We start from the raw sequence: 144,179 nt of genomic DNA on the forward strand, positions 1-144,179 counted from the left end.
TGAAAGGTGGTCTGGAGTTTCAGCAGGTTGGCAGTTGGATGTGGGTTGACGGTTGCACGTACTCTAGTGCTTGCATGGAGTTCTGAGTGGTATTTTTCATAATAAAACTAAAAACAATGATTTTTTTTGGTTTTATTCACAAGGTCAACTATTTTGGCAGGTACACAGAGAGAGGGACACTTGGTGTTAAGCAAGGGATGCAACGTTTTGTCATTTAGCAGGAGGCGGTGAACGGGATCATATCGCACTACTTTTCGGATTGAGCGGTTTTGGGGGGAGGCCACCCGATGCCATTCATCGAGTGCCACGTAGCAGTAGGGTGAATAGTGAAACCACCCATATCAGGCAGGTAAAGGTCAGCCTTCAGAGGCTGCCTGATATGAGCGTCGACCGTTGGATCAAAAGAGATCAGATCGTACGGTGATCGGGGTAGGGATTTGATATGACGTTTAATGGAGGGGCCCAACAGAGGTTTAAGAGCGGAGGGATTAATTAATTTAAGATTATGGAGGTTTAATGACATCGGGGGTGATTTCATTGGCGGGGTTGGATTATTAAGTAACCACTATTTGATTAATTAATCTCTTTTATTCGTCGGTGGGTCTTGGTTATTAATTAACCGCTCATCGACTTAATTATTAATTATTTATTAATAAAGTTTATGTTTCAAACTTTTGGGGACGGGATAATAAAGTTAAAGTGGTTTAATAAAATATACGGGAAAGCGTTTATTTTTGGGATTTAATATATAAATAATGTTAAAAGTTAATATGAATGAAAATGGAAAAATGGATTTGTGCTAAGTATAATGTTTTTTGAAATTTATTTACTTTTCACATGGAACATTATAACTTAGGCTAAATGCGCATTTGTGGGTTTTTGTGAAAAAGGGGTTTGCTTGGGGGTGATTACTTTCCCTGGGCAAATGGGTGCTTTTACCTTAGGAAAACGGGTTTTTTAGGGAAAATGAATGAATTGAAAGGGGGTGAATGTTTATGAGGGGATTTTAGTACTTAGAACCTATAATTTATTGGGCCAAGGGTTCGGTCCCTCCGGAAGTCAGAGAAATACTCTAAGCCCCTTGAACTTAAGGTTTTAGGTACTTTAAGACTTTCCTTGGAAAATAGTTAAGTGAAAAAATGAAATGAATGAGGGAGGTTAATCAATTGACTTTGTGTACTTTGGTAAATACTCAATTATCATCCATACTTTAGAAATTTGATGATGAAGGTAATTGATATGATCTTATCTAATCAATAATCACAATTCTACAACCATTCAACTACTTACCCATCTACTCATCCTACCATTTTTATACTCTTTATTAGGGTGCACTTAAGCTGGCAAACCCTCATCAAAACTTTTCTTTTCTTTTACAATAGAAATCTATATAAGTCTATCCTTATTACATCCGAGGGCTCAGATTAAATAGTTGAGCTCCTTTTATTAACTCTACCTATCTACTTATCTACCAAGATTAAATAGTTTGGTCATATTTTATTCTCTATCTATAAACATGAAATTTAAAACATGAAGTAGCCAAGTTTAAACATTTTGACTATTCATGGATTGTGGAAAAGGTAACAAGTAGCACACAATCTTTTATTCTTCATCAAAAGTAAATGGTAGTAGCATTTTTACTTGCACACTTTCATGGTCTTTTTTCTTTCTTGGGGTTCATTTTTCATCTTTTTTGACCTTTTCATTCTTTTTGTCCTTTGATCTTTCTTTTAGGACATACCCTCTTTACATTTTTTTATTTTTTATTATTTTTTGAATATGGAAAACATTTGCAGAAAGCAAAGGTAGGTACATATTACAGTTTTCACCTCAGCTATTCAAAAATTATGACTCTTATTGGTATAGGAACATAACAACAAGGACTGTTGATTACTGGATTGATAGTATCTTGGGTTGTTTCATCATTTAATTTGACATATATACATATGTATCCTATAGTGAAGCTAAAAGATGATTATTCAAATGTCCGAGAGGTAAGTACCTGAAATCGCTAAAAGCCTCGATTAAAATGATTTTTTGTGAAAAAGGGATTATGATTTTACCTTAATTCTTAAGAGGGGTCAGACTGGATCTACGCGAAGTGGAAAGGGATTCATAATAGATCTAGACAAATTCGTCAAATGCAATCCTTTATTAGGAGAGTTTGAAAGTGAAGAAGAAAGAAGTAGCGCTAGTACACCCAGAGGTGTGTCGCAGATAGCAGAGCAAGGTACTTCTGGAATTCCACATCAATCCACTCCACTTTCGCCTCATACACCTATACCTCCACCTCCACCTTCGCTATTCACTATGGCAAATACAATGAAAATTCTTGTATTGAGGGGTCAGGGATCAGAGGATCCCGATCAGTTTTGGTTCGTCGCAGAAGCTGTGTGGAAAGCATAGCAGATCAACGATGCTAACATGAAGAAATCACAATTGGTTACAGCACTATAGGACAAAGTGCTTACTTAGTACCTCAGATACAATACAAATCATCCTGCTACTTCATTGGCTAACACAAAGGATGTGTTGAATGTGAAATTTAGGAAGTCGAAGTCGCAAGCTCAGTGTATGACCGAAATCAAGGAGATCAAGTAGAGGGTTAATGAGTCTGCTTAGGATATAGATCAATGATTAAAGTGCTTACTGAGCCAAGCTAACCTTTAGATTTCAGATGAACAACATAGGGACTGGTATATAGTTTTGATATTACCTCACTTAAGATTTTCGTTATCTCGTCATAAGATTGGGTCTCGGGACGAAGCGTTGGAAATTGCGATGAAGCTAGAAGCTTCGTCGATCCAGGATATGAATATAAAAATTCAAAAAATCCAGTCACATCTAACAAGCTTTCATATGGAGTTGCATGATCTAAAGAAGGGAAAGGTGGTTAAGTCAAAAACTCATTCTGAATTTTGGTGTACAAAGTGCAAGGCTAAAGGTCATCATAAGGATCAGTGCCCTATATTCCAGGATTATATAGTTGTGGGAGGTCCTAATCCACTAAATTCAGAATCTTCTACTGGATCAAGCACCAGTGTAGGTACCTGGTGTAGCATCTACCAAGTATCAGGACAAAATTTGACAAATAATTGGTCCATATTACAGAAATTTATACAGTCCCTAAACAACTTTTTTGTAACTTTTGTAAATCAATTGGTCATGATGAAAGGAATTTTCAAATCTATGAACTAATGATGGACAAGACTCTATTGTATAGAATTAAGGATGAAAACCATGCACAGAATGATCAAGGCTCACCTTTAGTTTGCGAGGATTCAAAGGACAGGGAAGAGGAGGAGGAGGAGGAGCAGCTGGAAGAGGTCGAGGCCAGATTATTTGTTAGAACTTCAGAGAACTAGGTCACTTTGCATGTGACTTTCAGAATCTAATGCTCCCTTCTTGTCAATACTTTCGTCAATTTGATCGTGTTATAGAAGATTTCCCAGTCTTAATAGCGAAGATGTAGGAGAAGAATAACTAACAGTCGACACTGAATATTCAGATGATGAGCTCCGAGCCACGCGAAGATGATCCCAATATCAATATAGTCACATGAAGCGATGTAGCCATTGGTGAAGATAAAGTCAAAGGAAAACAACTAGAATTGGATTCATGGTTTCGAAAAGATGATGTGAATAATGTTGGGTTTGATTGACATAGAGAAAAGGAGACAATCATGGAGGCAAGAAAGAGTTTCATGGATCCAGGTGCTTCTATACCTTAGAACCAGATACTGATAGTCTCACGAAAGGAGAAACCTGAAGAAGCTACTACAACACAGGATTTAGGACCCATAGTGTTAAAATCATTTCTACAAACCTGCATGAAGTTATTACAGGATCAGAAGGCAGTAGAAGGACTGCAAGAGCTCATAGATAACTGCACCAGCAAGGATAATTCGTTACCAGAATATCACACAGTCAATAAGGTGAACCGAAGCAAGAAGAGAACTGGTAGGGAGATACAATTGATTGCGCAGATTGGTGATTTTAAAATGGACCAGGTAATCCTAGACATGGGCTCTGATGCTAATGTATTTCCGAAGAAAACTTGGGAACATCTGGGAAAGCCTAAGTTACAGTGGTCACCAATTCAGTTGCGCATGGTGAAACAACAAAAGAGAATTCCAATGGGGTGCATGCATGGAGTAACTGTAGATATTGAAGGCACAAGAGTAGTGGCCAATTCCAAAGTTATTGAGATCCTTGATGACAGTGATCCATACCTAGCATTTCTCAGGATTGATTGGGCCTTTTACATGAACACAATCATTAACTTAAAGAAGTGAAGCATGGTATTTGAAAGGAATGAGCTTCAAGTAATTGCCCCATTGGATCCAGCTGAAGGTGCGCGATACACAGAACCGAATCGTGGCTACTATGAAGATGAAGACATTGAGCACATAGATAAGTTAACTGCGTGAAATAAAGATTGGATCAATCCCACTACGGATGGAAGGATCAGCTGGGAGGACAATTCTTGCCAATCAAACTCAGACAAAGAGTCAGAAAACTAGCAGAATCAGTTGCATGAGGTCTCTATGCTGCAATGTAATCAACTTACAAAATTGCTACGTTGTATATCTATTGAGGTATGTAAGTTACCCTATTATGATGGGTTGGATGATGTCAATATATTTCTTGACCATTAAGAAATGTATGTAAAAGAGAAACATTTGTTCCAGGCCTTAGATATAGCATTAAGCGCTATGCCTGCGAGATGGTGGGGTATACACAAGGATAATTTTGCTTACTCGAAGGAATATCATAGAATGATACAATTAAGATTTAGCTACGCGAACACCCGACTCACTGAAAAATACACAGGGAAGGATCATCCATGTGAACATCTGATGCGATGGAATAAGGCATGGGGTGAGATACCTCAAGTTGAGTGGGTACATATCTTTACTCATACCTTGGATGTTATCCCAAAGAACTGGTATTTAGAGATGGAGCTGCAACATGGGACCGCTGATTGGGATGAGATGAAGGAAAGTTTCTTGCTGACATTTAGTTTCGGATATGGGTTTGAATGCATCGATGAAGCGCTTCAAGAAATTAAAGAAATAGTATTTCGAACACCCATAGAGCCTATCACATGGGAGTACCCAGCTACAACATTCTTTAGAATGTTACAATGTCATGATGGAGGAAGGTGATGAGGAGATCCACATAATATAATATCCCTGAATCAGAGGGACAACGTGAAGTTGGTTGACCTAATACGGAGATTCTAGATATTTTGCAATCAGTACACATAAAACAAGTAAACATTGGTTCAAAAGAAGAACCAAAATTTGTGAACATTGGCAACTATTGGGATGAAGATATAGTGGATAAGGTCATTGAATTATTACATGAATATGAGGATTTATTTCCATCTATGTTCTCTGACTTGAAAGGGATAGTAGGAGATTTTGGTATGATGAAGGTCAATATGGAATCTGATGAGAAGCCATTTAAGAAGCACCCATATCGATTGATTCCAAAATACAAAGAAAAGGTAAGGGAGGAACTCGATAAGATGCTCGCAGCCAAGATAATTGGGCATGTAGAAGAATTTGAATGGGTCAGTCCTATGGTGGTCCAAGAGAAGAAAATGAAGGGTGATATCAGGATCTGCGTAGATCTATGGAAGTTGAACGATGCATGCGTACATGATCCATTCCATACACTGTTTACAGATGAAGTTCTCAAGAATGTTGGCATACATGAAGCTTATTCATTTACAGATGGGTTCTCCGGCTACCACCAAATTAAGATTGTGCCAAAGGATAGAAGTAAGACTACCTTTGCTACAGTATGTGGGTCATTCCAATATACAATCATGCCTTTCGGACTAAAAAATGCTCCTATGATTTTCTCAAGGGTGGTTGTCACAGGATTCAAGGAATTCAATCATAAGTTTTTGGAAGTCTACTTTGATGATTGGACAGTGTTTGGGCTTGTCAAGAAACATGTCTCTAGCCTACGCCTGATGTTGGATACATGTAAGAAGTATTAGAGCTACTTTAACTTCAAGAAATGCATTTTGTGTGTACCTTATGGAATATTATTGGGACATATTGTCTGTAAGCATAGATTGATTGTAGACCCTGCTAATATTGTCATAATTATGAATCTAGAGCCCCCAAGGAACGTAAAGTAGCTACGCGTGACATTGGGTCTGTTAGCACCCAGGTTGTTCCCTTTGACTCCCAAGGGAATACGGCCGGGGTAACCACTAACCAAGCTTTGGATTACAGATCCTAGCCAAACTGTAATCAGAGAGGGCTCTCTCTTTAAGATTTATCTCTGTTTTGTGAAGATTTTAGGCTAGTTACGAGTTCAGTTTTTGTTTGAGGTTTTGGTTGTGAACTGTTGATTGAGAAGGGCATGAAATGTTTGAGGGATTTCTAATTGTTGGCATTATGATTCAAGTGTTGTCCTTGATGGCAACTCACTCAGAGACAGGTACAAGTGATGGCAACTTGATCAGAGGACAGATCTCAGTACAGCAGGACAAGAAAGAGATATACGCAGGTTCAGTAAGGAAAATCAGCGTGTACACGCAGGTTGGCTTCAGTAAAAGCGCGTGTATGTGAAAACATACCTTTGGTCCATGGCGGTTAGTCCTTGGAAGTTGTGCCTATGGTTTTGGACCATGGCATCTCGACGGATTGAAGTTGATGGTATTGTGTTACTATGGTTTTGGACCGTGGTATTGTAAAGGGCCTAAGGCTATATAAGGAGAAGATCATTAGGCAAATAGAGTAAGCGAGGTGCAAGAGTGTGTGAGTAATGAAGATCTGAGGAAGTGTGAGATCCAAGTGCTAGTTATGGGTTGGTGATCTGAACCAAGGTTTCACTCATGTGGAGGATGATGAATGATGGAACGAGATCTCAAGGCTTGGAATGATTATCTTCATATGGTTTGACTGTGGATAGATCAGAACTACTGACGCATGTTTATTGTTATGATCTGGGTATGTTTTGATGTCTGATATAGCTGCAGAGTCATAAGTTAGAATTTGCAGATCTGTACGCGGGTTGGTTTTGGTAAAAGAGCGTATACACGCAGGTTGGGTTCATCCAAGTAGCGTATACAATGTGAAGTATGATATTTGAAGATGAAATTGGATCTGGTTGTTGTTATGTTGTCTGGTTGTTGTTGACAGGGTTACAGTGATTCAGAATTGGGTGTTTCAGTGATTGATGATGCAGGTTGTACTACAATGGTGATTGACTTATGGATCCAGTATGAAAATGTATGAAACGTGGTCCCGGGAAGATCGTAGGCCGGCACCTACGTACTGGTAAACATATCAGCCAGTACAAGAGCCAAGGGGGTTGTAGCTCCCTTCCAGGAGCAGCTGGAAAACGAGTGAAGATTGTAGCCTTCTGTAGGGTTGGCACCTACGTACTAGTAAATGGATCGGCTAGTACAAGAGCTATGAGGGTTGTAGCCCTCTGCAGGTTGCAGCCTGCGTGCTGGTAAATGATTGCACCAGTGCATTGTAAAAGAAGTTTGTTATTAAAGAAGAAAGAGACGAATTGCAGCAGGTGGTTTTCACCCACATTGGGTTTCCACCTTATATCATGGTGTTCATGTGTGTGGCTCTTGTGTGATGTTCTGTTCTGTTATTCTGCACCTGTTTACTGTTAATATGCTTAATAATGATCTGATGCATTTACTGAAGATTAAGAAAACTGAATTATAAGATCTCTGGATATACGCGAGTTTCATTAGAAACAGTAGCGTGTACACGCGGGTTCACTTAATTGAAGTAGCGTATATGTTTCTGAGTATGAAATTGAAAAAGTTTGATTGATCTGATAATACTGATTCACCCCCCCTCTCAGTATTATTTCCAACAATTGGTATCAGAGCAGGTCCTTCAGAGAAGCTTGATCGCTTGAAGGAGATTCATAGAACAATGGGGAAGAAAGCACGTCAGAAGAAGAAGACAGCTCAAAGGAACAATGACAACCTGCCGTTGAGTGGAAGTAAGAATTCAGATCCTGAATCACCTCAGAATGAAGATGGACAAACAAATGAAGCATCAGATCAAACCATAGATCAGCAAGATCTACCTAGCAAAAAGGAGAATGCCCTCAAAGAAGAAATCATCAAATTAGAAGATCTGTTGGAATGTGCCTCCAAAATTCGACAAATGCTGCTAGCACTGAATAAAGAGCAAGAAAACGAGATCCTCGAACTAAGGCATCAGTTGGATGAAGGAAGGAAAGCTGAAGAGACCTTGAAGAAGCAATGTCTGGACAAAGAAAAACAACATCAAGTTGAGGTAAATATCTTGAAAAGTAAATTAGAAGAAAAGGATAAACTATTACGATTTCAAGATAGTACTAAGATCTTGGATGATATTCTTAGTAGTCAAAGGTCCCCTGCTATCAAAACTGGTCTTGGTTTTCATGAGTCTATTGAAGGTGAATCTGGTTCACAAAGTAAGACAAGAATCTCTAATGCAAAATCTGAAAGGCTCTACAAGGAAATGAAAGGTCAACCTCATCAACAATCAAGGAAAGAGACTCCTCAAAGAAAATCTTTTACTCCTCCCATGAATAATGTTGAATGTTATGTATGTCATAATCTTGGACATGTTGCAGCCATATGTAGAAGAAGAAGGTTTCAAGACCATCATGCAGAAAGATCATCACATTCAAGGTACTTTAATGGATATTGCTTTTCTTGCAATATGTTTGGCCACAAAGCTGCTGATTGCTATAGGAGGAATATGAAACATGTAAGATGCTATGCATGTAACAAGTTTGGACATAGAGCAAAGGATTGCAGGAACAAAGCTCATGATAAGAAGAAATCATCAACATACCTGAAGATATGGAAGAAGAAGGAAGTTCAGTCAGAAAGATGTGGCACAGCACAGGGTACTCAGCACAGCACAGACATAAGAGACTCAGGGGGAGCTGAAGGCATAGAACTTCAGTGTTCTAATTCTCATACGCAAGCTTCATAAAGCAAATCCACGTATATACGTGAGTTTCACACTGAAAAGTCGCGTATATGTCAGTTTGTGAAAAAGCAGTGGGGACAGACTCAGAAAAGGGGTCTGATATGATCCAGTCCAGTATATGTTCTATTGGTTAACAGTTATAGTCTGCTGAGGATGTCTGGAATTGTCTTGATACTTATGGCACAGGCTCAGGGGGAGCATATACTTCAAATAATGCATTGTTGGCATTATGGTTAGAAGCTGTTGATAAAGTCTATGATACATCTTGCTGTTTGATCAAAGGAATGGTATTGCAGGCTGATGCTCATGGTACAGATCATGATGCTGCTGGTGGCCTTCATAAGTCTTGGTCTAGATATTTCATCTCTATGTCATGTATCTCTTTTATGATGTCAAGGTCATGTAACGGCCTATGTTAGTTTCCCCACTATGCCTGGGATGAATGATGTAATGTTCATGTCTTATCATGAGTAAACTCTTAATGTATCTCCACATGGTTAAGTGGATGAGTCAATATTGGTATACCCCCACTAGGTTGGGTGATGAATGTATGTATTGAGTCTTTTGGTGATAGGAAGGTCTTCTATGATGTATAAGTCCTTGTTCTTCTTGAAGAACATCTTTTGCAGATCTTGCCTACAGTCAAGGGGAGCATGAACAGCACAATTCAGCAAGAGCAGGATGGATAGATTGGTACACTTTGGCATACACAAAGGGGGAGCACATTTGGAGATTGCAGCAGGTACTCAGGGGGAGTATGGACAGCAGAAGGTATACCAAAGAAGAGAATATCTTGGTTCGCCCTTTTCCCTTGATGTCAAAGGGGGAGAGTGACTTGGTGTGGTGGTTGCCATCAAGTCCAAAGGGGGAGATTGTTGGCATTATGATTCAAGTGTTGTCCTTGATGGCAACTCACTCAGAGACAGGTACAAGTGATGGCAACTTGATCAGAGGACAGATCTCAGTACAGCAGGACAAGAAAGAGATATACGCAGGTTCAGTAAGGAAAATCAGCGTGTACACGCAGGTTGGCTTCAGTAAAAGCGCGTGTATGTGAAAACGTACCTTTGGTCCATGGCGGTTAGTCCTTGGAAGTTGTGCCTATGGTTTTGGACCATGGCGTCTCGACGGATTGAAGTTGATGGTATTGTGTTACTATGGTTTTGGACCGTGGTATTGTAAAGGGCCTAAGGCTATATAAGGAGAAGATCATTAGGCAAATAGAGTAAGCGAGGTGCAAGAGTGTGTGAGTAATGAAGATCTGAGGAAGTGTGAGATCCAAGTGCTAGTTATGGGTTGGTGATCTGAACCAAGGTTTCACTCATGTGGAGGATGATGAATGATGGAACGAGATCTCAAGGCTTGGAATGATTATCTTCATATGGTTTGACTGTGGATAGATCAGAACTACTGACGCATGTTTATTGTTATGATCTGGGTATGTTTTGATGTCTGATATAGCTGCAGAGTCATAAGTTAGAATTTGCAGATCTGTACGCGGGTTGGTTTTGGTAAAAGAGCGTATACACGCAGGTTGGGTTCATCCAAGTAGCGTATACAATGTGAAGTATGATATTTGAAGATGAAATTGGATCTGGTTGTTGTTATGTTGTCTGGTTGTTGTTGACAGGGTTACAGTGATTCAGAATTGGGTGTTTCAGTGATTGATGATGCAGGTTGTACTACAATGGTGATTGACTTATGGATCCAGTATGAAAATGTATGAAACGTGGTCCCGGGAAGATCGTAGGCCGGCACCTACGTACTGGTAAACATATCAGCCAGTACAAGAGCCAAGGGGGTTGTAGCTCCCTTCCAGGAGCAGCTGGAAAACGAGTGAAGATTGTAGCCTTCTGTAGGGTTGGCACCTACGTACTAGTAAATGGATCGGCTAGTACAAGAGCTATGAGGGTTGTAGCCCTCTGCAGGTTGCAGCCTGCGTGCTGGTAAATGACTGCACCAGTGCATTGTAAAAGAAGTTTCTTATTAAAGAAGAAAGAGACGAATTGCAGCAGGTGGTTTTCACCCACATTGGGTTTCCACCTTATATCATGGTGTTCATGTCTGTGGCTCTTGTGTGATGTTCTGTTCTGTTATTCTGCACCTGTTTACTGTTAATATGCTTAATAATGATCTGATGCATTTACTGAAGATTAAGAAAACTGAATTATAAGATCTCTGGATATACGCGAGTTTCATTAGAAACAGTAGCGTGTACACGCGGGTTCACTTAATTCAAGTAGCGTATATGTTTCTGAGTATGAAATTGAAAAAGTTTGATTGATCTGATAATACTGATTCACCCCCCCTCTCAGTATTATTTCCAACACTAATCCATTGGGCTTATGGAATCAGAGTTTGAGCAGGTCCTGATGTCTGTGATGGAGAAGGATTTACTGTAGAGCTAGACAGCTATTCATGATACAAATTTTTGGTTGATAAATGAAACAGAGTGAAATGGAAACTTATATATAGTGTGACTATATGTGGAGGCAGGGCAGGATGTGTTCAGTAGCATCTAAGAATTACTGCACATATACTGTCAAAGATTTATAGTAATTTGGAGCATTTAAGAATTCCAATTTAACAAATAAACCTGAAGAAAACATTTATAACAATGAAAGATTGAAATCAGGGTGCCTCCATGGACAAATCCTGAGTTATTCTTCTACTTTCTTGTTAAGATTAGATCACATAAATGAGAAATGAAATACAAAAATAACACATGGACAGAGATAGAGAAACTTATTGTATCAAAATATAGCACTAGAATTCTGCAGCATTCAATGGTTCCAACACAGTATACACCAGAAAAGACAATCTCTGAAATTCCAAGGGCTCCTTTGTATTATCTCTCCAAAATACAGCCGAGTTCTCTTTTTGAACAAGTAACAACCACCCCTGCAAGCTTATGCGAGGGGGAATATATACAATCGGTTCTACAAATATCTGAACCGCATGAGTCGCCATGATAATTAAATACACTCATCAACTTTACAAAACAGCAGATAAGGAAGTTATTGCTGCTATGAATACAAAATGAATACTCTTTAATACTGTCAGAAGACTTTTTGACCTTTGGAGGCCACTGAGTCGGTTTAGCGTTCTGAATAAATGCTTAATGATGTGTCTTTATGCTCTGTCATCCTGTAGCTTTCTCGGCCCTGTCATTTGCAGCTGTCAGTATTGCTTTGGTGGCCGAATCTCTCTGCTGAGTTGGCTCAGTCCACTATTCTATAATCATACTGTGTGCATCGCTTTTTCTGAAGGTGATGACTTATGTTTTTTGATGAGAAAACTTGATGAAAGGCTTATGATTACAATATCATCTGTATCATTTTGGTCCACCATTCCTGTGTGGGCAGTTGATGTCTCAAAATTGCATCCAGGGTCTCATCTGCCTCTGTATATTTGTAGAAGTTTGGAGGCACTTCAAACAAATGCTTGATCTCATTCATAATAAAAAATAAATTCTCTACTCTATCATAGAGATTTTGCCCAGATGCTGGCCCTGTTTCTTCTGAAGTACTTGGTGTTACAGTGATCTGATTTGAAGCAAATGTGTTGACCCTCTTTGCATAGTTCTCATGCGAAAGTAGCCTACCTGCGCTGTTCAGTAAGCCAGGAAGACCTCTACCTTGTAGTACTGCAAATTTGTCCATGAACCTGTTTACTTCTGTCTGCATGTCCTGGCTTCTTCTTTCCAGTGTTTGTACCAGGCTTCTTAATGTAAGGACCCTCTTTATCAGCAAAATGGTTTCAGTTCTGTTGGGAATTCCCATTGCTGCCAGCTGAGGACCTGTACGGTTGTTGAGCACATTAATCATTCTATTGGCTACCTCAGGCATGTTGCCTAGAGATGCCCTTGATCTCTGGACTTCTCTGTGTGCTTTTCCTATGAGCTCTATTTTCTCATGAATAGTCTCAATATATTGCCACTGATCTGTGATTGATTGGCCAATATTGGCCCATAAAACTGTCTTAAGCTCAGCCACCACTTTTTCAAGGGTTAGCTCTTTCTCCAGCTCCTTTATCTTCTCCTTAAGGGCTTTTATTTCCCTTCCTTTTTCTGCTACATTCTGCTTAGATTTGTCATATCTTTCATTGAGCTTAGCTAGACTTTCCCTGGCCTCATTTAGTTCTTCCATTTGGGCTTCTAAGGCCTGAATTTCATTCTTGAGCTTCTGCATATCCAGGCTTGGAGCCTGCTCTGTTGTTGGTGCAGTTGCTGATGTAGATGGTGCTGTCTGTTCAGTAGGAGGAGCAGTAGTCTGAGGAGGTTCCTCCAGATTGATTATTTCTGGAGGGGGCTGAGAAGTTTGGCCTCCTTCCTTCTGTTGTAGTGCTGCCTGCAGTGCAGCCTCTGATTCTCCCAATTTTTCTTGTGTCTGGATCAGCTGTTTATATAATGATACCAGCATAGCTGCTGCATCTTGATCATGCCTCAGCTGGGCAACTTCTTCAGTTTGTGGGTGAATGGTTGCTGGGATCTTAATCATTTTCTTCAATGCTGCCATATCTGCATCCCTCAATTTCAACAGTGCTTGTACGGCCTTGATGTCCTTGGGATCATGCCCAAGTTCTATGATGATATCCTCCAATGCTTTGATTCGGTTGTCTTTTGCCTGGGAGGATGCTCTCTCCAACTCAAGTTGGGCAGTTGTGTTGTTTAGGCTATTTTCCAGCCTGTAGTTCACTAATGTTTTGTCTGCCAAGGAGGCATACACCATCTCACCCGTTTGCTTGTGCAATTCAATCTGATCCATCGGGTGGAAGTCCTTGGCAAGGACCTCAAGATTGGTCCTTAAGTAGTCTGAAGGTGACTGTGGCTGCAATGTGGTTGGCATAAAGTGGCTCATGATCATTTTGCCCTCCTGGACATCATATGCAGACATTAATCTCTGCTGGTTAGTGGGAGCCATCTTTAACAAATGATTGTACAACTGTATTCTTATTGGCTCATTCCTCTTCTTTATATCAATAAACTGTTGTTTGATGCCTAGTTCACCTCCCCTTTGCTGGCTTGAGGAGCTGACTTCTCCTCCCACTGTCCTTTCTTGTTCCTGCTGGAAGGAACTTGCCGAGGCTTCCATGTTGTGTGGGCCCATGCCCAAAGATTGCCCTATAGGCATTTCTTCTTCTGAGAGGGGATTTAACCTTTGTCTTTTCTCCCCTTGAGTTGTGGAGGTAGTGAGGGGAGTCTCCAGCTCTCTGTCCCTCTTTCTATTTATGTCTTCTTTTTGTGGGGTTTGGAGGACTGAGGCCTCCACTGTTGTCTCTTGCCTAGGAGGCAGAATGTCCTGAGCCTGCTGCCCGGTGGACATTGGGGCCTCTAATGTATGCTCTTGTTGCACTGGCTGTTCTTTTCCTTGCTGCCCCCCTTGTTGCTGTTGTACCTGTTGCTGTTGCTGCACTTCCTGCTGCCGTACCTCCTCATGAGGTGGCTGCTCTGGCTCCATCTCTTTCTCTTTGCCTTTGTTGGAAGTTTGATCAGTAGCTTTGGCTGCTTGCTGATGTGCTGTAGAGGATGAGGCAGCTGCTCCCACTTGAGTGCCTGGAAGAGAAAATACCTGTGAACAAAGCTCTAAGTAAGCCAACTTTTGGAGATTTTTTACTGCTCTTTGACTTAGTTCTTCTTGTGTGGCAGCCTCCTCTAAGGTGCCTTTCCTCCACTTTATTTGATTTGCATATTTTTCTATGTGAGGCAAACTTAAGTGGTCATAACTGGCCAGCCTATATCTGATCCTTCTTAAACTTATGAAATGATTGGGGTCGTATGGTTTCCAAAGGAAGCTGGTCTGTAAGCCAAGGGCTTCTAGCATGCTATCTGCCTCTTGCCAGCCTTCCTCCCTTTTATTGTAAATGAAGTGGCCTAATTGGTTTCTTAATTTGAGTTGTGCTTTCTTGCCTTTGCCTGAAAAATGGAGTACATCAGCATTCCCAAATTGCCTGAAGTATTCAAGGGCAAACAATCTCATAGGCACATATTTGGGTAATCTATATGGGGGCAACTCACACCCATATATTCTGATAACTGTGTGGTTTTGGTAATAGTACCAATCCCCAATGCTGTATACCTTAGACAACTGAAGAATCCTCTGCATCTCATCAGTTAGTCTAGGAGGAGGTGAGCTTAGAAGCAGAGACATGGTTGGGTGGATGAAAAGGTCTATAAACTCACAATAAGTGTATGGAGAACAAGATCTGCAGTGGAAAACAGAGGACCAATAGACTACTGACCTTGGATTGCCTTGTGCATCCACTCTTTTCACAACAAAAGGAAATTTCTCATGTTGATAATATAAGATTAAGTGGTAGATATAGGAGGTGTATCTGAACACCCTTTCTCTTGACAAGTTCATCAATTGCTCATGTATTTTATTGGATATGTAAGTGGCATAGTCATAACAGATTGGAGACTTGCCAGGGGAAAACATGAGCATCATCACCAGCACAGTTTCATCAACAAACTCAATTGAATTATAGCCCAATATGGGACTAATCATGTCTACAAGGTCTCTGCCCAATTGGTTGAGGTATACATGAGAAATGGGAGGATACTTCACGGTGTTAGAGTCAATGTACAATTGATTCAACTTGGTGACCTGAGCATCTGTCAGTTTAGCTACTTGCTTTATCAGATCTATCAATGATAAAGGAACTAATTTCTTATCAGTATTGAAGTGTAGCATCTCTCTGATGGCTTCAGGGGTGACATAAAAAACAACTGAGCCTGAAGGGTCAAGCACAACCCTCTGAGTGGGGTCATAGTAGTCAACACATCGGTGGATTAGGTCAGGAAACTGGTTGACCTGAGGGAGCTTGAAGATTGGGAGGAAAGAGTCCCAAATGCCCAATACATCCGTTCCACTCTCATGCTTAATCTTCAATTCATTTAGCAAGTGGATGTGGTACTTGCTATGCATTAGCATTTCCTCTGATATTTGATAATCTAGGTCTGCTAATGGTTTCCACTCCAATTCTCTTTGAGGGGCATTTAATGGAGCAATATTCAAGGCCACAGGTGCTACCGGTGCATCCATGGTTACTTTAGGACTCTGTTTGTATGTGAACTGGTGTTACTGAACAGAGCGACACAGAGGAGTATTTTTTGGACCAGAGAAGTGACTTACTGAGGAACAGAGGGTAGAATGGCAGTGGCAGCAATTAAAACAGTGCACAAAGCACTGTTAAAGTAAATGCTTGGCCTTAAAAACTCTCTTCACGGTGAATTATAGCAGCTTGGGTTTTAAGTCCCCGAATGCGCGGACAGATTGCAGGTTTGGTGAAAACTTGGATAAACAAGGCTCTGCAGGTGAATTTCGATTCAACAGTTGAAAATGGAGGCTAAACATCGGGATTTGCTGGTAAATGCTGTGTTTTTTCACTCTTTTAAACTATCTTTGGAGATTTATGGACAAAACCAGGCGCAGGAGGAATAATTCGGATAAATACCTCGTGAATTGCCGGCAATGGTGACAAATGCAGGTGGATTTGGCACGCCAATGGTCTTCAGGTCGATTCTTGCAGGTTGGCAACAGATTGGTCGTAAAATACATGTAGAGGTGAGAAACAATCGTTTTTTGCAAAAGTGACAAAAACGACAATTTTAGGCAAAAATATGGACTTTTGGGTTATTTGGCGCTTTTTTTGGATGACGTCATCAGGTGGGGTCAAGGTTGGATGACATCAGCATGACGTCATTGGCTGGCGTGGTGGCCTATGAGTGGTCCACGGGGGTGGTGAGGTGGCGGGCAGGTTGGAGCAGTGGCGGACGGGGGCGCTGCCGCGGAGGTGATGTAGCAATGACGTGGGCCTGACGTGGTAGTGACGTTGGCATGGCGGGTTCACACAAAACCAGAAACGGTAAGAGGTATGATATCGCACCGCTCTTTATACGGAAGCGGGATTGTCAGAGGGCGGCCCGATACAATTTGGGGGTGACGCGTGGCAGAGGCCTGACGTCACCCTCTGACAAATTTCGGAAGCTAACTTACGGACGTCGGGCCTGACCCGATATGCATGTGGGCCGTTCGATGAAAAGAGCCAGATCTGACGGTCGACGGATCGCCAAGGTGCCAGGACAATACGGAAGGGGGCGGGGAATAAAATAATATTTTCTTTGGAATACGCGCCCGGCGGGGACCTTTGGAGTTTGGCGAATTTATATGGTTTCTCACTGTATTTTTATGAAAATATGTATTGCGCCCATACTTTGGGTAAGACGGAAAAGTGGGTTTTTTATGTATTTTTGCGAATAAAGAGGGTTAGGGGTGAAAATGGGTTTTTTTACAAGGTTCTTTTGCAAATGAAAGGTTAAATGGTTTAAATGACTTCTGAAGGGGGAAGAGGGGTAGGGTTTGGGTTCTTAAACTGACCAGATGTCACTTTAATCCCTGACTGTGAACATATGGCTATAATGCCAAAGGGGAAGGGATATTTATAAAATGCTTGGGGTTTATACACCATAGTGTTTATAATAGTGAGGGAAAAGGGTAACATAGGGGATTTAGATAATAATAAGTTAGGGGTTAATATGAATGAGAGAAGTGAATGAGAAGGGATAACACTGAGTTTTGTATGGAATTAACTTAGTTTAAGAAGTAGATCAAAATGAAAAGAATTTTAGACAAGAAATGTGGCTCTTAAAGAACCAAGAACCAACACAAGACCTTGACTTCTTTCATGAACACAACTGGTGTAGGGGTGTTAGCAATGAATGTGGAGGGGGAAAATGGGAAGTTAGACATGCTCCATTGTGTTGCTGCAAAATGATAGAGAAGAGGAGCTTTTCTATCCATTGATGCTTCCTTTATGTTAGACCAGCAAGATTCAGTTGAAATGAATGACATTTCTGCAACCCCATCTACCTACCCATCTACTTGTTTAGCATTTTTTGTTTCTTTATGGAGGGTGCACTTAGACTTGCAGACCCTTATGTGCCTTTTCTTTTCTTTTGGCTTTTTATTTTGATTTTCTATCTAAGGCTACCCTTATTGCTTCCAAGGTCCCAGATTAAGCAGTTGGGAACCTTAATTCTCTACCTAACTACTGGTCTGCCAAGATTAAACAGTTTGGACAAACTTCTTTCTCTATTCTACAACAGAAAATTGAAACATGGCATGATCCAGATTTGGCTATTGGACCATCCATCCAAAATTGAGTCAACATCAAGCTTATGTACACACCTTGTCTTCTCATGGAAATATGGGATCTTTGAATCACCAAAGCAGAGCATATTTGGAACTTTTATTTGCCAATCATGAAATATGAAACCTATTGGAATAGGTAGCTAACAGTGGCTCCACATGGGGATGGTTTTTCCATTTGAAAGACCAAGAACAGCAGGTCAGAATGCCTTGGTCCATGAGTTCTCTTACCAAACTTGGAGTAATTCTCTTTGAAATCTCAAAATTGTGTTCTTCCCCTCTTGGTGCATCTCTGAACTTATTTGCCTTTTGTTGATAATTCACAAAACTCGAAAAACTACATTCTTTTACATGTTAACAAAAAGTAATATATACACCTGAAAGAAAGTAATATATACACCTGAGTATGTACAAGGGAGAATTAGGCTACACTCATGGATAGTAGTCAAAATAGTGCTTCAACATCTTGCCATTCACAGGACCTTCATCCAAATCAGTTTCATCAAGATTCCTAAGGAAGTAAGTATTATTTCCTTGCACTGCTTGAACAGCAAATGGTCCTCTCCAAAGGGAATCAAATTTTCCATGTTTTCCTTTATCTTCCCTTCTTGAATCCCACTTGAGGAATTTATCACCAATGTTGAAATCTTCAACCTTAGTCCTTCTATCAAAAGCTTTCTTTAACTTTTCTTGTAAAACTTGAACTCTGTGATAGACTTGGTCTCTAGTTTGCTGCAAACATATAATTTGATTTACCCTTCTTTGCACATCATTTGGTTCAGCCTAGCTTTCTTGAAGAAGTTTCATGACAGGGATCCCTAGTGATGAAGGAAATTTGGCTTCTAATCCATAAACTAACTCATATGGGCTAACCCCAATTGATCTCTTGGTTGTTAGTCTATCTACCCATAGGGCATTGACAAGCTTCTTATGCCAATTCTTCTTATTTTCTTCCAACACCTTCTTTATGATGTTCACAAGGCTTTTATTTGATGATTCAGCAAGACCATTACCTTGGGGATAGTATGCAGTAGAATGGCCCAAGGTAATGTGAAATTTGTGGCAGAAATTCACCATCTTCTTAGATTTGAAAGCAGCAGCATTGTCTGTTATTATCTTATCAGGACAACCAAATCTAGAAAGGATATTGGTCTCAAGGAACTGAATGATTGTGGAGTCATTTGCTTGTCTACATGGGATGGCCTCAATCCATTTGGTGAAGTAGTCTGTGGCTGTGAGGATCCATCTATGTTGGCCTGAAGATGAGGGATGAATTTCCCCAATGAAGTCCAAGCCCCATTGTTGAAAAGGTCTCTCTGTAGCAATAGGCCTCAAGGGAAGTGGCAGTAACTTTCTCTTTCCCTCGAACACTTGGCATTTATGACATGAGGTAGTAAATTTTTTAACATCAGAGAAGACAGTGGGCCAATAGTAACCAGCCCTCAGTATCTTATCCACAGTGGACTTCCAATACAAGTGTCCACCACAGTCACCTGCATGAAATTCCTTCATAACATTGTTAGTCTCATTCTCAATCAAGCAGTTTAACAATATACCCTCATGGTTTTTCCAAAGTAAATTGCCATCCATGACACAAAATCTTGAAGCTTTCATTTTTAAGAACCTACATTTAGTTCTGGACAATCCTGGGGGAGCACACAGGTTTTGTAACACATAACATATATCAGAATACCAAGAGGATTGTTCAAAGGCTGCATTGATCTTTGGAGTCGCCAGCTCCGGTTCATTGTCCAGTTGGTTAATGTCTAAGGCTTGAAAGTTTGCTTCTGTCATTAGTTTGGCCAAACCTTGCCCTTTTATCAGTTTTGTAGGTTTTATTTCAATATCAAATTCCAATATGTTGGCAATCCATTTGCCTCTTCTGCCCTCTAAGTTTTCTTGAGTAAGTATGTCTTTCACAATGGGACTTGGTACATAAGCTATAACATGGGAGTATAGCATGTAAATCCTAAAGTCTTTGATGGCTTTGACCAAAGCATAAGCTTTTTTCTCCATGATTTGATATTTCAGAGGTGCATCTCTAAGAGCTCTACTAAAGAAAGCAATGGGTTTTTCATTTCCTTGGTCATCTTTCTGTAATAAGACAGTAGCAATGGTATGCTGGGAGGCAAAGGAGAAAATGATAGATTCTCTGTCAAATTGAGGATTTGTTAAGACTAGTGTTCGGGTAAGGGCCAGCTTTATGCCTTCAAAAGCTTGATTTGCTTCTACTGTCCATTTCACTTTTGAATCCTTCTTTAGCATGTTATTTAGTAATCTGATCAATTTTGCTAGGTTTGGGATAAACCTCCTTAAGAAGTTGATCTTCCCCAAGAATGCTTGTAATTCTTTGATGTTTCTTGGGTGGGGCATTTGTAAGATAGCTTGTATCCTGTCTGGGTCAATTCTAATGCCATCCTTTGAAATGATGTGACCTAACATCTTACCTTCTTCCAAGCCAAATAGAGACTTTTTGGGATTTAAGGAAATTCCATATTTCCTACAGGTTATGAATATTTGTCTCAAATGCTTCAAGTGTTCTTGGTCAGATTTTGAGAATGGTGTGAGGTCATCTAAATAAATGACAAGGAAGTCTGGGATCTCTTTGGCAAAAGCAATATCCATTGCTCTTTGAAATGTAGCCCCTGCATTTTTTAACCCAAAAGGCATTTTGACATATTTGAAGGTTCCCCATGGGGTTGTAAATGTTGTTTTGTCCTGATCATCAGGGTGAACTAGGATCTGGTTGAAACCTGAGAATCCATCAAGTAAAGAAATTCCTGAGGCCCCCACTACTCTTTGCAAGATGTGATCCATCTTGGGTAAGGGGTAATTATCTTTCAAGGACACTTGATTCAAGTTCCTTAGATCAACACAAAGTCTTATCTCACCAGTTTTCTTTCTTGTGGGCACCAAATTTGAAATCCAGTCTGAAAACCTGATAGGTGCTATGATACCCGCTTTAAACATTTTTTTCAGCTCTTTTTCAATTGAAGGGAGAAGCATGGGATTGATCCTTCTCAATTTCTGCTTAAATGGCTTTTGATTAGGCTTGAGAGGGATAGTATGTTGGATAACAGAGGTGTCATAGGATTTTAAATCCTCATACCCCCATGCAAAGACATCTTGAAACTCTTTGAAGAGCTCAATGTATTTAGGTTTTTGATCGGGAGGTAAGGATGCAGACAATTTTATTATCTTGGGCTTTTCAACAGTTCCAATGTTGCATTCTTCAATGGCAGCATTAAGGGGCTGCATTTTTGGTTTTCTAGGGATATCATTTGAATCAAAAATGTCCTCCAATGGAGTTAGGCCTGTTGGAAGAAAATTGTCTTTCATCTCTATGATTTCAGCCTCTGTACCAGTTATTTCTTCACAACTGATTTGTTGAATTTATTGTATGTTGTCTTTGTTAAAAATTGTTGGATATAGCATTTGGTTAGCTGTTTTGGGTGATATTGCCTTATGGTTCTGTTCACATAGTATTTGTGATTGACTTGCTCCCTCAGTGTCAATGTTTAGTCCTGCAAATTCTTGTTGCAAGGTCAAGAAATTATTTATTTGTGTATCATCTTCAAACACTTGCCAGTCTTTAACATTGTTTGGGACAGAGGGTCTGTATTTTATCTCAGCTGTGAAGCAATGGCTAGGTTCAAAGCGTAGTTACAGGTGCTTGCAAATGTGGCCAAACTATGAGCATGCAGGTTATGGGTTCTAGGAATTTTGGTAATTTGAAATTCAGTGAAGGACTTTAGTAGTTCAGCAGCAGCAGATCTATAAGATCTCAGTCTTTTGTCATTGGTGACAAAATTACCCTTTACTTGTTGGACAACTAGGTCTGAGTCTCCTAGTATTGAAACTTTTATGGCTTGTAAGGATTTTACTAGTTTGAGGCCTAGTAAGAGAGCTTCGTATTCTGCCATATTGTTGGTGCACCTGAAGTTTAACCTATAGGCTCGGCCTTCTGCATGACTGTTTTGTTTATTATGTATCCAAACGCCTGCTCCTGCCCCTAATTTGTTGACTGACCCATCGAATTCAAGAAACCAGAGGACTTCTTGGTTAGGGGAAGAATTGTCAACTGTTGTGGGAGTTAGCATCAACAACTTGGGATCTTCGGTTACATTTGGTTTTCTTTCTTGAACAGTTTTGTTTATTGATTTCTCAATCATTATTTCTTGAACAACAGCTTCTTCATTCATATGTTGATCTTGTTTGAGTGTCTGGTTTTCTTCATCATTTGTGGGACCTGAATTATCATTGAAGAGAATATAGGAGTCTATGTCAGAATGGACAACATATATGGGAAAGTTTTGAGGTTTTTCTTCACTGCTGACCATGTATTTCATAAGTGACTCTCTATATAACCTCTTGGGTTGACCAAAGACTGAGATGGTGGCATATGACATGTCTAATTGTAGGGAACCTTGGAGTTTAGCCCCCCATGATCTTGATAACAGCATCCCATATTTGGGTGGGATATCAGCAACTACAACATCCATTAGAATTGTTTTATTTGGGTATTGAACAAGGGACACACATAAGTCTTTTATTAAGCCTAAACACTTAACTTGGCTGGAGTCAAATGAGAATAGGTCCTTATATGGTCTTGTAATATCTAGATTCAATCTTTCCATGACTGATTTAGGCATCAAGTTGTGAGAGGCACCTGAGTCAAACATTGCATTGTGTAGTATCTTATCATGAACATGCAGGCTGACATAGAAAGGTAAGATCCCTGTAACTGCTGTCTTTCCATCAACCTCTGGACCGAAAAGCAATTCTGGGGTGTCATCCAACACATTGACATTATCTTTATTACGAGTAAGTTGAAGGGACTTCTTGATTTGTTGTCTATAAATGTCATGCTTGGCTAGTTCTGAAAGAGGAATAGCTACCTTCAATTTGCCAATTTCAGCTTCTAAGTCAAAGGGTCTTTCAGATGGGATCTTGGTGTTGTGGGTGACAGCCTTTTCCTTGTTCACTAAGTCTTCTTCTTGATTCTTTTCTTGATCTTGAGGCTTGTCCTTCTTACTCATCTCTTGAGGAGTGTTACTTGGATTAGGGTGCAAGGGTGATGTAGCCATAGGCTGTTGTTTTGAGGGCAATGGTTCAGTGATTTCTTGAACGGTTACTTCATTTGTAACTGAATCAGTTGTGTCATTTGGCTCTGTGACTATGGCTCTTTTGGGCTGCTGGCTATCCTTTGTTTTTTCAGGCTGTGTTACATTTATAGTTCTGCTTCTTAGCTTGTATTGCTTATGAACTTCATAAACAGCTGTGTCATATCCTTGTTTAAAGTAAAATGACTCACCTGACCTGGTTTGGAATTGCTGAATGTCATCATCCGTATGATCTTCTTGACTCAGAAAAACTTGCTGCTCATCATTCAGGCCCATCAGGTTAATGTGGGTGTCATCTGTTTGCTCATTCGAAGTGGATGCCTCAGTATAGTTTTCCTGGAAAGGAGGTCTTATGTCTGGATCAGAACCGGCCTTGCCAACGTTTGGGTTTTGATTTCTCCTAAAATTGGGATTCCTGATAGGGTTATTTTGTGGTGTTTCCCATGATGACTTTCTCTCAACTGATTCTACTCTATCACCCAATCTCTTCATACCAGTGAGTATTGCATCCAGTTTTTGATCAAAGGCTAAGGGTTCTTCTTTGAAGGTGGTTCTCTTTTCCAATCTTGCCCTGTTTCTTTTGGCAATCAGATTAGCCTCTACTGTGACAGCAACCTTTTGGGCATCTTCAAGGGTTTCAGGGGCTCTTTCCTTCAACTGATATGCCATATCAGGGTCAAAAACATCAGGAAATTTGTACAAGGCCAAATCGGGAGGAGGTCTTAAATTCTGTGGTATTGCGTTATATACATTGTTGAATCTTGCACAATACTCCAAAACGGTCTCTTGAGGACCTCGTTTGATTGTATCATATTCACCAAGTATGTGCAGGGGATCTTTCTTTTTCTCCCATCTGTTAGTAAAGGCTTGATAAAGCTCATCAGGAGTTGTGATGGTATTTACAGCCAGTGATCTAAACCAAGTTCTTACATCCCCTGTCAGGCTCTGAACAAAGATTCTCATTCTCACACTGTCATCATCTATTTCATAGTTCTCAAAATGGTCTTGCATCCTTCTGGCATGCTGAATTGCTATGAAAGGGCCAATGGAGTCAAAATATGAGATATTGGATTGGTAGTCTTGAGGTAGAGCTGCAGCATTAGCAGGCAACTGCAGGGGTGCATATCTATTAGCCATATTTGCAGGATTTATAGGATTGACAGGGATAACTGGGATAACATGAACGAGTGGTACAACAGGGGTAATGGGAACGGTAGAAACTAGAGTGTTGGTCAAGGGAATATGTGCAGTGGATGGAGGTGTGAAAGGAGGGCTTTGGGATGTGGATGGTGAACTGGGGTAATCAGGGGTAGACCGAAATAGAACCTTGATTGGAGTTGGAATAGGGTTAGGGTAAGCTGTCTCAAGACTCAAATCAGCAAGAGTTTCCTGTCCTTGCTGCTTCCTAATGATTTTAGGGATTGTATTAGGATTTTCAAAAACAGTTGGTGGATTGGGGTGAGGATTTGACCTTGTATATCGTGGATTCTTCTTGGGAGCCAGCTTCTGAACTTGTTTTTGGAGTATGTTTTTGGAATATTTTTGTGTCTACAAGGGCCAGACAAGATTTTGGAATGGCTGTGTATATCTTAAAGCTAGCATAAAGATTGATTGAAGCAGCTTTTATCAGAACCTGTTAGTGTAAAACCAAAATAGTTTTGAAGGCTTCACTAGCTGACATTCAGTGTTCATCTGCAGCTTTAAGAAATATACAGAAATTAGAAAATCCCGAGGAGTTCCCCAGTGGAGTCGCCAATCATGTTAGCACTCAGGTTGTTCCCTTTGACTCCCAAGGGAATACGACCGGGGTAACCACTAACCAAGCTTTGGATTACAGATCCTAGCCAAACTGTAATCAGAGAGGGCTCTCTCTTTAAGATTTATCTCTGTTTTGTGAAGATTTTAGGCTAGTTATGAGTTCAGTTTTTGTTTGAGGTTTTGGTTGTGAACTGTTGATTGAGAAGGGCATGAAATGTTTGAGGGATTTCTAATCCATTGGGCTTATGGAGTCAGAGTTTGAGCAGGTCCTGATGTTTGTGATGGAGAAGGATTTACTGTAGAGCTAGACAGTTATTCATGATACAAATTTTTGGTTGATAAATGAAACAGAGTGAAATGGAAACTTATATATAGTGTGACTATATGTGGAGGCAGGGCAGGATGTGTTCAATAGCATCTAAGAATTACTGCACATATACTGTCAAAGATTTATAGTAATTTGGAGCATTTAAGAATTCCAATTTAACAAATAAACCTGAAGAAAACATTTATAACAATGAAAGATTGAATTCAGGGTGCCTCCATGGACAAATCCTGAGTTATTCTTCTACTTTCTTGTTAAGATTAGATCACATAAATGAGAAATGAAATACAAAAATAACACATGGACAGAGATAGAGCAACTTATTGTATCAAAATATAGCACTAGAATTCTGCAGCATTCAATGGTTCCAACACAGTATACACCCGAAAAGACAATCTCTGAAATTCCAAGGGCTCCTTTGTTTTATCTGGCCAAAATACAGCCGAGTTCTCTTTTTGAACAAGTAACAACCACCCCTGCAAGCTTATGCGAGGGGGAATATATACAATCGGTTTCACAAATATCTGAACCGCATGAGTCACCATGATAATTAAATACGCTCATCAACTTTACAAAACAGCAGATAAGGAAGTTATTGCTGCTATGAATACAAAATGAATGCTCTCTAATACTGTCAGAAGACTTTTTGACCTTTGGAGGCCACTGAGTCGGTTTAGCGTTCTGAATAAATGCTGAATGATGTGTCTTTATGCTCTGTCATCCTGTAGCTTTCTCGGCCCTGTCATTTACAGCTGTCAGTATTGCTTTGGTGGCCGAATCTCTCTGCTGAGTTGGCTCAGTCCACTATTCTATAATCATACCGTGTGCATCGCTTTTTCTGAAGGTGATGACTTATGTTTTTTGATGAGAAAACTTGATGAAAGGCTTATGATTACAATATCATCTGTATCATTTTGGTCCACCATTCCTGTGTGGGCAGTTGATGTCTCAAAATTACATCCAGGGTCTCATCTGCCTCTGTATATTTGTAGAAGTTTGGAGGCACTTCAAACAAATGCTTGATCTCATTCATAATAAAAAATAAATTCTCTACTCTATCATAGAGATTTTGCCCAGATGCTGGCCATGTTTCTTCTGAAGTACTTGGTGTTACAGTGATCTGATTTGAAGCAAATGTGTTGACCCTCTTTGCATAGTTATCATGCGAAAGTAGCCTACCTGCACTGTTCAGTAAGCCAGGAAGACCTCTACCTTGTAGTACTGCAAATTTGTCCATGAACCTGTTTACTTCTGTCTGCATGTCCTGGCTTCTTCTTTCCAGTGTTTGTACCAGGCTTCTTAATGTAAGGACCCTCTTTATCAGCAAAATGGTTTCAGTTCTATTGGGAATTCCCATTGCTGCCAGCTGAGGACCTGTACGGTTGTTGAGCACATTAATCATTCTATTGGCTACCTCAGGCATGTTGCCTAGAGATGCCCTTGATCTCTGGACTTCTTTGTGTGCTTTTCCTATGAGCTATATTTGCTCATGAATAGTTTCAATATATTGCCACTGATTTGTGATTGATTGGCCAATGTTGGCCCATAAAACTGTCTTAAGCTCAGCCACCACTTTGTCAAGGGTGAGCTCCTTCTCCAGCTCCTTTATCTTCTCCTTAAGGGCTTTTATTTCCCTTCCTTTTTCTGCTACATTCTGCTTGGATTTGTCATATCTTTCATTGAGCTTAGCTAGACTCTCCCTGGCCTCATTTATTTCTGCCATTTGGGCTTCTAAGGCCTGAATTTCATTCTTGAGCTTCTGCATATCTAGGCTTGGAGCCTGCTCTGTTGTTGGTGCAGTTGCTGATGTAGATGGTGCTGTCTGTTCAGTAGGAGGAGCAGTAGTCTGAGGAGGTTCCTCCAGATTGATTATTTCTGGAGGGGGCTGAGAAGTTTGGCCTCCTTCCTTCTGTTGTAGTGTTGCCTGCAGTGCAGCCTCTGATTCTCCCAATTTTTCTTGTGTCTGGATCAGCTGTTTATATAATGATACCAGCATAGCTGCTGCATCTTGATCATGCCTCAGCTGGGCAACTTCTTCAGTTTGTGGGTGAATGGTTGCTGGGATCTTAATCATTTTCTTCAATGCTGCCATATCTGCATCCCTCAATTTCAACAGTGCTTGTACGGCCTTGATGTCCTTGGGATCATGCCCAAGTTCTATGATGATATCCTCCAATGCTTTGATTCGGTTGTCTTTTGCCTGGGAGGATGCTCTCTCCAACTCAAGTTGGGCAGTTGTGTTGCTTAGGCTATTTTCCAGCCTGTAGTTCACTAATGTTTTGTCTGCCAAGGAGGCATACACCATCTCACCCGTTTGCTTGTGCAATTCAATCTGATCCATCGGGTGGATGTCCTTGGCAAGGACCTCAAGATTGGTCCTTAAGTAGTCTACAGGTGACTGTGGCTGCAATGCGGTTGGCATAAAGTGGCTCATGATCATTTTTCCCTCCTGGACATCATATGCAGACATTAATCTCTGCTGGTTAGTGGGAGCCATATTTAACAAATGATTGTACAACTATATTCTTATTGGCTCATTCCTCTTCTTTATATCAATAAACTGTTATTTGATGCCTAGTTCACCTCCCCTTTGCTGGCTTGAGGAGCTGACTTCTCCTCCCACTGTCCTTTCTTGTTCCTGCTGGAAGGAACTTGCCGAGGCTTCCATGCTTGGTGGGCCCATGCCCAAAGATTGCCCTATAGGCATTTCTTCTTCTGAGAGGGGATTTAACCTTTGTCTTTTCTCCCCTTGAGTTGTGGAGGTAGTGAGGGGAGTCTCCAGCTCTCTGTCCCTCTTTCTATTTATGTCTTCTTTTTGTGGGGTTTGGAGGACTGAGGTCTCCACTGTTGTCTCCTGCCTAGGAGGCAGAATGTCCTGAGCCTGCTGCCCAGTGGACATTGGGGCCTCTGATGTATGCTCTTGTTGCACTGGCTGCTCTTTTCCTTGCTGCCCCCCTTGTTGTTGTTGTACCTGTTGCTGTTGCTGCACTTCCTGCTACTGTACCTCCTCATGAGGTGGCTGCTCTTGCTCCATCTCTTTCTCTTTGCCTTTGCTGGAAGTTTGATCAGTAGCTTTGGCTGCTTGCTGATGTGCTGTAGAGGATGAGGCAGCTGCTCCCACTTGAGTGCCTGGAAGAGCAAATACCTGTGAACAAAGCTCTAAGTCAGCCAACTTTTGGAGATTTTTTACTGCTCTTTGACTTAGTTCTTCTTTTGTGGAAACCTCCTCTAAGGTGCCTTTCCTCCACTTTATTTGATTTGCATATTTTTCTATGTGAGGCAAACTTAAGTGGTCATAACTGGCCAGCCTATATCTGATCCTTCTTAAACTTATGAAATGATTGGGGTCGTATGGTTTCCAAAGGAAGCTAGTCTGTAAGCCAAGGGCTTCTAGCATGCTATCTGCCTCTTGCCAGCCTTCCTCCCTTTTATTGTAAATGAAGTGGCCTAATTGGTTTCTGACTTTGAGCTGTTCTTTCTTGCCTTTGCCTGAAAAATGGAGTACATCAGCATTCCCAAATTGCCTGAAGTATTCAAGGGCAAACAATCTCATAGGCACATATTTGGGTAATCTGTATGGGGGCAACTCACACCCATATATTCTGATAACTGTGTGGTTTTGGTAGTAGTACCAATCCCCAATTCTGTATACCTTAGACAACTGAAGAATCCTCTGCATCTCATCAGTTAGTCTAGGAGGAGGTGAGCTCAGAAGCAGAGACATGGCTGGGTGGATGAAAAGGTCTATAAACTCACAATAAGTGTATGGAGAACAAGATCTGCAGTGGAAAACAGAGGACCAATAGACTACTGACCTTGGATTGCCTTGTGCATCCACTCTTTTCACAACAAAAGGAAATTTCTCATGTTGATAATATAAGATTAAGTGGTAGATATAGGAGGTGTATCTGAACACCCTTTCTCTTGACAAGTTCATCAATTGCTCATGTATTTTATCGGATATGTAAGTGGCATAGTCATAACAGATTGGGGACTTGCCAGGGGAAAACATGAGCATCATCACCAGCACAGTTTCATCAACAAACTCAATTGAATTATAGCCCAATATGGGACTAATCATGTCTACAAGGTCTCTGCCCAATTGGTTGAGGTATACATGAGAAATGGGAGGATACTTCACGGTGTCAGAGTCAATGTACAATTGATTCAACTTGGTGACCTGAGCATCTGTCAGTTTAGCTCCTTGCTTTATCAGATCTATCAATGATAAAGGAACTAATTTCTTATCAGTATTGAAGTGTAGCATCTCTCTGATGGCTTCAGGGGTGACATAAAAAACAACTGAGCCTGAAGGGTCAAGCACAACCCTCTGAGTGGGGTCATAGCAGTCAGCATATCGGTGGATTAGGTCAGGAAACTGGTTGACCTGAGGGAGCTTGAAGATTGGGAGGAAAGAGTCCCAAATGCCCAATACATCCGTTCCACTCTCATGCTTAATCTTCAATTCATTTAGCAAGTGGATGTGGTACTTGCTATGCATTAGCATTTCCTCTGATATTTGATAATCTAGGTCTGCTAATGGTTTCCACTCCAATTCTCTTTGAGGGGCATTTAATGGAGCAATATTCAAGGCCACAAGTGCTACCGGTGCATCCATGGTTACTTTAGGACTCTGTTTGTATGTGAACTGGTGTTACTGAACAGAGCGACACAGAGGAGTATTTTTTGGACCAGAGAAGTGACTTACTGAGGAACAGAGGGTAGAATGGCAGTGGCAGCAATTAAAACAGTGCACAAAGCACTGCTAGAGTAAATGCTTGGCCTTAAAAACTCTCTTCACGGTGAATTATAGCAGCTTGGGTTTTAAGTCCCCGAATGCGCGGACAGATTGCAGGTTTGGTGAAAACTTGGGTAAACAAGGCTCTGCAGGTGAATTTCGATTCAACAGTTGAAAATGGAGGCTAAACACCGGGATTTGCTGGTAAATGCTGTGTTTTTTCACTCTTTTAAACTATCTTTGGAGATTTATGGACAAAACCAGGCGCAGGAGGAATAATTCGGATAAATACCTCGTGAATTGCCGGCAATGGTGACAAATGTAGGTGGATTTGGTGCGCCAACGGTATTCAGGTCGATTCTTGCAGGTTGGCAACAGATTGGTCATAAAATACATGCAGAGGTGAGCAACAGTCGTTTTTTGCAAAAGTGACAAAAACGACAATTTTAGGCAAAAATATGGACTTTTGGGTTATTTGGCGCTTTTTTTGGATGACGTCAGCATGACGTCATCAGGTGGGGTCAAGGTCGGATGATGTCAGCATGACGTCATTGGCTGGCGTGGCGGCCTGTGAGTGGTCCACGGGGGTGGTGAGGTGGCGGGCAGGTTGGAGCAGTGGCGGACGGGGGCGCTGCCGCGGAGGTGATGTAGCAATGACGTGGGCCTGACGTGGTAGTGACGTTGGCATGGCGGGTTCACACAAAACTAGAAATGGTAAGCGGTATGATATCGCACCGCTCTTTATACGAAAGCGGGATTGTCAGAGGGCAGCCCGATACAATTTGGGGGTGACACGTGGCAGAGGCCTGACGTCACCCTCTGACAAATTTCGGAAGCTAACTTACGGACGTCGGGCCTGACCCGATATGCATGTGGGTCGTTCGATGAAAAGAGCCAGATCTGACGGTCGACGGATCGCCAAGGTGCCAGGACAATACGGAAGGGGGCGGGGAATAAAATAATATTTTCTTTGGAATACGCGCCCGGCGGGGACCTTTGGAGTTTGGCGAATTTATATGGTTTCTCACTGTATTTTTATGAAAATATGTATTGCGCCCATACTTTGGGTAAGACGGAAAAGTGGGTTTTTTATGTATTTTTGCGAATAAAGTGGGTTAGGGGTGAAAATGGGTTTTTTTACAAGGTTCTTTTGCAAATGAAAGGTTAAATGGTTTAAATGACTTCTGAAGGGGGAAGAGGGGTAGGGTTTGGGTTCTTAAACTGACCAGATGTCACTTTAATCCCTGACTGTGAACATATGGCTATAATGCCAAAGGGGAAGGGATATTTATAGAATGCTTGGGGTTTATACACCATAGTGTTTATAATAGTGAGGGAAAAGGGTAACATAGGGGATTTAGATAATAAGAAGTTAGGGGTTAATATGAATGGGAGAAGTGAATGAGAAGGGATAACACTGAGTTTTGTATGGAATTAACTTAGTTTAAGAAGTAGATCAAAATGAAAAGAATTTTAGACAAGAAATGTGGCTCTTAAAGAACCAAGAACCAACACAAGACCTTGACTTCTTTCATGAACACAACTGGTGTAGGGGTGTTAGCAATGAATGTGGAGGGGGAAAATGGGAAGTTAGACATGCTCCATTGTGTTGCTTCAAAATGATAGAGAAGAGGAGCTTTTCTATCCATTGATGCTTCCTTTATGTTAGACCAGCAAGATTCAGTTGAAATGAATGACATTTCTGCAACCCCATCTACCTACCCATGTACTTGTCTAGCATTTTTTGTTTCTTTATGGAGGGTGCACTTAGACTTGCAGACCCTTATGTGCCTTTTCTTTTCTTTTGGCTTTTTCTTTTGATTTTCTATCTAAGGCTACCCTTATTGCTTCCAAGGTCCCAGATTAAGCAGTTGGGAACCTTAATTCTCTACCTAACTACTGGTCTGCCAAGATTAAACAGTTTGGACAGACTTCTTTCTCTATTCTACAATAGAAAATTGAAACATGGCATGATCCAGATTAGGCTGTTGGACCATCCATCCAAAATTGAGTCAACATCAAGCTTATGTACACACCTTGTCTTCTCATGGAAATATGGGATCTTTGAATCACCAAAGCAGAGCATATTTGGAACTTTTATTTGCCAATCATGAAATATGAAACCTATTGGTATAGGTAGCTAACAGGGTCATACTGGGTACTATAGAAAGTTTATCAAGGCATACACGCAGATCACTACACCCATAGAGAAGTTGTTAAAGAAGGATGCAACGTTTTGGTCAGATGATGACTGTTAGAAGAGCTTGGATAATCTGAAGAAAAATATAGTTACGACAACAATCCTAGTATTCTAGGATTGGAAGAAGGAATTTCATGTCCATGTGGATGCATCTTCTATATCATTGGGAGCTGTCTTAAGTCAACTAGGGGTGGGAGATATTGATCACCTGATTGCCTTTGCCAGTCAAAAACTATCTAAGGTCGAGAAGAACTACTCAACCACGGTGCGCCAAGGATTGGCTATGGTTTATGCACTACAAAAATTCAGGCATTATTTGCTAGGTGCGAACTTTAAGATGTACACGAACCATTCTGCTTTGAAGTACTTGGTCAATAAGCTTGTGTCGGGGGGGCAGTAATTTGTATATGGTTTCTCCTTTTCCAAGAATATGATTTTGAAGTAATAGTGAAGCCTAGGAGATTGAATGTCGGAATGGACCACCTCTCTTAGATCGATAATGGCAAAGAGCCTACAAATATTGATGAAGGATTACCTGATGCATAGATATTTGTTGTCAAGGTTGCAGATGAGCATTTTGTAAACATTATTAAGTTTTTATCTACTAGTGTAGCTCCTGAAGGTTATATGACATAGCAAAAGAAGGAATTAGTTGCCAGGGCTGCAAATTTTTGTGTGATTGCATGGGAATTATATATGATGGAGTCGAATCAATTTCTACATCGATATGTGCCTGAATATGAAAGAAATAGTATTCTATCTGAAGCACATGGTGCTGTCACTATAGGACATTATGAAGGCAAGGAAACTACACAAAAGATCCTACGAGAAATATTATGGTGGCTGATGGTACATAAAGATTCCAAGGAATATTGTACTACATGCGATGTGTGTCAAAGAACTCGGAGACCATCGCGAAGGGATGAACTTTAATTAAATCCACATGTCACACTATAAGAATTTGATAAATGGGAAAATGAATTTTTTGGACGAATCCAACCACTAGGGAAGAATATTGGAGCATGTTATATTATCACTGCATTGGAGTACTTAATCAGGTCAGCTGAGGCACAACTTATAAAGGATTGCAGTGCAGACACTGTTGTGAGGTTCATATTCGAATTTATTCTGTGAAGGTTTGGATGCCTAAAGATTATAATGAGTGACAGAGGTTCACATTTCCTAAACAAGACAATTGTAGCTTTCACAAAAGAATTTCAGATGTACTATCAATAGAGTACACCATAACATCCCCAGTTGAATGGCACTGTCAAATCTTTCAACAAGATCTTGGAGAATTCCCTCACAAAGGTCTACAATGTAAATAGGAATGATAGGGATGTGTGCATACCAGTAGTTCTATGGGCATATAGGACTGCCTGTAAGAAATTGACTAGGCAAACATCCTTTTGATTGGTTTATGGACAAGAAGTAGTAATTACAATGGAATACATAGTGCCCAACCTAAGGATCACAACACTAACCAAGGTGGCAGATCATGACGTAATGGAGGAATTCCTAGTGCAACTGCTTGCATTAGAGGAAGACCACTTTTTGGCTAGATTTCATTAGCAGGTGTAGAAATCTAGAGAAAAGCATGGCATGATCATCACATTAAGTAGTGCACTTTCAAGAATAGTGATTTGGTCCTGATGTATGACAACAAGTTTACCAAATTTCTGGGGAAGTTTTAGATGCGCTGGCTAGGACGATATGTCATTAAGGATATCTTGGATGGTGGCACAGTTTAGCTCATGAAGCTGAATGGGGAGGTATTTCCTGACATGATTAATGGGAGCAAGTTGAAGGTTTACAGGGACGATCCCACCCCTGCGCAATGATTAAATGGTCACAGGAATGTCTTAGTGCTTCTGGAAATTGAAAGAGAGCACAGGACTATAAACTCCTCTGCTGAGGAAAAATTTTATTAGAGAAGGAAGCCTGCGTGATGTTTTGGAAGGTGGCGCAGGTGGAAGTTGCGATGAGGTAGTTGCACCAAATGGAGGATTTCCATGTACGCTACCCAGAAAGTGACTGTTGGAACAACTACAGTTGATTTGATAATGATTTTTCAATTAAAAGGAGTGGGGGAAATTCATTTAAGGCGCAAATCTGGGAAAATATGCTGCCAAATTCGCATTTATGACAAAGATTTGAGGGGGAACGGACAATTTGAATTTGAATTAGGTTATAAATATGGAACCTTGCTCCACATTCAGACACTTTTCTTTTAGAGAGCGTCTATTGTGATCTTACGCCTAAGTGTGAGTCACTCGAATTGTTGGATGTCTGAGTGGAATTGAGCAAAATTAGAAAGGGAATTCTTGTAGAGAGGCCTTGGATATAAAATGACTACTACATAGCCTACCCATACTACAGCCTTGAGATCCCCTAGTAGACATCCTATTGCCTAAGCATCAACAGTGAAGAACCAGAAAAAGTCGTAGTAGATCCTAGTTTGGCAATCGCTGTGGAAAATTCCAACCGAGTAGAGACAGAAGGGTAAAATGGATAAGAACAAGAAACCCATGGAACCAAAGGACTTGGATGCAGAGGAGTTGGCTAGTGGCTTTGAAGACATCAACGCAAAAGACATAGAACCTGTTTACAGGTTTCCTCTGTATATGCCACCATGTAAGTCAACATCCAAGGTCACAAAGGATCCGAATGCGATTAAATATAAGGTTTTAACTTGGCTGTTACTTAACGATTTAGCTATTGAGGGAGAATTGTTGGCCTGGGTACCATCCCTGAAGATGGAAGATTGGGATCTAAAATATTGCAGTAAATATCCCTAGTTTGAGCCCAGCCAGTACCTCAAATCCATCTATTATGAAGAAGTAAGTGTCACACGCATTGAACCTATGAAGTGGGTTTCTATAATTGAGTGCGCAGGTTTGTTGAACATGATTTATGTCCCCCATTTCGAGTGTAGTATCATCAACACTATTTGTGTACGCCAATTGTTGGCGCTAGTGCATTATGGGTGCCTATGGCTGGGAGAGCCCATCCCTATTGATGATATGTTGGTCAAATGAATTACCACATTATTCTGTTAGGGGGGAAATCCAGATGATGCTTTTTTAGGCAAGTCTCAGGAGAAGAAACTAGCAGATCAAATGAAAAGTGACTTTGGGTTGACCAAGAAGTCCTCGGGCTACGCTTTTATCTTTATCGGCAATGAGGTTGTGTGGTTTTCTGCCTCTATTTTGGCCATGAAGATTATGCGAAAATGTCATGCAGATGAAGAGTCAACCCCTATTGTGCCCTTGGCCACACAATGCAGCCAGGGTGTCCAGTTCAACTGGGCAAGATACCTATGCTAGCAATTCCTATATGACTACCACGAAGCACGAGAGGAAGGAAAGTTGTTTCATTATGCATGGATATTGCTTCTGATTGTTAATCGCTTGGAAAGCACCAGAGGAATCTTAGTTTCCTGTGGTGGACCCAGATATTAGTGAAGCTACTCACTATGCCTCATTATGGGCATGAAAGACCCTACAAGGGCCATGGAGAATAAGATCTTTTGGGTTCTGTTTGAAACAGAGCTTTGCATGGTGATTAATCAACAACCACGATTATCACTGGCCCTATTTGATCAATATCATGATGTTGCAAAGTTTGAGGCTGATTTCCACAATGTCTATATCTATGCCAAGAAGGATGTGATGGAAGAGTGGCATGCGCTGCCATATCTAGTAGCCGGAGAACACATTTTGGTTATCATCAATAAGTGGTTGAGCGATTGGCTCACCCCTATTGAACCAACGACAGTAGCAGGTACAAGAAATATCGTTGTAGAAACACAGGTTGAGAAGAAGGATACCAAGAAGAATTCTAAGAAGGATCTCAAGAAGGATTCCTCGAAGGAGCCCAAGAGGGTCACTATTGCCTTGAGGAAACCACTGTGCTAGAGACAGAGTGCACGATCGGCACAAAAATTGTTGAGGAGGAAGAGGGTGGTGAATATCCTTTTGTGGGCATAGAGGACTTTGAGTCTCCATTCATTATCAAGAAGCGGCAGAAGCAGAGCACTAACAGTGCATAGAAGAAAAAACAATCGGAAAAGTACACCAGCATAGAGCCACTGGCCCTTACGGAGGGGGATCTCGATGAAATTGAGGATATTGTCTGATCCATGTTGGAAGACATCTAGGGGCACATAGAATAGCAATACCAATCCATCTTGACAAAGGTAAAATAGGGCCTTCAGGAATTGTAGGTATAGAATAGTGTTCTATAAGCGAGTGTGAGTCAAGAAAACCTGAAGCAAGCGAGCGTGACAACCTTACAAGAAAAAATTACCACAGACCTCTGCCCAGTGTAGTTTCCGAAGAGATCATTACATGTTGACACTTCAGAAGACAGGGCGTGCCTCCTACATATGAAGAACTTGAGCCTTAACCAGGTGGCACTTGTTGAGCCTCAGTATTGCAACAAGAATGTTGCAACTCCCAAGGCTACCAACTATAATTATCAACCCGGGGTTCATACAAACTTAAGAGGTATCAGAACTATATGTGCAACATACTATGTGTCATTCCTTTTATGTCATGATGTAATGGAGTGCATGTATTGAAGTCAAATCCTAAACTAATTTCAGAAAATGAAACCTTAACCTATTGCAAGAAAGAAAGTACAAGGAAATAGACCTATTCTAATTGCATAAAGATCATGAACTAAATGTAAAAGAAACCTAGATTAACCCTATTTATCACATGTGATGATTTAAACTAACTAAGCAAGAAATATAATCTAGAGAGTACTAACTATTGTGTGCATGTGTAAATATAAAGGAACTCATTTTTTTAAAATCTTTTTGCTTTATAAATGCAAATGCTAATATTTCCTTGATCTTTGGCAGGGGAGACAGGTGTGGAGCAAGAGGGTTAAAATGTTCTTGATGGCTTGGAGGTCAATTAGAGGCCTAATCCCAGCTTCAATGATGATTTTTCTCAATTCGAGCTCAAAACAGGCTTTCCTACAGGATGCTACAAGATTTCCTATAGGACCCCCTCATTTACTACAGGATGTTACAAATTTACTATACGAAATTATAATTCATCGAATGACCAACAAAATCAAATCCAAATTGGATGAGATGAATTTTTTTATTGACTAGGATGTCTTAAGTCCCCATTCCCAGTGGAATCACTCAAATTAACCTCTGTTAACCCATGTTAAAAAATAGCATAAAATTACTAGTTGAAAATCCAGAAATTTGATAACTAGAGAGCTAGTAAATCTATAAAATTCCTAACCTAATCAAGTGAAAATACAGTGGGGTAACCTTTTTTATGAACTAGAATGTTTTTTTGATCTAATGCAAGTGGAACCAACTCGATTGAAGCTCGTTAGCATGCTCTAAAAAGTAGCAGAAATTTACTGTTCTTTACCACAAAGGAGTTCTAGAAATCTAGATTTCAGAATAAGAAAGCTAATCCAAGTAGTTGAATGATTACTATGACCTTCCAAATATTTTCCAACGATGAAATTATATTTTTGACCCTAAAAAATAACTTACATTAACCATTTAACTCAATCTTACAACAAGAAATCATTAATACTAAATGAAGTAGAAAGAAATAAAAACAAGAGATGCATGTGAATAAGAAGTGAAAAGAAGGAAAGAAAATGATACAAAAGGGATTTGAGGCTCCTGGGATGGCCAAGCCCAAGGAAACTCAAAGACCTATAGAGGAGAACAAGATTTAGAGGCTGAACATGACACCAATATTTATTATTTTCATCAATACAATTACATCCCTACAAGAAAATATAATGGAGCTATAGAAATACGAGTTCTCTCCATAATAGCGCTAATAAAAATCTATCCCTAAAGGAAAATTCGACTTGGTACTTATACAAAATTATTAGGAATCATTCCCCATTAATGGAGGAAGATTTCCTCACCAAAATACCTTGATTAGCTGATCTAGTCCCCAATACTAGGAATCTGCATTAAATGGCAGGGAGCACATTCCTAGATTTTTCTCAATCATTGGAGTTCCACAATCTGTGCCATAATTCCATAATATCTTGTTGATTTATTATTTAATAGTGATCCTCCTGTAATAGGGAGAAAGTATCTAAATTATCTCCTCCTCCAAATCTTCATAATCTACCCAATATTCTCATAATATTCCACAAAAATAAATAATATTAGGCACAAATATCCAATTATTCATAAACCTTCCTAATGAATATATTAAAGTTAAAATACATTATCTAATGAAGAAAGAGAGGTTTAATGTGTCGAAATATGGTCATGGGCCTTAAATTAATGTTTAATTTAGAGGTATGGACCTTAATTTATGTCTAATTTAGAGGCTTATCATACCCCCCTACTGAAAGTGTTGCTCATCCTCTGAGAAACTTAGTGACCTCATTGTGCCTCATTCATGGCCCTGGTGGCTTCTCTATTGTGCATTAAGAATCTTGGCTGTAATTTTTGTAAGGAAAAACCCAAAAACATAATTGTGCAAAGAAAAATCATTGTTTCTTAAGACCATTAGCTTTCCTTCTTCCCCTCATTCAAGATGGGTTCTTGAATATTTTTCAGTTTAGCAAGGTCTTGGATTCATGGTTTTCAAGTTATCACAAAAACAAATTTTTGCTCTATGTATTTTTGTTTCCTGTAGTAAATCAGAGCCTTCGTGTAGTTTTTTAGGACAACAAGCAAACTGAATGGGAAAAGCTCGAGAATGATGGGTGGATGGTGGAAATAGATGAGGGTGATGGATTGACATGGCCTTGGTCCTATTGGAGCATTTGAGCAAAGGAGGAGAAAGTCAAAATTTGACTTCTTTTGACTAGGTTTGACCTATTTTTTCTTTTCTTTGGTGCCAACTTGTTTTTGTTCCTTGTAGATGTTGGAGAGCACCTACATTCATCAAAGAGGTACATGGAGCAATGATTTTTTTTTTCCTTTTTTTCATCTTCTTCTACTAAGGCCTACTAGCTGCCTCAAGGAGGTTTTTAACTAGTAGGTCTGCCTAGGCACCTCAAAGGAGGTTTTCAACTAGTAGGTCTACCTAGGCACATCAAAGGATGGTTTCATCTAGGATCTTGTCTTCTTCTTTTTTTCTCTTTTCCAACCCATTGACTGCCTCATGGAGGTTTTCAATCAATGAGCCAATCTGAGGCACCTCCAAGGAGGTTTTCACTTGATATTTTTTTTTTCTCCCATTTTTCATTCTTTTTTTTCTTTTTTTCTTTTTCTTACCCTACCCTACTTGAAAAACAAAATCACTTTCAAGTATAAGAATATTTCCAATGGAGCCATGTGCACATCAAGATGACAGACAAAATGATGTGTAGGCTTCAAATGTATGCTTTGAAATGTACCTAAATTTTAGAGACCAAATGATTTGACCTTGAAAGGATCAAATATAGTTGAAGAAGAGAGTGATGCTCCATCTTGCTGATTTACTAGAACCAAACCTCAATATAACTTTGATGTCCTTGGTTTTTTTGCTTATCTGGATCATTCTTCATGTCTTCTTCTACCATGACTGTCAAATCTTCTTCTTTTTGTTGATTGTTCTCTTGAATACATGGAGGATTTGATGGTAACCATGAGGGAGCTCTCTCAATCTTTGATTTTGAAGTATGCTCTTCATCAAGTGCATCCCATGATTATGTGTTCTTCTCATTTGAATCTTCTTCTTCTGGATGTGGTCGTTCAATGATATCAGGATATTATCTTTTTTGCAATACTCTTCCTGAACTATGGTGAATACCATTGATCTCAAGAGGAAATGTTTGGAAGTGTGGTACCTTAGCATTGTAAGTGGGCTGAGCTACTTCAATGTGTGAGATTGGAAATGGTGGTACAAGTAGTTGAGTGGGAGTGGATATTTGAGATGGATGTGGTTGGGGTCATGGTTGTGGAGGAGATGAATGGTAGGGCTAACATGGAGTTAGCTATGGAGGATATTGAGGAAAATACTGAGGATATTGTAGATGGCTCCCATAAGTTCCTTTCTAACCTTGTTGCCAAGATTGGTTTTGGGGTTGAGATGGCCAATGTTGCCAAGGAAAGGGCATGTTCCAATTAATTTGAGGTGGATATGCATAACCTTGAAATTGTGAATTAATTTCTTGCATCATACTAGGTTGAATAGGATTGCATGGTCCTCTTGGAGCTACATAACATAGCTGCATTAGCAATTGAATTGCTCCATTGTCCTCTTGGTAAACTTCCTTCAACCTTGGTAATGATGGACAATGTTTAACATCATGTGATTCTTCATGGACAACACAAATATCAACATCTTCTTTTTCTCATATTTCATTCTTAACATTTCTACTTGTTTGGTTAGATTGCTAAGAATTTCTGTTTTAAAATCATCAAACAAATTTCCCAGTTTAGCTTGACTTATCGATCTTGATGTTGATTTACCTACTCTTTCCTTTACTCTTGATATGTGTTTGCATGTTTCACAAATTTCTTCAAATGATAATTGGTATACATCACCTCTACTCATGAGATCAAGGATATTAATCCATTCATCCCTAATTGATCTAAGTAAGAGGGTTTTTAGTGTGTTGGATCCTAAATGATGTAGTTTTTCCCTCTTCACATTATACATGAACCTCTCTATTAGATCCTCAAGGATCTCATATTCTCTTTGATTCACTCTAAATATTTATTCCTTAAGATTATGATCTTTATACCTTTCTATAAATATCTTTTGCATATCATTTCATGATATTATTGAATTAGTCCCTAAACTCATGAACCATTTAAGAGCTCTATCCTCCAATGTTGCTAGAAACAATCTTAGTTTTTGAGTTTTTAATAAGTAACCATAAGATCTACAAATAATTTCAAATTCAAAGAGAAAGGTTTCCGCATCCTCTGACCTTAGACCATGAAATTTTGGGAGAAAATATGGAGTGATGTTCTTCATGTGCACACTACTATCAATATCTTGAATAAGAAATCTGAGAGGATCTTCCTCGTTGTCATCATCTCCATCCATTTCTTCTACATTCTTTGTCATAATCTTATTTTACCTACAAAAGTGAATGGTGATGTGGCTCTTACTACACCACGTGATCAAATGCGAGGTGGGTTGGTGTTGGAGAATTTTTTTTGTTTTTGTTTTTATGATTGAATGAAAACTATAATGCAATGCAATTTTATACTTTTCAAATTAAATATGCCTAATGAAAATATCTTTTTTTTTGCAAAAAGTAAAAACAAATGAATCAACTAGGGAAGAAAACAATGCATACTTTGACACCTCCCCAGCAACGGCACCAAAAAGTGTTGAGCCTCAGTATTGCAATAAGAATGCTGCAACTCCCAAGGCTACCGACTTTAATTATCAACCCGGGGTTCGTACAAAATTAAGAGGTATCGGAACTATATGTGCAGCATACAACGTGTCCTTCCTTTGTTGCCATGGTGTAATGGAGTGCATGTATTGAAGTCCAATCCTAAACTAATTGCAGAAAATGAAATGTTCGAAATGGAATCTTATCCTATTGCAAGAAAGAAAGTACAAGGAAAGATACCTATTCTAATTGCATAAAGATCATGAAATAAATGTAAAAGAAGCATAGATTAACCCTATTCATCACATGTGATGATTTAAACTAACCGAGCATGAAATCTGATCTGGAGAGTACTAACTACTATGTGCATGTGTAAATATAAAAGAACTCATTTTTTTTTTTTTTGCTTTATAAATGCAAATGCTAATCTTTCCTTGATCTTTGGCAGGGGAGACAAGTGTGGAGCAAGAGGGTTAAAATGGTGTTGATGGCATGGAGGTCAAGTAGAGGCCTAATCCCATCTTCAATGATGATTTTTCTCAATTCGAGCTCAAAACAGGATTTCCTACAGGATCCCTTGATTTACTACAGGATGTTACATATTTACTATACGGAATTATAATTCATTGAATGACCAAGAAAATCAAATCCAAATTGTATGGAATAATTTTTTTTTATTGACTAGGATGTCTTAGGTCCCCATTCTAAGTGGAACCACTCAAAAAGACCTCTGTTAACCCATGTTAAAACATAGTACAAACTAGTCGAAAATCTAGAAATTCGATAACTGGTGAGCTAGTAAATCTATAGAATGCCTAACCTAATCAACTGAAAATGTAGTGGGGTAATTTTTGTTATGAACTAGAATGTTTTTTTTATCTAATGCAAGAAAAACCAACTTGATTGAAGCTCGTTAGCATGCTCTAAAAAATAGCAGAAATTTATTTTTCTTTGCCACAAAGGAGTTCCAAAAATCTAGATTTGGGAATAAGAAAGCTAATCCAAGTAGCTCAATGATTACTATGACCTTCCAAATATTTTCCAAGAATGAAATGATTCTTGTGATCCTGCAAAAGAACTTACATTAACCATTTAACTCAATCCTACAACAAGAAATCATTAATAATAAATGTAGAAGTAGAAAGAAATAAAAACAAGAGATGCATGTGAATAAGAAGTGAAAAGAAGGAAAGAAAATGATACAAAAGGGTTTGAGGCTCTTGGGATGGAAAATCCCAAGGAAACTCAGAGACTTATGGAGGAGAACAAGATTTAGAAGCTGAACATGACATCAATCTTCATTATTTTCATCAATACAATTATATCCCTGCAAGAAAATACAATGGAACTACAGAAATAAGAGTTATCTCCACAATAATACTACTGAAAATCTATCCCTAGAGTAAAATTCGACTTGGTACTTATAAAAAATGATTAGGAATCATTCCCCATGAATGGAGGATGCTTTCCCCACCAAAATCCCTTGATTAGTGGATCTGGTCCCCAATACTAGGAATCTGCATTAAATGGCAAGGAACACATTCCTAGATTTTCTCAATCATTAGAATTCTACAATATATACCATAATTCCATAATATCTTGATGATTTATTATCTAATAGTGATCCTCCTGTAGTACGGAGAAAGTCCCTAAATTATCTCCTCCTCTAAATCTTCATAATCTGCCCAATATTCTCATAATATTCCACAAAAATAAATACTATTAGGCACAAATATCCAATTATTCATAAACCTTCAAAATGAATATATTAAAGTTAAAAATACATTATCTAATGCAGAAAGAGAGGTTTAATGTGTTGAAGGATGGTCATAGGCCTTAAATCAATGTTTAATTTAGAGGTATGGGCCTTCATTTATGCCTAATTTAGAGGCCCATCAGCTCTCCCGATTCAGACATTGCATGAGTTGCATCAAGGAGTCTCGGATGAGCTCAAGGTCTGAGAACAATGGGCATTACTAGCTATTAGTGAAGTCAAGAATAAAAACCAAAAAATGTTCTAGGAAAAGGCACAGGTGCTCAAGGAACGAGAAGAGGTCATTGCATGCAGTCAGTCGCTGGAGGCATCAATGGTGCAAGTATGTAGTGAGCTTCGAGAACTTTAGATTCCAGCAAAGGAAGCTTCGGTTGAGAAATTATAGAATATGGCAGCCACAGTGAACGAATCTAAGGCTAAGGTAGGAAATGTGTGGTTTGAGCTGCAGCTGCAGATGTTCGAGCTTTAGATGAAGTTGCAACCCACCACCCCTGCAAAAGTCTTAGAGTAGCCAGAGGCTACTACTAAAGCTGATATGGAAATTATTGTCGCCGTAGCTAATGACTGCAGCCAAATTTTTGAAAGTACAATGGAAATGTGGGCCTCGCTGCAGGAGGACCTGCATCTGCAGAAACTTGAAGTTAACATCCATGAAAGGAAACTACAGTTTGATGAGGTCAGGGCGACAACATAGACCTTAACACCTGTTCAATGGTTCACCAGACTCCAAGAGGGGAAATTCATAAAGACCCAGATTGATGAGCTGCGTCAAAAGGCCTCGATCATTTCAACAAGGACATAGCCATGGTCCGACAAAGCAAGCCAATTGTCGCAGTATGTCCACAGAAAATTAAAATCCCTTCAACAAAAACAGAGGAAGATGAGTTTAGCAGTCGCAGGGCTAACTACAGAAAGGTTGGTTGAAGAGGACTGGTAGGCCCATCAGTGAGTCTTAGTGAGTCTAATGAAATAAATCAATTAGTAGAATGGGATTTTGATATGATTTGAGTCTGTACTGTCGTTGTGTATTTTTGGTGAAGGGGAAGGCTCCTGCAGCTAAGTTCGCGGAGACCTTGGTAAGTCTGCAGCTAAGTCTGCGAGCCCTTGCAGCTGTGTGCATAGGATCTAGAAATCTTGTATAAGGAAGATCTCAAGTAATAAAGAATATTTGAAGCAATTTTGTGTCCAATTTTTATACTTAAGTGTTTTTTGTATTTACACGCACTTGAATGCTAGTTATCTATATTTTCATATTTATTACTCTGCAAAGATCTGGATCTACTATTATACGTGATTTTATGCATGATTAGATATTTACGTGAAGTTAATAACTCTATTTAACTGAAAATCATTTAAGTTTTGGGAATTTTGGGGATAAGGGATCACGAAGGTTAGGTCTAGAACTGGAGAAATGCCTTAACCCCACATCACATAACTTTCTGGTGCAGAAGCCAAGTTCTAGCATCCCCCAATACTGCCTCGGGTGAGACTACAGTCTATGCTAAGCAGTTTGTTACCGAAAGGGTTAGTAGTGAAGGGATTTTTTGGTTAGCACAACCAACTCTAACCTTGGGTCCAAGCCCCCTCAAGCTAACACTTGAAAAATTCCTTTGGTTGGGATTCATACCAAAAGAAATTTTCATTTGCTTCACCCTTAGTGACAACTCAAAGGCCAAGGGATATGAGAGAATCCCAACATGAACCTGCGATAGAAATTAGCAGGACCTGTAAAGTTGTGGAGCTCTGTTAGAGTTGTTGGGGGTCGGGTAATCCCAAATAACTTGTATCTTGGCTGGGTCCACATGCACACCCCGGTCATCAATGATGTATCCTAGATATTGAACCTGGGTCATACTAAAAGTGCATTTCTCTAAATTGGCACACAATTTGTGTTGTCACGGGGTTTGGATGACCTGTTGGATATGGTGTATGTTATATTCCTAACTCCAACTGAAGATCAAGATGTCACCTAGGTACACTAAGAAAAACAAGTTGGTAAAGACCCGCAAGATGTCATTCATCATCCACATGAAGGTTGAGGGGGCATTTGTTAACCTGAAAGGGATGACCAGCCATTCAAAAAGCCCTCCTTGGATTTGAAGGTGGTCTTCCACACATCAGAGGTTTCAATTGGTACCTGGTGATAACTGGATTCAAGTCAATCTTACTGAAATATTTGGCCCCCTTGAGCTAGTCTAAAAGGTCATCAATCTATGGGATTGGATACCTATTCCAGACATATATCTTATTCAGTTCCCAATAGTCAATACAAAGTCTCCAGGTGTCATCTCTCTTCTGTACCAACATGATCGAGTTCCCACAGGGTGATGAACTTGGTCTGATGTGCCCTTTCTGCAACAACTTTTGAACCTGCCTCTTAATTTCATCATTCTCTAGAATAGAGTGTCCGTAGAATATACATCTATTGGGTAGCGGTGCACCTGGAGTCATATCGATGGAGTGCTTGACCTGAAAGTGTAGTGTTACCCCTATTAGTGAGGTGAGGATGTCCCTGTACTCTTCCACAACCATATCCATTTGTTGTTGTTGTGTGGAGGAGCCTTATTTGTAGTTTGTGGATGTGGCCACAATATTCCTCTTTCCCTGAGGGAAAATCATAAAGAAGCAAAATTTCCTAGTTTGGGAAATGACCTTGCTGCATTGCTTTGTAGAGATCAAAGAGATGGCGGTAGGTGGTGCTACCTCTAGTATCCTATATAACTTATTTCCCAAAGAAATAATAATAGTGCAAGGCCTAGACTCATACACAATATGACACCTCCACAAGTATGGTTCGCCTAATAATACATCACAAACTTCAAGAGAAGCAACATAACCCAACACCTCATTTGTGAAGGGCCTGATGTTGTAGGGAAAGAAGAATTACTGGATGATGGAGATCTCATCCTTGGTGAAGCCATTTGATGGTGTATGACTTCGGGTGTGGTGTGGTCAGTAGGCCCAACCGCTTCATGACCTCTACTTAAATGAGGCTATTTTTTGGCTTCTGTTGTTGACAATGAACTTTAGTGGAGTACCCTTCATGCACATCTATGATTGGAAGAGTCATTCCCACTCCTCTAGATATTTGGGCTCAATCTTCTGGATTTTGGTAGTGGAAATGATGGTACTCGAATCCTCATCAATAATTTTCTTCCCTTTGTCATTCCCTTATCGATTTCTGACTCAGAGTCAGAATATGCATCTAATTCAAAAGCCTTCATCTCAGCCACCAGTGACTGCTCGACTTGAAACTCACTTGTGTTGTGAGTGGGGCTCTTATGGAACTCACACCATTTCCATGTGCTTCTCTGTCTTCATGGCATTTTTCTTTTCTTTTGGCTTCGACGGGTTATCCTAGGTCGCCTCACCTTGACTTTGTTCTTTTTTTGTAGTTTGGGGACGCCTTTCCCTTGCTTCATATTCGCAGATCCAAAGTCTCGCTTCTTATGTTTAAATTTTTCCTCGATTTTGAAAATGTCTCGATAGGTGGTGCCAACCGAGGAGATGTCCAAGAACTCCATCTCATCCTAAATGTACATGTGTAGACAGTCGTGCTACTTGAGTACCAAATTCTTCTCATAATCCTTGATACCCAACTTTGTGTGAAGGGTATGAAAAATATTTGTGAACATCGACACATATTGGTCCCTTCCTTGCCTCAGCATGGTAAACTTTATATATTTATATTCATAGCTCCTGACAAGGTAATATGGTTCCTTGTTGGCCTCTCAGAAAGAATTCCAAGTGGGTGCAACTAAAAACAGTGAGGGTTCCCTCTCATCCTTTTTTTCACAATAGGTTTCCCACCAATCCTTGACATGGGGCGCAACTTTGAGGAATGAAAAAGTAATATTTTCCCAATTGGAAAAGTCATGAACTAAAAAATATCCTTCCAATAGATTTAACCATATATCTATGGCATATGCATCTATCTAGTCTTCAAATATGAGAATTTCAAAGTTGACTTCTACCTTAAAAGGAGTAGCGCCTGCGAAATGGCTGTTAGAGGAAGATGCGTTGCCTGTTGGTAGTCGCCAAAGGATTTGGCCAAATTTATCCATCATCACGTTCCTCTATTGCTCGAGGGCTTCCATCAGCGTAAACTTTGAAACGGGAACTGACACTGTTACCCGTTTTGTAGAGATAGCAAAAAAGTGACCCGATTTTGAAAAGGGGTGATGCAGAACACAAATGTTTTTTTTAGAGAATAGTTTTTGACACTTTAATTTTTTTTATGTACATTGCATTTTAGAATGGTAGTGATTTTTATGCTGATTTAAAAAAGTGGTTATTCTGCATCAGACCTTTTTTTTAAAAGACCTATTTTTTGACTTTAAATTTTCTAATGTATGAAACGTAAATAATTATTTTGTAAATTTAATAATTTTGGAAGTGGTCTTCTTCTTCATTTTTTTTTTTGTAGTGAGGTTTTTATTGATTTGCATATTTAAAGAAGAAGGTCGATATTTTGCATTTTCCATATTCTACATATTTATACATCATTAATTAGGTTTTAAATACACATGAAATAATTGTATCTAAAAAACAAATATAAAAATATATATAAAAAAGACAAAAATAAAAAATAAAAAATGTTAAAAAAAAAGTATCTCATAATCCATAAAAGAATTTGGAAAAAAAAACCAAAATAAAAAAAAAAAAAATATATATATATATATATATATATATATATGAGTAAACATTGAGAAATTAAAAAAAAAAAAAAAAAAACATTAGCAAAAACTAGGAAAAAAAATTAAAATTAAAACAAACTAGTTTAAAAAAAATAGAAAATTAACGAAAAAAGTAAAAAAATTAGTAAAATTAATATTAAAAAAAACAAAAATAAACTCAAATTATTAAAAAAAAAAACCAAAAAATATGAAAATGGCATAAAATATATGTCTTTTCAAATGAAGAAAATTAAAAAAAAGACATTTATAGTTTATAAAGAAATGTCTATTTTTTATTTAAAAATAAATAAATTTAATTCAAATTAAAAATATATATATATATATATATATATGCATTTTTTTTTATTTAAAAAAAATGTAATTATTTTTTTATTAAACCTACATTTTATATTAAAAAAAAATTATAAACAATCTTTTTTTCTTTAAACATTTTATTTATTTATTTAAAAATACAAATCATTAAAAATATTTTATTTTTTTTTAAAACAAATTTAATTTTTTGATTTGAAATTTAAAAAAATAATTAGAAAAAAATTAAAAATTAATATTTGTTTTTTAACGTTTTTTTTATTAAAAAAAAAAAGAAAGAAAAAAGAACTATGGTGGCCCTCTACCTCTCGTTCGCTAGTGGTGGTGCGGCCGTGGGTCGAGGGGCCTACACACAGGCCCTCCACCCACGGTCGCGCCACCATGGGCGGCCAAGGGGCGAAGGGCCATCATAATTTTTTTTTTTTAATAAAAAAAAAACCAATATTAACTTTAAATTTTTTTTTAATAATTTTTTTTAATTTTAAAATTAAAAAATTAAATTTGTTTTAAAAAAATTAAAATATTTTTAATGATTTGTATTTTTAAATTTATATATATATATATATATATATATATATATATATATATATATATATATATATAATAAAAAAAAAAGATTGTTTAAAAAAAATTCAATTTTATTTATTTTTATTTTTAAATAAAATATGTATGTTTAATAAAAAATAATTACATTTTTTTTTAATAAAAAATACGTTTTTTTCTTTTTAATTTGAATTCATTTTTGTTTTTTTTAATATTAATTTTACTAGTTTTTTAATTTTTTTCATTAATTTTTTTTTTTTTTTTAAACTAGTTTGTTTTTTTTTTTTTTTTTCCTAGTTTTTGCTAATCTTTTTTTTTTTAATTTCTATATATATATATATTTTAATTTTGTTTTTTTCCAAATTCTTTTATGGTTTGTGAAATAAATTTTTTCAACATTTTTTATTTTTTACTTTTGTCTTTTACATATATTTTTATATTTGTTTTTTATGTAATCAACATTTTAATCTTAATTTTAGTAGTTTTTAATTTTTTTTGTTTTAATTTTCTATTTTTTTTAGATTTAGTTTGTTTTTAATTTTTATTTTTACTTTTTTTGTTTTTTCTTATTTTTTTCTTTTTTTACCTACTTAATTTTTAGTTTATTTTAAATGTTTTTTTTTTTCTTTTCCATATTTTTGTTTTTTTTTCTTTTGCCAGTTTTTTTATGGTTTACAAGATAACTTCTTCTTCTTCTTCTTTCCAATTTTTTTAAATATTTTTTTTTACTATTTATTTGTTTATAATTTTTTATTTTTTATTTTTTTAGTTTTTAATTCTTATCATTAATTTTTTTTGTTTGTTTTTTTTTTTTTTTTTTTTTTTTTTTTTTATGATTGAGATATATATATATATTTCATTTTTTATTTTTATTTTATGTTTTGTTTTTAGTATATATTTTAATTTATGTTTCGTTATTTTTTTAAACTATTTTTTGTTTTGTGTTTTTAATTGTTTTAATTTATTTTTTTATTATTTTATTTTATGTTTTCATTATTTTTTTAAATTTAATGTTTTTCGGGATCATGATAAAATATTTTACGTCATTATTTCGAAATGTTGAAATTTTACTTTTGAAAAAAAAAAGGGTTCTCCCAGCATTAACACTTTTCGTTTTGAGGGTGTTTTTTGGATAATTTTTGCGCAAAAAATTGGTTTTCACCGCCATTTTTAAAACATGTTGAAAATTTACCCAAGAAAAAAAAAAGGTGTTATTCCAGCATCAACACTTTTTGTTTTTAGCACTGTTTTTGATGTTTTTTCGAGGTTTTTTTGCCAGAGTTCCCATTTGAGTTTATAGTTCTGGTTTCAAAGTTTACATTGATTTCCTCGAGCAATATTTTAAAAGGATCTTCTACTCTTTCATCTTTCTTTTCTTCTGCCATGGGAGGTTGTCGGGGTTTGTGAGGTTGGTCTTGGAAAGGTTCAACCAGTTCGAGCCCTAACTCCTTATACCTTGACCTCGTTGGGGACATGTAAAGAAAAACAAAGAAAGAGCAGAATGTTATGATACCATTGATCTAGACTTATGTAGGAACGCAACAAAATATAGAAATACACATATACACAAAGATGAAACAAAAATAAAATTTCATTTCATTAATATCAAAGAACTGAAATATGCTTACATACAGAAATGGAAATAAACTAGCTCGGGCGATGATAGCTTATCTCTGAGAAGAGATGTGGTGGTCACATGCCTCTGAATTGTTTTACAATGAGGCTCTAAGGCCTATTTATTCTTAAGAAACAATGTAAAACCCTAAACATCCAAAAAGATAACCCTAGGAGATGAAGTGCCAAAACTATGGGCCTTGTTTGGCTAAATTGGCACATCAACTTCCTCAGGTCGTAACTTTGGCACACGATCTTTGTTTGATGCGCACAATACCTTGTTAGAAACATATATCTAATGATTATAACTTTCGAATGCAAACATGAGTATTTGACATAATTCAAAGACTCATGTTTTCTTGTTTTCCCAAAAAAAACATCGTTTAGGGCCTCAAAATGGCTCTAGAAGTTTAGGACCCGAAAAACTGCCAAAACTCACAATATAGTCAAAGCTAACATAACAATAATAATGTAAGGGCACAACAATAAAAATAGTGGGCTTCTATGGGGCACAATAATAATAATATGGGGACAACATGGGCACACCAACAATAATAAGGGGCTATAATGACAATAATAATAAGGGAATACACTAGTATTATGGGGACCTAACATGCCCCTCTCATTTGGAAAAGTGTTGTCCTCAACACTTTAGTAGTTTTGGATGCTTCCATATAAAATTCTCATCCTCTCATGTGGATTCTTCAGCAAGTAAGTTCTTCCACTTAATGAGATACTCTGAAATTGATCGATTTCATAGCTATCAAGTTCTTGTTTTTGTGACTTCTTTAGGTTCCAATATGATTTTTCCTTCCACGTCAAGTTCTGGGAATATTGTTTGAACTGGGAGATTGTCCCCTATAACCTTACTTCAGCCTGAAACATGGAAAATTGGGTGCACTTGGTAAGATATAGGAAGATCCAATTTGTATGCCATAGTACCAATCTTTTGTAACACGTTGTACAAACCATAATACTTTGGTGATAATCTATTACCTGTCTTAGTTTGTGTTGGGTGCGAGATCCCCGAAGGGAAGTTTTGGGGCTTAGAGCCCAGATTTTGGTAAAAAATTGTAAGTCCAATGTAAAGACTCCGCATTTTGTGGGTGCGGAGCACGTAGATTATTAAAGAGTCATAGGGTTGTTCACCCTTAATTTTGTTATTGTAATGTCAGTTGTAGAGATCTACCCATGGGTCGCGAACCATGTGATTGTATAAATAGAGTGAGGCTCTAAGTAGTTCAAAAGCAATAAAAAAAGGAAAATGAAGAACATATGATGTGTGCGAGATAGATCTGAAGTGTAAAGTCTAGTTCTAGGTCATAGAGTAGGAGAAGGCTCTGCAGCTGAGTGTGCAGAGGCCTAGTAGTCCACAACTGAGTGCGTGGACACCTGCAGCTGAGTGCGCAGGGCAAGTTGAGTCTGTAACAGTTGGAAGTATTAAAGAGATGTTTCCTATCATTTTTGTGTATTTATTTCCTGTTTTATGCATCTGTTATCTTGGGTACGAAATTCACTTCTAATACTTATATGATGCATAAATGTTTATAATTGTATTAATTAAGTGAATGCAAGATAGAATATCTATTTACACGAAGTTAACTAAGATCTGTTAAGAAGATAAATAAGATACGTGGTGTAGTTTAGGGAAATATTGTAGTTTGCTGCCATAGCAGCGTGAAAGCATTTCAGCCCTTTGTTAGGGCTACATGAAAGATGATTGTAACAAATCGTGAAGGTATTGAAGGCTGGAACAGTGCGCAAAGCGACCTGCATGAAGGCAGGCATAGTTGGACTAAGCCGACATCACAGACATCTCAATGGTGCAGAAACATGGTTCCAACATTCCCCTATACCACTTCGGGTGAGACTTCAGTTCGCGCTCCCCAGGCTGATGCCGAAAGGGCTAGTAGTGTAGGGATTTGTTTGGCTAAATAACTCTGAACCTAGGTCAGGCCCCCATAAACCAACAAATGGTTCCGTTGCCAAGACCGCAATCTGCATAGAGATGTTTGATGTCATATCATTTGAATCCAACTAAGAAAGAAATTGAACGCTGCTTGGACAGAAGAATTCATGAATTTACGGTGCAGGAGAACAGAAACCTACGACTGCCAAAAGAAGAGTGGCTAGACAGCTACTTGTATACATAGTTCCACAAAATATTTTTTGCGTCCTAGCCTATTGAGCTATATGAGTGGATGGGGAACCTAGCAAACATCCAAGAAAGGTGGAAACATGACGGTCCTATTGTGTGGACCCCAGAGCTAGTGCGAAGATTGGAAGCATCGGAGGATAAGATCGCACACGTTGTTGATCATTAGCTCAGTCAAATTATAGGAGGATTCATTACTAAGTTCGCATTTGACACCTCAGTCAATTACAGTGAGGCAGAGCAACGCTTTCTCAAAGGACCACGAGGTAAGTACGTAAAGTCTTTGAATACTTGGATTAAAATGTTATTGTGCGAAAAGGGGGTTATGCAATTATCTTGATGTTTGGGGCTACGTGAAGTGTAAAGGTTTACAGAATGGAGGAAATAAGGGTCCAGAAAATATCCCCTCGATTTCACCTCCGCGAGGAAATGAGGAAGAGCTCACGAAGGTCTCTCCGTGAAGTGCTATTCATCTGATAAGGCAAAGAATTCCATGAATACCACCTCCACCCACACCACCACTGACTTCACCGCCATCACCTCTAGCTTCACCCATACCAACTCCACCACCACCGCAATTCAATATGGCAAGCACAGTGAAGTTGCATGTGCTCAAAAGTGTGGGAAGTGAGGATCTGGACCAATTCTGGTTCATTTTAAGGGTCGTACGGGAAGCGCGAGGTGTTACAGATGACCATATAAAGAAGGCAACATTGGTTAGTGCCCTGAAGGATCGTGCGCAGACCTGGTATATTAAATACTCAAATGATAACCCAAATGCGAGAGTCGTGGATATCCAAGTAGCGCTAAATAGAGAATTTAACATGCCTAAATCTGAAGCGCAGTCGATCACTAGATTTAAAGAGATTACAATGCTACCAGGCGAGACTCCTTGGGAGCTGGATCAGAAGTTGAAATGTAAGATTCACGAAGCCAATATGAATTTGACGGATGGACAACATCGCAAGTGGTTTGTAGCTTCGCTACTACCACATTTAAGGAGTGCCCTATCGCAACAAAAGATAACGACTCAGGCATAGGCCTTACATATTGCTATGAGGCTATACGAGACCCCAATGTAGGATCCTAACCTAGGAGTTCAGCAAATCCACGCGCAGCTGAAGAATATGTGCCTGGAGATGCAGAGTCTGAAATAGGATAGGACGGTTCGACCAAAAGTGTGCGAAGAAGTATGGTGTTTGAAATGCAAGAGTCAGGGTCATGACAAATACCACTGCCTAGTTTTTACAAATTACCTTGCAGGAGGAGGACCGATGCTTTTAAGGCCGGAAGATCAAGCAGGACCTAGCGTGGCACCTACTTTGTGGTGTGCGATCTGTTAAATAGCTGGAAAACATGCCACGGACAATTATCACTTGTTACAGAAGTATACACAAAATTTGCAACAGTTTTTCTGCAACTTTTGTAGGTCGGTGGGACATGACAAGCACACTTGCAGAAGCTATGAGTTGATGATGGATAGAACTCCCACCTAATGAGTTCAAGCAGAAACACGACCCCTTGACCAGAATACAAGAATGGCATGAACAAGGTTTCAGGGGCATGGACGAGTCCGAGGCAGAGGAGGACCTAGAAGAGTTCATGGACAGTTGATTTGATATAATTGCGGAGGGCTAGGAAATTATGCCTGCAATTGCACGAATCCAATGCACCCATTGTGTTGTATTGCACGATGTTTGATCATGAGATAGAAGATTGTCCTACGTTGATAGCGAGGATATGCGACAAAGGAGCCCTACTGCCTCCCTCGACTCAGAACATGTAGATGATGAGGTCTGAATCGCGCGAGGAACATCTTAATGTGAACATTGTACTCTGAAGTGGAATCGCGATGGGAGATGACAAAAGCAAACAGCTAGAAGATAGTACTTGGTTTCGCAAAGCTCTGGTGAAAGAAGCGGAGTTTGATTTGGAGCACACTCAGGAAACCTTCATGGAAGCTAAGAAGAGCTTCGCTAATGCCTCCACTTGAGGAAGCAAAGATAAAACGAAGCCAAAAATGGACCCATATATGCTCACAATGTTCCTAGAAATATGTATGAAGTTATTGCATGACAGTAAGGATGTGAAAGGGTTACAGGAACTCATCAACAGATGCGCTCGGACCACGCCAAGAAAATCGCGCATAGTCTAGAAGATTGGGAAGCATAAGACAAGGATGGGATGAGAAATGAGGCTAACCATGCAAATTAGAGAATATGAGATGGATCAAGTCATCTTGGATTTGGGATCGGATGGAAATGTTCTGCTGAAACAGATATGGGAGTGAATGGGAAGACCTGCGCTGCATTGGTCTCCAATTCAGCTAAGAATGGCGAAACAACAAAAAATAATACCCATGGGGTGATTACAAGGAATAACTGTGGATATTGAGGGAGCGAGAGCGCTGGTTGATTTCGAGGTGATAAAGATTGTTGATGACAACAATCCCTACCCCATGCTCCTAAGAATTGACTGGGCCACTAACATGAATGAGGTAATCAATTTGAAGAAGTGAAAGATGATTTTTGAGAAGAAATCACTACGCATAATTATACCCCTGGACCCTGTTGAAGGATCGCGCTATACGGAGCCAGTCTGCGACTATGAAAGTGATGATGATCTGGAATGTATCTACAATATAACAATGCGAGACCAAGACTGGGTGAATCCCTCCATAGATGGGCAGATTACATGGGAGCGCGAGAGTTCCTACACTTCAGATTTTGACGAAGAAGTAGAACAATGGCAGAATCGGTTACACAAAGTAACCACGCTGAACTACAATATGATGACAAGGTCACTGCATTGTGTGTCAACATAAGTAAGAGATTTGCCTACTTGTGATGATCTAAATGAGGTAGATACATTTTTGGATGCATTTTAAAGGGATATGTCGGAAAAGCAATGCTTCTAGGCCTTGGATTGGGTATTGCATGCTATGCCTGCGAGATGGTGGGGTACACACAAAGGAAACTTTCATGATTGGCGCGAATGTAGGAGAATGATGCACACACGATTTGGGAAGCCCAGGGTGCAACTGAAAGACAAGTATGATGGGTAGGATGATCCATGCGTGCATCTGGCCAAGTGGATGCAAGCCTATGGAGAAAAGACATAACCTAAGTGGGTGCACCTATTCTGCCATACCCTAGATGTTATACCAATGAAATGGTATATAGAAACAGAGCTCCGCCATGGGACAGGTGAATGGGATATCCTGCACCAAGGGTTTGTGATGACCTTGAATTTTTAGGATGGGTGGGATAGTATTGATGAAGCACTACAAGAGGTAAAAGTAGCCATCTTTAGGATACCGCAGGAGCTGGTAGAATTGATTCAGCCTGAATGGGCTACTCAGCTGAGTCGCGTGCTGGAATTCTATAATGTAATTGCTGAAGAGGAGGATGAGGATCTATGGAATATTAACATTCCAGAAACAGAAGGCCACCACGAGGTTCACGGACCACAGATTGAGAACCCTGATATAACCGCGCTGGTGAAAACTAAGAAGGTAAACATTGGTACGGAGACAGAACCTAAATTTGTGAAGATCAGAGACTACTAGGATGACGCGATGGTGGAGAAGGTCATTGAATTACTCCATGAATATTAGAACTTATTCCCGACCAAGTTTATGAATTTGAAAGGAATAGTTGGAGATTTAGGAGTAATGAAGATCATGTTAAAGCCCGGCGCGAAGCTAGTTAAATAGAGGCCTTACCGCTTAATTCTGAAAGACAAGGAGAAGGTCTGTGTAGAACTAGACAAAATGCTCATAGCAGGCATCATTGAGGCTATGGAAGAATCCAATTGGGTAAGCCCAATGGTAGTACAAGAGAAGAACCAGAAGGATGAGATAAGGATATGCGTGGATCTCAAGAAATTGAATGAAACTTATGTGCATGGTGCATTCCCAACTCCTTTCATGGATGAAGTGTTGGACAATCTAGGAGGTTAGGAAGCATATTCTTTCACTGATGGGTTCTTGGGGTACCACTAGATCAAAATTGTGCTAGAGGATAGGAGCAAGACAACCTTTGCGACTGAGTAGGGTTGCTTTCAATATACTATCATGTTGTTTGGATTGAAAAATTCCCCTGCTATCTTTTCGCGCGTGGTTGTTGCGACATTCAAGGAATATATTCATAAGTTCTTGGAGGTCTATCTTGATGACTGGACTATATTTGGGTTGGTTAGGTGCCATATAGTGAACTTGTGCTTGATCCTGAATGCCTGCCGAAGATACCAAATCATGCTCAACCTCAAGAAGTGTCTGTTCCTCATTCCTTTTGGGAACCTGTTGGGGCATGTGGTTTGTAAACAAGGGCTGATGGTAGACCCCGCAAAGATCATAGTGATTTTGAACTTGGAAGCACTAAGAAGTGTGAAATAGTTGCATGCCACTCTGGTACATATGAGATATTACATAAATTTTATCAAAAGTTATGCCCAGATCACTGCACCGATCGAAAAATTGTTGAAGGAGGATGTCAAGTTCTGCTAGAACGATGACTGTAAGAAAAGGCTAGATATATTGAAAGAAAATATGGTTATTTCAGTGATTCTAGCCTTCCTGAACTAGAAGAAAGAGTTCCATGTACATGTCGATGCGTTGTGTATAGCGTTGGGGGTAGTACTGATGCAGGATGGTGGAGAAGGCTTGGATCACCCTATCACATTCACAAGCCGCAGATTATCCAAAGCCGAGAAGAACTATTACACCATTGAGCACGAGGGACTAGCTATGGTATATGCACTCCAGAAGTATCCACACTACTTGCTAGGAGGCCACTTTAAGATGTATACAGATCACTCCGCACTAAAGTACCTAGTCAATAAGCCTGTGTTGGGGGGGCACATTCGCAAATGGCTTTCATTATTCCAAGAATATGATTTTGAAGTTGTTGTGAAGCTTGGATGATTGAACACGGGACCAGATCACCTATCACGCATTGAGAATGGGGAGGAACCTACTAATTTGGAGGAAGGATTACCTGACACAACTCTTTGTTGTGCGCATAGTGGATGGAGATTTTGAAGATATAGTTCACTTTCTAACAACTAGAACTATGCCAAAAGAATACTCTATCTAGCAGAAGAAGGAATTACTGGTGCGCGTGACAGATTTCTCTATCATTATTGGGCATTTATACAATATGGGGAATGATGAAATACTACGAAGGAATGTACCTGAATTTGAACGAAGCAGCATCCTCATGGATGCCCATGGGGGCGCCGCAGGACGACATTATGTGGGAAGAGAAACCACACAGAAGATTTTACGCTCCAGGTTGTGGTTGCCAACCCTTCATCAGGATTCAAAAGCATATTGCAAAGCATGTGATGTATGTCAGCAGACAGAAAGGCCATTGCAGAGGGATGAAATGCCTTTGAATCCACAAATGACGTTGCAACCTTTAGAAAAGTGGGCAATATGTTTTGTAGGACCTATTAAACATCAAGGAAAGACAGGCACAAGGCATATTATCACTGCGATGGGGTATCTAACTCGTTGGGCATAAGAGCAGCTAGTGAAGGATTGCACAGGCGTGAATACTATGAATTTTTTATTTGAACACGTACTAATGCGATTTGGATGTCCAAAAATCTTGATGAGTGATTGCGGTACACACTTCCTGAACGAAACGATCAGCACGCTGATGGAAGAGTTTCAGGTGTATCATCAGAAGAGCACACCGTATCACCCACAAGCTAATGGGATAGTAGAAGCATTCAACAAAGTACTGGAAAATGCACTGACCAAGGTATGCAATCTGCAGTGAAGTGATTGGAACCTAAGAATACTAGCAGTGTTATGGGCTTATTGGACGACATGCAAGAAATTTATGGGATAGACACCTTTTATACTTGTCTATGGAGTGGAAGCCGTAATGCCTATGGAATACATCATGCCTAGTCTATGCATAGAAGCACTCATAGGTATGACGGATCGCGGAGCCTTGGAGGAGAGGCGCGCGCAGCTAGAAGAGCTCGAAGAAGAACAATTTTTGGCTGGATTCCACCAATAGGTCCAAAAGCAACGTGAAAAGGCTTGGCACGATTGACATATTAAGCTATGCACATTCAAGGTAAATGATCTGGTGTTGTTGTATGATAGTAAGTTTGATAAATTCCTAGGGAAATTCAGAATGCATTGGTTAGGGTCGTATGTTATTAAGGAGATTACAGATGGAGGCACGATACAGTTGGTCAAGTTAAATGGAGAGCCCTTCCCAGGAAAAGTGAATGGCAGTTGTTTGAATCCATACACAGGTGGCCTGGCCACCTAACTAGCTGACGGAAACATAGTCTTAGCACTCCAGGTAGCTGAAAGGAGGCGCGGGACTATAAACTACTTTGCCCGGGAGCTGCGCGATGTCAGGACTGCATACAGTAGCGAAGTGTCATAGGGTCCGCAACAACGCAAGGGTAGCTGCGCTACCACAAGGGTTGGCTAGAAAGTGACCATTACAGTCATCATTCATGATGTGATGCTTGGTTTGAGACCAAATGGAGCAGGTAGCAGGCATTTAAGGCAAACTTTATGGGCTAGATTCTTTAAAATTTTCCGCCAATCTAGCATTAATGGACCAAATGTGGGGTGAACGGTCGAATTCAAATTCAAAAGGAACTATAAATTACAAAGGGTTGTCCAGCAAACAACACTTGGCAATTTGAGAACTGAGTTGTTGCGCACTTAGATATTCATGAACCGGCACTTGTTCGATCTTCTGAAAGTGAATTTTTTGCTTGAGCAATTACCCAAGATGTTGAGAGAATTGTGGAATCACACTATGGCAGCACCCGAAGAAGCCATGGATACCGAAGAAATGACCGCTGAGGAAGCCGTGCAGGAAATTATGGAAGTGGAAGCCCGAGAGAACACCGGGATAGTCGCTGAAATACCTAAATCACCACACACATCGACACCCAAGAAATACAAGCACGCCATGGTACCGCTACATGTATCACCTAGAAATCCGCTGAGGACTAAGCTCACCATGGAAGAAAAGGGGAAGGCTATCAATTTGGAGGCCGCTGAGGAAGAAAGGTTTGAAGAAATCCTATTTGAGGAGGAGGATGTAGAGATGGAGGTTGAAACCATGGGTGCAGACCCTCCCACTAGGTTACCTGCATATGTTCCTTTGCGGAAGGGTAAAGAAAAGGTGCCCAACGATATAGATGAGAGAAAGAGCTCTCTACAAACTCCTCTACTCCCTGATAACATTATTTTTGAAGGAGCGCACTTGGGACAGGTTCCCGTGCTGAAATTTGAATATTAGGACCTCGTGGACCACGAGAAGTTCCCACATCTTGCGATTGCGTGGCTAATGCACCAAAAGATAGATGTGTTGGCTGGAATGATAGAGTTGGGGCCATGCAAATGGCTCAGAGGTGTTGAGAAAGTAGGGTTGCTAAACCTGCTCTAGGTGCTGCATTACCATCACGCCCCAGTGACCATTTTTGTCATTAGGTAGCTGCTTTTCTTGGTGCATGATGGGTGCTTGTGGCTTGGGGAGCCCATCCCCATAATAGACCATTTGATTCACAGGATTACCCAACTCCCTTGTGCAAGGGAGGACCCAACAAACATATCAGAGGGAAAGAGTGATGATTTGGCCATCGCAGAGGCCATGAAGAAGAAATTTAAACTGGAGAAGAAGAAGAGAGGGTATGCCATTTCCAGCATCAACAACCCTGCGATCAAGGTCGCAATGCAGATATTGGCAAGGAAGGTGATGTGGAAATGCCGTGCAGATGAGGTGCTTGTGTCGGTGGTTGCACTAGCAGCGCAATGCGCAAAAGGGGTCCAATTTAACTGGGAAAACTATCTATGCAGTGAGTTCCTTGAGAACTTTCGCGAGGCATAGGAGTAGAGAAAAACCTTTCACTATGCATGGCTTTTGTTTTCAATAGTACTGGTGGCATGGGAATTGCTCGAAGATAGCCAGTTCCTGATGATCGCGCAAGACCTTTCAGAGGCAGTGAAGTACGCTCCACTGTGGGAAACTAGGGATGCATAAAGGATAAGGGAAAGAAAAATATTTTGGGTTCTCGTGGAGATGAACATCAGAATGGGAATTAATCACAAGCCATGTTTATCACCCATGATATACAACAGTCTACAAAAGCTTTGTGGAGTTCAAAGCAGATTTCCACAATGTCTTCATCAGGGCGTGGAAGGACCCTATGAAGACGTGGCGTGAGCTACCCTATTTGGTGACCAATGATGTAATTTTTGCGGTCCTTGAGTCTTGGCCACTAGAGTGGCATACTCCAGCTATCTCCATGGTGGAAGTAGAGGAGTCCACCATGCAACAGAAGAAGGAAGAAGTGAAACTACGGATGGTACAGCTGGTGGAAAAACGCAGGAAGGAGGAAGTAGCCACTAAGGCCCAAGTGGCACGCGAAGCTGCAAAGTTGGAAGAGGAGCAGTAGAAGGCAGCAAAAGAAGAGCACGAAGGATAGAAGTTGCCTTCGCCCAAGCCAAAGACTGATACAGAACAAGGTGGCATAGACCCGCAGACAACAGCCACCCAGCTAAAATGTCTGTGCCCAAAAGAGCAGGTAGAGCCGCAAAGGAAGATGAACGCCTCAAAGACTTTGTTCAACCCGATCACCCTCACTGAGTGGGATCTACATGATATTGGCGAGACAGTGAGGGACGTCACCACAGAGGCCCTCTCGTAGTTTGAGGAGCAACACCAGATGGTGTTGGGGGCTCTCCGAATGCAGATACAAGAGTTGTAGGCATGCACTCCATAGGGTGGCACTGTGTCAACTAGCCTCGCAGTAGGCACGCTCGCAACCGAGGAAATGTTGCGCGCTTGGATGACCAATGCAATAGTGCTACCATATGGAGAACTCATTACAGAAAATGAGGTCGATAGGCCTATGGTCAGTGGGTTGAAAGGGATCGGGTTAAACATGGTTGCGCTCCCTCGGGAGATGCTCTATACTTTACAAGATGGAGTCACTGTAGAGCTTCAGGCCAGAGAAACCCATGTGATGCAAGTAACGAGTGAGCAGTACATCAACATTGAGCACTTGATGATGCAACATGATGAGGTAATGGCGCAGCACAGACAGATAGTGCAGGTGGTCGAGGAAGCTTGCTATTTTGTCCCGAAGTTGGCCATCCCAACAGAGGAATCAGTGGAGGCGCGCGTACATAATTTAGCAGCAGGGGTGTATGACGCAAGAGAGGAAATGGCCAGGGTTCAGCTAGAGTTGAACCTTCAGATATTAGAACTGCAATTGAAGGCGCATCCTTCAACTCTGCTAGAGGTTAAGAAACAATGTGCCACTATGATCACAATAGCAATGGCGGCGATTGACAGTGCAGTGACAGATTGCAAAAAGTTGTTCGAGCAGTCGTTCGAGGTCCTCACCACCTTGCAGGAGGACCCAAACATAGAGCGCCTAGAGACAGAGGTGCATGAGTTGCAGTAGATATATGACGAAGTAAAAGGGACCGCGTAGACAGTTGCCCTTATATAGAGTCTCGCGAGGATGCAAAAGGCTAAAGCGATCAAGGAGCAGGTGGATGCTGCTCGGCATAAGGAAGCAGTTTTGAAGGTGCGCCTACAGTCGTGGATCGATGAGGCTTATACCATTACAGCCTCGATTGAAGAAAAGCTCATGCAACTACAAGAAACACACGAGAATATTCAGGGCAACAGTTTAGCCACAACAGTCATTGAACAACGCGTAGAGGAGGTACAACAGGCAGTCAGAGTTGGGAGGTCTTCACACAAAGATCTTTGCACTGAAAAAGTGACTCGAGGATAAGTCACGATGTTTGTGTTGGGGGCCTATTAGGCACGGGATCCCCCAAGGGAAGTTTTGGGGCTTAGAGCCCAGATTTTGGTCAAAAATTGTAAGTCCAATGTAAAGACTCTGCATTTTGTGGGCGCGGAGCGCATAGTTTGTTAAAGAGTCATAGGGTTGTCTGCCCAATAATTTTGTTATTGTAATGTCGACTATAGAGATATACCCATGGTCCACGGACCATGTGATTATATAAATAGAGCAAGGCTCTAAGTAGTTTGAAAGCAATAAAAAAATGGAAATGAAGAACATATGATGTGTGCGAGATAGATTTGAAGTTTAAAGTCTAGTTCTGGGTTGTAGAGTAGGAGAAGGCTCTGCAGCTAAGTGTGCAGAGGCCTAGTAGTCCGCAGTTGAGTGCGCAGACCCCTGCAGCTGAGTGCACAGGGCGAGTCGAGTCTGTAACAGTTGGAAGTATTAATAAAGAGAAGTTTCCTATCATTTCTATGTATTTATTTCCTATTTTATGCATTTGTTATCTTGGGTATGAAATTCACTTCTAATACTTATATGATGCGCGAATGTGTATAATTGTATTGATTAAGTGAGTGCAAGATAGAATATCTATTTATGCAAATTTAACTAAGATCTGTTAAGAAGATAAGAAAGATACGTGAAGTAGTTTGGAGAAATAGTGTAGTTTGCCGCCATAGCAACATGAAAGCATTTTAGTCCTTGGTTAGGGCTGCACAAAAGATGAGTGTAACAGATCGCGAAGGTACTAAAGGTTGGAATAGTGCATGAAGCAACTTGCACAAAGACAAACATATTTGGACTAAGCTTACATCACAGACATCTCAAGGGTGCGGAAACTTGGTTCCATCATCCCTCCATACTGCTTCGGGTGAGACTTCAATCTGCGCTCTGTGGCTGATTTTGAAAGGGCTAGTAGTGTAGGGATTTGTTTGGCTAAATAACTTCGAACCTGGGTCAAGCCCCCATAAGCCAATAGCTTGCTTGAGGGACATTTCTTTATATAGTTGTAGCCGTACAAATACCCAGTCACCTACATCAAAACTTCTTTCACTACGATGTTGATCTGCCAGTTGTTTCATTCTATTTTGTGCCAAAGTTAGGTTATCTTTTAAGAGTTGGAGAACTTGTTGTTGATGCTTGATGTGATCTTCCACTGCTTGAACCTTAGAATTTTCTCTTAAATATGATGTGATGTGTTATCACAAAATCAGTACTAAGGGCTGCAGCCAAGCAAGATTTCATGTAACTCTTTCAACCAGACTTTAGACCAAGGATTAGCCTCCTTGATCAGAGAGGGCTCTCTCACAGACTTTTGATAAAAATCAATCACAACAACAGATGGCTAACTCTTTACAAATTCATGAAAACAAAGCTGGTTGAACACATATCAAATTGGTCTTCATTGGGCTTTGGAGTCTTACACATTTAATAAACAAAAGCACAGTCATTTCATGGAAGTCAAGGCTCTTTGCATTAGATGTTCAAACATATCTCACACAAACCACAGCTTGCCAAACATACAGGAAGTCAGAGCATTAGAAATGAATTCTGAGTGATTATGTTATAACAAGGCTGTAAAAGAACATATAAGAGAAAACACCACCATCATATTTGAACAAAATAATCCATTGAGAATCTTGAGAAGAAACAACCACTGTTTTACTATTACTGTAACAAGTCTTTACATTGACCCAAATAACTCTGTTTTTGTATAAAATGTCCAACCCCTATTACATCTTAATCTGATCCCTTTATAGGAATCTATTCCTCTCTCTCTAGAATGGGCTCGAAGGCCCTATTAACTACTCCTACATGCTATTTAACTAACTCATTAATTACAAACATGCGGAGCTGTAATTACACAAAATCCTAATCAAACTAAAACACTAATTCCATTCTCCTCGTATGCTTGATTCTTCTTGGATCCTTGACAGCTGTCCTCCTTCAGTTAGGCTGAGATGGCTGAGTTAAAGATGCAAAGAACGCTGACTTTGGATGCTTGAAAGCGCTGATGGCTCATTAATTGACCAACAGATGTGCTCTATTTTAACGGTCTCTGTCTCTCAACATTCTCCGAAAGTATAGCAGCATGTTCCCAAATCTTTTAATAACCCCAGGTATGGAATGCTGCCATGTTTCTGATGTGTTGTAGGTGGTATTGATAGACAGGTGTTTCTCTTCCTCAACTCCCGCTCACAGTATCACAATAGCTGCTCTGCGCTTAAAATCATCACCTACAGCAGTTTCGTAGCGCGCTACGAAACTACTGTGTGATTTAAAGAAAACACAGTCTTCATCAATAAATTTGACTGTCTTCGATTAACAAGGAAGAAGAGATGTATACCAATTATTGGTAATGAAGATAAAATCCTCCCCATAAGGTTCACTAAAGTGTTCACTGTTTGAGAGATTCAGAGTCCTTGGAGCTTCAATGGCTGCCTCCATTCAGTGCCATCATTCTGGCTCAACTAGATGTGTTTGTCACTGCAGCATTATAACTAGAGCTATCTGCTTTCCTGAAAGTACTTGTGACCCAAGAAAAACAAAAACTTGCTATTTAAATGGCTCAAACAACCTTGATGAATGCCGCAAAACTTAATTTCTGAAATTTTTTCACAACATCAATAGCACGCACTCCTCAAATATAAAACCTTGGAGAAGTCTGTATAATAGCTCTACATGGTCATTCTTAATTCACAGCATGCAATTATTCATCCCTTTAGTTGCAATAACTTTTGTAACTATTCTGGTTCACCGATGCAGTTGTTATCTCAACATTTCCCATTGTATGATCTTGTGAAAATATAGATAAAGTTACTCATTTGCACAGTAGCTCCATATTCTGCAACCTTCAATATTTGGATACTGAACCACTTGCACATTCCAACCATGTCTTTAACTTCAGTGTTTAAGAGCTATGCTTAGTTTTACAAACTTTTAAAATCTTCCCTAGCTGTAACGATCATGTACCATCAGGTTGCTCTCTTTTATGGCAAAAGATGCATTGTCTACAACTAGGAAACAGCAATATTGAGGGTTATGCTGCTCCTTTCCTCACTATGGTTCATCTATGCAGTGCAGCACCAACTCATGCCTGACTCATACTGGCTCATCACACCAATTGTCCATCTCTTCGCTCAAACCTTGATAGAATTATCATAACTAGCAGAGACCAAAATGTCATGGAATGCTGCCACTGGACCATCTTGACATCCTGTGTATGGCCTTGCAGTACTGAAACACACTCGAACTCATTCCCTGGTTGAACATCCCATTCCTTGAAACTAATTGGGGGCAGAGGATTACAAGGTTCAATACATACAACCGAGGAGGAAGCCTGAAATTATTCTTGCCCACTTTCAAAAGATGCGAAACACGAGCTAGCAATTGAGTATTCACTCAAAGCCGGCAATACAGATTGTCTTCTGGATTTGCAACAAGTCTCATAGCAAACTCTCTTTGGAACATGGTAACAGCGCATCTAAAATTGGTCTGTATGATAACAATTTAAATGTAAACGGAGAAGATATTTGATAATGAATATTTGCTACACACGCATCGAAATAAGGCAGTTCACGTTTGAGAACATCTCCCTGAATGACCTGTAGCTGAAAAGCATTACTTGTGCCTTGTACCCTGCACTGCAATTCCAGCACCAAACGAGGACCCAACTTAACTGCTATTACTTTCTCAACAAGCTCTTTGTGCGCCTTAGGCAACCCAAAAACACAATAACAGAAACAGAAACATGATAATGGAAACAGTCTTCCGTTGTTTTCGAATCACACATAAATATTAGCCCTTGAATGTCTCCCTTCACGCCATCAGCTATTGAAATTTACTTTATAATCTCCCTTTCCAGTTGTCATTAGCTTGGCCTTAATTCCTATTCAGAAGCCACCTCACATCTCTTGCTCGGAACAATCAAAGAATAAAACAAAATGCGGTTGAAGCGCTGTAACATTTCCAAATGCTGCACGGTTTTCTTTATCTACAAGTTGCATTGATGCCGTGTCACTAGCAAGCTGAACAATTCTCGGCTTATATCCACGTCCCATTTATTTGTATTCTTGATAACCATCTGGAGAAACCCGCAATGTGAATGCCCTGTCCATCTGGAATAAGAAGATTTATCAAAGACTGTGCCTGATACTCGGCAGACAGCTTCCCTTAAATCATTACAATAAACATCTGTGCGTATCCTTTATAACATAATATTTCACCGTGAAATATCTCACATTTTTATAACACATGATGTTTCGCCCTTAAATAACATAGTATTTATGTTTTCATGCTGGAAATTGCAGTTGTATTAGGAAAATCAATATCTACAATTTGAAATTCTCCCGGTCGAGCCTCCTTTGTCGTGGGTGCGTTCTCAGGGCAATGTATTTTGCATTTGCCATCATCATATTAGTAACATGGTTTGCAGCATGCTCTTTCAAACCATCAATCCAACTATAACCAACACCATCGCTGAAATGTTCTTTTTGCTTCTAGAGAATAGATGCTGCTCTTTAAACCATCAAGAACTCCACTTAGAAGGTATTTTTACAAAAGATTTCTTAAGTGTGAAACATATCTAGGCATAATAGGTTGAGAACCCTAAAAATTATGATTCAGGGGTCTAAACAGAACTGAATTTGTTGATTGATGTAGAGCAGTAAACGGAATGATTTTCACTTCAGCAGTTGCATTTAGAGACTTATTTTCAACAGAAACACTTTCAGAGAATAAAGAAACAAAGGATCCTTTACCACGTCCTATGAGGGTTTTCAGGCCTGCTAAATGTAACCCAATATTAAAGGCCAGTTGAGGTGATAGATACGCCACCTGTGGATCAATGACTAAAGCATAACCTTCAGACAAATAGTACGCTGACAGAAGGCCCACATGCTTCAAACATGCCAGCTGAGAACATAGTACTCTCTATGATTTGTGGAATTCAACAGGATCCAAAACAAAGACTCTTGCAAGTCTCCCCACATTAGTATGGACATCCTTCACAATCACCCATGAACCAGAATTCAGAGATAACTCCCTTAATGTACTTGATGCCAATCCCACAATAGCTGCATCATCATAAGGTGCTTCCTTGAAAACACTGTCACTGTTCTCATCTGCATTCCTGGAGGGGAACAAAACTCTGTACAATAGGCATGCTAGGATTTGGGCCTTTACTGAAAACTCGAACAAATCCCCAATTTCGTAGCACGCTACGAAACCAGCTAAACAGGTAGCGCTGCGAAACTGCTAAAAGAATTCTAGCGCTGCGAAAACACCCTGTCTTTAAGCTAGGCTAAAAATTTTTGACAACAGCATTTTCAGTGATAACATGATGGATGGTGGATGATATCCATAAGTGCCATAAATGGGGTCATTTTTGCTGCAGTATGGAAGGAAGTGTTATACCACCATTCATCCAGAGGCAACGATTTGAACAATTAAGGATGATAAGATGAGATATGAGCTAACTGAGTACCCAGACAAGAAAATAATTATGTCCAAAAATTTCCAGTGAAAATGGAATCTCTGTCACTTACAATAATCTTTGGGTTTCCATGTAGATTTTGAATTGTTTCCATAAATGTAGTAGCAATTGTATTGGCTTTAAACGGATGCGATAATGCACAAAAGTGTGCATACTTGGTAAGTCTATCAACTACCACCATGATGGAACTCTTTCCTTCAGACTTGGGTAAACCTATGATAAAATTCATTGAAACCTCCTCCCAACGTTCACCTGGAATGGATAAAGTTTGTAATAGATCTGGGGTCTTAATTGTTTCAACTTTATTTTGTTGGAAAACCAAACATTCTACCACAAACTTTTGAATATCAGATTTAAGGCCATCCCAAAAAAATTCCTTCTTAACCCTGTGGTAAGTTTTAAAAATCCTGAGTTCCCTCCTAAGGGAGAGGTGTGCAATTCCACAAGAATATTTTTTTTGAGTTGGGAATTTTTACAGAGGTATAAGTGATCTTTGTACCATAACAAATCATTTTTCCAACTAAATGTATCAGATGCATTGGGGTCTTGTTGTAACTTTTGAATGAGTGCCCACACTTCTTCATCATTCTTCTATTTATTCCTTGCTTCATTTATCCAATCTGGTTGGATAATAGAAATGGCGCTATGAAATGCTTCCACTTCCTCATCCTTTCTTGAAAGTGCATTTGCAATAACATTTTGCTTCCCTTTTTTGTAGATGATTTCAAAGTCATAACCCAACATCTTTGTGACCCATTGTTGTTGCTCTTATGAAGATAATATTTTTTCTAAAAATTATTTAAGACTATCATGATCTGCTTTTACCTTGAAGTGTCTTCCCATTAGGTAAGTTTCCATTTCGTAAGTGCATGTAGTATTGCCAACATTTCCTTATCATAAATAGCTTTGTGTAAATACTTTCCTTTTATTAGACGACTTTCGAAAGAAATGAGTCTTTCGTCTTGCATTAAAACAACACCAATTCCGTTTCTTGAGGCATCACATTCCACAATAAAGGTTTTTGTGAAGTTTGGCATAGCTAAGACCGGTGCTTGGCACATTGCCTCTTTAAGATGTTCAAAGGATTTCATTGCTTCTGGAATCCAAGAAAATGCATCTTTCTTTAGTAATTTTGTTAGAGGTGTTGTTATTCTCCCATAAGTCTTAACAAACTTGTGATAATACCCTGTCAACCCAAGAAATCCTCACAAATGCTTTATGGATGTGGGGATTTTCCATTCCTTAATGGCTTTAATTTTGTTAGAGTCTATCTTGATACCTTCATGAGATACAATATAACTCAAATATTCCACCTCTTGTAATCCAAATAAACATTTGGAGGTTTTTGCATATAATTGTTTCTCCTCCAATAGTTTTAGCACTCTATCAACTTATTGAACATGAGCCTTCCAAGAACTATTGTAGATTAGTATATCATCAAAAAATACTAACACAAATTTTATAAGGAAGGGTTTTAAAATGGAATTCATCAAACCTTCAAATGTAGAAGGTGCATTAGTAAGGCCAAAAGGCATGACCAAAAATTCATAATGACCCTCATGAGTTCTAAATGTTGTTTTCGGAATGTCTTCAGTCCTCATTCTGATTTGATGATATCCTGAACAAAGGTCCAACTTGGTGAAGTATATTGCTCCATGTAATTCATCAAATAATTCATCAATGAATGGAATGGGAAACTTATCTTTAATAGTGAACTTGTTTAGCTCCCTATAATCTAGACACATGCATCATGATCCATCCTTCTTGTGCACCAATACTACTGGAGTAGAGAAAGAACTTTGACTAGGTTGAATTATACCAGCCTCTAGCTTTTTTGCAACCATATGTTCAATTTCACTCTTTTGGGCATAGGGATATATGTAAGGCCTGATGTTTGGAGAAACACTTCCTGGAATCAAATTAATAGCATGATCATGATCATGAATAGGTGGGAGGCCTCTGGGAGTCTCAAATACCTTAGAATGATTGTCCAAGACTTTTTGGAGATCTAGAGAAATAGATGATTTTGACGTGGGAATCTCTAGCGAACATAATTGTGTAATTACGCCATGTTTTTCTTTCTTTAGAAGATTTGCCATGCCATTAGAGTTGATTATATTTCCTAGTTTCCTTGTGATACTCCTTAATTCAACTTCATTTCCTTTTGAAAAAAATTCAAGAAAAGTTCTTGAAAATTAAAAGCTATCATACCCAAAGATTTTATCCATTGGACTCCTAGTACAACATCACACCACCCATTAGAATGGAAAGAATTGGACTATTCAACACATATTCTCCCATGGATAGCCTGATATTATGACCCTTTCCAAATAAATTTATGGTTCTTCCATTTGCAACCATCACTTGACACTTTGGTTTTGGATATAAGAAGCAATTCAATTCCTTCACAATCTTATAATGAATAAAACTATGCGTACTGCTCGAATCAATCAACAATATTACCTTTTTCTTCTTGATATGTCCTTCTATCTTGATAGTTTGAGAGTGGTTATTCTGACTGTTATCACTCAGGTTGTCCTTAAGCTCCAGAAAAGGATACAGCCGAGGTAACCACAGACCAACTTTGGACTGCAGGTTCTAGCCAACCTGCAATCAGAGAGGGCTCTCTCTTTATGATTTAGCTTTGTTGAAAAGGATTTTAGGCTAGGTTTTGAGTTCAGAGGGTTTTTGTTTTGTTTTTGGTGGGAAAATTGATGTTTTCAGACAGAGAGGCAAGGCATAGTCTGGAAGTTTCAAACCATTGGGCGTGGAGTCGAGGAGGAGAACTACTGGTGCATTTCTACGGTCACAAGAGAGGGAAAATGGAGCAAGATAGCTGAGCATGAAACAATATTTCAGGTTTAAATGATGGAAAGAATGCTAAGTAATGAGAGGCAGTTAAGAATCTCTCAATCAGCTTAATAGATGGGGGTAACAGAGCTCTACCTAGGGGCAGTAAAGAATCCCTAGATAATTGGCAAACACAGGTGAATCAGGGTAAACATGAGCGAGGAGGAATTCATATTCATAACCAATTCAATCAGAGGAAAACATAAAGAAATAGCAGAAATTGAGCATAGAGTGTATTTAAACAAATTCTAAGCTATTCTTTCTTTCTGCTATTTAGATAGTGGTAAACAATAAACAGAGGTAAGATGCACTTATTGCTTCAGACTGCAGCATAAGAATTCCATCTTCATATCTCCAAAAACGTTCATTTACAACAGACAGTTTTCTCTCCAAGCTTTCAGCAATCTTTGATTATAGGAAAAACTCAGGTATACAATGCGAGTCTCTAGTGAAAATTCTCAATTTTCCAACCCTTGAAACAATATGGAGGGCGGTATATATAGGGAAAAACTCTCTACAACTGCTTTTATTACAACTTGACCTAAACAGGTCTGAAAGAAAGATGATTACTTAACCTAATCCTATCTAGAAATAAATGCAAAAAAATATCTCGGGCTGCGCTCAGGGCTGCCATATCAAAACTGAGTAAATGATGTAGTCCTTGGCGGCTTGGTGCAGTGTTTTCTGCAATAAATGTGTATGGGTTTCTGCTTCTTTGCTGTCTGTCTGCATTTAAAGCTTTAACTGTGATTTGAGGGCAAGGATAGGCTTACGCCTCTTGATTTGACTTCCTAGGGGGCTCATCAATGTTCAGCTGCCTCGAGCCCCTAAAAAAAATCTTCGGCTGATACTCTTTGGCTCTTCTTCTTCCTCTAATACTCTTTGGCAATAAACCCATGCTGTTCTGACGTGCTGAGGGTCTAATCACAAATTAATGGCCGTTGTTCGGCCTCTGTTTTCTTCAAAACTGTTTTCTGCTCCTTTCTGAGTGCTTTGCGAAGAAAAATGGTTCATTTGGTGCCTTTCGGGCTTCCTGAGGGCTGCAAAATGAAAAGATTCCCTAAAGATTCCCCATTCTAGCCTAAAAAATCTAGCGATGAGCGATTTACGCTAGGTACAAATCGCTCATCAAAAACTGTCTGCACTGTAATTTGTAAAGATAAAGCACTTTGTAACACAAAATTGATCATAAATTATCATTCTGCAACCACACAGCTACCTACCCGGCCTACTCACCTAACATTTTTTCTTCTTTTTGGTTTGGGTGCATTTAGACTTGCATACCCAGATTTACAATTTTTCTTTTTGAATGTTTCCTATCTAGCTCTACACTTATTTCTGCCAGGGCCCAGATTAAACAGTTGGGTCCCTTTGATTCTCTACCTATCTACAAATCTGCCAAGATTAAACTGTTTGGACAGATATCATTCTCTATATTCTAAAATAGGAAATTGAAACCTAGGGAGACCAAGATTAAACTGTTTGAACCTCCCTTAAATGAAAACTCTTCAAAACTGAAACAACTTATCAAAAATGGAATACAACAGTGCATTTGGACTAAGCATACTTCATGGCACCTCGTGGAAATATGGAACACTGCAGCCTGCAAAGTATGACATATTTGGCATGTAAAAATGTCAATCATGAAAGATGATACCCTGTTGCAATAGGAGGCTAACACTGACTAGTGCATTACAAGGTATGGTTGGATTCATTTCTTCTTTCTCTAGGATTTGTTCTTGGTGGTGTATCCTCTCCTTTTGATGTTTCTTGTTCCTTTTCTTCTTCCTCTTCACAATCTATGTAAAATAATTTCTTCTCAACACACTTATGACCTTTAGTGTATTTTCTATCACAATTGTAACAAAGCCCTTTTTCTCTTTTTTCTTCCAATTGTTGTGGTGTCAACCTTGTAGGTTGTGGAAGTCTAGGAGAAAAAACACTTCCGTATTTATAGTTGTGATCGTGGGCTTCCTTGTTGCCATAATTTTTCTTTCAATTTTTCTTGCCAGCCTGAATGCCTTCTCCAGTGAATCAGATTCCCAAATTCAAACCTCATGTTGGATGTTATCCTTTAATGTTCCTATGAAAAAATCAATTATATGCTCCTTTGGAATATCTTTTACCCTTATATTCAGTTTTGGAAGTCCTTAATGTGCTCCACCATTGAACCTTTTTGTTTGATATTTATTAATTGGCTAAACAAGGTGTTGCTTTTTATATCCTCATAATGTGCTATCATTTCTTCCATAAAAATTGCCCGGGTGAAAATTTGTTTACGAGAGCAAAGCCATCAATACCATACAAACTGATTGGGTTCCAAATATAAAGTTGCAATGCATACTTTTGTATGTTTTGCACATTATGGAGATTGAAATACTGCTCCATCTGTAGTATCCATGTTACTAGATCCTTGCCATCAAACTTCTGCATATCAATATTTGGAACATGGTGGGTCTTCAATCCAATTTTAGAGTCAATGAAATCATGAATAACTTTTCTTTTGTTCTCATCATGAGTTTCCTCTACTACCTTTTCACCATTAGGAAGCATTTCTTGTAGCAACTTTGCCAAACCTCCTTTCAAACCTCTCATGTCTTTCTTCAAATCTTCAATGTTTACTTCTAAACCATCCATCTTAAATTCCACGCCATACATCTTAGCTTTGACGCCATTCTTTAAACCATCCATCTTAGCTTCCATGCCTTTCTTTAAACCATCCATCTTAGCTTCTGTTACTTTTTGTGAGAGTGAAATTTGTTGCACTTGGTCTCGTAATTTTGATATATCATGCTGCATTTATTCCTCTTCTTCATGAGTCATGCTAGAACTTTCAGGTTTCTTACTAGGTGTTTCCATTTTCTTTTTTTGAGGCATCAATTAATGATAATTATGCTTCACTATGTCCTTTGAATTTCTTCAAACTAATTTTTCAAACCAAACTTATGCAAAATTTTAAAAAGACTACACACATTTTTTTGCATTGTAGGAGCTCGATATTGAATCTATTATATCTCTACAATTTCGAATTTCCAAGGTCTAAAATTTCGTCCTAGGGTATCTCATTGAGTCCTCGTTCCAACCAAGCAATTCTTATTATGATTGGATTTTCCAAGAAAGAGTTATTACAAATCTCTCACGATGACCTGTTTATAGACGAGTTCAGTAGAGTGAACTTGTACGAAGTGCCATGTGTCACTATTTCGACCTTCAGACCTAAAACTGATACACAGAATACTACTGTCTATTCTCTTTTTGTGCCTTCTTATCAAATTTCAATCTAATTCTTAGAGAGAAAGTTATGACAATTGTCCCCAGGTCACCTGTTTGAGATATAATATGGGAGCCTGCAAAATACCCAACTTCCTTGGATCATATCTACAAAATATAGTGAGACAAGATTGGAAATTTGGACCTGAGGTTCATTAATATCTTGGCTCAAATGGGTTTCAATTTTAGCTTCTGAAACGTCATAGACAAAAATTTATAGCGACAATTCCACAATGTTTGGTTTGAATAGAAAAACCCTAGAATCCAAAGCTCTAATACCAATTGTTATGCAACCAGCTCACAAAATAGAAGAAAACATAGAGAAAAAACTTCAAAATCATCCTCTTCGAGGGGGAAACCTCCTTTACATTACACAAATGAAAAATTATTGGATGATTCAAATGAAAAAACCTCATTTCTATATATAGGAGTCTAAGGGGTCACAATATAGTCAATGACGACATAACAATAATAATGTAAGGGCGCAACAATAACAATAGTGGGCTTCTATGGGGCGTAATAATAAAAATATGGAGACAACATGGGCACAACAATAATGTTTAGGGGCTAAAATGAAAATAATAATAATAAGAGAATACATTATTATTATAGGGACCTAACAAAATTGTGCTAGAATTAAGGAAACTGAAATACTGAAAGAAATAGTGGTGGGGGTCCAAGTGGAATAGGCAGGTGGCCACTAATATCCACCTAGATCAATGACAAACACAAAAAAAAAATCCCTTAAAGGTGGGACACAAACTATTGTTACATTTGAACAAGGAGAGTCTGCATGGTCTTAGTAAGAAAATAAAGGCTCTGTGATATGGTCCCTTCGAGATACTGGAGAAGGTGGGAGTTAATGCCTATAGGCTTAAGCTGTTGGAAATAATACTGAGAGGGGGGGTGAATCAGTATTATCTAGCAATTTAATAAATCTTCCTTATTTGATCTTTGAATTATTTTTGCATGTCAGTACCATAAAATAATGAGCATGAACAAAGAAAACAGATAGTCAGGCCAAAGAACACAAGATGTAAGGTGGAAACCCAATGTGGGTGAAAACCACCTGCTGCAATATGTCTCTATCTTCTTTCAAATTAGAAACTCCTTTTACAATGATTTTGTACTAGTGCAGTCCTTTACCAGTACGCAGGCTGCAACCTGCAGAGAGCTACAACTCTCTCTTGTTTTCCAGTCTTCTCCTGGAAAGGAGCTACAACCCCCTACTTCTTTTCATAAAGCATCAAATGATCATCAAGTACATAACAGTTACAGTCCACTACAGTTATTAGATCAGTAATAACAGAACTAACCCAGAACACCTTATCAACAGAGAAATTCAATCAACAGAACATCTTAAGACAGAGACGCAGTTTTCCCTTCTGTGGCCTGCGACCAGACGCAGTTAACCTTCTGCTCCCCTGCGTCCACACGCAGAGATCCTTCTGCTGCGCTGCGTTCCCACGCACTGTTCCTTCAACTGAACTGCGTCCTGTTGCTGCAGGGACGCACCCAAAAACACTGTCGCGCCGCGTTCTTTTGCTGCAGGGACGCACCCAGAAATACTATCGCGCCGCGTCTTTTTGCTCAGAGACGCACCTGATCCTTATTATGCTCCGCGTCCCCACGCAGTGCGCCTGTTACTGTACTGCGTCCCAGACGCACCTGAATCATGCTTTGCCCTGCGTCCCCACGCAGGTCTCTTCTTACTGCACTGCGTCCCGACGCACTTGCCTTTCACTGGACCTGCGTACCTTCGAGTATGAATGATTTCAAGACTTTAAGAGTAACCCAAACAGTCAGATCTACAGATCTGATCATGCGCCAAAGAGATCTCAGTCTTTCAGAAGATTCGCCTTTTTAGATCTAGACCAGATCTAGCCTCATAAGATATTCAACCAAAGACTTACTCAAACCAAATGATCTCCTTTGCTTTATATAGGTAAGTTCCTCCTCAAATCATGGAACAATACCACGAGCCGACACCATAATAACACAATACCGTCGGCTAGATACCAAGAGTAAAACACAAGAAAACCCCACATGTGAATTTCTTTGCCTTGAAATGTGTGCACTGGGGGGACGCACCTCCTGAACGGCTGGCCTGCGTGCCTGGACGCGGTCCCTGCATGGTGTACCTGCGGGTACGCACCTTCTGAACTTATTTCCTGCGTCCTTCTTATTTTTCAATAAATTGAGAGCCTTGTCATGGGAGTTGCCATCAAGTACAACATCTATAACATATAGCCATACCAGAGAACATAATGCCAACAATCTCCCCCTTTGGACTTGATGGCAACCTTACAATCTTCAGCTTCATTCTCCCCCTTTGACATCAAGGGCAAAGGGGTATGCTCCCCCTGAAAAAGAACCAGATCTGTAACAAAGAACCATAATCCACCATGAAAGAGATAGAGACATATTGCAACTATTTCCAAGATCTCCTTCTGACCATCCTCCATAATGCCAACAATGCATTATATGCTCCCCCTGAACCTGTACCATCAATCAGAAAAGGTTCAACAATAAGATGATGCCTCAACAAACCCCAGCTTTTGCCTGAGGTATTCAAAGGTGTCCCTGGGCAATGGTTTTGTGAGAATATCAGCAACTTGTTCTTTATAAGGAACATACTCCAACTTGACCTTCTGTTCAAGCACTTGTTCCCGGAGAAAATGATACTTGATTGGTATGTGCTTGGTTTTTGAATGCATAACCGGATTCTTTGAGATGCTGATTGCACTTGTGTTATCACATAAGATGGGGATAGGTGGTGTACAAGTGATTTGAAAATCCTGCAAAGTCTGCATCATCCAAAGAAGTTGGGTGCAACAAGATTCAGCAGCAACATATTCCGCTTCAGCTGTAGACAAGGCAATCGAACTCTGTTTCTTGCTGAACCAAGATACCAGTCTGGAACCCATAAAGAACGCACCACCACTTGTGCTTTTCTTGTCATCCACGCTTCCGGCACAATCTGCATCTGTATAAGCATGAAGAGTAAGATCTGTATCTCTAGGATACCATAAGCCATAATTTTGAGTCCCTTGAAGATATTTGAAAATTCTCTTCACTGCCTGAAGATGAGTCTCCTTCGGATTTGCCTGAAATCTTCCAACTATTCCAACTGCATGCATGATGTCTGGTCGGGTACCTGTCAAATATAGTAAACTTCCTATCATAGATCTGTAGGTTGGTTGATGTACTGCTGCAGATTCATCATTTGCACTGAGACTACATCTTGTGACCATGGGTGTACATACTGGTTTTGCATCTTCCATGCCATATTTCTTCAAAATCTGTTTGAGATACTTGGTTTGAGATAAAAAGATTCCTCCTTCTTTTTGTTGGATTTGCAAACCAAGGAAATATGTCAGTTCTCCTAGCAAGGACATTTCAAATTCTTTCTGCATGACCGAGGCAAAGCTTTGACTCATAGCTTCTTCATTGCTGCCAAAAATAATGTCATCTACATACACAACAAGTATTAGCAATTTGTCATTTTCAACTTTTATATAAAGATTGCTATCTGCTGAACCTTTTGAAAAACCTTGTTGATGAAGATATTTGTCCAAACGGTAGTACCAAGCCCTTGGAGCTTGTTTGAGACCATAGAGAGCCTTTTTCAATCTGCATACAAGATTTGGATCATTTCCAAGAATGAACCCATCTGGTTGTTCAATGTACACTTCTTCTTCCAAGTCTCCATTCAGAAAGGTTGATTTCACGTCCATTTGAAATACTTTGAAGTTTTGAAAACTTGAGAGAGCAAGGAACATTCGGATGGCCTCAAGTCTTGCAACAGGAGCAAAGGTTTCTTCAAAGTCTATTCCTTCTTGCTCCGCATACCCTTTACAAACAAGTCTGGCTTTGTTTCTAATTACTTCTCCATTTTCATTCAATTTATTTTTGAAGACCCATTTTGTTCCGATAACATTCTTATCCTTTGGTCTAGGAACCAGCTCCCAAGTGTTGTTCTTTTCGATTTGCTCAAGTTCTTCATCCATTGCTTTCACCCAACATTCATCTTTGCATGCTTCTTTCACATTTTGTGGTTCAGTAGAGGAGAGTAATGCCAAATAGCTTGAGGCTTCTGCAACTGTTCTTCTTGTTTGTACACCTGCTTCTTTCTGCCCCACAATCTGAGATTCTGGATGATTCTTCTGAACATATCTGGATGGAGTCTTTTCTTCTATTCTTGTTTGCTCCTCTGGCTCTTCTTGAGGTTCTTCTTGAGGTTCTTCTTCTTCATCATTCTGTCTTTGAGGGTAGCCTTCATCTTCTTCGATGTCTTCATGATGGACTTGCTTAGGAATGTATCCCTTCTCATCAACTACTACATCAATGCTGTCAACAATTCTGCCAAGTCTTTTATTGTAGCACTTGTATGCTTTGCTATATGGAGAGTAACCAAGAAGAATGCCTTCATCTGCCCTAGGTTCAAGTTTGCCAAGCTGCTCATCAGTATTCTTGATATAGAATTTGCTCCCAAAGATTTTGAAGTGCTTTACCGAAGGAGTCCTGCCACTCCAAAGCTCATGAGGAGTTTGAGTGCTGTTCACCCGGACATTTGTCTTGTTGAGAATAACAACCGCAGCATGTGCAGCTTCACCCCAGAAAGTTGCGGGAGTTCCTGATTCATCAAGCATAGCACGAGCCATTTGTTGGATTGTTCTGTTCATTCTTTCAACAACTCCATTTTGCTGAGGAGTTCTAGCTGTAGAGAATTCTCTCCTTATCCCATGTTCATCACAGAAATCGAAAAATTCATTTGAAGTAAATTCCCCACCTCTGTCAGATCTGAGGCACTTAACTTTGTGACCTGATTCATTTTCAACCAAGGCTTTGAAGGATTTGAATTTTTCGAATGCTTCATCTTTGTGCTTCATAAGTCCTAACCAGACAAACCTGGAGAAATCGTCAATAAATAATATCAAGTATTCCTCTCCTCTAGGTGTTCTTTTCCTGAATGGACCACATGTATCTGTATGTACTAGCTCAAGAGGCATGATAGTTGATCCTTCTTTCTCTGGAAAGTTAGTTCTGGTTTGTTTTCCAAACTGACATGATTTGCATATGGTGTTGTCAGGAATTTTGATATCTGGAAGATCGCGAACTGCCTGATATTTGCATGCTTTCCTTATTTGTGAGAAGCTTAGATGGCCCAACCTTCGATGCCATAACCAGTGCTCTTCATCCTTGCTCAGATAGCATTGTTGTTGTCCTTCTTCAAATATGTACAGATTATTTGGAGTTCTTTTGCCTTTGAGCACTGTTTTACCTGTATCAAGATCACGAACAAGACATCCATTCGATCTGAATATAACCTTGGTTCTTTGATCACACATCTGACTGACACTTAGAAGATTATGCTTCAATCCATCAACATACAAAACATTTCCAGCCTTGACCTTTTCTTTTAACTGAGCAATGCCTTTTCCTTTTATAGTTGCAGGAGTATCATTTCCAAAAGAGACTTTCTTTCCCTTTTCTAGAGCAGAATAAGATTCAAGTTTTTCTTTATCACCTGTCATATGCTTCGAACATCCACTATCAATGTACCATAGATTTTCCTGTCCCTCTGCATAAAAAGCTATCCCACATCTTTCTGTTTGAGGTTCCTTTATTCTCCATGTTTTGGTGCTTGAGGCTTCTTCCTTTTTCTGCTGAAACCTACTCCTGCATTCAGAGTCTTCATGACCAAAGTTATTGCAAATAGAACATTCAACTTCATTTTCAAGAACCGAAAAGTTGTTATAGGTCCTTTTTGTAATCCCTATCATACTTCTTTGTTTTTGAGCTTCCCTAGTCATGATTGTTTTATATGCAACACATTGAGCTGCTTTGTGACCAAAGTTATGGCAAGAAAAGCATTGTACATTGAAGAAACTTCTGCGGTTATCAAATCTACCGGCCAAATGATTGTAATTTCTATTGTCATCCATTCTTGAACCAAATTGAGAAGATTTTACCTGTGGCTGGTTGTAGCTTTTGTTCACCCTTAAGATGGATTGCCCCTGATAGTTTATGTTTGTAATTCGTCCCTGCTTTACCTGATGATCTTCATTTTTCTTTTGCTCATTTCTTCTTGCTGCATCAAGATAACTTTTTGAGGTGGATGCTTGAGAAGTTTCTCCATTATAGCCCAGACCTGTCTTGTTTAGAGGAGATCGCTGCACATTGATAATCTCATCCAAAGTTTCAGATCCTTTGACAAACTTGAGATTAATAGCTTTTGTTTTCTCAATCTCTTTTCTAAGACCAACAATTTCACCTTCTAATTTTTCAAGATGTTTTTCCTTTTCATCAATTTGAAATTGTAGAGTATCAATGATCATGTTCTTTTCTTCTATACATCTCTTGAGTCTAGTAATTTCATCATAAAGGTTATCCACATCTACAGCATCCATATAATCATCATCTTCAAATGCCATTAACAACTTATATTCATTACCTTGTTCATCTTCATCACTGTTTGATAGACCATCACTATCTTCATGAGTGTAGTAGCTTTTCTTATTTGCATTCTGTTTCTTGTTCCATCTAGCAGGTTCCTTTCCTTTATCCTTATAAGGGTATTTTGCAGCATAATGACCTACTCTTCCACAAGCAAAGCATTTAAAAGGTAACTTACCTCTGAACCTTCCAGAACCCCTTTGAAGATTTCTGACAAAATTTGATTCTTCTTCCTCTTCTTCTGGGACGTGGCTTGCTTCATAATAATCTCCTTTGCCTGATGCCTTGAAAGCAGCTTCTCTTCTGTCTGAAGAACCTCCCTTTCTCATTTCATAAGCAGTTAGAATTCCATGTAGCTGAGACATAGTAAGAATTCGTAGATTTTCCTTTTCTTCTATAGCAGATACTTTAGATTCAAACTTGGGAGACAAAGATCTTAGAACCTTTTCAACCACTATAGCCTCTCTTATTTCTTCACCCAAATTTTTCATACAATTAACAATCTCATCTACCCGAAGAAAATAGTTAGCCACACTTTCATCATTATACATCTTGAGAGTCTCATACTGAATCCTGAGAGTTTGAAGTTTAGCACGCTTTACCTGTTCATCTCCTTCATAGCTTGTGACAATTTTGTCTCATATTTCTTTTGCGGATTTGTAGTGCAATACCTTCATGAATTCCGTTTTGGATATACATCCTAACAGAGTACTGACTGCTTTTGCATTTGTTTCATACTTCTTTTTCTCAGCTGGATCTGTAGGAGTAGCTGAAGGAAAAGCATAGCCTGTTTCTACAATGTCCCAAACTTTTGTACCAAGAGATTGAAGATATGCAGTAACTCTTACCTTCCAATAATTGAAGTTTGTCCCATCAAAAACCGGTGGCCTGATTGATGCTTCTCTTTCGTAGTTGCTCATGATGAACGATCTACCTTCAAGCGATCAAGCTTCTCTGAAGGACCTGCTCTGATACCAATTGTTGGAAATAATACTGAGAGGGGGGGTGAATCAGTATTATCTAGCAATTTAATAAATCTTCCTTATTTGATCTTTGAATTATTTTTGCATGTCAGTACCATAAAATAATGAGCATGAACAAAGAAAACAGATAGTCACACCAAAGAACACAAGATGTAAGGTGGAAACCCAATGTGGGTGAAAACCACCTGCTGCAATATGTCTCTATCTTCTTTCAAATTAGAAACTCCTTTTACAATGATTTTGTACTGGTGCAGTCCTTTACCAGTACGCAGGCTGCAACCTGCAGAGAGCTACAACTCTCTCTTGTTTTCCAGTCTTCTCCTGGAAGGGAGCTACAACCCCCTACTTCTTTTCATAAAGCATCAAATGATCATCAAGTACATAACAGTTACAGTCCACTACAGTTATTAGATCAGTAATAACAGAACTAACCCAGAACACCTTATCAACAGAGAAATTCAATCAACAGAACATCTTAAGACAGAGACGCAGTTTTCCCTTCTGTGGCCTGCGACCAGACGCAGTTAACCTTCTACTCCCCTGCGTCCACACGCAAAGATCCTTCTGCTGCGCTGCGTTCCCACGCACTGTTCCTTCAACTGAACTGCATCCTGTTGCTGCAGGGACGCACCCAAAAACACTGTCGCTCCGCGTTCTTTCGTTGCAGGGACGCACCGAGAAATACTATCGCGCCGCGTCTTTTTGCTCAGACATGCACCTGATCCTTATTATGCTCCGCGTCCCCACGTAGTGCACCTGTTACTGTACTGCATCCCAGACGCACCTGAATCATGCTTTGCCCTGTGTCCCCACGCAGGTCTCTTCTTACTGCACTGCGTCCCGACGCACTTGCCTTTCACTGGACCTGCGTACCTTCGGGTATGAATGATTTCAAGACTTTAAGAGTAACCCAAACAGTCAGATCTACAGATCTGATCATGCGCCAAAGAGATCTCAGTCTTTCAGAAGATTCGCCTTTTTAGATCTAGACCAGATCTAGCCTCATAAGATATTCAACCAAAGACTTACTCAAACCAAATGATCTCCTTTGCTTTATATAGGCAAGTTCCTCCTCAAATCATGGAACAATACCACGAGCCAACACCATAATAACACAATACCGTCGGCTAGATACCAAGAGTAAAACACAAGAAAACCCCACATGTGAATTTCTTTGCCTTGAAATGTGTGCACTGGGGAGACGCACCTCCTGAACGGCTGGCCTGCGTGCCTGGACGCGGTCCCTGCATGGTGTACCTGTGGGTACGCACCTTCTGAACTTATTTCCTGCGTCCTTATTTTTCAATAAATTGAGAGCCTTGTCATGGGAGTTGCCATCAAGTACAACATTTGTAACATATAGCCATACCAGAGAACATAATGCCAACATAGGCTACCCCCATACTGTACATTTACTCAGTGGTCAATGCTACTAGAGAATATGAAATTCTATGAGCCTTCCATACTAGATCAACAAGAGGAACAAGTTCTACATTTTGTAGAGGATTTGGCACCAAATTCTTAAAAAGGTTGACAAGGGATACAATTTTGTAGAATAGTTGTAGAACCATAAAACATGGGCAACATAACTTTTTGTATATTAGGTTGAAAGGATAGCTTCCAAGAAAAGATAAATAGTATATCCAAAATAAGGTGGAGAATAACTTTCTTCACCTCATTCAATGGAAGCTTTTGGGGACCAAAAGCCTCCAAAAATAGTGAGGTGTGATTTGAATTGTATCATTATATTATTTATCATCCATCATGATTCTTTTCGAGTGGAAAAAGTGGAGGAATTAGTTCATAGGACCATTTTTACCAACAACCCCAGTTTGGAAAGTTTTGGATCAAAAACTTGAGGAGCAATTTTGAGCCCCTAGATGAACACTTTTTGTAGTCCTAATGTTACTATGGTCCTAGATTCAATAACCTACACATTGATACCTTTCCAACGACATGAGATTTTTCTTAATCAGAGCTCATATGAGAATGTTATGCCTCCTGTAAGTTTACCTATTGAAATTAGCCACCACAATTTTAGAGGATGGTATGTCAACCCCCATTATTCATTGAAAAGGGCCTATCCATGCAATCATGATGCTGAAGAATAATTAGAAGAATAAATATTGTAACTCTAGTTAAGAGTGGAAGGATTAAACCTAACCACTAGTAGGCTATTGGGATGTGTGATAATTGGGCCGCTAGGAGGAAAAGGGGTTTGATTCTATTCAAGTGCATTTCATTCCATATATGAGTAGAGCATCCAAGAGAGGATAAGGAGAAAGAAAATAAAGAGGGATTGTGCATTATACCAGTGCACAAGACACTTGTCTTACTTATTTTTACTTTCATCCATTTTGATTTAGAGAAAGAGATAATGAAACAATCTCCCCTTTTAGCTAGGATTTCTTCTGAAAGGGTTTCCTAGGTCATATCTTTTTTAATTGCAGCTGTGACTAATTTCTCTATTTTTTCTCTATTTTTTTCATAATTATAACTTGCATGCACATTTAATAAAAAATAATAAATATATCCATAAATATAAGGAGAAATAAACACTCATATTGTAGGTTTCGGATTTTCTAAAATATTTTAGTAGATTTGTTGTGATGAACTATCGAGTGGAATATCTATGGCAATTTATAAATCATCATTATTCATTACTTCCTTGTAACTTAGCATGACTAGATATTTGCAACAATTATGTAATGGCTAGTCAATATTCAAAAGGGTTGCAATGCCTATCGTAGAAACTGATTCATGAGTGAAAATGGGTTGAAACCTATGCCTTATCTTCATGTAAATTCAACTTTAGCTATCATGTCTACCTTTCCTTTATGTTTCATTGAACCATAGATTAGACACATAAATTCCAACTCTTGGCTAGCAAGTGCTCAACAGTAACAAGCAAGTGATATCACTAGGTTTAAAACTTAAAGCACCCAAACACTATGCCAAATCATTCCATCTAAGTGTTATGAACTAGCACTTACTGTCAACTCGAGACAATAATAACCATGTTTATTCATGTCGTGATGTGACAATAATAACCACATTTATTCATGTCGTGATGTGACAACAATAAACAGTGGGAAGTCACTTCATGATGTTGAGCGCCAATGGGTCAAATGTCCTTTACCATACGGTTAATCACACCATGGGATCCATGCAATAAAACATGTTGTAGCATCCATTTTCATTTTAATTTTATTTTAAGTTTTATTTCAAAAAAAATTAGAAACAAATCAAATATTATGTTATAACAGAAATAAAGGAAAATGTGGAAATCCGAAGGAAATGGGTTATTTTATATTATTGTTGGATTTTGAACGAGAGAAACTTGGGAGAAGATCTGAGCCATTTGATTGATAGGAAACAGATCTAATGGTAGTCACGTGGTTAACAAGGGCAAGTTTTACTCTAAAATCAGACGCGAGAAGTTATAAAATCGAATTAAAACCTCGGTTGATCAGGGTCGTCCACTTGAAGAATGCAGATCCGACGGTAATCGCGCGATTAACAAGGATGATGTTTAATTCAGAAAATAGACGTGATGGTTTATAGAATGTGGTTTAATCCACTGAAGTTTGGATTAATCACAACCGCTCATCAAGAAGTGATGAGATCCGATGGATATCACATCAAAAAGTGCATGAAATTTATTATAAATTCCGAACCCAAGAATCTTTGAAATGCAGTTCTGTTTCCTATCGGGTCAATGGGGAAGGCAAAGGTCTATGGAAAATGTGGATTGTGATAAGTTTATGAACCAGAGGCTAAGTTCTTTTCAGTTCCATGGTAGGCCATATTCCACGTAAATCAACCATTTCCATTGTTTTAGTAGAATAACTAGAATTATAGGTGGATGACCAAAATTCCAAAGGAATGGTGATTGGTCGGGTTTCTTTGTGTTTCCACCAATCAGAGCACTCCATATATATATGGGCCATAAGGGTTTCTTTATGTTTTAGCCAATTAGAACATTTCTAATGCATACATGGGCCCAAGTCCATGCACGGAGTTTTGTTAAAATGTAGTTTGTTGTGTTAAAACAGTTTAACTATTATCAGAACATCTACAAAGAAACTTCATTAGCAATAAAGCTACAGATCCGAACAATGAGCAACCATCATCAATTTTCTAATTTTTGTTACTTCCTGTTATTTTATTTTCTTGAGAATGAGGTGTATTTTACTCTCCAATGTAATATTCTGTAATGATTTTTATTTTAGATAGTTAGGAGATAGTTAAGTAGTTTGACAGTTTTGGTGATTATCAACTGTCACATGAGGTATAAAAAGAGGAAAAATTATAGAGAGAGGGTTCAAATTTTGAAGAACCTAGAGACTAGGCTGTTGTATTTTTGATAAACTATTAAATAATGGAAGAATTAGAAGTTTTCCACACATTGTTGGGTCTAATTTTGTGACTTCTATGTTATGTGTTATCATATGTCTTCTTTTCTTTAAGTATAGTAATGAAGTTGCAGGTTTTTTTTTACTTATGTGAATGAAGTTAAAATTCCTTAAAAGAGTGCTCCTATACTTGAAACCCTTACTTCTACATTTCTTCTAAGTTACAAATAATAGTTTCTGTGTAAAGCAGCAAATTGTATCTAACTTTCCAAAGTGTTACAGATAATAGTTTATGTGTAAAACAACATATTGTCTCTAACTTCTCAAAGCATTCTCCACTCAGCATTCATATTCAGAAATCAAATGACATTTTGAGACTTTCATATCACCTAAGTATTAAGGGTTAAGAACCAAGTCTTTCAAGTCTTTTACTTGAAGATACATCATACAAATAAGTGACAATGATAATAAACATTAATGTCTTAAGCACAATTTCTACACAACCAAGAAATTGGTTTCTTAAGGGACCCCATGTGTGTTATTTTATTATATAGTTTGTCCTGGTGTGATAGATTGCAATTGATAAATATATTTTATCTATCAAGGTCATCAATTAACAATACGGGATACTGGAATGCCAAAGGAACTTTACTTACAACCTTTATCACTAGCAATTGCACCAGATGTTGCAAAGGAAATGTCGTAAGGCATAAATTCGATAAGAATTGTGACATATAAAGAACCATTGAAGCTAAAACTTAGTAAACAAAATGCCTTGCAAAAGTAGAAGATAAAGAGAAAACACTTACATTATGCAAGATTAATAGATTCTATAATCTTTCCAACATAGATTGCTTGTTAATCTTCAAAGATGGTATTTCAAGTTCCATTAGAAAATATTTGATAGATTTTGAAAAAATAAAGGTAGTAGATGACATCAGATAAGCTAAATAAAATAATATTAATTCATGAATAATATGATGGCTAGCGAGCTAGTTGCAAGCTTTCGGCTAGTTCTCAAATTTCGCAATAGGAGAGAGGATCTAAAACAACCATTGAAGGCATTTACTACTCCTGTAATATTATATATATTTCTAGGTATGGAAAGAACAGTTGTAGTGATGGAAATGTAATGATGGCAGGTCATCATAAATGCCTTTTGTATCAATAATCTATATTTAAATAAAATTAAAATTAAAATTACAACTATGAATTTACCAGATAGTTGTTCCTCCCAAGCCGAGAGACAGAAAAGTTGCATTTGTATTTATAACTACAAAACTATAGAGAAGAACCATAAATGGAACTTTGCACCTGGGCATGCCAGGTAGGATATAGGTTTGGGTTCTTCGCTTGATCATCTTTCCATTTAACGGTACGTCATGCTCCAACTGCATGCGAACAAAAAAGGGCTCAGCAACAATTCTTTCGAGAAGCCTCATAAAACTCTAGGGTTTGAGAAGAGGTGGGTTGCGGAATGTCAAGTGGTTTACCTTGTTCCTGGGAAGACCAATGTTAAAACCCTCACCAACAAATTCCTCAAAAGAACCAGTAGCTGTCATATCTCTTTTTCTGTAACCTGCTAAAGTTTGTAATATTTGTGTGAATGACAATCTGAAAATTACATGAGAACCAACGACAATGTCAAAAATGAATTTACTAGAGTAACATTCCATGCAAATGGGTCCATTATCAGTGGATAGAGGGTATATACATCCAAATTCAATGTGTAGCATTCAAGCAAAACCCTTGCAGCTACACCATATTCTATGGAGAGAAAAAAGAAAGTAGAGAGAAAAATGAAAGTAAGGTATAGTAACCAGTGTGAATTATGTGCCGATAGCAAAACATATAATATTACCCTGAACAAATAAAAACCGTAAATCAATTTATGTGTTAGTGTTAATTGCCATTGGCCTCAGACTTAGTCTGACCTCAGCGACAGTTGCTACTTTCAGAACCACCTGAAACCTGCCTATGCCATCCGGGTTGCAGAGCTCAAATCCAAGGAATCTTTGGTGCAAATGACTGGGCTGAGTGGTAGACAAGTCATCCAGATAGTCTGGGGGCAACCGTTTTCTTGGAATTTGTTTCACCACACAAATCAAAATGATTGCAAGGAATATCACATAGCGTTTTGCTCTGGCTCAGTCTCATGTTCAGTCTCACACTCGCAATAGAGACCTGCAACAACTCATCCATGTTTTGCCTGTAAAGAGCCAAATTTTGCATCACACTAGTTCATGATGACTCAATTTCTATCCACAGTAACAAATATATATTAACAACAGTTTCAATATATTCTTATTAAGTTAACATTAGCATAAATCAATGACATTTCTGCTGGACAACTAACACTGTAGATCAGATGATATAATGAAAGATAAAATATACCTTCGTAACAGCATAAATTCCAGCTTCTAAAGGTCCAATAGGACTTCCTCTTCTAAGAAATTTGCCTTCCTTGAAGATATAAAGCATGGGGATCCTGGTGGATAGCTCTAGACTTATAACATGTGTTAATGAAAGCTTCAAGTCAACTCTGATCGCTAGAACAAGTTGGACATACCAAAAGAAGAATATCACAATCCTAAAAGAATCTGTAATGAAGATACCATAATCTAGAGGCATGTTAAATGATCATTAGACCTCCTGAGAAGATAACTTGTCTAGATACATTATTATAGACTGCAGAGAATTTCCATGAGCAGCAATCAGCATGTTTTTCCCACAATGAAGTTGAGGCACAATCTGTGAAGGCATATACCTAGATGTTACAATGTCTCCTTTGCTCAAAAGAATTCAAAAAAAACATAACAAGAATTATGGTGGTTTTCATTCTGTAGATAATGGAGGCCCCAATCCTCTAAGAAAACTACATCCATCCATATAGTTATATTTAGCGTGGTGTGGAAGTGATGTGAGTCCAAAGGAGATAAATGGCCAATAATGATTTCACAAATATTAAAATTGAATTTTCCTTATGACCACCAATTCAAAAATATAAAGCAAATAAATTCAAGAGACACTGACAGTCATATCTAGCTACCATTACCACTCCGTAAAAGACCAGTAAAAGAAAATAAAACATCTACAATGAAAGTGCAAGAAATTTTCTATACCTGTTCTTTGAAGTAGGAAACAACTCGTTCTACACACATCTCAAGGCTCTCACCATTTGGAGGAGGGATATCATAATTACGACGCCATTGATGGACCTTTTCCTTCCCAAATCTATCAGTTGTCTCTTGTTTATTGAGTCCTTGCAATTCACCATACCTACATTTCATTGAAAATCTAAGCTCAGAACAGTCGTAATAATTTAGAAATAGACCTAATCAACAGTCTATGATAAAAGAAAAACAAGAAAAAGAAAGTCCAAGGCCAAAGTCCAAAAGTATTTTACATGCGCTCATTGAGTTGCCAAGTTGTTATTATTGGAATAGATTGTTTCTTAGTATCTTCACTATATATTGTACTCCATGCCTTCGCCTACTGACTCTCATTATGTATTATCACTAGTACCTGAACCAATTGCATTGAAATGTTCAAGATTTATTCTCGTTGCACGTCATGAAATATTTTTTTTCTTTCTAAACTATGAAAACTAGATATAGAATCCTTCTACTAATACAGTAATATTATGTTAAAATTGTGGGCAACTAGGAATCCCCAAAGTTGTAACCCAAAGTTTTAACCCTGCTGTGATGAGGACCAATGTTGCATGAAACGGGGATGCTTTTTGGAATCAAAGCGTCTCATAAGAACACAAACACACACACATACACATATATATACGACATCCATAGTATATGAATTATTAATTATTCAAGCATCAACCATCTAGATTCTAGAAATTACAAACATACATCAAATTTTTAAGCATATCACATATAATAGAAGGTAGAAGCTTATAAAAAATCAAAATTTTAACCATATAACAGAAATTAGATATTTAGAAGATAAAACATTCAAATAACTTATCTAGCAAGTGAGCAACGGTCAACATGAGTCATGACCAAATAATAATGTTTACAAAATAACCCACCTGGCCACCAGCAACTGCACAGTGAACTAGGAAGAGTCAAAAGTTAAAATTCGCAAAACTACAGTCTAACAATCTAACCTATCAAATATAGACTCCTTCAAGCTCCTCCTACTTCACTCCTCCAAGCTCTCCTTCGCTTTATCCTCAAACCTCTCACAAATATGATCTCAAAAGCTTGGTATCTCCTCTCTTCTCCAAGATTAATCCAAAGATTCAAGAATGAGTAAAAGAGAGGAGGAATAAGCATTTTAACCTCATCTTCCCTTTCCCCTAACTCACCCTAGGCCCCACTTAAACCACAAGTCAAAAAAAGAAAAAAAAGGTCGCCCGTGGAACCATGCGCATGGATTCCAGCACTGCTCGGGAACTGTGCTCACAAATATTATCTCAAAAGCTTGCTATCTCCTCTCGTCTCCAAGATCAAGCCAAAGATGCAAGAATGTGGACAATAGAGGGGAAGAGGTATTTTCACCTCATCCTCCCTTTTCCATAACTCACCCTAGGCTGAACTTAAACCACAAGGAAAAAAAAATGTCACCTACAAAACCATGTAGGCAGGTTCGAGAACAAGTCTTAAACCATAGTGGAAATGTGCCAGAACCGCGAACAGAACCATCACGGTTCCACAGGGCCAGGAAGCACATTTTTTAGGAAAACCGTGGTTCTAAAATTCTAGTTTGTGGTTTTCCCATAGATCCATATAGGCCGCGGTTCCGAGTTTTTATCCATGAGGGGTGGGGGGGACAGTTCCTGAAACACTGATCAGGACATTCACAATTTCCCTCCAGGCTCCGGGACAGATTCACATCATCATATGCCCACTTCCAAAGATCAGTTCAACATAATTATATGTATTATGGGGTTCAACAATAACTGAGTTCTCTGACATGTGAATGAAAATTTTAATCAATTTATTATGTTACTTAAATTTGATATTCAACGAACATATAAATATTATTTCTGAAAATAAAAAATGCATTTAGTAATAGAAGAGATAAGAACCAAGTTAAAACCTACTTTCAATGATTGACTGTCAATCTGCAATAGAAAAATGATATAAAAGTATAAGGACCTGCTTTTCCTAGAACCATAGTTTAAGAAAAAAACCAAATCAAATCGAACAACAAATAAGGGACTCACTTTGCATTTCTGAAACCATCTTTACTATGATGATCAACACTGAAAGGTTAACGATATCAGAAGTCAAAATACAACTTCATTTCTATTCAAAAAATTAAGGCCTAAAGGAACATGTTTTCTGGGCAATTCAATTTGAAGACAACTTATTTAGAAAAGCAGGCAACTCTAGTTTCTCAGTTGCTAGGTCAAGCAACTGAGAAAATCCAAAAACATTTTGACATTTCCACTTCATTGAATAGAATGACAAAAATTGTTAGCTATCATTGAATAGAATGACATGTATGACAATAGACCATGTGTTGTATGAAATATGCCATTCAACCCAACTATTTTAAAAGAGTCGAGACTGAAAGTGATCTTATCCAACCTAAAGAATGAACATGTAAGTATTGTTTCCCTTGCAACTTCTGAAGCACATGGAAAATTTCCTGATAACAAAGTTATAACCACTTTGGATGTTATTAACTATGTTAGCTGGGAAGCTTTTTGTAATGAAATCCCATATAATTGAGTTGATTGAGCAGAAATAGTAGCTTTGGATGAGAATTACTAAAAAAACAAGGGAAGAGGAAGAAGAATGCTTCAAGATCGATATGCATTTGTCTATTTAAATTTGAAAAACAATCTCCCTCCTTTTCTTTCATTTGTTAACAAATTATTTTCCAACAAATGGCTTTGACAATATTTATGTACCACGGTATTGTATCTGCACTGCTTTTTATTTTTATTGGCTAGTTATTTAGCTTATTTCCTGATTTCGATATATTAGTGATAAGATTTATTTTCACACTCCCACTGTGAATTTACACTGGTTGTACTTTTGAGTTGCATCGACCTATTTATTGAGGTCATTTGTGGGACACCAATAAAATTATCTTATCTTTATCTAAATAGCTATGATGAAACCCCACCATTTACCAGTGTCAAGAGAAACCAATAGTGAAATCGATCTCTATCCAATTCAATGAATGCAGTTGTAAGTGATGTTTCCCTTGCACAACAGTGAGGGACTTGGGGCCATAGCCACGTAATGAAGCTCTAAACAGTTTGGATTCCATTCAACGTATCAACAGTGGAGTTAACTAAGAAGAAGAAAACAAGTAAAAGTGAAACTAAAAGTACATTAAGGATTACTGCATGCATTAGTCTATTTTACATTTTCAACAGAGTATCCCTTATTTTTGAACATTTTTCCCATAATGATATACATTTTTTAGCATCATTGAAAAATTCAAAATTTTCAAAATGTGAAAATATAAACCAAAAGTAATAACACTATTAAACACCTGCCCTTGCACTTCATACCAGGGCGACTAAATAAAACAGAGAAGTTCCAAACCAAAATTATTTAAGTCGTCATCATTTGGAGATTTTGGGTGCTAACATTTTTCCTGCGGTGTTGAGTCATTGCAAGCATAACAATCATCTGAGCCCGAACCAATGCAGAAGTAAAGATGACGTCAACAGGAATATTGCTAATCCTCTTTCCAGCTTCAATAGCTTCTTCTACCCCTCTTTGTGTCAATGGTACATCAACACACCCTGTAAACAATTTTTTCTCATTCCACAGTGACTCTCCATGACGAATCAAAATCAAGGTTGCTTCAGCTGCAAACCCAAAAAATCCAAGAAAGGAGTTGGAATTAATGATAGATCCACCATATAGACTACCTCATTCAAAGACAGTTTCATGTTTGCATCATTAAAGCCACTTTTTATGAAGTGTAAACTGCTATTTAATTTATGAAAGAACATGCACATAACATAGATTATTAGTTGAAATAACTAAATAAGATGGAAACACTATAATATTTCATTATGTTTCTCTTTTAGAAAATAAGACATGTTTTTGTTTCATGGAAAAGACGTGCTCCATGGAAAGCCAAATGTAAAGTGTTTGGGTTCAAAGGAAGTTGTTGTAAAAAATGTGCTCAAAATGCCAAAATCAGAAAATGAAAGGTTTCCATTCACTGGAGGTAGGGCTATCAGGGGACCATCCAAAAAACAAATAGAAATATGATCATAGCTTCAAATAAGGAGAAAAATACATGTAAATGCAAACCAAAGAATGTAGAATGGACAAACTACTCAGTCTGCCAAATTCCTTGGGAATCCTTCCAGTGATCTTGTTGCTCATCAAAGAAATCCCTTCTAAATTGTTGTAATATGCAAGTTTTTCTGGTATGTCCCCTGTTAGAAAATTGTTGTTGAGGATCAGATTCTTGAGTTGGATACACCCACCGAGCTCATGAGGGATCTTTCCCTCCAACCCATTGAACCACAACATCAAATGTTTTAGATTCTTCAGACAACTGAGCTCAAGAAGAATCTAGCATTTCAAAAAATTGAGACTTAGGTTTATGGTTTTCAACGTGGTGCATTGTGCTAATGTAACAAGGATTTTCCCTATTATGAGATTATTTTAGAGCCTAAGCTATTCAAGAGTAGATGCACCTGGGAAAATTGTAAGCAGAAATGTCCCTGACAATTTGTTGGAACTCAACTCTACAACTCTCAAATTCTTGCAGCTTGAGATTGATGGCGTGAAGGGTCCTGTATTGTAATAAACTATAGTTGGAAGCATGGAAAAACAAATAGTACATGACTAAGAAACAGAACTCTAATGAAAAGGGGATGCATTGTAAACTTTATTTACAAAGTGGCCTCGCATTAAAATGCAATGTTGTGAAACCAGCTCACAAAAAGATAGAAAAGATATATCAACGCCTTAGAATTCAGCCTCTTCGAGGGGGCAACCTCCTTTACATTACACAAATGAATAATTCTTTGATGATTCAAATGACAAGACCTCCTTTCTATATATAGGAGTCTAAGGAGTCACAATATAACCTAGCCGACCTAACAATAATAATATAAAGGCACAAAAATAGCAATAGAGGGATTCTATGGGGCACAGTAAAAACAATATGGGGACAATAGGGGCACAACAATATTAATAAGGGATATAACTACAATAGTAATGGGGTAATCACTAGTGTTATAGGGACCTAACATGCCCCTCTCCTTCAAAAATGTGTTGTCCTCAACGCTTGAGTAGTTCTGGATGCTTATGTATAAAATTATCATCCTTCCATGTGGAATCTTCAGCGGATAAGTTCTTCCACTTGATGAGATACTCTGAAATTGATCGATTTCGTAGCTGTCGAGTTCTTGTTTCTGTGACTGCTTCCGGTTCCAATATAATTTTTCCTTCTTCGTCAAGTTCTAGCAATATTGTTTGAACTGGGAGCTTGTCACCTATAACCTTCTTTAAACATGAAACATGGAAAACTGGGTGCACTCGAGAAGCTGCAGGAAGCTCCAATTTGTATGCCATAGTACCATTCTATTGCAACACCTTGTATGGACTGTAATACTTTGGTGATAATTTATTATCCTTCTTAGCTTGATTGAGGGACATTTGTTTATATGGTTGTAGCCATAGGAATACCCAATCACCTACATCAAAACTTCTTTCGATGCGATGTTGATCTGCATGTTGTTTCATTCTATTCTGCGCCAACACAAGGTTATCCTTTAAAAGTTGGAGGAATTATTGTTGATGCTCGATGTGATGTTCCACTGCTTGAACCTTAGAATTTTCTCTTAAATATGATGTGATTGATGGTGGCTGATATCCATAAAGTGCCATAAATGGGGTCATTTTTGTTGTTGTATGGAAGGAAGTGTTATACCACCATTCAGCCAGAGGCAACCATTTGATCCATTGTGTCTATTTATCAGATACAAAGCAATGAAGATATCCTTCCAAACATTTGTTTACTGTCTCAGTTTGCCCATCAGATTGAGGATGATAAGATGAGCTATGATCTAACTGAGTACCGAGAAAATAAAATAATTCTGTCTAAAAATTTCCAGTGAAAATGGGATCTCTGTCACTTATAATAATCTTTGTGTTTCCATGTAGCTTTTGAATTGTTTCCATAAATGCTGTAGAAACCGTATTGGCTTTAAATGGATGTGATAATGCACAAAAGTGTGCATACTTGGTAAGTCTGTCAACTACCACCATGATGACACTCTTTCCCTTAGACTTCGGTAAACCTGTGATAAAATCCATTGAAACCTCCTCCCAACGTTGGCTTGGAATGGATAAAGGTTGTAATAGACTCGGGCTCTTAATTGTTTCAACTTTATTTTGTTGGAAAAACAAACATTCTGCCACAAACTTTTGAATATCTGATTTAAGGCCATCCCAAAAAAATTCCTTCTTAACCCTGTGGTAAGTTTTTAAAAATCCTGAGTGCCCTCCTAAGGGAGAAGTGTGCAATTCCATAAGAATCTTTTGTTTGAGTTCGGAATTCTTTTAGAGGTATAAGCTATCTTTATAACATAACGAATCATTTTTCCAACTAAATGTATTAGATGTACTGGAATCTTGTTGTAACTCTTGAATAAGTTCCCACACTTCTTCATCATTCTTCCATTCCTCCCTTGCTTCATTTATCCAATCTGGTTGGATAATAGAAATGGCACACAACAATGCTTCCACATCCTCATCCTTTCTTGAGAGTGCATCTGCCACCACATTTTGCTTCCCTTCTTTGTAGATGATTTCAAAGTCATAACCCAACATCTTTGTCACCCACATTTGTTGCTCTTCAAATGATAATCTTTGTTCTAAAAAGTATTTAAGGCTATCATGATCCGTTTTTACCTTGAATTGTCTTCCCATTAGGTAGGGTCGCCATTTATTTCCTTCTCATCAATGGCTTTGCGTAAGAACTTTCCCTTGATTGGATGACTTTCAAAAGCAATGGATCTTTCATCTTGCATTAAAATAGCACCAATTCCATTTCCTGAAGCATCACATTCCACAATAAAAGTTTTTGTGAAGTCTGGTGTAGCTAAGACCAGTGCTTGGCACATTGCCTCTTTAAGATGTTTGAAGGCCTTTGTTGCTTTTGGAGTCCATGAAAATGCATCTTTCTTCAATAATGGTGTTAGAGGTGCTGCTATTCTCCCATAATTTTTAACAAACTTGCGATAATACCCTGTCAACCTGAGAAATCCTCGCAGATGCTTTATGGATGTGGGGCTTTTCCATTCCTTAATGGCTTTAATTTTGCTAGGGTCTACCTTAACTCCTTCATGAGATACAATATGACCCAGATATTCCACCTCTTGTACTCCAAAGAAACATTTGGATCTTTTTGCATATAATTGTTTCTCCTCCAATAGTTGTAGCACCTTGTCAACATGTCCAACATGATCCTTCCAAGACTTGCTGTAGATTATTATATCATTAAAAAATACTAAAACAAATTTTCTAAGGAAGGGTTTGAAAATGGAATTCATCAAACCTTGAAATGTAGAAGGTGCATTGGTAAAGCCAAAAGGCATGACCAAAAATTCATAATGACCCTCATGAGTTCTAAATTCTATTTTTCGAAATGTCTTCAGTCTTCATTCTAATTTGATGATATCCTAAACGAAGATCCAACTTGGTGAAGTAAATTGATCCATGCAATTCATCCAATAATTCATCAATGACAGGAAAGGGAAACTTATCTTTAATAGTGAGCTTGTTGAGCTCCCTATAATCTGGACACATGCACCATGATCCATCCTTCTTTTGCACCAATACTGCTAGAGCAGAGAAAGAATTTTGACTAGGTTGAATTATACCAGCCTCTAGCATTTCTGCAACCATATGTTCAATTTCACTCTTTTGGGCATAGGGATATCTGTACGGCCTGATGTTTGGAGGAACACTTCCTGGAATTAGATGAATAGCATGATCATGATCATGAATAGGTGGGAGAACCTTGGGAGTCTCAAATACCTTGGAATGATTGTCCAAGACATTTTGGAGATCTGGAGAAATAGATGATTTCGATGTGGAAACATCTAGCGAACATAATTGTGCAATTACACCTCTTTGTTCCTTTTTTAAAAGCTTTGTCATACCATTAGAGCTACTTATCTTTCCTGGTTTCCCTACAATACCCCTTAATTCAACTTCCTTTCCTTCCACAGAAAATTCCATGAAACGTTCTTGAAAATTAAAAGCTATTGTACCCAAGGATTATAGCCATTGGACTCCTAGTACAACATCAGCACCTCCCATTGGAATGGAAAGCATTGGGCTAGTCAATACATATTCTCCCATGGATAGCTTGATATTATGGCACTTTCCAGAGCAATTTTTTTTTCCTCCATTTGCAACCATCACTTGACACTCTGGTGTTGGATATAAGAAGCAATTCAATTCTTTTGTTACCTTACAATGAATAAAATTGTGGGTACTTCCTGAATCAATCAACACTATTACCTTTTTCTTCTTGATTTGTCCTTCTATCTTGATGGTTTGAGGAGTGGTAATTCCCGCCATTGCATTACAAGATATGGTCGGATTAATTTCTTCTTTATCTAGGCTTTGTTCCTGGAGTATATCCTCTTCTTTTGACCTTTCTTGCTCCTTTTTTTCTTCCTCTTCACAATCTATGTAGAATAATTTCTTCTCAGCACACTTATGACCTTTAGTGTATTTGCTATCATAACTGTAACAAATCCGTTTTGTTCTTTTTTCTTCCAATTGTTGTGGTGTCAACCTTATAGGTTGGGGAAGACTAAGGGCAACAACACTTCCATCTTTATAGTTGTGAGTGGTATTCTTCCTGGTTGCCATAATTTTGCTTTCCATTTTTCTTGCTAACCTAAATGCCTTCTCTAATGAATCAGGTTCCCAAAGGCAAACATCATGTTGGATATTATCCTTTAAAGTCCCTATGAACACATCAATCCTATGCTCCTCTGGAATATTTTTTACCCTTATGTTCAATGTGCTCCATTATTGAACCCTTTTGTTTGAGACTTATCAATTGGCTAAAAAAAGTGTTGCTTTTTGTATCCTCATAATGTGCTATCAATTCTTCTATAAAAATTGCCCAAGTGATTATTTGTTTATGAGAGCAAAGCCATTGATACCATACAAACTGATTGGTTCCAAATATAAAGTTGCAATACCTACCTTTTGTGTGTTTTTCACATTATTGAGATCAAAAAATTGATCCATCTGTAATATCCATGTTGCGGGATCCTTGCCATCAAAATTCCTCATATCGATTTTTGGAATATGGTGGGTCTTCAATCCAACATTAGAGTCTATGAAATCATGATTAACATTTCTTTTGTTCGCATCATGAGTTTCCTTTACTACTCTTTCACCATTTGTAAGTATTTCTTGTAGAAAATTTGTCAAATCTGTCTTCAAATCTACCATGTCTCTCTTCAAATCTGTCTTCAAATATATCTTCAAATCATCCATATTAGCTTCCACACCATTCATCTTAGCTTCCATGCCCTTTATCTTAGATTCCACGCCATTTATCTTAGCTTCTGTTAGATTTTGTGAGAGTGACATTTGTTGCACTTGGTCTTGTAATTTTGATATATCATGTAGCATTTCTTCCTCTTCTTCATGAGTCATGCTAGAGCTTTCAGGTTTCTTACTAGGTGTTTGCATTTTCTTTCCTTGGGGCATCAGTTACCAATAATAATGCTCTACTATGCCCTTTGAATTCCTTCAAAATAATTTTTCAAACCAAGCTTAAGCAAAAATTTAAAAAAATCTACACACCTTTTTTCACTTTGTAGGAGCTCGATATTGCCTCTGATGTATCTCTATAATTTCGGATCATCCAGTTCAAAAATTGAGACCTACAGTAGCCCTCTGTGTCCTTTTTCCAATGCCACTAGTCTGATCCAAATTGGATTCTCCAAGGAAGAGTTATTCCAGATCTCCCATAGTGACCTAATTATAGACTAGTTCAGTAGATAGAACTTGTACGACATGCTACGTGTCAATGTTTCGACCTTTGGCTTTGAAAAATATATACATGAAACTACAATCCATCCTCTTTCTGTACCTTCTCACGAAACTTCAATCCGATGCTCAGAGAGAAAGTTATGACGATTTTCCCCAGGTCACCTGTTTTGAATGTAATTTAGGAGTCTGCAAAAATATCAACTTCCTCAGATCATATCTCTGCAAATATAGCATGAAAAGCTCTGAAATTCAAGGTTCAATACAATTTCCTTTCAAATGGGTTTTGTTTCTTTTCTTCTAAAACATCACAGAAAAAAAGTTATAGCGAAAATGCCACGATGACCTATTTGGAGCAACGAAACCCTGGAATCCAAAGCTCTAATACCAAATGTTATGAAACCAGCTCACAAAAAGATAGAAAAGATAGATCAATGCCTTATAATTTAGCCTCTTCGAGGGGGAAACCTCCTTTACATTACACAAATGAATAATTCTTTGATGATTCAAATGACAAAACCTCCTTTCTATATATAGGAGTCTAAGGAGTCACAATATAACCCGACCAACCTAACAATAACAATATAAAGGCACAAAAATAACAATAGAGGGATTCTATGGGGCACAGTAATAACAATATGGAGATAATAGGGGCACAACAATATTAATAAGGGATATAACTACAATAGTAATGGGGTAATCACTAGTATTATAGGGACCTAACATGCAATTACTAAAAAAGTGAGTCGTCTAACAAGGGGATTGAGAAGTCATGTTCTAGGAAAATGTAATGCATTTAGGAGACCCAGTCATGGTGCCCATGGCTTCCAAAACATTTAGCGGCCAGACCCTAATGGGGCTAGACATGAAGTTTGAGCCCTCGCTTATGGAAGAAATAGAAGAAAGTAACAGAGAATGTAAATGCAAAACCTATGATATTCATGGTCATGAGTGGAAAATCATTTCTATAGGCTGCCCTGAGAGAGCCAAACCTATAAAATAGACAAGTGACAGCCGTTATATATCTATAGCAGAGAAGTGTATATCGGGTGTTATAATTCTATAGCATAAATGTTTCGCAAGGTTATTCTTCACATTCCTTGCTTTGGTTTCCTGGAATGTCGATGGTTCCTGCAACAATCATGGTCATGATCACTGCGAAAATCATCTACGATGGGATGGTGGCATGAGAAAACTTCTAAAAACAATACAGTGAAATGTCATTTTCTGAAACCATTTTAAACCCTAGGTCTTAAAAATCGCAATCGTTGTGGGTGTCTTGAGCCACAAGGAAAACTGTAGGTCTTTGAGCGAATATGTTCATAGCCACTATGACTCAAGTCATGTTGTGAACCCTATGTCTTAAACCGGTTGTGTTCACAGTTGCTATGACTACCTCGAGCCGTCAAAGAAACCCTCAAGAAAAGTTAAAAACCCATTGACGCAGATTGAAACAATGTCTGTGAATAAAGCTTGGAAGTAAATGAAGTTATTTATGGAAACAGGTGGACATTTGTAGTAAAGTACACAGGCATTATTCACAGAGACATGCGAAGGAATGAACCCTTGTGCGGCAGGGAGGGGTCTAACAGATGTAGTTGCTAACCATTGCAGATATGTGAGCCGTATATCCTAAACCCTAGGTTGAGAGTCCCTAAAACCAAAACCCATATGACGACAGATTGAATAATTGGGAAATGCAGCAACTAACATACCCTAACCAACTCTTCCAACGATGCATAACATTTCAATCGTATAACACAATATCAATGGTTCTAAATGGTAAAAAGTGGCAACTGGGGGAGTTCTTCCCAGAGCGAAATGCCTTATGACATAATTATAAATATTGATATAGATTTTTCCAAATATGACATATAATTAGTACACTATAATATTTCAGTTACCTAGATCTATAAATTATCAACACTAAAAGACAAAGATATCAATGAAACACGAAGAAACAATTAATATGAAAGTCCCAATATGGTATGTTCAGATATGGAAAACTATTACTTGTCGAAAAGGCCTAACATTACATGGAACTATTAACTAATGATACCTATAAATCAAAGTATTAAAGTATCTAGAAATGAAATTTAAATAAGTGCTCTTGTATAACTAGACTCCGAGTGACATGTTTTCAACTGATGGAAACAACCTGTTATAATTCCTATTAATTGATGAAGATAAATTTGAAACTTCTAAAAATTAGAGGGTTCTTACTCTACAGTTTACCCCCCCCCCCCCCCCCCCACACACACACACACATATATATATAAATGTTTTCTGTGGAACCTCTCAACCCAAATATTAATCCGATATAGAAATAATCTTTATAATATTGCAACTAGCAGGCTTGGTCCTAGTATAGGAACCATTCCCTAACACCTAGACTAGTTACTACAATCATTTCATAGTTTCTCGGGAAAGAAGGGAATCAATCGATGTATTCACACCATAGTGTCAATCATATCATTATGCACCATTAGTGTGGTTATATGTGTAATGAAAAATTGTGTCAATGTAACCTTATTGAAAGATAATGAAATATATTTATACATAAGATGGACTATCACAAAACTGTGTTTAATTGCTTATATGTGTTTTAGAAACTCTATAGTGTAGTTATGCTTTTTTTCTCTATAGGAAAATTATATAGTGTAGTGTAGTGTGTGTATATATATATATATATCTATATATATATATATATATATATATATATATATATATATATATATATATATATATATATATATATATATATATATATATATATATATATATATATATGTATATATGTATATATGTATATGTATATGTATATGTATATGTATATGTATATGTATATGTATATGTACATCTACATCTACATATACATATACATATACATATACATACAATGTAATATATATAAGTTTATTGGTGTGGGTTAGTTTTCTACGTTTCAAGTTCAAATTTTTTGGGAAAGGGTTGCTAATGGAAGTTATTTTTGGGAAGATTTAGTTTATCCTTGCAACATCCTATTTTGATTGAGCTTTGTTGCTTGAGTAAACCTAATTCTTAAGGTTATGTGTTTCCTTATACAAAAATTGGGTGTCTATCTTGACCATGGTTTTAAAAATTAGTGTTGATTGTTATTTTCACACACACACATATATATATAAATATAAATAATAAAATATTACAATAATTAAAAATTATCAATCATTACTATTTACAAGATTTCTTGTGGATGTTGAAAGGTTGGAATCAAGTTGTAATAATCGACAATCATAGGTGGTATAGAATGAGTATGTTACTTAATCATAGTGAGAGATAGCTAGCCTAACTACTAAGACTTGTATTCAATGACCTCTTTGTAACCCTAAAAATAACATAATATTATTACCAAGAGTGGAAATAAAAATAATGGGTAAGTTAGTCCAAGCTCTTTTTATTATAATTAATCCCACAAATGATCAAATATATGAACTTTTATACTCAATAAAAAACCGTGAGTTGGGAAAATTAATTACTTGACATCTTATAATAAATGATGAATATAGACTAATAATTATTACGCATAAGAGTTTAAAATTTTATATTGCAAAATTATATATATATATAATTTGTGACTAACAATAAGGTTATTATTGGTTAGAATAATATGATGTTACATAATTAGAAATAAGAATATTTCTATATTTAAATATTTGAAATTTATATAAATATAAATAATATTATTAAAAAACAAAATCAGTATAGATCTATCTAAATTGCAAATTCACTAATGGCGAATAGGAATCAAATCTCTAGAAGTGCAAAACTTCTTCAATTTTTGCACTCAAAAATAAGATTGCATATTGGGAGATTTGATCCCAATAAACACTTTATGCAATTTAAATTTATATTTTTAAGTTAAAACTAAAAATGGAAATGATTGCTAACTTTACCAAATGTCACTAAGAATAAAGAAAAAATTTACTTCAAAGAAAATATAGTCAACTTTAAAGTAAATTTAAATTCATATTTTTGAGTTAAAACTAAAAATAAAAAATATTGTTAATTTCATCATATGTTAATATTAATAAAACAAAGATTTTTTTATTATGAGTTGGTCCCAAACAAAACAAAAAATAAAATGTCTATTTAATTAGTTTGTAATAAGGAAAGTAATGATTACCTATTAAAGAAATTACAAAAGTGATTATTTTTTATTAGCTAACAATGAACTAAAAATATTACTCTATTCAGTTGATTCCACTACCTTTACTAGTCAACCTAGATCCATATTAAACCTAGTTTTGATTCATTTTAAACCTGAATATGATTCCACTACATTTACAATTCAATATAGATCCATTTTAAACCCATTTTTGATTCATTTTAAACCAAAATATATCACTCACCTAAAAGGATAAAATTTCTAAAGTTATCATTTAATTTCATGTCATGTATGAATTCCTTCATATTAAAAATTAAAAATGTGTTCCTTAAGAAGGGATTGAATTTCTTATAAACCCAAAAGCAAAAGCATAAATAGATTGCATTAAAAAGAAATTGAAGCATCTATATATGTTGATTTGATTCTAAATGAATATTCACAATTGATTTTCAAACATTGCATTAAAAAAATGGTTACATGAGCATATCTTGATTTGACTCCAAACAAATGTTCAAAGTTTTTTTTTCAAATCAGTTTAAAACATGCATGGATATTTGTATTAAGAGCTGATAGGATTAAACTTTCTCAATGTATAAACCTTTCTTCAAGATTTTCACTGAAAAAGAAATATGCATCTTGAGAGATTTGATCTCTCTCAAACTAGGGTTAAGATGGATCTATGGTAATATCTCTACAATTCAACTTAGCATGCAATTACATACAATTCTAATTAGAAGTTACTCATCTATAAGATTTTCATAACATAAACATCTTACAATTTAAACAAAGAGGCTATAAAATCCAATTGCATCTATAAGTAGACATATGATGAAACAAAATAAAAACTTATCTAAAATTAAAACTATTGCCATGTGATTTGGAATGTGTTAGTGTCAGTCGATTTTGCCTGCCACTAGTGATCAAATATGCTTTTACCAAGTCTTTTTAAGGGTCTCAAAGTCAAATTTTATCATGTCACTAGGTTTTCAGAATAAAATTTGGTCACTGGCTATTGTTTCTAAGTCACTTATGCTCCCTTCTCTTACTCATGGTCTTCATCACTCATCATGGTCATTATCTTCTTCGAGGTATCATATCTTCATTCAAGTGTCTTGGGTCATGAAATGGTTAAATTCCTCATTTTAGGCCATGGTCTAGGGTTTCACTCCATGTGTCATCATGATACCATATGTCAAATCAAAAAACATGTCTGTCATGTGAGTCTATGGGTAAATGGATTTAGCAACCTAGGGAAAGAAAAATAAAGGTAAAGATAATGTTTTATTTCAAATAATACAATGTTGCAGTACACCACCTCGTCTCATCATTTCTCGATGGAACATATGATGTCATACCACTAACAAAGAAAAAGTAAACTTTCAAGCTACAGAGGACAAGACAAAGCATAAAAAGGGTTTTATTTCATCATTCACATGTTTAATCATCTCCTTGGCAAGTAAGTAAACAATCTAGCACCTCTTATGCATCCTTCATTTTGAAGAACTCAGTGGAAATCCCTCTTATAGGGTTTCGTTGTGCTTTTGGTCTCCAAATGATTTTGCTTCATTGGAGTGAGAAAAATCCTAGTTTTTATGTTCCATAACCCCCACACATACCTTATATACCCCTCCCAACAAAATCCCATACCCATTCCCTTCATTTCCCCTCATTTTCCCTAATTCCTAGCTCAATGTGTGTTTTTGGAAATTTCAAGGCTATGACTGTGTTTTGGACTTTTTCACACCTTTCCCTCACTCTTTTCAAGAAATTCCAACCTCCCTACACTCATTAACATCTATCCCTACCCCAAAAAAATTTCCCAAGAATTTAGACACTAGTAAACCCCTTCATCTCCCTCCATTTGCAAAACAATCCCTTTTCTCTTTGAGGCCATTTGCTGCACATAGGGATAGCTTTGTTTCAAAGTGTGTTTCTAACCAAATGGAGAAGAATTTTACAAACGTGAAAGAGGTTTTTGTCAATAATTTGAAAATAAACAAAAACCTTTTATGTACACGTGTTATTATTTGATATAAATTCCAAAAATACACTTGCTACAAGAGAGTTGCTCCGTATTTTAGTGACCAACTACAAACTTCGATTATGAACAAATGGGTAAGTATTTCTAAAAAATGGAGGATTTTTTGTTTCAAAACATGGCAAAGAACAAAAACCTCTCTCATATTTTCAACACTATTTATGTTTAAAGAGATATCACTCCATCTTTCAACCCTATTTTTGCAAAAAATTGGAAATTTTTGGCACAGTCACCTGCGAAAAGTGTAGTGTGGGCCACGTTGCACTTTTTTTGGAGGGATGTAAATGACCAAAAAGCTACATGGTTGGATATCGCTTGACTTACACATTATATTTGGACACTTGGCAGCCCAAATCATCATCTTTTGCAGGATGAAAATGGCCAAAAACCACCTAAAAAACACCTTCCTGCGCTGTTTTTGGAGGCCACGCTATGATTTTTGACCAACCTTGGAAGAATTGGCTTTTGAGGGGATATACTTAATCATTTTCAGTTCTTGAGGAGTCCTTTTAGCTTGAGGGGGCTTGACCCAGGTTCAGAGCTAATTAGCCAAACAAATCCCTGTACTACTGGCCCTTTCGGCAACAGTCCGCAGGGCACGGACTGAGGTCTCACCTGAAGCAGTGTGGGGGGATGCTAGAACCAACTTTCCACACCCTTGAGATGTATAAGGGGTCAGTTTATTCCAACTGTAAATACCTTCATGCAAGTCACTTCGTGCACTATCCTGACCTTCGAGGCCTTCACGATCTGTTATGATCACCTTTGCGCAACCCTAACTAGGGGCTGCGGTGATTTTGCGCTACCCTAATAGTGATCTATGCAACTTCCCCAAGTTACAATGTGTAGCTTACTTATCTTCTTATAACAGTTAGTTATCTTCGTGTAAACAAATACTTTACCTTATATTCACTTTTTCAACACATTCATATAACTTCCCGCATCATATAAACAATAGAAATGCAATTTATATCTGATACATTCAATGCACAAAACTAGAAAAAGATACATAGAAATGATGTAAAACTTCTCTTTATTACTTCTCCAAAGGTTATAGACTCGACCCGCCCTATACACTCAGCTACAGGGGTCCACGCACTCAGCTGTGGACTAATAGGCCTCTGCACACTCAGCTGCAGAGCCTTCTCCTACTCTACAACCCAAAGACTCAACTCAACACTTAGATAAGACTCAATTCTTCATCATTAGATCTTACTGACTTACTTCCATTGATTCTTTGCTGATTTACAGCCTAGAGCCTCACTCTATTTATACAATCCCATGGTCCGCGGACCATGGGTAGATTTCTAAAGCTGACATTACATTACAAAAATGAAGGCGAACAACCCTATGACTCATTTACAATCTTCGCGCTCCACACCCATAAAACGCGGAGTCTTTGCATCGGATTTGGTCAAAATCTGGGCTTTGAGCCCCAAAACTTTCCTTGGGGGATCCTGCACCCAACAATTCCATTGTGTAGAAGATAGAAATAGATTTCCAATGAGATATCATCAACTCAATGTGGAGTTCTAGAAGGCCTCCAAATGTGACCTACAATATCACGCTGCACTTTTTGCAGTGCACGCTGCGCTTTTTCCAGGAGGCTAGTTTCTTCATCAGTTCGACCTAGTTTGAATTTTTCACTTATGTAAATGATGTAATTGAGTAATCCTAGTGAAAATATGATGTAATAGTGGGTGATTAGTATTTGTAAGTGGTTTTGGTGTAAATTTGGCCTCATTTATGAGAGTGGTTGGAGTCAAAGTTAATTGAAAAAGTTGTTTTTAACTTCCCTAGACATTAGGGTTTGGTTAGAACACCTCATGGAGAAATTCCTAGAGTCATGGATTCGAACCCTAAGAGTGGGGAGATGTTTTTTTTGTATTTATGTATCATTTTCTCAGTGATAGAATAGGTGGGACATCAAAGGAGAGAACTATTGTAGCTTGTATTTGGATATTTTCTGGAAACCAAAGGATACCGTTTGCAGCTATTATCTAGGAATTCATGTGAAGTAAGTTTGTGATGTTTTTTTTCTTTGTTATTACTTTATATGAAAGATATTCATCTTATCATTCCATTTATCAATTCTTCAATGGTTTTCCTTACAGTTTATAAACATAATTCTTTGCATAAAGCTTTGTTTTGATGGAAAAATCATTATGTCTTACTTTCTTTCTTGCTTAATGAATTCATGTTTCATGCTCATTAAGACCTTTAGCTTCTTCTGAACACTAAACTACACTGATAAACCTTAAGATCCATCACAAAATTACTGCTACCTTGCTCCTTCCTATCTTTGTTGTTGTAACCCTTTGATCCTGTTGACCTAACTACCTAGTTTTTCTTTGTTATCCAACAACAAAACCCTAAATTTTCCAAAACCTACCTAAGCCTAGCGATCTAGCCTAAAATCCTTTACATTCCAGTCATCTCTTGGTTGTGATTTCATAGAGAGATCCCTCTCCAGTTTGTTAGGGCTAGCTACCAAACTAAAATCTTGGTCTGTGGTTACATCCATCAATCTCCTTATCAGCCTAGGACATTGTGGAGGATAACATTTTGGCATCATTGTTGGGGAACGTAAGATCATATCTTCCCTGGGAAAGAACGATAAGGATCAGATCCAATTTGTTGATAGTGGACAACGATCAGACACATATGAAGGCTAAAATCATTCACCTAGCAACTCTAAATCAGTTTCAAATTTAATTCAAAGACTCCACTGGAGGATGAACCTTACCAACAGAAAAATTAAAGGAAAATATGGGAAGATCGAGTATTCAAATTGGAATCTCATTCAAGAATTCATGTTCTTTATCATAAATTATTTCTTCTCTTTTCCTGAGAATGTTAAGAAGGTTTTCCAGAGTACAATGTATTTAAGAAAATATCCCAGACCCACATTTGATTCTTTTCCTTTGAAGATTGTGAATACAAATTTTCATCTTGATCAAGACCCTTCTTCTGAATCTTTATGATGACCATCTTCAGCTTGATGAGCCTCAAGAGATCAGGACTAATCCTATAGCTTCTCTATATACTCCTATACCTTGTAAAATTCTAGATAAATACAAGCCACTCATCTTACCTCTTATAATCCATGATTTCCTTGAAAATTATTACAAATATCTTCCCAGATTTGATGGAGAATATGGTAACATCATTGTGTTAGGACTCAGAAATGTCACTTTTTCATCCACCTTTCCCTTCACTATTCCTTACATTCCATTGTCCTATTAAACCCTTCATCATATCATTTTCATAAATTCATTTGGGTTTCATATTATTATTTTCCAATCTATTCATTTTAGTATTAAGAGTGAATTTATGATTAATATTAGAAAATATACATGTTTTCATATATATCTCAAATATGGGTGAGCTTTGTAATATGTAGGAATATGAGAATGATTAATTCAAAGAGACTTCTCGAATATCTCCTCCACCATTTCAAGGAGATAGTTATTCAAGCCTATTCTTAAGGAGAAGACCATGGAATATTTGGTTGGCATATCTTATTTAAGATATGTGAAAGATGTGTGGAGGATTTGAAGGAACTATATTTTGTAATAATGGGAAAGTGGTTAAGAGTAGTTGAGAGAATAGTGGGTATGTAATTAATGCATTCTTATCTTATCTTCAAATACTCTCATGTATAAAGGAGAGTGCTCCCTATCCATAGGGGGGAGGACAGCTGGAAATTGTAAGAATATTGATTAGTCTTAGATTCTTTCATTGTTATGCTTTCATATTTGTCATTTGATTATTGTAATACTGATTTGTGGATGTGAGCTCACATATGTCATTTGTTGTTAACTTTTCACATGTTGTAATGCTTTTCCTTCATGCAAATCTCCATTCATAGATTAAGTTGATTTCAGCAATGTAGATTAAGACTAGATTAGTTCTACTTCAGTCCTGCATATATAGTGCACGTGTTTCATCAGCTTACGTACCCCGGATTGACAAGTAAATAGTTGGGCAACTATACTACAATGCTATTATTACGACATATATTTCACCTAACATTTTGGCATTACTGTCGGGGAAACATAAGGGATTGAGGTATCAATTTCTTTTTCATGCAAATATGATTAATCATTCTCCTAACTTTGAGGTGACATATGGGTAAGGGCATGTAGGGTAGCGTAATTTTCAATTTCTGCAAGTGTGTCTGCATGTGTTGGTAAAGGGTCATAGCAGCTACTTGAGTGTAGACTCCTCATGTTTTCCTTGCCAACATGTTACTCTAAGGTGAGATGTCAGCCTTATTTAGAACAAAGCATGCAGAGTGTGAGTGTGTGAGTGTGACTTTCAATTTCTGCAATTTCAATTTCTACAACTGTGAAGAGGTTTTTATGTGTTTTAGCAAGTTTGATTCTCAGGTTTTTTTTGGTTGATTTGGGTGTTGTAAGAACCCCTTTTTGCAATATTATTTAACTATGAGTATCAGCTTGGAACAACTCGCTCAGATCCTTGCAAAAGTCAGGATCTCCTCTTCTCACGAAGAGGAGATATTGACAGCGGTCCAGAACTTCATTATTCCTCCAGCAACAAACGACGAATCCTGCACGTCCAATGAAGAACAATTAAGCGAGCAAGAAGTTGAGGAGGACAATGAGGCACTGCAACATGATCTGAGTAAGGAAAGTTGGGCCTACGAAAGCTATATCGAACAATGGTTTCAAGTGAGCACCAAGTTAGATGCATTTAATTTTTATTTTTATTTTATTAATGTAGAGTTTCAACCACAGATTTCATACATTCATCTATATTTCTGATTATCATTATTCTCGAAAATGAATGATAACACATTCATAATACTGTTGCGTGGTTGGTTACATTGGATATTTAACTACACGTAACTATTTTTTTTAATTTTTAATTAGCATAGGATAGATAGGTTAATGAATAAACAATGTTTTTTTTTCTCTAGTTTTGATAAGTATGCTCTCCTTCGCACTTTGTGCGATTGCGAGGATCAGAAAATAGGGATGATGAAGATCTTTCTCATATTGGATTAACTTGCTTGAATGAAACTAACCCCTGTAGATGCCATTGCTATCCTATGTCGGTAGCATCAATTACATGAATTTTTGTTGTAACAATCAGTGCCTTACCTTTTATGGGTTTGTCTCACCACTTGCTTCCTTTTGCTATTGTAAATAAATGAATCAAGAATAGCCACTGGTTTTGTATCTGTATGTGAGGTCTGCCTCGAGCTTCATTCTAGAAAGAGGAAGTTACCCCTCATTATTGTCTGCATCAATGAACTTTGAGGTTTAGCTACTTCTTTCCACCCTCCCCTTTAACCTTTGATTTTAAAGAAGGACCTATGCCCCATGAAAGTCACATACTCGCATTATGCTTCAACCTTTATTTCGAACCTCCCTGGATGTTGTTCATCCACATATGAAGCTTTTTGAGAACATTAGAGGTCTGGAACAGAGGACTACAATGGAGGCTTGGCCTTAGACTTGAAATAACTATATTGATTGAGTGGATTGATTGATAACTAGTTGTCTTGTGCTTGGATCTCGCTCCTTTAACCTTATTGAAAACATATTGATATGAGCATCAATATCAAGAGCTGCCGCCATCACGAATCTATATTTCAGGAATATGGCTAACATTCTGATTATAATTTCATGCTTTAGATGTCCAATCACGGAGAAAATCTTGGGGATGAGGTGAAAATCCGGCAGAAATATCGTCAGGAAAATTAGGAAAATCAAGAACATACCGGACCAGTGAGGAAAATTGCACCATTCGATATTGTCAATTGCCCCAAGAGAGAAAACGGTTGATAGCATGAAACCAGAAATAGGGATTGTTTATGTACAAAGGCCACACTAATCATTTGACTCAAGAGGATGAAGCGGAGAGCAAGCTTGGCAGCAAAAATGGAATTGATAATGTGCAAGATCTAATCCAGAATAGGGCTAGACCTTGGTTGGAAGTGTGAACTACAAGTCTTGTGAGATGGATGGGATCCTTATTTCTTTATTTTTTTTAACAGTTTTCATGTATTGTACACAGGGTCACGGCTTTCTGTAATAGATAAAAAAAAAAAAAAAAACATACTTTCCGTCTTCAGTTATTTCAGAATCAACTATCCACTTGGGATTTTCTGAGTCTTTCCAGCAGAGAATATCTTCAGATTGATGGGTGCCCAAGAAATGGTAAAATAGTTGATGATCAAGATTGATATTCATTTATGTTTCTTCATGGCACCATCGACACTGGTTCTACATGGATCGAGGAACAGTAATGAGAATCCTATGCCCCCACACACGGGCAGAGGACTACACTCACCACGAATAGCATAGTTGATGGTTTAATGGGCTACCTCTATCGCCTCTTTTATTTGATCTTAGATGGAGTCTCTGCTTAGAATCAGAAAGAGATTCAAGAAGACATTGATTTTATTAAGTAGGCGGCAAGAAACACTTATAATCTGAAAAAGGCCGTAATGATTCACTTATAAATCATTATAATCATTACTTTAAACATGGCCCAAGTCTTAAGCTATTTCACTTCCCTAATTTGGAACTCATGACGACCGTGTTGTGCCACTCCACTCTTTGAAACTCTTAGCAACATGTTTTATGTAAGAGCATGGAGAATAGCCCGCAGACCAAACTCATTGTTTCTTTCTATTGCTAGGAGTAACTCAATCTTAGGGTTTTCCTGCTAGGGCATGAGTAAAACCTTATTTCTGTCCTAGTATATTTGAATTTTGGAATTTCCCTTGTAACATGGAGAGCTCATAGCCCGCATACCAAACTCATTGTTTCTTTCTATTGCTAGGAGTAACTCAATCTTAGGGTTTTCCTGCTAGGACATGAGTGCAACCTTATTTCTGTCCTAGTATATTTGAATTTTGGAATTTCCCTTGTAACATGGAGAGTTCGTAGCTAGATAATAAATAATGTTCAAAGCATTGTAAATGGACATTTCCTCAACACAATCTCCAACATGTTTTTACACTTTATGATGATTTGTTTCTCTCAAATCTCCTCAAGCTGCAAGACGATGAAACACAAGTGCACAATGGCAACAGGTACAAAAACATTTTATTTTCTTGCCATATTCATACTTATTCTTTAGACATGTTATGTTTTTTTCGATTTTCTCACAAGTTTTCATGCAGGATCTGTACTAAGATTTTTTAGATGCATAGACAATCAATTCTTATGCCGAAGAGATTCATCTGAATCATAAAGTTTTTTTCAGTAGAAAAAATAAATGAAAACATGACTTGTTGATAGCTTGAAGGAGTTGATTCTCACGCATGTCATGACATTTTCCACTAAAAAAAAAAAACTTCTGCGTCATGATTTGTTACCCACATTTCCTCTTCCAAGCATATTGATCATCCCCTTGTTGAAGCCCATCTTCCATTACCTAATCCATCATGACTTCACATATGCCTATTTTTCTGAGCAACATACATCATTTCCTTTATCTTTTTCAGTTCATCTTTGCCTTTCCAATTTTCTTTTTGAATAAAACAAACTCCCTCTCCATGATTCCATTGCCTCGATTCCCTTTCCATAAACTATGTTGCTACTGAGATCTTTCTTATAGTCCTACCAACTCTTTTTATAATAACTCACGTTGACTGATGTGGGATTCCTTAAGGCCCACCTTTCAACCAGTCTTGCCCCATCGACCTCAACACCTTATCTGGGATATAGACTAGAGTCCATTTTGAGTACCTTGAGGCTTGCATGCCTTAATGACAAGTTCTCTCGTTGATGATCATGGGAATACATCAATGTTCATTGATCCTCATATCTTGCCAGTGGCTCGACCTCAACACATCCATTCAAACTTCACAAGATGTACTCAGGTACCTTGGCACTCATTGACATTAATGGTGAGTTGCCTCACATTGGTTAACGACATCCATCAATGGTCGATAATCTAATGATTTCTATTCATGCTCGACATCGACACATTCATTTGCATGATTAGGATTGTACCATCAGGTTTGTAGCAAGTGAAGACTATGCACTTTTTCCTGACTCCCTTAGTAGTTCCAGCAGTTACAGTTACAACAGTATGAATTTATATATGAGAGTACTCTAGTCCACTTTCATACTCCCTCTTTTCCCTGATTCATTAGCAACAGTTCAAATCCTTCCACTTCACATTCTCGGATACAACATTTCTAGCAGTTGTAGTTACAGCAATAACAACAGTTGCTATTACAGCGGTCCCAACAGTTGTAGTTACAGCAGTTGCTATTACAGCAGTTACAACAGTTGCTACTACAACTATCCCAGCAGTTGCAGTTACATCAGTTGCTATTACAGCAGTCCCAGCAGTTTCTATTACAGCAGTTACAGCAGTTTCTATTACAGTAGTTACAGTAGTTGCTATTACAGCAGTCCCAGCAGTTGCTATTACAGCAGTTACATCATTTGCTATTACAGCAGTCCTAGCAGTTGCAGTTACAGTAGTTATAGCAGTTCCAGCAGTTGCAGTTACAGTAGTTATAGCAGTTCCAGCAGTTGTAGTTACAGCAGTGCAGTTGCAGCTCCCACACCAGTCACGTTTTCTTGATCCAGCAGTTGCAACAACTCCATTCCTATTGCATAGTTCATCTACTTTTTGGGTGAGTGGAGGTATGTTATTTTCTAAGCTTTAATCATGCAATTCCTTATATGCTGACTTGAATATTTTGGAAAATTTCCTCACCATACTCCATTTCCTTTTCCCTTCCATGACCTACACTATGTTGCATGAGGACATGCAACAACTTCAGTTGGGGGGGAGGGGGAACTATATTCATAGTCACCACATATTTACTACCATCATTCCATTTTCCCACTATCATCATTCCATTTTCATCCCATTCACCATTCACCAAAATTTCTTTTCCAATGATCCCCTCTTGCACTTTGCTTCGTATGGATTGATATACATATTGGCATGATTCATAAAAGATAGAGAAATGACTTGGGGGGGGGAACTATATCCATAGTCACCACATATTTACTACCATCATTCCATTTTCCCACTATCATCATTCCATTTTCATCCCATTCACCATTCACCAAAATTTCTTTTCCAACGATCCCCTCTTGCACTTTGCTTCGTATGCATTGATATACATATTGGCATGATTCATAAAAGACAGAGAAATGACTTTCTTACACTCAGTGATGTTTTCTCATGCACATTGATAGCTTATGATTTCCAATGAAGTTTGTGGTTACATTATTATTCTAGCAAGAAAAATAACGAAATGAATGTTGTTAACACAAGAACCAACATTCTTATATTCATGGTTGTTACATAAGAACCAACCATAGGAAAGTGCCAGCTGTTACTCACAATCTGTTACTCACATCTTTCACATATCCTAGAAACATTCATTATTAAAAAGACATCATTAATCAAAGCTAAAGTTCAGATGCCAAAAATTCCTCACACGATCCATGCATGGTTGCATGAGGACATGCAACAACTTCAGTTGGGGGGTATGTTAGGACTTAGAAATGTCACTTTTTCATCCACCTTTCCCTTCACTATTCCTTACATTCCATCGTCCTATTAAACACTTCATCATATCATTTTCATAAATTCATTTGGGTTTCATATTATTATTTTCCAATCTATTCATTCTAGTATTAAGAGTGAATTTATGATTAATATTAGAAAATATACATGTTTTCATATATATCTCAAATATGGGTGAGTTTTGTAATATGTAGGAATACGAGAATGATTAATTCAAAGAGACTTCTCGAATATCTCCTCCACCATTTCAGGGAGATAGTTATTTAATCCTATTCTTCAGGAGAAGACCATGGAATATTTGGTTGGCATATCTTATTTAAGATATGTGAAAGATGTGTGGAGGATTTGAAGGAACTATATTTTGTAATAATGGGAAAGTGGTTAAGAGTCGTTGAGAGAATAGTGGGTGTTTAATTAATGCATTCTTATCTTATATTCAAATACTCTCATGTATAAAGGAGAGTGCTCCCTCTCCATGGGGGGGAAGACAGCTAGAAATTGTAAGAAGATTGATTAGTCTTAGATTCTTTCATTGTTATGCTTTCATGTTTGTCATTTGATTATTGTAATATTGATTTCTGGATGTGAGCTCACATATGTCATTTGTTGTTAACTCTTCACATGTTGTAATGCTTTTCCTTCATGGAAATCTCCATTCATAGATGAAGTTGATTTCAGCAATGTAGATTAAGACTAGATTAGCTCTACTTCAGTCTTACATATATAGTGCACGTGTTTCGTCAGCTTACGTACCCCGGATTGACAAGTAAATAGTTGGGAAAATGTACTACAATGCTATTATTATGACATATATTTCACCTAACACACTGCTGAAAAATACATTCATAATTTTGAAAATTTTCTCAACCTTTTTGAGATTGAATAAGATGATGTCAGCATCAGGATTTTTGCTTTATCTTTGTAAGGTGAGGCCAAGAAATGGTTTAAGAACTTACCAGCTGCAAGCATTTTTTATTTCAATCAGTTTGTGAAAGTCTTCCTTGATAGATGGGTGATCAAGAGGAATCCTTTTCTGATTTTAGAAGAATACAATCAGTTGGAAAGACAACCAGGAGAAACAATGCAACACTTTTTAGACAGGTTCAAACAAGTATACTATTCAATCCCTGTTGATATCAAACCGCCACCCAGTTTAGCTCTCTTACACTGCCCAGAAGCCTTTGATCCAAAAATGGAATTTCAATTGAGTGAAAGGAACACTACCACACTCGAAGAAATGAAGGACAGTGCAATAGTTGTGGAAGCTAATCTTTTGGTCAAAAGGTCAAAGTTGAAAGAAGAAGCAAGGGAGAACATAAAGAACGAACACCTGAAACCTTCAGAAGTGAAGCTCCACATTTTGGTGAGCACAATGGAAGAAATGATGCAAAAGATCATCATGAGAGATTGAACTTGTTTTTCAAAAACATCATTTCCCTCTTATTGCTAAAGAAGAAGAGGTTGTTGACCCTAACCATTATCCTACTCGTTCCAGTTACCATAGATCAGGAAATGATTGTTTTATGTATTCATTTATGGACAGTCATGAAGATGAATCTGTAGATCAACCCTTGGAGGATCAATTCACTGATCTAATGTGTATTCTTGATTTCATTCCTTATAATGATGAGTTACCCAAGTATGATGATGATTATGTTGTTGAAATATAGGCTGACTCTACAAGGCAATCATCATCATGTTCTTCGGAGGAAGAAGCTTCATTACAGTAGCTCAGATGTAGCACTCAGCTTATGCATATCAATCATCACAGTGATGAAGAGAATCCAGAAAGTTTAAAATCAAGTGAAAGGTCTTTGCCTTTATGCTTTACTTCATTTCAATTACTAAGAGAAAACTTTCCTAAGATTAGAAATTAGCAATATTTCAGTTTTGATGTTGAGCAAGGAGAAGACCATGAAGTTCTTGACTAAGACTCCCTACCTTTGTGTTTCTCTTCTTTCGAAATAATAAGAGAAAACTATAAGGTTACCAAGGAAGAAAATAAGCAAGTTCAAGGTAGTCGGAAACGTTATCCTGAAGTTGTTGAGAATGTTGTTTGTAATATAGAACCTTTTTTCATTCCACAATCGATGTTACCAAGCAAAATTTAGTTTCAAAATGCAGCCAAAAGTGTGGAACATGAAGAGTTTATAGAAAATCATGTAGCCTTATTGGAACCAATGTATGACAAGTTGCAGTAGTGCTCTCAAGTTCTCCTTGATCTAATACCTGATTTTGTGGATGGTATCTGTGGTCAATGTCCTTCTCCATTAGTTAACTATGATATTAAAAACAAAGATGACACAAATTTGATCAGGTGGATGGCTTCATTGTCTTTCTCAGCAAGATTCCCATTATAAATTTCATCCAAAACTTTGCAGTCTACATTTGTTTCTCTTAAGAATGACAAACTACATTTTATCAAACAACCAATGTCTAAAAAGGAAGAAGATTCTTGTCTCATTATTGATCATCAAGAAAATGTAGTCATTCACGAGTTTCAAGATCCTTTTGTCAAGTTGTTGTAGTCATCAAGGAAGATGATTTTTATTATATTTATGGATCATGAACACATGTTCAGTGGACACTTTGAGTGGCCTATATCTTGTTTTTCTGCTTGCTCAAGGAAAGTGTGAGAAGGACTCAACTAAGAAGCCATTTGCTGAATTAGTTACACTGGAGGGATCATTACACATTATTGTATATATATATCTTCAGCAAGTGGGTGTTTATCATCAGGATTTCAAGCCTGAGGTGAAGGCCCTAAGATCTTGATGGTTTGCTGCCATAAGTAAGTTCAATTAGTAGTCTGTTTTAGAGTTTTGTTAGAGTGAGTCAGTTTTCAGTTTGAGTTTAGTCTTCGCATTTTGACTCCATGCCCAATGAATAAGGCTACTTGGTCTACAGTGTTATTGACACCTCCAAGGAGCTGCCATCCCTAGCTGGAGCCAATGTTAGTGTCAGTCAGTTTTTCCTGCCACCAGTGATCAAATATGCTTTTACCAAGTTTTGTTAGGGGTCTCAGAGTCAAATTTTATCATGTCACTAGGTTTTCAAATAAAATTTGGTCATTGGTTGTTGTGTCTAGGTCACTACTGCACCCTTCACTTACTCATGGTCTTCATCACTCATCATGGTCATTGTCTTCTTCTATGTATCATATCCTCATTCAAGTGTCTTGGGTCATGAAATTGTTAAATTCCTCATTTTAGGTCATGGTTTAGGGTTTCACTCCATGTGTCATCATGATACCATATGTCAAAAGAAAAAGCATGTCCATCCTGTGAGTCAGTGGGTAAAGGGAGTTAGCAGCTTAGGGAAAGAAAAATAAAGTTAAAGGTAATTTTTTATTTCAAATAAGACAATGATGCAGTACAATACCTTGTCTCATCATTTCTCAAAGGGACATATGATGTCATGCAACTACCAAAGAAAAAATCAACTTTCAAGCTACCAAGGACCATACAAAGCATCAAAAGGGTTTTATTTTAGTATTCACAGGTTTCAGCAACTCCTTGGAAAGTAATTAAACGTCCCACACCTCTTATGCATCCTTCATTTTGAAGAACTCAGTGAAAATCCCTCTCCTAGGGTTTCAGTGTGCTTTTGGTCTCCAAATGATTTTGCTTCATTGAAGTGGAAAAAATCTTTGTTTTTATGTTTCATAACCCCCACGCATACCTTATATACCCATTGCAACCATTTCCCATACCCATTCCCTTCATTTCCCCTCATTTTCCATAAACCCTAGCTTAATGCTATGTTTTTGCAAATTTCTAGGCTAGGACTGTGTTTTGGACTTTTCACACCTTTCCCTCTCTCGTTTCAAGAAATTCCACCTCCCTACACTCCCTAACATATATAACTACCCCAAAAAAATTTCCAAATAATTTAGACACCCTTAAACCCCTTCATCTCCCTCTAATTGCAAAACAATCCCTTTTCTCTTTGAGGCCATTTGCTGCACATAGGGACAATTTTGTTTCAAAACATTTTTTTGACCAAATGGAGAAGAATTTTAAAACAGTGAAAAAGGTTTTTGTCAATAATAGGACAAGCAAAAAAAACCTCCTTCATTTTATGTATAGGTGTTATGATTTGATAGAAATTCCCAAAATACTCTTGCTACGGGAGAGTTGCTTAGTAGTTTAGCGACCAACTACAAACTTGGATTATGAACAAATGGGAAAGTAGTTATGAACCTTAGAGGTTTTTTCTTTCAAAACATTACAAAAAACAAAAACCTCTCTCATATTTACAAAATTATGTATGGTTAAAGCGATATCGCCCCACCTTTCAGCCCTATTTTCGGAGAAATTTGGCAATTTTTGGCACAGTCACCCTACCAAAAGCATAGCGTGGGCCATGCCGTGCTCTTTCTGGAGGGCCTTAAATGATATAAAATATACATGGTTGGATAGATATTGAATTATACATCATAATTGGATACTTTTCGGCCCAAATCATCCGCTTTTCCAGGGTGAAAATGGTCAAAAACCAACTAAAAAACACCTTTCTACCCTGTTTTTGGAGGCCATGCTATGCTTTTTGACTAGTCCTGGGAGAATTAATTTTTGAGGTGATATAATTGATCATTTTTAGTGCTTGAGGATTCCATTGTGTAGAAGACAGAAAGATATTTCCAATGATCTATCATGAGATCAAGTTTGAGTTCCAGAAGGCCTCCAAATGTGACTTGCAATCTCACACTGCATGTTTTGCAGTCCATGCTACACTTTTTCCAGATTCGTTGTGCTTTTTCCAAGAGGCTAGTTTCTTCATCAATTCAAAATAGTTTGACTTTTTCACTTATGTAAATGATTTAATTGAGTAATCCTAGTGTAAATATTATATAATAGTGGGTGATTAGTCTTTGGAAGTGGTTTTGCTGTAAATTTGGCCTCATTTATGAAAGTGGTTGGAGCCAAAGTTAATTGAAGAAGTTGTTTTTAACTTCCCTAGACATTAGGGTTTGGTTAGAACTCCTCATGGAGTAGTTCATAGAGTCATGGATTTGACCCCTAAGAGTCGGGAGATGTTTTTTAGGTTTTTATGTATCATTTTCTCAGCGATAGAATAGGTGGGGCATCAGAGGAGAGAACTATTGTAGCCTATATTTGGATTTTTTTGGGAATCAAAGGATACAGTTTGTAGCTATTAACACGCAGAACAATAGGCCTAGATAGTACCCTGATGGAGTCACGTAGGAACACACGCCTTGCTCCACTACCAGCGAGCCTGGTCAGTGCCCCGGTGGAGTTGTATGCTTTACCTCTCTGTGCAGGAAGCCCTTCTCTTCTTTCGCCTTTGTATTTTTGAAGAGGACTGTGCATAGGCACTTATTTATTTTTGGGGCAGAAGAGGGATCCCGACTTATTGAGCGTAGAAGAGGTTGTTCCTTCAGAGAAGCATGTAATACCTCTAACATAGGTTTTCTTGTTTAGATTTTCCCTTCTTCGTTTCTACTTGTTGGAAGAGCTTGAACATAGAGAGTAGAAGGCTGAGTACAAGCATGTGGCTTCCCAATGTGGACACAGGTTCATGGTTGTACCAAAGCTTCCCTTGCAAATGGTTCGTATTTTCCGTCAATACTTCATCAACTGAAGGTTATAACCAAGCACAGAGAAGACAGACATAAAACTGGCCAAGTACTGCAGTGTCACAAGTCTCTTCAAATCTCGGCCACATACTCCATTCAAAAGCTAGAACGTAGTAGTTGGCAACACTTATTTCTGGAAACAAAAATAGTAAGGTATCAAGCAAACAAAAAAAAACGTAAACAAAAATAGTAATGAGTACAAACAAAATAAAACAAAGATAGTAAGCAACGCAAACAGGATGAAAACAACAAGAAGTGAGCAGACTATGTACATGGCATAGGGCGCGGCCCGGCCTACTGGAAGTAATGCTTGAGATCTTGGCTATTGACAGGAAGGTTGTCAACCCTCCCGTCAAGTGATTGCAGATGGTACGTGTGTGGGCCAAGCTTCTCTTGGACTGTGTACAGACCAATCCATAGGGAGTAGAACTTCATATGTTTGACTTTGTCTTCATGGGACTTATCCCATTCCAAAACCAAGTCACCAACATCGAAGTTAGCTTTCCCTACAGACTTCTTATCGAACCATCTCTTGATACGTTTATCGTGGAGTGTGAATTTTTCTTTTTCTTTCATCCTCTCTTCTGGAAGCTTATGGAGAGAATTCATCCTATGTTGAACTAGCTAGCAAGGCTTGCCTTGGGATTCTTGTGAAAGATGAAGTGTAGGCATGTAGATATTGGTTGGAAGGATGGATTCTTTACCATAGACTAGGAAGTACAGTGAGGTATTCAAAGAGGGCTTAGGTGTTAAATGGTCAGCCCATAATGAATTCATCTGGGTTGTATGCTAGTTGTGCTACTCAGAAAAAAAGGTCTTCTTGATTATGCGGATGAGGTTTTTATTCCTGGATTCTTTGAGATTGTTTCCTTGCAGGTAATAGTTAGACGAATTTTTTAGCACAATATCATTCTGTAATGAAAAATCATAGAGTTTCAATGATGAAAAGTACATTTCATTATAAAAACAAGTGATACAGGAACATCGAAGTGTGAGATGATGTTCTGCTAGAGGAAGTTGATGACCTCCTGGTCATTCACTTGTTTGAGAGGAACTGCTTTTGTCCACCACATGAAGTAATCAGTTGTTATTAGAATGTAGCAGTGTTTCTTTGACTAATGTGGAAATATCTCCCTAATGATATCTAGGCCCCACTGTTGGAATGGTTCAATCACTGGAACAGGGTGTAGTGGGGTTGCTAATCTTTGTGTTCTGTCGATGCATCCCTAATAGACTGGCACTTGCGGGCGTAAGCATGTGCATCCTTGAATAATGTGGGCCAGTAGAAACCCGCTTGCATAACTTTGTGCACAGTGGTGTTTCCCAAAAAGTGACCCCCAACGGGTCCGTCATGCAGATCTTGAAGTGCCTTCTCTGATTCATGTGCCTCCAGGCACCTAAGAAAAACTCTGTTACTGTGCTTTCTATAAAGCAGTTCATGCACCGACTGATATGCTAAGGCTTTGAGGTGCAATTCCCTCTTCTGTCTGATGGAAAAGTGAGAGGGTACAATTTCGTGCTCAAGGTACTGGTGCACATCTACATACCAAGAGGTTTCATCTTTAGTGGGTGTTTCTCACCTTATATCATACATCTCAATTTGTTGCTCTCAACTAGTGAGCTCTTCTTCACTCTCCGGTGTGTGTACTACTTCAGCTGCAAGTCTGCAGAGCCCATGTCCTTTGATCATGTGAATTGGCTTGATTTCAAGATCATACTCTTGCAAGCCTATCATCCAATTCGCACGTCATTCACCCAGTTCTTGTTGTACAAGCAATGTGCAGACTGCTGGGTGAGGGACGAAGACTATGTAGTGGTTCTTCAGCAAGTAGGGCCTAAAGTGTTTCACCACCTTGTAAACTACATATGCTTGCTTGTCAATGGCAGGTTAGTTGAGATTTGGTCCCTGCATGCTTGCACTCATGAAGTAGATGGGATGTTCGTCGTTCATTTAGTCTTTCTGAGTGAGTACTGCAGCTAGTGAATTATTGGAGGTGAAGGTGTATAGCAGGAAATCTTTCACTAAATCTGGGTTGTAGAGTGCAGGTGCTTCTGCAATGGCTTGCTTGATCTGGGTGAATTCATACTTTTCCCTCTTGCCCCAGCTGTAGACTATATCTTTCTTGATCATGTCCTGCATGGACTTGACTATCTGTGCATAATCCGAGATGAACTTCCAGAGGAAGTTTATCTTTCCCAAAACGGACTGCATGGATTTCTTGTTGGCTAGGTGAGGGATCTGTGTAATAGTTTGGACCTGGTCCAGATCCACCTTGATCCTGCTTTTGGCAACAATGTGTCCGACAAGGTTCCCCTCGGACATTGCAAATACACTCTTTTTGGGATTCAAGGAAATCCCGTATCTCCAGCATCGCTCAAAGATTTTCTTTAGATGGCATATGTGGTCCTCTCATCTTCTTGTGAACACATTCACATCATCGAGGTATACCACTACGCTCTGTGCGATGAGTCTATGAAAAGCGATGCCCATGGCGCGTTGAAAGGTTTCACCTACATTTACAAGCCCAAATGGCATTCACCTATAAGTGAACATACCCCACTTGGTACGAAAAGTAGTCTTAATTCTGTGAGGTTCTACTACCAAACCTGATTGTATCTGGAGAAACCGTCAAGAAGAGAAAACATCTATGCCTCAGATACTGTTTGCAGAATGTGGTCCATAGACGGCACGGGGTAGTTGTCTTTGTCCGAGGTGCATTTACGTTCCAAAAATCAACACACAAGCGAATTTCCCTAGACTTATTGTGCACAAGAACAAGATTTGAAATCCATGTGGAATGATGAACTTTGTATATGATCTGTGCATGGAAAATCTAGGTGAGTTCTTTCTGTATGATGGGTTCAAGTGATGGGTGTACTTTTCTTAGCTTCTGCTGATATGGCTTGACCCCTCCTTTGATCAGGATGATGTGTTGGATGATCTGCATGTCATAAGTTTTTAGATCGTCATACATCCATGCGAACACATATCAGTATTGTTTGAATAAATGGACAAAGGTTTGGCTCTCTTGTTGTGTGAAACACGTACCAAGATTGAAAAACTTCAGGTCTTGTTCTATTCCCAGGTTGATCAGTTTCTGTATCATGGTGGAACTATGGGTCTTGCTATTCCTCGGCCCCTAAAGACATTCTTGCAAGTCATAAAGCTTTTCCAATGTTGCCACACCTTTTGTGATAAGGTGGCCTCTCCTATTACCAGCTTCTGCTTATAGAGAGCGCTCATGCTCATCATCATCTATCACTACATCTCTAAAGATGTCAGCATTGGCCATGAAATTTAGTATTTGTTGATCATCATTAAACATGCATAAATTAGTTATGTTGTCTAGGATAGATTGCTTGTACAAAATTTCAATAGTAAATCTATTCCTAATCGGTGACATTCTCAAAGCTGCATTTTCCAAAGCATTGGTAGTTTCATTACGCGTACGTGGTACAACAATGATGTTAAATGCTTGGAAGTTAGAGATTAGCTTCCATACCTCTTGCTGGTAACTTTTGAGATGTGGTGAAAAATAGTGAATGGTGTTACGTACCTGCCGTACCACTATCTCTGAATCACCTACCACTTTCAGTGCGACCATGGTGAAGCTGATGGCTTTCTACAAACCTAACACGAGTGCTTCATACTTAGCAATGTTGTTCATGCACTCGAACTCCAAGTAACTTGAAACCAGATTCTTCCTATTGTAAGGGTCGATCAAGATACATCCGGCTCCTGAGCCGTCCTATGTCTTTGATCCATCAAAGTATATGGTCCACAACTTTTCTGTTGACAGACTGCTTGATGTGCTAGTACTACTGCTACTATTGTTGCTACAACTACTGCTACTATTGGTACAATGTACTGTACATGTTTCATTACCATCAGTTGGGAATGGAAGGAGTCCCAACTGTGTGTTTGGTGGGATTGGAGCTGGCCATGCAGGATAACACCCCAATGCTGATTCCAGGAGGCAGTTGCCAAACGTTAGTTATGCGAAGGGCAATGGTTCATTCTCGCCATTAAGGGGAGTGACATTGTGCTTCATATACCTCTCGAACAATGCCTAGATTTGGTTGCATTTCCTTTGTACGGAATCCACATGTAGGACTAATCTGTAGAAAAATATCCATCCAGCTTGCTAGACTAGTCTTTGCTAAGTAGTATACCGTATGCTTCTGGTATGTCCACAACAATTATGTTGATGCATTGGTGGACTCTACCTTCATGAGAAAGCCAGATGATCACATCTCATAGTTCACCAATGGCTGTTACCGATGCTCGATCAAGTTGGATGATTCGCGCAGATGTCTCACTCCATTATGCATAGATCTTGTTCGCAATGGAGAGCAGCATGACATTGGCTTCCACGCCGAAATCAACCAAGCAGTTGTGAACATTGCAGTTAAAATTTTCAAATGATAAAAGGAATGGAGGGAAACTTGAGTTCTCTTCTTCCATCCAGAGTGTGTTGAGCACAATAGAAAATGATTCGAGAGGTGTTCTTGCTCCCTTGCTGATCCGGATTTAAACAGGAACGCAATAAAATACAAAGATAACCATAAAGACAGATATGCAGCGGAAATAATACTTCATTTCATTACTGTCAAATACTGAAATATGCTTACAAATAGAAATAGAAATAACGCAGCTAGGGCGATGGTAGCTTATCTCTAAGAAGAGATGTGTCGGCTACATGCCTCTGAACTGTAAAGGCTACATTGTGGCGGACAATCTGTCCTTTTACAAAATGTGACTTGTTACTTATAGTATTTTTCAGTTACAATAACACAGGTCAATTCCATGGCTGAATGAATACCATGGGTGGATTTTACAATACCACGGGCGGATGCCATTTACAATACCATGGGTAAATTCCATGGGTCGATGAATAATATGGGTGGATGAGTACCATGGGTTGATGCCATTTTCCATTCGGATCATTCCTCCCTCCTTAAGAAGCAATGGTCCCCATTGCGTAAAGTTCCCTCTTGCGAAGCCTTTGTGGAATATGAAGAGCCACTGAAGATAAGGGTTTTATGTGGTTAACCCAAAACCCTGATAAACGAAGATCCGAGGATAGAGATACCCTGTAATGCTTGTGACCAACTGTGATGCTAACAGTGTGCGGCCTAGCAAATGGACTTCGATGACAAAGATTTTATGCGGTTGACCCATAACCATGATGTTGGCTGCTAATGAAGTAGCAGGTGCCTACATAGCCTGGGGTGGGAGGGCACGTCTCCAAATAACCCAAGCCGAATGCTGCTATGTTGAAACTGATGAATGTGAAGCAGGTGCCTACTAAAGTGGGGCGAGAGGGCACGTATCCAATGTAAACCCACTTCGAATGCTGCTCCAGAATTAAAATGGACATAACTCGGCCAATATAACTCAGAATATTTATTATAACCTGTTTTTAGAATTAGAAGGATCATTTTGCATCTTCCCATGAGTTGGAAATGGAAAATGGCATCAACCCATGGTACTCATCCACCCATATTATTCATTGACCCATGGAATTTACCCATGGTATTGTAAATGGCATCCACCCGTGGTATTGTAAAATCCACCCATGGTATTCATTCAGCCATGGAATTGACCCGTGGTATTGTAACTGAAAAATACTATAAGTAACAAGTCACATTTTGTAAAAGGACAGGTTGTCCACCACAATGTAGCCTTTATAGTTCAGAGGCATGTAGCCGACACATCTCTTCTTAGAGATAAGCTACCATCGCCCTAGCTGGGTTATTTCTATTTCTATTTGTAAGCATATTTCAGTATTTGACAGTAATGAAATGAAGTATTATTTCCGCTGCATATCTGTCTTTATGGTTATCTCTGTATTTTATTGCGTTCCTGTTTAAATCTGGATCAGTGATCTTGTTCAGCGCCTGATAGTCAATACAGAGTCTCCAAGTCCCATCCTTCTTCTGTACCAACATGATCGGGCTCCCACAAGGCGATGAACTCGGACGGATGTGACCTTTCTGCAACAGCTCCTGAATCTGCCTCTTGATTTCATCGTTCTCCAGAATGGAGCGCCGATAAATTGGTCCATTGGGTAGCGGCGCACCTGGGGTCAGATCGATGGAGTGCTTGACCTGACAGTGCAGAGGGACCCCTGCGGGGGAGGTGAAGATGTCCTCGTATTCCTCCACGACCTTGTCCATCTGTAGTTGTCGTGCAGAAGGGCCCTGCCTGGAGGCTGTGGCCACCGTCTTCTTCTTTCCTTGAGGGCGTATCATCAGGAAAACAAATTTCCCGGTTTTGGAAATGAGCTTACTGCATTGTTTTGCAGTAATCAAAGAGATGGCGGTAGATGGTGCTACCTCTGGTATCCTGTACAACTTGTTTCCCAATGTAATAATAACAGCACGGGGCCTTGATTCATACACAGCATGTCGCTTCCACAAGTATGGTTTCCCTAATAATACATCACAAACTTCAAGGGGAGCAATGTCACACAATACCTCATCCGTGAAGGGCTTGATGTTGTATGGAAGGCGACACTGCTGGCTCACACGAAGATCTCGTCCTTGGTGAAGCCACCCGATGGTGTATGGTTGTGGATGTCCTGTGGTTGGTAAGCCCAACCGCTTCACGACCTCTGCCGAAATGAGGTTCTTTTGGCTCCCGCTATTGACAATGAACTGTAGTGGGGAGCCCTTTACCCACATCTGGGAGTGGAAGAGACGCTCCTCCTCCTCTGGATCTTCGGGTTCATTTTTCTGGACCTTGGCGGTAGCAACAGTGGCGTTGGGATCTGCATCAATGATCTGCTTCCCTTTGTCATTCCCCTTGTCGGATTCTGACTCAGAGTCGGAACATGCATCTGATTCTGAAACCTTTAGCTCAGCCACCAGTGACTGCTTGGCCCGACACTCACTTGTGTTGTGAGTGGAGCTCTTATGGAACTCACACCATTTTCCCGTGTCCTTTTTCGGCTTCGCGGCACTGTTCTTTGCTTGCAGCTTTGGCGGGTTGTCTTGGGCTGCCCCGCCTTGGCTTTGTCCTTTGTTATGTGGTTTAGGGGCACCTTTCCCTTGTTTCTGATTCGCAGATCCAAAGTCTCGCTTCCTTTGTTTAAACTTCTGCTCGATCTTGACGGCATATCGATATGATGTGCCAAGCGAGGAGATGTTCAGGAATTCTATTTCTTCCTGGATGTACTTATGTAGGCAGCCGTGATATTTGAGTATCAAATGCGGCTCCGTATCCTTGATTCCCAACTTTGTGCGAAGGGTATGGAAAAGATTGTGAACTCCGGCACGTCTTGGTCCCTTCCCTGCCGCAGCGTGGTCCACTTTATGTATTCATCCTCATAGCTTCCGACAGGGTAGTACTGCTCCTTGATGGCATCTCGGAATGAATTCCAGGTGGGTGCGGCTGAAAATAGTGAGCCGGTATTTTCATCCTTCTGTTCGCAGTACGTTTCCCACCAGTTTTTGACATGGGGGGTTGCTTTGAGAAGAGCAAAAACAATCTTTTCCCGACTCGAAAATTCATGAACAGAAAAATAACCCTCTAGCAGATTTAAGCATTTATCTACGACATCCGCGTCTATCTAACCCTCGAATATGGGGATTTCAAAATTAACTTGTACCTTAAAGGGCGTGGCGTTTCAAGAGTAGCTGCTGGAAGCCGATGCGTCGCCTCTAGGTAGCCGCTGAAGGATCTGGGCAAAACTATCCATCATCGCGTTTCGTTGTCGCTCGAGGGCTTCTTCGAGCAAGATTTTGATAGGATCTCCTACCCCCTCGTCTTTCTTCTCATCCACCATGGGAGGTCATCGGGATTTGCGAGGCTGGTCTCGCAAAGGCTCGACCAGTTCAAGCCCTAACTCCTTATATCCCGACCTCGTTGGGGACATGCAAAGAAAAACAGAGAAAAAACAGACCGCTCTGATACCACTGATCCAGATTTAAACAGGAACGCAATAAAATACAGAGATAACCATAAAGAAAGATATGCAGCGGAAATAATACTTCATTTCATTACTGTCAAATACTGAAATATGCTTACAAATAGAAATAGAAATAACCCAGCTAGGGCGATGGTAGCTTATCTCTAAGAAGAGATGTGTCGGCTACATGCCTCTGAACTGTAAAGGCTACATTGTGGCGGACAATCTGTCCTTTTACAAAATGTGACTTGTTACTTATAGTATTTTTCAGTTACAATACCACGGGTCAATTCCATGGCTGAATGAATACCATGGGTGGATTTTACAATACCACGGGCGGATGCAATTTACAATACCATGGGTAAATTCCATGGGTCGATGAATAATATGGGTGGATGAGTACCATGGGTTGATGCCATTTTCCATTCGGATCACTTGCTGGTAGAGGTTGCGCTGTCCGTTGTTGTATGTCCCAATGTGCACAGTAGGATGTATCACTAACTCTAGATCTTAGCTAACTCGAACAAATTGATGTTTGCTCGAGTTTTCTTCATGTCATCTATAATGTTGTAGTCCATAGGTGGTAGACTCACCGAGGTGTCCAGGGTAGAAATGATGTTCGTGTTGTCTGGCAGAGTGTTTTGCAGCTTATTACTCATGTACATGCTCTTGTATGACGCTATCTTCCCGGACTTGTTTTGTGGTTTTTGCTTTGGGGCGGTTGGTGGATCAACCTTCCTCAACATTAGTCTCATCTTCTCTTGTGCTTCCCCAAGTGTAAGGGGATCCCCTTTACTCCTAAGATTGTAACAGTCATTTTTCTTTTGGGGCTATTTCTTGGTGTTCGTCTTAGGCCTTACTTGTGAGCATTGATACGCGTTCACCACATGCCCAGAACTTGATGCTTCATTGGGTGCAACCTCTTCGTAAGTATCAATGTTTTTTGGCTACTCCTGCATAATGTTTTCTGCATTGAATGTATGACTGCATACAGAGCTTGCGACTCGCTTCTAGTCCGAACAAGAGTTCTAGGGGTGATGTTCTTCATGGAATGAATAGAACTTAGGATCCGTGCATTGTTCGACATGGAACATAGAGCTCTGTGCAATTTTTGAAGCGAACCAGTTGTTGCCTAATGAGTTACTTCCCTATCTCTGTCTAGGCATATGGCTTCTTGCAGATGTGTCTGTTTTCCATTGTTTAAGCTCAGACACTTTCGTATTCAAGTTCTTGACTACGCGAGTGAGGGTTTCAATATCAATTGCTTCCTTGTCTCTACCCTTGCTCACCATCGCTTGGGACTTCCTACTCACGTCTTTGGAGTACTTTGTTGGTTCATCATCTTTGATGACTCCAATCATGTGCACATCTTTCTCAATAGCAATAGCCTCTTCTTAGTTTTCCAAGAGTGTTGGTTTCGCAACTTGCTTGATGAACTGTGCAATGTTGGTCGGCAGTGCAGATGTGTAGTAATCAACAGTGATGGAGTCATAAGCTTTGGAGTCCGTTGAAAATTTGTTCAATATGCATGTAAACCTTTGATTGAAGTCTTTTACTTTTTTTTTCGCCTCATCTTCAGGCTTTCCATTTCTTTTAGTAGCATAGTTAGGGTCTTGCCATCAACAAACATTTCAAGAAACATGCATTTAAATGCACCCCAGTTCTGTATTCAGTTCGGTGGAAGGCTGTGATACCATGCAACTGCACGACCGTCCAAGGTACATGGAAATAATTTACATGCTACATCGTCATACTGTACCTCAAGGGTCTGCAGCTGTAGGTAGAAGTTGTCCAAATGATCTTCTGCCTTCACCGTGTTGTCGGGGTTAAACTTTATTTTCATTCTCTTCACTCACTTTGGCATCTTATGCAAGACACCTGGGAGAGCCAATGGTCCCTGAGTCATCCATTCCAGATTTGGGTCAGCCATCTCTTCTTCTTCTTTGTCCTCCTCCTCTCTTTCAGAATCTGATGGTTTTGGATCTGAGTCCATTGGTTCGTCTCTACCTCCATCTCCTCCGCTGCCTTCCCCTCTGCTTCGTGTGCCGGAGTCTAATCCCAAGATCACAAGGGTGTCTCATTCGCTTTGCTAGAAGACCAGAGGTTCCTCTCCATCTTCAATAGCTTCTACCACACCTTCAAGTGTGGTAAGGACTGCTTCTTCCATTGATGATCCAACAACCCCTGTAGGAGTGGCTTTTGGCTTCCTTGATGTGTATGGAAGATGTTGTATGCCTGGGATTAGTCCAACTACTTTCGCGAACTGGTGGGTGATGGGACAAATGGAGCGAAGTTGATGATATGGAATTTTGTGTTCAATCTTGGGAGGTGAGAAGTAACCAACTACAGAGTTGCGCATAGGTGAGAGGGAGTGTGAGTTACTACCTTGACCAGATGGTTGATGAGTGAGTGTGAGAGGATGTTCAACCATATACAACTGGTTTCCCTCCTTCTAGCGTGAGAAATGTTGATAGTGTTGGACCCGCCGACATTCAGGAGATCACCCCGGTATGAAGTCCCAACTAGACCTCACATCGTTCGGTGTGGGAGGCCCATCCGGTATGATGGCCCATTTTCCATTATCTTGAAGATTTGCCTCAACTCTTGCTTGTCAACGTAGGAGAGTGGTTTGCTTTGTCTTCAAGAAGTGAGTTTCGCGTGCCTAGTGATTGCTTGTGTTACTTGTGTCAATGGTTCTTTCACTGTAGAGGGAGAGGGTGGGAGTGAGTCCCAAGTCAGTTGGGAGGAAGCACCAATTCTGTTAGGAACACACAATAGAACAACACATGTACATCTTCCAGAAGAATAGTCCACACAGATGCGGCAGTCACAACACACAAGGGAAGATAACACATCCAATACTCAATGGATGAGTCCGCGTGAGTGCAACAGTTGTTATAGCAAATTTTATGTGAAAGGTTTGTCTAATGTCCAGGGAGGTAACCAACATAGGCGAGACCACATTAATAGCATATACAACAGATTTTCATTAACATATATGTTAAACACAAGTTAAAGAAATATGCATTACAAGTGTTCAAGATTAGTCTTACAACAGTTATAATACATGTGTGAACACGTGTTGGCCTGTTAGCATGCTTCTGAATTAAGCGAAAGTTCCAAGACACATCGTTGCACCATACATCACTAACCCTATGGGAGGGTCATTAGAGCCACTACTTACTCCTCAAAGAAAAGATTTCAGACTCTCGAGGCTATGTGGGGGGAGCTGAGATGAAAATTCCTTTTCGTGTACAAATGAGGGGGTATTTATAGCCAAGGCTAAAACTGACCCTTATGGTTGTTCAGCTACCCTCATGGTTGTTTGACTTCCATGACTATTCAACTTTACATGACTCTTCATACAACAAGTGGGTCTCTTGGACTTCCACGTTACATTAAATTGATTGATAATATGGCCCACAATAGAGATGTGGACAACATGACTCATGACAAGACTCGACATGACAGTGCTGGTACATTTGTGTTGCTATTGGTGTGCATGTCGAGCTGTAGTGTTAGTGGTGATGGATTTCCTCATGTTGTGTCATAGCTTCACCTTCGCATAGCAACACGCAAGGAGTCTTCGATGGTTATTGGTTCACTTGATGTTTCTTTTGCACGTTTCTTCTTGTTTGTATGTTGGAATGCTTGAAAGGTTCATCCGTTCACGAAAAGTGCATGTTTGCTCATCCGTCCGTCCATGAACACATATTTGCATGATCATCTGTTCGCAAGAACATCTCTTCGAATGCATCATTTGTTTTTCCGTTACTGAACATGTCCTTCTGCATGTGCTCCCTTCATTCATCCCTTCCGTCGTCACACCATGTTTGTTTGTGTACCTTTATCTGTGGTTACTCATGACAAGATGACATCAAATCCAAAAACCTCCTAGTCTACCATGATGCATGATTGTTTCGGGTGCAGGTGACTGAGAGAGGAGACAAGGTTGAGATCTGGGATGGGGGCTCTAGACATTTCTGATAAAAACTACGCAAGAGTCACTACGTGATGAGGATGGGAAATCTGGATTGACAGTGACCGTCCGTGGGGTCTGGCTCAGCTGGAGGAAAAGACTGTGCAGTTTTTGAGAGGAACAGTCCGGGCGGCGAGAAGGATGGGCAAGCTAAATCTGCACAATTTCTAGAATGAGTGGGCAGCAGGAGTTTGGCAACCAAAACTACACAATTCCTGGAGGGAAATGGTAGCTGGATGCTGGGAGGAATGGCATCAAAAATTGCACAATTCCTTAGGGGAACTGGCAATCAATTTCTTGGTAACTGACAACAAAAACTGTGTAATTCCTGAGAGGAACTGGCAGTCAGCTACTGGAGCTTGGCAGCAAAAACTGCGCAATTTTTGGAGGGAACTGGCAGTCAGTTGCCGGGAGTTGCTGGCAGGAAAAACTGTGCTGATGCTGGGAGGCTGGCCTGCTGATCAACTCTGTGCATTTTCTGAGTTGAGCGGACTGCTGGGCAATAGAGGACCTTCTCATGGAAACTGTGCAATTTTCTTGGTGAGCAATTGGTCGACTATTGGGAGGACTGGCTGGAAAAACTGCACAATTTTTTGGGGGAGATATGGATGGTGACTTGGTGTCTGTCCGGCCTATCTGTGTAATTTTCTCAGTCAGCAGAGTGGGCAAGGTTTGCAGCCTCTTTGCAATTTTTTTCGAGTCAAACTCTCTGGCTGACCAACATGAATTTTGATTGATTTGCTTGCAGGCAGCGCAACTTGAAATGACTTGATTGGTGCTTCTGCATTGTTCTAGATGATAGTCGATCGAGTTGATGGTGGGGTGATGGTCTGGTTGTCAGAGGGGATACCATTCATCAGAACTTTAGCAAAATGACTAAGTGTGTGAACAAGTGAAAGATACATATGTGATCCTGCAAACACACACTTACATGACTCGATAACAAGATGATTCAAACCATCCTGACACACATGTTCAACATCACTGACTCACGGTGTGAGTGACAAGTGCGAAAGTTTTGATTGATCGTTGGTCGACCGCGATGACGCTTGCGCGACAATGTATGTGACTCTATGTGTGAGTGTGATAGTCTATGTGACTCTGTGTGTGAGTGCGACAAATGTTTTCATAGCGAACACAACATGTACACATGAAGCGAAGACCTTGAGTATGACGAGAACATGGTCGCAAGCATGACATTGACATAAACATGCAAAATCTTGGGTGAGATGATCAAGCAAGGTGGGTGCGAAGGCTCACACGAACTCATGGAGTGAACCCAAGTGTGTGCAGTCATCAAGTGAAAGTCTCAACGGAGGCTCCGAAATTGGATGCAGGCCAAAATTTTGGAGGGTGGTTGTAGCCGCTACAATAGTGTGATAATTGACTAACTCTACAAAGGAACATACTCCATTTGGATGTTCACAAGGTATGTCCATTTAGGATTATTCTTATCTTGGATTCTCAATCCTCATAATATTCGTCCTCTTCAACCACTCTTATCTTGGACACCTGTCATGTCCTCAAAGAGTGTCAGTACCTTTCCTTTCTTGGATGCTCTATCCTCAAGGAAAGCACAGATGCTTATCCAATCCTCCATCTTTCTCTCTCCAAGGAATTCACTTATACTTATGGTTCTTATTCTTGGTCAAGTGCATGACACATGAAGAAGAGAATGCACACGCGATGTCCATCGTCACTCCATCTCAACTAGAGAGGATATCCATATCCCCTCTTGACTAGGGAATGGATCCTTACTCCTATAAAAGAGATTCCTTTACTCCTTCTCAAATCTAGAGGAGATTCCATACTTCCTTTCTATTTTTGAATTCAACACAACAAGCCTTATACCTTGTCTCCATAAGAGTATCAACTACAAGTTCTTGATGGAGATAGTTGCATAGCTCTCTCTTTCCTTCACATCTCATTGTATCAAGATTCCTTCCTTCTGATGTATCATGGAGCCATCTTCTTTCTTCAATATTGTGATAATATCTAGGTCATAAATCTTTCACATCACTTTCATCTTTTCATCATCAATGAAGGCATTATATTGAGCCTTTCCAAAATTCAAGATGATCATAGCTTCTTCATGAAATTGATCTCTTTGTTGTTGTATGAACTTGACCTTCAGGTTATCTTATTTCACTGCTACCTCTTAACCCTAATATGAACATATCTTAACTTCATAATCATCAAAATCATATGTTGAGCTTTCCTCAAATTTCATAATATATTCTTGCAATACTCTTTCGAGTAGAAAAATAACATGTTAACCAGATAACTAATAACAAAGATATTAGACTTACCTCCTCATGATGACCTTCTCATCAAAACATCAACATCCTCTTGGTCCATATTCACACAAGCCTTCCTTCATGCATTAGAGTGCCCAAGGATCAAACTTAATTACGAAGTTATAGTATTCTTTTGAAGACTATACTAGATGTTGAGCACCATTCTATACAATCTAGTGATAAGGTATTGATTTTTATTCATTTTATAGTAAGCCACATTGATCTCTTAGGTGTCATATAATCAAATGAAAGATTCACCTTACATGATTTATGACCAACTTCTTTTACAAGATTTTTATACATAAATCCTACCGAAACATTACTTCAAATATGCATTCCTAATCGTTCATAGAATCATCTAGCTATTTTTACTTCAACTTGACCAACTGAATTCTTTTATCCTTCAAGACTATTGTTCCATACAATATGGAATATATACTAACCTTGTCATAATGCTTCTTCCAAGAAAGTTACATAATGATGGTTCTTACAGGATCATGATGATCCACCTTGGCAAAATTATTGCCTCTAACATAACATTAGAGAATGCCCTGCATGAACAATAATATGAAAAAATTGTGCAATTTTATAGACTAGATTATCCCTACAAAGCAACTCAATCAAGTAGACTCTAAATCTTCTATTATCACATTCTTCTATTTATGATGCCACGCTTTTACAAAAAAATATTCTAGAGTAAACAACAATGTATTTTATTCTAAAGGAAACACCAACTTCATAATGAACCTCATAGAGAGGATTCCTTCTTTAATAGTAAAGATAATTTAAATCTTCTTTCTTCAGCTTCTCCCATCTCCTTAGTTGTGTGAGATTCACTCCTTTCCTTTTTATTATTGCTTTGATTGTTTTGACAGTCCCTCTTAAAGTGTCCATATTCACTGCATCCAAAGCATTAGACTTTGGACATATCTGGCTTCTTCTTGGACTTTCCAAGCTTTCCCTTCTTCAACTTCTTGGTTCTTGCAATGAAGGCTTTATACTGTTCATCTGATTCGATATCATATTTTTCCTTGATCCTAGTTTCTTCCAAGATGCATTGAGCCTACAACTTATCAAAATGAGTTGAGTCTTTCTGAGAGTAATTACTAGTTGAAAAACTGCTCCATTCTGGTGGCAAGGCATTCAATACTAAGATGGTCATCTCAGAGTCATAAATTATCTCCTCAAGGCCTTGTAACTGATATCTTATTTGAGAAATATTCATTGTAAAGGAGGCCATGTCCTTGTCCTTCAATTTATTCATCTTATATAGTTTATTTCTCAAAGACATATTTTGACTTGAAGTACTTATAGAGTAAATATTTACTAGCTTTCCATACATATCCTCACAAGTATTCAAATTAACATCAAATCGAACAAGATGATCCTTAATGGATTCAAAAATTATCCTTTGTTCCATTACTTCCCCTTTCTTGTATTTCTCTAGCTCTTTGAGTCTTGTCTTTGATAGGTTTAGTAATTTCACCGAGAACATATTCCATTACTTCATGTTTTGTAAGTGCCAAATCAATCCTTTTCTTCCATGCTAGCAAATTTGTTGAGCCCATGAGCTTATTTATTTCCTTGGAGAAAGAACCCATAAGACCTACATATTCGTACATATATTAAGAATATGATACTTATTTTTCAACCAAGAGTCTTCCCTTTTCAGATGATGCCTTCAGCTATCTCGAGGCTTTCAAGATCTTCAAAGAGACTACAATGATGTCGTAGAAATATGTCTTCTAGGATACCTTCAACAACAACTTCAAAGAGTGATGAATGATATCAAGATCCTTTAATTATTCCTCCAAAGATGTCTTCAAATGAGCCTTTGAATAGATCTTCTTCAAAGAGAGATCAACAGCCTTCTTGTAACCATCCTCTTCAAGATTTACTTTGATGAGGGCTTGATGTATTCTTTTGGACATGATTTCCCTTAGACAACCATTCTTGTGTCCATAAGATGATCCCTCTAGTTTCCTTCTTCTTCACCTTAGCTATAATACCATGTTGGAAAATTCAATATGGCAACTATTAATTCATATTTTCCTTATCCGTAATAATTTCTTGTGATATTTATTTATCTTCTTGCATTCTCTCTATTAGTTCTTCTTCATCAAACAATTATCAAAAGAAACATAGTAAAGATAGTGGACAAATAAATTAGGCTCCAAGTTAGGGAAAAGCCCCTCTAAGGGGAAAAATAAGAAAATCTCTTTTCTTCTTATAGATTCTAATTCAAATGAGACAACAAAGACCCAAACCCTAGACCAAGTCCTCCTCCAAGTACCAAGTCAACTCTCCAAAGAAACTGTTGGGACAGGATCCCCTGCAGTCAATTTTGGGGCAAAAGCCAAATTTTTGGGGCAGAAAACCCAAGTTTTTGTGTAAAGAATGTAAAGTCTCCGAAAAATGTGGTCACGGAGTGTGTATATAGTGAAGTTTCATAAAGGGTTTTACCATTCTTTTATGTAAGCTGTGTCGGCTTTAGCAGATCTACCCATGGTCCGCATACCATTGGATTGTATAAAAAGGAGATTCTTAGAGGGTCTAAGGCATATATAGAAAGGAAGAATGAACATGTAATGGGTCATTAGTAGTAAGAACGAATAAGTCTTAGAGTAGAAGATAGGCTCTGTAGCTGTGTGCACAAAGGCCTAGAGTAGAGTCTGCAGCTGAGTGCGTAGGGAAGTATTGAGTCTATAAGAAGAACGTAAGCATTAAAAAAGAGATTATTATGGAAATATCTGTGTGTTTTCTATCTATTTCTGCTATGAATGAATGTGCTTTTATGCTATAATGAATGATGGGTTTATGAATTAACACTCTATTGATGTGCGATTTTACATGTTTTACATTGTCAGATGAACACAAGTAATAATAATTGTTTACGCGAAGAATATCTTATTGTATGTTAACATTATCAAACACTTAAGCTGGTATGGGAAAATATAGACTGAAGGGTAGTCACAAAGGTGCATAAAGGGTTGATTCACCTGTTTAGGGTCCGCGAAAGACAGTCCTAGACCTTCATGGAGGTATAGAATCTGATAGAGAGAAGTTATATAGATAAGCCCTCAAGGTTTATCGATCTGCACAAAGGCATGGTTAGGGCATAAAATGACATCACGCTCATCTCTGGGTGTGAAAACTTGATTCCAGCATCCCTCACCATACTGCTTTGGGTGAGACTTCAGTCCATGCTCCGTGGTTTGACGCCCAAAGGGCAAGTAGTGTAGGGATTTGTTTGGAAAACTTAACTTTGAACCTGGGTCAGGACCCCCTAAGCCAACAAACGGTTCTGTTGATAGGACTAGGATCTACATAAAGAGATGTGTGATGTTGCATCACTGGAATCCAATAAATAAATAAATTGAGGAGTGGGTGGATAGAAATATCCATGAATTCATGGTGCAAGAAAACAGGAATCTGCAGCTAATGAAAGAAAAGTGGTTGGACAGGTATCTGTACATAGAGATACATGAAATTTTCTTTTGTTCCTTCTCGATTGACCTATACAAGTGGATTGCTAAATTAGCAGATGGACAGGGAAGGTGGATGCTTGATGGTCCAATAGTGTAGACCTCAGATTTAGTGCAGAGATTGGAAGCCTCGGAAGAAAAGATCACACACATTGTCAATCATTGTCTTCATCGTGCCATCAGAGGGTTTGTGACAGAGTTCGTGGTCGATACCTTGGTCAGCTACAATGAAGCAGAGCGACACTTGTTCAAGGGGCCAAGAGGTAAGTATTTAAGATATTTGAATACTTGGATTAAAATGCTCTTATGTGAAAAGTGGGTTATACAATTACCTTGATGTTGGGAGCTACACGAAGTGGAAAGTTATTCAGGGATAGAAGGAGAATAGGTCTTGAATATAGCCTATTGATTGAGCCTCCTCTGAGTGATGACGAAGGAGCAGCATAGGCTTCTTCACAGAGCGTTGTCCAATTAATAAGGAAAGGATTCCTGCGAATACCCCATCTGCCCACACCACCTCCATCTTCACCTACACAACATACACCTTCACCCACACTACCACCACCTCTGCCACTGTTCAATATGGCAAATGCATTGAAGTTGCCCATTTTCAAGGGCTTGGGAAATGAGTATTTGGACCAGTTTTGGTTCATTATGAAGGCCATGTGGATAACCCATAACATTACAGATGATCAGATGAAGAAAGAAACATTGGTTACTGCTTTACAGGATCGTTTGCTAATGTGGTACATTAAGTACTGCACCGATAACCGATAGCTGCATTGGTAGACATTCAGACTACGTTGAATAAGGAAATCAGTAAACCCAAGTTTGAAGTGAAATCAATCATGGGATTCAAGGAAATCATGATGAAGCCTGGAGAGACACCCTGGGAGCTGGATCAGAGATTGAAATGCAAGATCTGTGAATTTAAGATGAATCTTACGGATGGACAACACCACGAATGGTTTTTAGCTTCACTCTTGCCTCATTTAAGGGTTTCTTTATCACAACAAAAGATTGGGACCCATGCAAAACCCCTGAAGATTGTGATCATACTGCATGAGGCATCGATTCAGGATGCTACTTTGGGAGTTCAGAAGATTCACGCGGAGTTGCAGAATCTTTGCCTAGAATTCCAAAGTATGAAGAAGGATAGAGTGGCTCGGCCAGAGGTGCGCAAAGAAGTTTGGTGTTTGAAATGTAAGAGTTAGGGGCATGATAAAGATCAATTCCATGTCTTCGTGAATTATGTTGCAGGAGGAGGGTCAATGCCTCTGAGGGCGAAAGCTCAAGTGGGGCCAAGTACAAGGCCCCCATTGTGGTGTGCTATCTGTCAGGTAGCTAGAAAAAATGTGACAGACATCGCAATAGCTCTTCTAAAACTTCTGTAAATCGGTGGGTCATGATGAGTGCAACTGCCATATCTATGAGCTAATGATGGAGAGAATGCCTGCATATTGGATGCAGATAGAAACTCGGCTTCTGGATCAAGGAAGTGGGGGAGCGCGAGGAGGATATGAGGGGCGCGGATGAGGCTAAGGCAGAGGAGGACCTGTGAGAGGTAGGGGATAAGTTATTTGCTACAATTGTGGAGTGTCGGGACACTACGCATGAGAGTGTACGAACCTGACACGCCTGTCATGCCAATACTGTACTCATTTTGACCACGTGACAGAAGACTACCCTATATTAATAGCTAAGATGCGGTAAAATGGGATGCAGCCTCAGCAACCTACCCAGAACTTGCAGATGATGAGGGTTGAACCTCGCGAAGAAGATCCTAATGTGAATATAGTGTTGCAAAGTGGAATGATGACTGGCAAAGATAATGGAAAGCAACCTGAAGAATGTGAATGGATCTGCAAAGCTCTAGTGAAGGAGGTTGGATTTGATCTAGAGCGCGTCAAAGAAACCTTCATGGAAGTAAAGAAAAGCTTCGTTGAGGCTTCTAGCTCAGGAAGTTAGGATAAGCAATCTGAATAAATGGACCCATCCATGCTTACTACCTTTCTGGAGACCTATATGAAGCTGCTACGTAATAGAAAGGCCATGAAATGATTACAAGGGTTGATAAATAAATGTGTTGGTAAACAAAATACTTCTAAGGGACCATGCGTGGTCAGGAAAATTGGTAAACATAAGGAAAGAACATGGCCTGAGATGAGGCTCACTGCAAAAATAGGAGAGTATGAAATGGACCAAGTTATTTTGGATCTTGGGTCAGATGTGAATGTTTTGCCTAAACAAACATGGGAGAGAATAAGAAGACCTGCGCTACAGTGATCTCTGATTCAATTGAGGATGGCGAATGAGAAAAATATTATCCCGATGGGAAGATTGCAGGGAGTGATAGTAAATATTGAAGGCACGAGCACGTTGGCTAATTTTGAAGTGATACAGATTGTTGATGACAACAATCCCTACCTCCCACTCCTTGGGATCGATTGGGCTATTGACATGAATGGGGTGATCAATTTGAAGAAGTGGACAATGTCATTTGAGAGGAAATCACTTTGCGTAGTAGTACCTTTGGATCCTGCAGAAGGAGTGCTATAATAAACCAGTCCGTGATTATGAAAGTGAAGATGATTTGGACCAAATCTACAAAATAATGACGTGAGACCAAGATTGGGTGAATCCAACAGAAGATGGATGCATTACATGGGACTGCGAAAGTTTCTATACATCAGAATCGGATGACGAGTTGGAACACTGGCAGAATAGGTTGCATGAAGTTTCTACGCTGCACTATAACATGATGACTAAATCGTTGTGTTGTGTATCATCGAAGGTAAGAAGTTTTCCTTATTATGATGGTCAAACTAACATAGATAAATTTTTGGATGCATTTGAAAGGGAAGTGCCTGAGAAGCATCGCTTCCAAGCATTGGATTTGGCACTGCGCGCTATGCCCGCAATATGGTGGGGTACGCATAAAGACAATTTTGATGGATGGAAAGAATACAAAAGAATGATGAGAGTGTGGTTTGGTCGCCCAAAAGTGTGATTGACAAATAAATATGATGGGAGGAGTGATCCGTGCGATCACTTAGCAAAATGGACTAATCCTTATGGAACAGAGCCACAACCGAAGTGGGTGAATTTGTTCTGTCCCACTTTGGACGTAATACCAATGCACTGGTACTTTGAAATAGAGCTCCACCATGGCACAAACGAATGGGATATTTTGAGACAAGGATTCATGATGACATTCAACTTTGAGGATGGATTCGAGTGCATCAATGAATCATTGCAGGAGGTCAAAGCAATGATCTTCTGAATACCGTAGGATCCCTTGGATTTGATTCAACCAGATTGGACCACACAACTACGCCATGCACTGGAGTGCTACAATGTGACTGTTAAAGAAGAAGAGAAGGATCCCAGGAATATTAATATCCTAGAGGCAAAAGGTCACCGTGAAGTTTAGGGGTCGTAGATAGAGAATCCATATATCACCCCACCGCTGAAAACTAGACAAGTGAACATTGTAACAAAGGTGGAGCCGAAGTTTGCGAAGATATGGGACTACTGGGATGATGCTACAGTGGATAAGGTCGCTAAGTTGCAATGCGAGTACCAGGATTTGTTCCCTACAAAGTTTTCATACTTGAAGAGGATAATAGGCGATTTAGGAGTGATGAAAATAACGTTGAAACTAGACACGAAGCCTGTGAAGTAGAGGCCATATTGCCTTAACCCTAAGTACAAGGAAAAGGTCCACTTAGAGTTGGACAAGATGTTGGCAGCGAGTATTATTGAACTAGTAGAGGATTCCAATTGGGTAAGTCCTATGGTAGTTCAGGAAAAGAAGTAGAAGGATGAGATAAGGCTTTGCATAGATCTCAAGAAGTTGAACGATGCTTGCGTTCATGATCCTTTCCCAACTCTATTCACAGATGAAGTGCTATATAATGTTTGTGGGTAGGAGGCCTATTGATCCAGGTGGATATTGGTGGCCACTTTCGATTCCACTCAGAACCCCACAATTTTTTCTTTTAGTTTTTCAATTTCCTTAATGGTAGCACAATTTACTATCTTTAGCAGTTTTTCCGGTCCTGAACTTCCAGAGTCGTTTTGAGGCTCTAAACGATGTTTTTTGGGAACACTGGGAGCAACATGGGTCCATGAACTAATTTTTCTCTTCCCAAATTTGTATTCCTCTGATAGATCTTTCTAACGAGGTATTGTGTGCATCAAACAGAGATCGTATGCCAATGTTACGGCCCTAGGAAGTTGATGTACCAATTTACCCAAAACGGGGCCCATACTTTGGTGCTTCATCTCCTAGGGTTAGGTTTTTGGATGTTTAGGGTTTTCCATTATTTCTCAATAATAAATATGTCTTCGAGCCTCATTGTAAGACAGATCAGAGGCATGTAGCCACCACATCTCTTCTCAGAGATAAGCTACCATTGCCCTAGCTACTTTATTTCCATTTCTGTTTGTAAGCATATTTTAGTATTTTACAATAATGAAATGAAGTATTATTTCTGTTCCATCTTTGTATGTACAATTATATCTATAATTTGTGCATTCCTATTTAAATTTGGATTAGTGGTATCAGAGCGGTCTGCTCTTTCTCTATCTTTCTTTGCATGTCCCCAACGAGGTCAAGATATAAGGAGTTAGGGCTTGAACTGGTTGAACCTTTGCAAGACCAGCCTCGCAAATCCCAACGGCCTCCCATGGAGGATGAAAAGAAAAATGAGGGGCTAGGAGATCCTATCAAAATCTTGCTCAAAGAGGCCCTCGAGTGACAAAGAAACCCGATGATGGACAACTTTGCCCAATTCCTTTAGCGGCTACCCAAGGGCGACACATCTACTTCCAGCAGCTATTGTGGAAGAACCACACCCTTAAAGGTACAAGTTAACTTTGACATTCCCATATTTGAGGGTCAGATAGATGTAGAAGCCGCAGATAAATGGTTAAATCTAGTAGAAGGGTAATTTTCTGTTCATGATTTTTCCTGCTAGGAAAATATTACTTTCGCTCTTCTCAAAGTTGCCCCCCCATGTCAAGGACTAGTGGGAAACCTACTGTGAACTGAAGGATGAAAGTACGACCTCACTGTTTTCAGCCACACCCGATTGGAATTCATTCCGAACAACCATCAAGGAGCAGTACTACCCTGTCAGAAGCTATGAGGATCAATACATAAAGTGGACCACACTGCGACAGAGAAGGGACTAAGATGTGTCGGAGATTACCAATATTTTCCATACCCTTCGCACAAAGTTGGGTATCAAGGATTTGGAGTAGCATTTGGTACTCAAATACCACAGTTTCCTACACAGGTACATCCAGGATGAAATAGAATTCCTAAACATCACCTCACTTGGCACGACCTACCGATATGCCATCAAGATCGAGCAAAATTTTAAATAGAAGAAGCAAGACTTTGGATTTGTGAATCCAAAGCAAGGGAAAGGTGCCCCAACCACGAAACAAAGGACAAATCCAAGGCAGGGTAGCCCAAGACAACCTGCCAAAGCCGCAAACAAAGAACGGTGCCGTGAAGCTAAAAAAGGACACAGGAAAGTGGTGTGAGTTCCATAAGAGCTCCACTCACAACACAAGCAAAGGGAATGACAAAGGGAAGCATATTATTAATGCGGATCCCAATGCCATTGTTGCCACCACGAAGATCCAAAATGAGGAACCCGAAGATCCAGAGGAGGAAGAGCACCTCTTCCACTCCAAGATGTGGGTAAAGGGATCCCCGCTACAGTTCATTATCAACAATGGTAGCCAAAGAACCTCATTTCGGTAGAGGTCGTGAAGCCACTAGGCTTACCAACCATAGCACATCCACAATTGTACAACATCAGGTGGCTTCACCAAGGACAAGATCTCCACGTGAGCCAACAGTGTCACCTTCCATACAACATCAAGCCCTTCATGGATGAGGTATCATGTGACATTGCTCCCCTTGATATTTGTGATGTATTATTAGGTCAACCATACTTGTGGAAGTGACATGCTATGTATGAATCAAGGCCTCGTGTTGTTACTGTTACTTTGGGAAATAAGTTGTGTAGGATACCGGAGGTAGCACCACCTACCACCATCTCTTTGGTTATTGTAAAACAATGCAGTAAGCTCGTTTCCAAAATCAGGAAATTTGTTTTCTTGATGATACGCGCTCAAGGAAAGAAGAAGGTGATGGCCATGAGCTCTAGACAAGGCCCCTCCACATGACAACTACAGATGGAAAAGGTCGTGGAGGAGTATGAGGACATCTTCACCTCCCCCATAGGGGTTCCTCTGCACTGTCAGGTCAAGCACTCCATCGATATAACCCTAGGTGAGCCACTACCCAATGCACCAATC

Source organism: Pinus tabuliformis, chromosome 5_1 (assembly GCF_031772625.1).
Source record: "Pinus tabuliformis cultivar Carrire ecotype Pingquan chromosome 5_1, CPIR1, whole genome shotgun sequence".
Taxonomy (NCBI): Eukaryota; Viridiplantae; Streptophyta; class Pinopsida; order Pinales; family Pinaceae; genus Pinus; species Pinus tabuliformis.